This window comes from Leguminivora glycinivorella, chromosome 7 (genome assembly GCF_023078275.1).
Source record: "Leguminivora glycinivorella isolate SPB_JAAS2020 chromosome 7, LegGlyc_1.1, whole genome shotgun sequence".
Classification (NCBI taxonomy): domain Eukaryota; kingdom Metazoa; phylum Arthropoda; class Insecta; order Lepidoptera; family Tortricidae; genus Leguminivora; species Leguminivora glycinivorella.
The window spans coordinates 12,079,637-12,200,195 of NC_062977.1; the positions used below are offsets into that span (position 1 = coordinate 12,079,637).

The 120,559-nt window shown below is 38.5% G+C and overlaps 7 protein-coding genes across 10 annotated transcripts; 3 read left to right on the plus strand and 4 right to left on the minus strand.

Annotated features, from left to right (window-relative positions):
• Window positions 1-609: 609 nt before the first annotated feature.
• LOC125228247 (VPS35 endosomal protein-sorting factor-like) lies at window positions 610-21,591 on the minus strand. Its single transcript, XM_048132743.1, has 18 exons — window positions 21,469-21,591; window positions 21,235-21,325; window positions 20,829-20,933; window positions 20,513-20,654; window positions 20,056-20,225; window positions 19,691-19,863; window positions 19,224-19,566; window positions 18,852-19,027; window positions 18,663-18,766; window positions 18,005-18,186; window positions 13,909-14,055; window positions 13,452-13,621; window positions 12,931-13,094; window positions 9,236-9,424; window positions 7,016-7,155; window positions 6,612-6,780; window positions 1,294-1,559; window positions 610-871 (listed from the first exon to the last, which is right to left on the minus strand). The coding sequence occupies exons 1-18, from the start codon at window positions 21,486-21,488 to the stop codon at window positions 791-793; spliced, it is 2,832 nt and encodes a 943-aa protein (XP_047988700.1). The 5' UTR covers window positions 21,489-21,591; the 3' UTR covers window positions 610-790.
• Window positions 21,592-22,648: 1,057 nt separating this feature from the next.
• On the minus strand, window positions 22,649-26,092 carry LOC125227956 (mpv17-like protein). The gene is made up of 4 exons (XM_048132374.1): window positions 25,821-26,092; window positions 25,524-25,657; window positions 24,465-24,596; window positions 22,649-23,835 (listed from the first exon to the last, which is right to left on the minus strand). Exons 1-4 carry the CDS (start codon window positions 25,945-25,947, stop codon window positions 23,644-23,646), a joined length of 585 nt encoding a protein of 194 aa, XP_047988331.1. The 5' UTR covers window positions 25,948-26,092; the 3' UTR covers window positions 22,649-23,643.
• Window positions 26,093-26,242: 150 nt separating this feature from the next.
• Window positions 26,243-43,120, plus strand: LOC125227955 (tectonin beta-propeller repeat-containing protein). Of its 3 annotated transcripts, XM_048132370.1 has the most exons (7): window positions 26,243-29,446; window positions 29,570-29,766; window positions 39,561-39,770; window positions 40,667-40,753; window positions 40,987-41,308; window positions 41,497-41,571; window positions 41,951-43,120. In XM_048132370.1, exons 1-7 carry the CDS (start codon window positions 26,641-26,643, stop codon window positions 42,133-42,135), a joined length of 3,882 nt encoding a protein of 1,293 aa, XP_047988327.1. In that variant the 5' UTR covers window positions 26,243-26,640; the 3' UTR covers window positions 42,136-43,120. The 3 variants fall into 3 exon arrangements, with proteins under 3 accessions (XP_047988327.1, XP_047988328.1, XP_047988329.1); XM_048132371.1 differs by lacking the exon at window positions 41,497-41,571; XM_048132372.1 differs by lacking the exons at window positions 41,497-41,571; window positions 41,951-43,120 and having other exon boundaries at window positions 40,667-40,807; window positions 40,987-41,118.
• Window positions 43,121-44,151: 1,031 nt separating this feature from the next.
• On the minus strand, window positions 44,152-60,021 carry LOC125228016 (splicing factor 3B subunit 1). The gene is made up of 21 exons (XM_048132452.1): window positions 59,881-60,021; window positions 59,157-59,428; window positions 58,755-58,881; window positions 58,191-58,270; window positions 57,922-58,113; window positions 57,252-57,444; window positions 56,733-56,983; window positions 56,232-56,421; window positions 55,259-55,542; window positions 54,964-55,167; window positions 54,658-54,856; window positions 53,930-54,088; window positions 53,513-53,805; window positions 52,265-52,423; window positions 51,567-51,755; window positions 50,098-50,280; window positions 49,470-49,648; window positions 48,980-49,225; window positions 48,381-48,593; window positions 45,381-45,597; window positions 44,152-44,920 (listed from the first exon to the last, which is right to left on the minus strand). Exons 1-21 carry the CDS (start codon window positions 59,906-59,908, stop codon window positions 44,762-44,764), a joined length of 4,017 nt encoding a protein of 1,338 aa, XP_047988409.1. The 5' UTR covers window positions 59,909-60,021; the 3' UTR covers window positions 44,152-44,761.
• Window positions 60,022-60,197: 176 nt separating this feature from the next.
• Window positions 60,198-83,397, plus strand: LOC125227919 (vigilin). Its single transcript, XM_048132325.1, has 19 exons — window positions 60,198-60,255; window positions 60,331-60,397; window positions 61,839-62,100; window positions 64,157-64,372; window positions 64,863-65,069; window positions 66,943-67,158; window positions 67,714-67,897; window positions 68,795-68,925; window positions 69,477-69,660; window positions 69,834-70,567; window positions 71,073-71,295; window positions 71,663-71,949; window positions 72,467-72,709; window positions 74,275-74,412; window positions 76,508-76,602; window positions 79,664-79,877; window positions 81,615-81,827; window positions 82,014-82,066; window positions 82,102-83,397. The coding sequence occupies exons 3-19, from the start codon at window positions 61,885-61,887 to the stop codon at window positions 82,310-82,312; spliced, it is 3,765 nt and encodes a 1,254-aa protein (XP_047988282.1). The 5' UTR covers window positions 60,198-60,255; window positions 60,331-60,397; window positions 61,839-61,884; the 3' UTR covers window positions 82,313-83,397.
• A 1,158-nt stretch (window positions 83,398-84,555) lies between these two features.
• LOC125228174 (phosphatidylinositol N-acetylglucosaminyltransferase subunit P) lies at window positions 84,556-87,264 on the plus strand. Of its 2 annotated transcripts, none has more exons than XM_048132633.1 (3): window positions 84,556-84,725; window positions 86,284-86,423; window positions 86,512-87,264. In XM_048132633.1, the coding sequence occupies exon 3, from the start codon at window positions 86,629-86,631 to the stop codon at window positions 87,100-87,102; it is 474 nt and encodes a 157-aa protein (XP_047988590.1). In that variant the 5' UTR covers window positions 84,556-84,725; window positions 86,284-86,423; window positions 86,512-86,628; the 3' UTR covers window positions 87,103-87,264. The 2 variants fall into 2 exon arrangements, with proteins under 2 accessions (XP_047988590.1, XP_047988588.1); XM_048132631.1 differs by having other exon boundaries at window positions 84,557-84,725; window positions 86,284-86,412.
• A 24,618-nt stretch (window positions 87,265-111,882) lies between these two features.
• LOC125228219 (serine/threonine-protein phosphatase 2B catalytic subunit 3-like) lies at window positions 111,883-115,116 on the minus strand. The gene has a single exon (XM_048132707.1). The coding sequence runs from the start codon at window positions 114,662-114,664 to the stop codon at window positions 113,177-113,179; it is 1,488 nt and encodes a 495-aa protein (XP_047988664.1). The 5' UTR covers window positions 114,665-115,116; the 3' UTR covers window positions 111,883-113,176.
• Between the last annotated feature and the right edge of the window lie 5,443 nt (window positions 115,117-120,559).

Genomic DNA, 120,559 nt, shown 5'->3' on the forward strand with positions numbered 1-120,559 from the left:
ACAACTGACGAATGTCGAGGTAAAGGGGTTGGCAGTAAATGCATTAAAGTCAGGCTGTGACGTTTGGGCCTAAGGGCCAGTTGCGTCAGCACTTTCGGCGACGGACGGTTTGGTGCAACCGACCCTAAGAGAGTCGTTCTTTGGTGAAGGAAAGGAAACCCTACTAGTTCCAACTCAGCCTACTTACCCTCTCAGGTGGCAGTTGCTGTCGTAAAAACTTTTCTCTTCGGATTAGCTGCCAAGCGGCCGTTGTCAAAATGCCGGGACAACGCGAGGAAGATGATTAACTCTTAGGATAGACAAAGGTTTGTGGCTGCGTTATACCAAGTGGGTCTTGTAGCATATAATTTAAATCTTACCCGGCTGTTAAAGGGCGTTACCTGCTTAAAATCGAAATTCTAGGAATTTTATATGTTTCTGGACAGTTGGTACTTGGTAAGAAAGTAAAAGACCTACATTATTTTTTTTCCGAATTGCTGGTTACACCAGACCCTTTAGCACAACTTTCCTTGTCGCGCGCGAGTCCATACATTAAGCGCGACTTTGAAGTCGAAAGTATGAACTCGCGCGCGACAAGGCAAGTTGTGCCAGAGGGGCAGGTATTAATAATCTAATCAGAGCAATATATTAATTAACATTACATTTATTTCATAAATAATTCACACAATCACAGTGATATACAAAAATCATCGAAGGCGAAGTAGGTATAAACGCATTTTAGAACTTAATTTTAGTGTAATCCTAAGTATGTAAAGTAAATCCATAAGTCTCATTAATCAATTCAGTCCGATCACGCGCTTTCCTGTAGTTTATGAACAAGCTGTTGGCTGGCTCTGCTATTATCATTTTTCAACGTTGTTAATATGGATTTCTGAAACAAAAGAATGGTAATAACTGCGCTGTGAGTTTAATGACACTAAAAAACTTAAAAATACTCCAGCTTTGTAACATGTGCTGGAATAAATGAAGGGATAACGTATAAACCTAATCGATATTATTAGTAGGTAAGTTTGTACCTATTCCAAAATTACTTTTAAACACGGAACCCTAAAAACCTAGAGAGCTCATTGGCAAATGTCCGTCCTTGAAAATAATCTCGTTTTGATAGAGATACACAGGATTTATTATTCCTTTTCCAGACATATTAAGACTATTCGACCACATACGGTCCAATGGAATTTCAACGTTAATATTAAAATTCAAATTTGTTTGCAATATTGTGGAATATGGCATGTCTTGAATATCTGCTAAAACATTTTCAAAGATTAATTTTATTCTGCTAATCATACTCACAGAAAGTCTTTGATTCGAATCCTGTACTTTTTGCGACAGTATCCACAAATTCGTTGCCAGGTTAGCCATCGAGCTATTGTCCAAGTCGCCGCGTCGCACAACTCTCCAGAACACTTCAAGAGCCAAGTCGTGTTGTTTCCGCGTCTCCTTGGCGTCGCCCAGCGCTTTCAACACGACGAGGAGTTCTTGGCATATGTTGGTGGAATACTTTTCGATGCTTTCTATGTACTCTGTCTCGGATCCGTATAACTTGTCATTGGATAATACTAAAACAAAAAAGATGATTTTTGAGGTAAGTATATACAATATCAAAGTCAGACGCCTTGTCGATACGAGGTTCGAAGTGGCAGAAGCACATGCCGTTGTACTCTAAATAAAATTGAATTCTAAATATTCTAATAGATTACATACGGTTCAATTTGAAGTATAAAATGTAGTGTGTGATTTTTTACCATGATTTTACACGGACACGCAGAAACGTGTCACGCCCTTTAACCCTTTGACCGCCACAGAAGGCTTTGGAGTTCATCGGAAAGTCTTGGCAACTTCGCCCACGACGGCCACAGCCGTCAGCTTCGTCAATGCAATAGGAACTTTCGCGGTACTCCGTGAAGTTCAATGTCGTTTAAGCGTCTTTGAACTTCATTTACAAATCATAAACCGGTTAACACGTTCGACGCCGGTGACACAGCGTCTGTGATCAAAAAATCCTTACTACTATGCCAGTGACACATATGTGTGTTTTAATTTATAAGCCTTTTTGTTGCCAAATTTCAAATTAAATAAAAAATGATTGAACGTACACTTATGTTATTCAAAATTAAATCTAAATACGCTTTGGTTTCAAAATTTGTAAGTTTTTGATATTGCACAAGATTACCTTTATACAGTGCCAGGTGGCACAAATATGTGTCATTTTTAAGACAGATTTCAGCGGTTCTCAAAATTTTCATTGGAACTTACTATAGATTGCACAGCCAATATGAAATAAGCAATTTAGTACTAATTTTTATACCCCGGTAAGCTAACCCGGGAAGTAGTATATTTCTTTAGTATTTTTTTGACTCCGTGCCGCTATTTATGATAATAATGTTAATTAAGATTTTTAAAACTTCTAGTCAACAGAAAGACTAAAAATAAATGTAAGTGAGATTATAGTCAGCTATTTAAGATATGTAAGATTCTTCCAGTAAGCCTTAAGCATAAATTCACATTAGCACTTAGTCACCATGGAAGTCATAATCATGGTTTATCTCTTGTAAGTAATACACACGGCACCAGGTCGGTAACTGCAGGCAAATACGAAGTGCCAAGAGTAACCAACTACTATGGAGATAGGTGTTTGACGAAACGTCTACCCTACATATTAAACTGTTTGCCTGCAGATATCAGGACGGAAGCCAATAGAGCCAAATTCAAAAGAAGTCTGTTTAAGTTTTTAATTAATACTATCTAATGTTATTTTAGTTTTCTTAGCGAAGAGACTCTGATCCCACAGTCAAACTGTGAAAACCGTTTTGTGGGACATATGTTTTGTTATAATTGTACCTCTTATGTTAATAAATAAAAAAAAAAAAAAAAAAAAAAAAAACAATTAGTAAATATTAGATTAAACGAAATTTAAGTAATAAAAACAAATTTACTAATTGTAACATTATTATTATTTAAACCACTTCTTATAATCATTATAAATAGATATACAAAATTATAACCGGTTTTTATAGTCTCTAACCGGTTAATAACCGAAACTGTATTTATTTCTCAAAATTTGAAAAATTAGGCATTAAAAGGTTCAAAAATACGTAATTATTTAATGTTTTGTAATAATAAAGATTTATTCATTACGTTTCATTGACATTACGTTTCATTATTAAACCGTGTTAAGGCCAGTAAATTTACTGACTAAACTTATGGAACTTTTTTATCACAATTAATTTCCAATTTAGGTAATAACTTTTTTAGTACTTGGGGTACTGAATAGGGTGTGCAAACCGGTTAACCGAGACTTTTTGACCTCTGTTAAAAACCGGTTTTTATAGTCTCTAACCGGTTAATAACCGAAACTGTATTTATTTCTCAAAATTTGGAAAATTAGGCATTAAAAGGTTCAAAAATACGTAATTATTTAATGTTTTGTAATAATAAAGATTTATTCATTACGTTTCATTGACAACGTTATTATCTATACAACTAGGGAACAAATCAAATTATTTTATTGAATATTTATTATTATTATTATAAATGGGCTTACTCTTGACCACAGACTAGCCAAAGGCAAAGACGTGGCCTACGATGGAGTGAGCTCGCCCAGAAGATGCCTGTTCACTCTTGATTTGAAGGTTGCCGGGTATATTTTTGATTTGTTGTTGTTGTTTTGGTTTTTTCTTTCGTATCTATTTCAATTTAACATTATTATCTGTAACGATTTTATTTTAAAAATTAGTCCCGAGTCTACTCAATTATACATTTTATACAATACAGTAGAGTCCGGTTAGTATATTACGACTCCGCATAGACCTAGCGTTCAACCTCTTATAACGACATAAGCACAGGTATTTATTTGGTTTTCGTATGTGATAGTATGAAAGTACATCCGTTTATTACGACTCCGATTTTAACGACCAGCCGCTTTTTACTACACATTTTACACAGAATCCGTCCATCAAGTCCGATTGCAACGACGAGCGACAACGTTTTTATTGGGTTGGCACAAAAGTAATGAGACACTTGGTTTACGTTTTATATTTTTTATTATTATTACAATACAAAAAGCTTAGTCGATGATGTAATCACCATTAGCATCTATGACTTCTTGCCAACGATCCGGCAAAGTTTGGATGCCTTTCGCCCAGAACTCTGATGGCTGTGCCTCGAAAAAGTTGTTTAACTCCACCTGTACATCATGGAAATCATTGAATTGTTTACCCTGCAAATGTCGTTTCAGGGCTCTAAACAAATGAAAGTCTGATGGTGCGAGGTCTGGAGAATAAGGTGGGTGGGGTATCGTCTCCCAGCCCAAGTTCTGCAGCTGTTGGCGAACGGTAGATGTGACATGAGGTCGAGCGGTTTCATGTAGTAAAATTACAGTGGCTCGTCTTCGTCGTTTTTTCTTGATAGCAGAAGATAGTTCGGTGAGCTGTGTTGAATATTTGTTAGCGTTTACAGTTTCATTGTGTAATAGTTCATGAAACAGCATGCCTTGCGAGTCCCAGAAACAACAAAGCAAAACTTTTAAGCGGTTCTTTTGACTCGGCTTATGTTGAGTTGGTGGCGTTTCTTCTCGAGGCAGCCAAAAAGCACGACGTGTATCGTTCTCATAATAAATCCATGATTCATCTCCCGTAACCAGATCAGTCAAAAACTCTTTACGTCGGGGTCGCAGCAAAAGTGATTGACAGATGGCGACACGGACTGCACGACTGGCGTCGGTAAGGATGTGCGGTACCCATCGAGCCAAAACTTTTCGATACCCAAGCTCATGCAGATGGTATTCCACAGCGTGGTGACTGCAGTTAAGTGCTTCCGCTAATTCACGAGTAGTAGCATCAGGATTCGACTGTAGTTCGCGGCGTAAATCGTCATCATTGAATGCAGGTTGGTCGCCCTGAGCGTGACTGACTTTCAAGGCTCCTGTCTCCTGATTTAAAACGGTCAAATCATCTGGACACCGTGGCATGGCTTGTTCTTCCAGCGCCCAATGCAGTGTTGATATTGTCAGCCGCAGCACGCGCACTGTGGCCTAACAAGTACTCGTATAAGTAAAGTGTTCGAACTTGTCGCTAGTCCATTTTATTTCAATCTAACTAAACCAATCACGAGGGCGGCTTTATATATCCTCACATTAGAAGTACCTAGAATGTTCTACAACATACTAGAATATTATCGAAAACAATTAACTTAAGAAAGGAAATGTATAGAGTTTTGTAGAGTGTGTCATTACTTTTGTGCCAACCCAATAGTTTTACTAGTAAATTGAGGAAACAAAGCTACTTCCACCCAAGCACGGCCCCCTGTCTTGCCTACAACAAGTAGCAAGATTACATTGTGGCCACGTAACTTTTTGAAGTCTTGCTTTTATTTGTTCGCCTCGGGTCTAATTTTATAAGCTAAATAGAACCCAATTTGTATTTTTCGATTGCGTATAAACTAGCTTTACTTGAAAATGATGAGCAAGCACGCATACTAAAAAGGACTTTTCTAACTAAACAAGTCACAATAAAATAAGGTATTAATACTATGATGATAATAATAACCTGTAAATAAACTTATTGATTGAAATGTTTTATTAATAGAGATGTAGATATTACTTTTAATTAAAAGAAATGAAATTCGTTTTGTACGACGTCCGGTTAGTACGACGTAATATCAGTGGTCCCTTGAGCGTCGTTGTAACCGGAGTCTACCGTATATTTCAAACTATATTTTTTAAAAGAAAGGTTAAATGGAGATCTTGGTTTTCTTACATCAATTGCTTGTATTACTAGGGGCTTTGGGAGCTGTAGACCTTCGCGACATGTCTAGAAAACGCAACTGACGAATCACATTCAAACCACACAAGCCTTTTTTAGCATTTTCCGCATTTACCAAATTTCCAAAAACTGAATAAAAATGATCTTCATCGTGCAAGTAATACCTGCTACGATATCATCAACATCAGAATTCTTAAAGGTAATGGTAATTATTGCGTAGTACGGCCATTTACTAAAAATCCTCAAAACCTTATTAACCGGTTTTGAAGGAAAAAGTCTCGGTTATTAACCGGTTTTTGCATACCCTAGTACTGAACTTGTCTAAAAGGCAGTAAATATGAGAAATTTTGACAAATGTTAATAACTTAAATTATAATAGCAGTATTATTCCCTATTATAGATAAAAATAATCGATATATCAGTAAACACAATTTTCAAATGGACCTTTTCGGCCGCCTCCTAAGTATCTATGTGTATAATAATCTATGTTGAGTTCATTAGTGCTAAAGTTTGAGAAACACTGAGTGATAAAGTAATTACTTACGGTTTTCTTCCATTTTGTGAGTTTTAAACTATTTTACCGTATTTTTCGAGCATTAGCACCATCCCACAGCACGTCAGAGAGATGACTGACACCGCGAAATAAAAATAATCGCATTTTAGTAATTTACCTCTGAACTATGCCAGTTGACACATACCTTGTGACCATGTTATTCCTATGCCAGTAACACAAATATGTGACTACGATAATTACGCCCGGCATAGCTAAAGGGCTTAGTGAAATGCTGCCGGCGTCGAACGTGTTAATAAAATAAATGAATTACGGATCTGAAATAATTTGTAACTAACCTCCTTCTATGCCATAAGCATACGTTTCACAAGTCATTTCACAAAGCAGGTCCAGCGTGCGCAGAAGTGACATGTAGTACACCGGGTCGGTCTTCCTCCAGTGGATTCTCTCTATGGTTTTGATGAACCCACTGAGTATGTAGGCTTTCACACTACTGTCCATATTATCCTACAAAATATAAACGCTAACCTAAACAACAGTGAAATGATCTTTAGCAATCAATACAGCATCTACATTTTTTTAAATAGCCGGCAACGCGCGAGTAGCAATTACTATGTAACCTTTATTACCATGTAGGTAAGGCTGTGGTCCGTCCTAATATATATATGACAGTAATTGTGACTCCGATTCCGATTACATTTGTCTAACACAGATATATTTTGACTAATCATTCGCCACTCACCGGCATTATGAGAAGAGTCGAAAGGAAGTCACTGATCAAACTGCTAACTTTAAAGTGGGTCATTTTCTTTTGACCATCCTCCATGATGAACTCTGGAATGTCTGGTATTAAACTGATGAGCGCTTTGAAGTTTGCTTCCGCTGAAAATATACAACCACTAAATTATAACACTTCCCTCACAGTACCCTGATACCTTCAGAAGACGACTAGGCGGATAACCAAACACTTTAGAAAGAACATCAAAATTATAATTTGAAACATTTTTCGATTATTTCGGTGTTGGCTCAAAACCGTAAAAGTTGCTCAGTGTGACCAAACATGAATGGCTTTGAACGATTGCTTTTCGTTCAGTTACATACTGAAGATAAATACATGTCTAATATCTCAGTTTATAGTAAGTATTTTCTGTGTTAATATCTGTGAAAATAATTTAATTTGTTCTAAGAGTAAATAACCATGACTCCGAAATAAGGCCGGGTTTCGAACCCAGTACGATTGGCTTGGCATGCAAGGCTCTATTCACTATGCCAGACCATTTCATTTCATTTCATTTCATTTATTTTGCAATGTGTGTTACAAAGGTCTTAATAAGTATACATGTGAATAGTTTCAACACACCCTGTGAGGGTATTGCAATATATCTAAAGCTAAGATCTAAAACTAAATTTAAAGTTAATATTTCTACACAACGAATGTCATTTCAGTTAAAGTTAATTTTAAGTTAGTAAAGAATACAATTCAATTTAGCCTTAATAAATAATTGATAAATAATTTAATTACATTTAGTTCGTTCATAATTACATTCAATGTTTATAATATAATATATAATTATTTAGAGAGGTGACGGTATTATGTTATAAGTATTGATTTAAATATCCTGGATGTCATCATATTGTAGATATTCCGTGACGGTGTAAAAGGCTTTTTCGACAAGGAAATGTTTTAACAGTCGTATAAATTTGTTGTAGTTAGGCTCAGATTTTATGCAGTTCGGTAATTTGTTATAGATCCTTATCGAAGAAGGATATGGTCCATTTTTATGTATCGCTAGTTTAGACGACACTTGCACTAAATTACATTTAGAACGGGACTCAAAACGACGTGGTACATCTCCGATTTTAATGAACTTATCTGGGTGATTTTTAACAAATTTACACGACTCTAAGATATAGATGCAAGGCAAGGTCAGGATGCCAAGGTTTTGAAAATATACTTTGCAGCTTTCTGGGTGTTTCGTGTTTGAGAGTATACGGATGGACTTTTTCTGTAAGATGAATAAATCTGGTGCGTCAGTACTGTTGCCCCATAGGATCACGCCATAGCTAAGCCATGCATGAGCAAACGCATAATACGCCGATAAGGCAGTCTGTAGGTCGGTGGTCCTTTTTAGTTGTCCTAGAGCATAATTGAATTGGCTATATTTGGTTTTTATTTTTTGTACATGATCTTTCCAATTTACATGGGTGTCAATAGTGATGCCGAGGAGTGAGAAAGTGGGGACGCATTCCAATTCAATGCCGTCGAAGGAAAAATGGAAGTCTAATTCGGTTTTTTGGTGGGGCCTAAATTGCATCATTTTTGTTTTGGTAAAATTTATTTCTAGGTTGTGATCATTCATCCATTTTACAATGTTTGTTACAACATGATGTATTTTGTCATTGAGGTGTATATTATTTCTACATGATAGTAGTAGCGAAAAATCGTCGGCAAACATGACACAGTTTTCAGAAAAGGATTTTGGGAGATCATTTATATATATAATGAAAAGGACGCACCCTAGAACACTTCCTTGAGGGATTGAGTCTAACACTGGTTGGATGTCAGATCTAACTATGCTAATCTCTTTCGAGTGTTCGTCCGTATACTCAATATCAACGCATTGCTTTCTGTTGTTTAAATAAGATTGGAACCATTTATGTGTTATACCACGCACTCCGATACCGTATAATTTATCAAGAAGTATGTTAAATTTTACTTTTTCATATGCTTTTGTCATGTCAAATAATATACCAAGTGCGTATTCTTTTCTATCTAAAATTTCTAAAATTTCATTGACGTATTTGTAGACTGCTAAGGTAGTCGACCGTTTCTTGCGGAACCCATGTTGTGAATCAGTAAACAGGTTGTATTTTTCACAAAAGGAATACAGTCGCTTACACATTGCTTTTTCAAAAATTTTTGACCAGTTGTCAAATGGCCCAAAAAAAAACAGGAGCGTACCTTGTCCGACACAGTTGTTGAGAAGTGCCGCTTGCCCGGACAGCAGGTAGAGCTGCGCGCGCGCGAGCGGGCAGTGCAGCGAAGGCACCGTCACGAAGCAGTACGCGGCGCAGGCGCGCTGCAGCCATCCGCGCCGCCCGCCGTGCTGCGCGCACCCAGCGCGTTCACGCACTGTCAACAAACCAATTGCTTAATCTCTTTCTAGGCAGCATAGTATATCTTGCGGTTGTATGTGTACGGTCTGGTCTTCCGCCATTGTTTCCGGTAAATTGGCTAGTAACAAACGGCAAGTGCGTACGGCTCTTCATACAAGGTATCAAAATTGAACGAACGAAACTCCCCAATCTCAATATGACAATGGGAAGGTGGGGAAAATCAGGAGCCGACATAGTGTAGTCACCCTACTTGATACATTTGTATGAGAAAAGTTATGTCTGAATATCTTTAAAACCAGACAACGAATATAAAATATTAGATGGTGGATATTTAGTAAAAATTTTTACTAAATGTTGAAGTACTTTCGAGTGTCTTAGGTACTACAAATCGTAAGATATTTACATTTTTAACTTTCTCAAAACGTGTGGACTGAGTGAGCACTTACAAAAATTTATTATAAAAAAACCTGACACGTTAGTGGTTCGTTTTGTATTTTACAAATTCCCATTTCACTTTTACTAAACTATACACATATAATAGCGGTCTAAATCTTATGTTTTTTATCAAAATTCGGCTTTTCAAAAGTGTGTGGATTGAGTGAGCATAAGAAACTATTTGTAAAAAATTTAATACGTCACTAGGTGATCTAATATTTATAGAGGTAGGTTGGCCTATTTTTTACTAAATGTTAGCAAGGACGATTATAAAGGACCAGCAGAGTCCATACTAAATACCGTACCCCGTTGGCAGCCGTAAATCTATGTCACTAGATGTCACTAAGAGTGTCATTTGAATAAAAATGTCGTTTTTTTTTAAAAAATACGCCCGCGGTAGTTCAACGGCAATACAAGTGATACAGTGAAAAGTATATAGATGACGCTAGGGGCCCGTGTCATGTTTCAGTCCCTGTTTACAACGCAAGCCATCGTTCTTATTTTGAATTATGACAATCATGCAAAAGAGTACCATACTGTCAAATTTTCTATCTCTTTCATTTTGAGCGTGACGTCAATGATTAGTAATATTACTTTCAATATATTTAAAATTTAGATTTTAATGAGGCCATTTCGAACGGTGTTTATGATAGATATCATGTTGACAATCAATGTCCTGACCGTCTCGCTCATACCAATCCTATCCTATATTTGAACGAGTGCGACCGAAACAGTTGAGTATTATTGAAGATTTTTGAATGTCTAAAATCTTATTGGTAGTTGTCGAAAACCCGCTTTTTCCATAAAGTGTTGGCGCGACGTCAAGTGGGTGATAGGCGTACGAGCAAGTACGCGTTGGATGGTCGACTACTATGCGCAGCGGTTTTTACGCGTACTTACGGTGACACACAATCGAAAAAGGTCGTCGAGCCATAAGTACGCATACCTGCTCGTATCGTACGTTTATCACCCACTTCAGACTGCGTTTCGATCGGCGTTTAGCGACAATGATTATCAGCTCGGCTTCATGGTTTTACGAACCTTAGCTCGGACCATCGAATATGAAACTTATAAACTTCTTTATACACAAGGGTATAAAGAAGTTTATAACCAGGTGCTCCATGACACCATTGCACCAATCTGTCGCCAGCACCGCTACACTTCAACGGCCAAGTCACACAACATCCATACTAATATTATAAATGGGAAAGTGTGTGTGTCTGTTTGTTTGTCCATCTTTCACGGCAAAACGGAGCGACGTATTGACGTGATTTTTTAAGTGGAGATAGTTGAAGGGATGGAAAGTGACATAGGCTACTTTTTGTCTCTTTTTATATCCCCCACTTCCTTAGAATGGAGGATGGAAGTTTGTGGAGAGATTTTCGAATTTAACGCGAGCGAAGCCGCGGGCAAAGGCTAGTTAACTATAATAATAAAGAAATCGCAGTAAGGAACTTTATGTAGATTTCATTACTTTTTAGAGATAAACAAGCAGCTCCATCGAGACGGCTATTTTTTACAGAATGTTTTTGGTGGGATATACATAGGCATAGGTATATAACACTAACAAGGTATCTATTGTCTTAGTCCGTTTTCACATTATCCGATCCGATATCGGATGTCGGAAGGATTTAAATGGAAAAAATCCAAGATAGCGCCTGTAATGTATGGGGTATCAGTCCTACATCCGATATCGGATCGGATAATGTGAAAACGCATTTAGTCTCATTAATTATTACTTATGTCAGAGTTTCACTAATTATTTCCTTTTATTCATTTATTATCTCAGTTTAGGTTTATACGAGTACCAAACGAGTAGTACACGAGTAGAAAAATACAAACAACAATACAAACTATCATTAATTTATTATAAAAACGTAATCCAAAGTGCCACACCTGGCGGCCTAACTATCCGCGTTGTGTCCAAGACGAAGCCTGACCGACGAAGCTAGCAAGTCTCTCTACATGTTAGCTGAAATACTGTCAAACCATTCACTGTGATTACTCAGATTATTATAAGCAAAATGATCTTCGAATGAACTTTCTGGACAATTGAGATGCATGGGCGCAGTCGAAACCAGCTCGCCCCTTCAGCTGTGTCCCGTTGAAAATCGGAAAGATTCTTTTCCTTATCACATTTAATGTTTATAAATTGGATTCGCCTTCTGTCACCTAAACTGGTAATTTTATGTATGAGGTCATTGGTCATACAATTATTAATTTATACAGTTATTAATTCTGTATCTCTACGCGCATTGCTGCTGTGATTCTAAAATATTTAATATCCATATATTATGAATATTCAATAAATCATACAATGACATTTGTGATGTGACATGGATGTCAGATGTCACATCTGTTGGCACAATGATTGCGTTTTGTTGAACGTATTTGAGCTCAACATATAGGTTTATTATCACTAAGTATATTATATTAATGAACAACGAAACGGATGTGACATTTTCCTAGTCCACCAACGTCATCTAGTCATTTTATTTGGCAATCATTAGACAACATGCGAACAAACTTAGCCAGCGAAGCGATCACAACTACGTCGAGGCCGACCAAAAAATATAATTTGTAAAAATTGTGTTTTGAGCCAATATTTTGATATTAAAATAAAGTTTTTTGATAGTTATTCATAGTATAATATAAAAACAAGTAAAAATATGTGTGAAAATATGTTTTTTTCCACTCCCAGGTTACGAAACAACGCCATCTAGTTTTAAAGCAAAAACTAAGCTTTTTTCAGGGGTACGCTTTTTTGTATGGGCTATATCAGTCTAGTATTAAATGGTCCTTGATGTTAGTATATAAATATTATATGTTAAATGAATATATTCACTGTTTTCGTTGGTAGTTTGTGAGAACTGAGTGAGCACATGTTAATGGCTGTATCTTTTGATTTATCTTTTTACAAATTCAGAGATTCGTTTTACAATTGTTTTAGAACTTTTACTAAATGATCAGCATATTTTTTTTTATTTTCGGAAGGTGCTCACTCAATCCACACACACACACTATACTTGCTCCCACTAGGCGGTGACAAGAACAGAAGCCAAATTAGTTATCTCAGATTAATAGAACCCAGAAAGGCTTAAAAACGTACATGAACGAGAGCCATCAACACGGCGTCCAGCTTGATGAAGGCGGCGCGGCTCTCGACGTAGAAGTTGAGCTGCTGCTCCGGGTCGTCGTGTGTCACGGCGTGCACGTATTTCGTGATCAGCTCCGCGCACAGCTTTACTTCGTCTTCCACAGTCACCGCGCTAAGAACAAAGTCCCTGTGTTATGACTTTAAGTTTTAAGCGACATAAACTTAATTTTTTGACTCGCAAATATAATGACTAGCAAATGTAAAGCTGAGTTTAGACGTGCAAGTTATTGCTGCAAGTTTTGAGACAGAAGTATATGCAAGAAAGAGATGCAGATATTTGCCACTCACTCTTACCTATAGTTAAGTCTCAAAACTTGCAGCAATAACTTGCCGGTCTAAACTCAGCTTAACTAACGTCACGATCAATGTCAAATTCTAACGACCATTAAGGGACTCGTTTGAATAGCTTGAAATGGTGATAACTATAGAAAACGTTAGCATCTAGGTAAAAAATGAAATATCTGCTTACTTGATAGATTCGTGCAATATACAGCAAAGACGCATTAAGCTCCCGATAACAATGGGATCTTCTATTAGTACCAGTTTGTACTTGGCAAAGAATATAGACAGGACAGTTTTGGCCATCATTGTGCGAGCGTTGGTCGTTTGTACAAGCTCCACGAGCGGCATAAAAGCGTCCTGCAAAAAAAAATGTAGTTAATTACATTCTACTACACGTGGAAAGTCTAACAAATTTTTAGCTAGGTAAATCTGTCTGTCAGTCTGTCAAACTACACAGTCGTAAATCCTTGGTACCTACATCATGCAGCTAACTTAAAACAAATTTAGGTTCACTATAAAGATTGATTTAAATGTGGGTAGAATTTAGACTTAATTATGCAAGGCTCATCCTCTTGTACTTAGCGACAATATCTTGTTATTTTTTCTCTATCAAATTAATAAAACGAATCTATAGTGTAAATTACCATCAAAAATAGCTCCTCGACATCTGGAATAGAGTTCAGCATCCGCCGAATAACGAATTGGAAGCTCCCAGAGAACTCGTCAGCCGGCTTCCCGCATTTGATCATGTACCTGATGGTTCCGCGTAAGATGATGTTTACGTGTTGCGTCTGAAAATGTAATCTTATTTAGCAAATTTCCAATAGCGTAAGTTAACACATTAACTACCAGGCAAAAATTGGCTCACTCAGAAACCGGTCGTAATTTATAACTGCCCTCTTGTATGGCGAGAACCCGCCCGCCCGCGAGTGGGTTCTCCGGCATCTGAGCAAAGCTTACAAGTGCCCACCAGGCGGTTTCTTGGTTGCGAAAGTGTGGGGTTTTTTTTACAAGAGTATAGTTTTTTATGCAGTTTGGTTATCAACAAACAAGCCCTATATCGCTATGAATGAAAAGATGCTAGCCCGATTAATTGATATACGCCGCTACAGTTAACATCAATCAACCTTCGTACATTGCGACGTTGCGACATTTGCGACCAAATTCACTGTAACGCGCCGAACCGACGACTAGTTAGGTGACGTTTAAATGTTTGAAAACCGTTTCGTCCAGGAAAGGAAGGAGGAGGGTGGTGGACCTACACCATGTTTCTGTATTATTTGTTTCTGTATGCTGTCGCCTATACTTTAAATGGGTACAGGCCGGTGTCTATCATTCCGTGTGTCGCTAAGGTGCTGGAAAATGGGATATGTCAGCGGCTAACATCATTTTTAAATGCGACAAATGCATTGTCCGACCGCCAATACGCGTACAGAACTGGTCGCTGCACCACCGACCTAGCGCGAGAAGCCATACGCAAGGTCATGGACGCCTTGGAGAACAAACAGCAGGTAGCAATGCTCTGCTGTGACCTCTCCAAGACGTTCGACGTCGCCGACCATAGCATCATCGCCGCTAAGCTACGGCATCTGTGGCAATGCTCATAGACTCCTCATTGATGCTCTTCGTGACCGATCCCAGGTTGTGGTAGGTGACGGGGGCCTATGTATCTAAGTCTGATCCGCTAACTACATCAATGGGAGTTGCCCAGGGATCGTCCGTCTCGAATATTCTGTTTTCCCTGTTACTGAATGATCTGCCTGGAGCATGTCGACAGCTGACATTTTAATGTATGCGGATGATGTAGCGGGTATCGTGACAGCACCAAATATAGACGACTTAGAGGCCCGCCTTAATGACGCCGCAAACCAATTATTTCGGTGGTTTAACACTAATGGCCTAGCACTGAACTTGACGAAGACCCACTTCATTCACTTCCAAGTTGGCGGCCGCACACCGAGATCACTAAAGGTTCAAGCTGGCGGCGTAGACATAGAGCAGGTAGAGACTACCACATTCCTGGGTTTTGAAGTCGACCGAAAACTCACATGGGCCCCCCATGTAGATAAGCTGTGTAAGAAACTAGGTGGTGCATGCTTCGCGCTGCGTCGCCTCGCTCGAGTCGTGCCGACGCATGTAGTGCGGACGTGTTATTTTGCAACCGTCCACTCCCTCTTGCAGTACGGCACAGAGCTGTGGGGGCGTGGCGCAGACTGGCAGCGCGCGTTCAGACTCCAGAAAAGAGCCGTCCGCGCTGTTCTGCAGCTGTCTCAGGATACCTCAGTAAAGCCCTACTTCAAGGAGCTTGGTATTTTGACCATGCCGTCTGTGATCATATTACAGATCGCCACGTATGCCTATAAAAACATGTCCCATTTTAAAAAACGCGCTGATTCGGCCCGCCTGCTTTGACATCCGAACAGGCTGTTACCGATAAAGCGACGACTTGCGAGATCAGACAAAATAACTCACGTTATGTGCCCTACTGTACTAAACAAGTTGCCAGAGTCAATCACCTCCGCTCCTTCTCTCGCTTGCTTTAACATAAAATTAAAAAGTTGGCTTATCGAGCACACGTTTTATAGCATAGACGATTTTTTAAGGCTTTAATATTAAATTAATTATGTATTTGAGTTATACCTAGAGTTACGCCTGTACCAAAGGGTAAGTTGGGATCAGATGTAAGCACGTATAGGCCGATTGCGGTCCTTTCTGTTTTCGGCAAGTTGTTTGAATCCATCATAGATTTCCACATCAGTCGTCAAATTGCATCGCAGCTTTCTGAAGCACAACACGGTTTTCGCCGTGGGCGCTCTACAGTTACTAATCACGTAGATTTGGTGGATTATGTAACCGCAGAAATGGATGCGCGACGCCAAGTAGACGCGGCTTACTTTGACTTTAGAAAGGCGTTCGATCTCGTCGACAATGACATCCTTCTGCAAAAGTTTGCTGCAGTGGGTTTTGCACCTAAGTTATTGAGTTTTTTCGCCAACTACCTTGAGGGTCGGAGCCAAGTTGTCAGAGTCGGAGGGTATGAATCAAAACCGTACTATACTCGATCTGGGGTAAGTCAAGGGAGCAACCTTGGGCCTACACAGTTTGTCATAATGATAAACGACTTGCCGAGGGCTGTTGGATCTGCTAAGTGCTTAATGTTTGCGGATGATCTCAAACTATTCTTGGGAGTAAGCAACATCACGGATTGTATAGAACTCCAAAAAGATATAGATGCTGTGCTTAGCTGGAGCGAAGTAAATAAGCTAAGTTTTAACGTCACCAAATGTAAAGTTATTACCTTTACCAGAGCGCGGACGCCGATTTTTGCCACATATACGCTAGGAGGCGATCGTATGGAAAGGGTAACTGAGATTCGAGACCTAGGACTGACACTAGACAGACAACTGGACTTCCGGTCGCACGTGACTACGACATGCAAAAACGCAAGTAAAATGCTCGGTTTTATAATGAGAGTGGGATACCAGTTTTCCAATGTCCGAGTTGCAACCAGTCTGTATAATACGTTGGTTCGGACTAGGCTAGAATTTGGAGCCATCATTTGGGATCCACACGAGTCAAAGTACACGCTTCTGGTGGAAAAAATACAGCGAAAATACGCTAGGTTTTTGTATAAACGCCAGTACGGTTACTACCCATATATGTATCCGTCATTATTCGTATCAGGGATGGTCGGGCTAGATACTCTCGAGCTCAGGAGGAAAACGTTGACGATCATCCACTACTACAAACTGCTCAATGGTAGAGTTAGTGGTTCGGCGGTCTTGGAGCGGATGGGACTGGCGGTGCCGGCTCGAAGCGCTCAGGACGGCTCGGGACAGGCGGTGGCACCGCGCCGCCAGCCGGCACTGTTCGCGCGCAGCGTAGCGCGCACTCGACGCACAGACCACGCGCCGACGCGTCGTGCGTGTGCGCTTCTTAACGACTTGCTCCAGCGCCTCCCGGAGGCCGACATCTTTGCCGACGGTTTAGGGACGTTTATGAGACACGTGGCGCTGCATCTCAACAATTGCACTACATAGTTAGAATTATATTTTTATGTTCCTAATATCCTGTATGACTTTTATGAATTTTGTTTTTCTTTTACTTAATGTTTATATTGACATTCAAATTAGAATTAGTTTAGAATTAATACTGACAATTAACGTTTAATAATGTTGTATAATTAATGTGTAAGTGTTTTGGTTCAGCACTGTAAACTTGCATGTGATTTATAAATAAATAATAATAATATACCAATGTACCTACTTACCTATAATATTCAAACAGATTTTAAATTTGTACTTTTTGAAAATAATTGACATGTAATATTAATATTATAAAATAAATGATTATTGGCAGATATTTGTTCCTGAGTCGTGGATGTTTTCTACGTATATAAGTATTTATATATTATTATATATATCGTTGTCTGAGTACCCACAACACAAGCCTTCTTGAGCTTACCGTGGGCCTCAGTCAATCTGTGTAAGAATGACCTATAATATTTATTTTTTATTTATTTATTTATGATTATGATTATTAACCACTCGGACGCCACTTGGCGGCAGTTGCCGGCAACGTACAGGTACTTGTCCAGAGTTGATAGGATTCAGCTATGCATTACTACATAAACGGAACGTCTGAATTTTTTTTTTATACATTTATTAGGGTCAAACACGAATACATGTACAAAAATAACACTTCCAACCTTAAAATAACGTCTGAATAGTAAATACTTACTGATAAATGCATGCAAGCAAACTGCAGCCAAGGGGCCAGCACTTGAAGGAAGTTGGTGGTGGATTTCATGTTGTTGGCGATCTTCCACCACGTCTGTATCAGCGACTCGGACGCCATCTGGTGGTAGCTGTCGGCGGCGCATAGGTGCTCACCAAGAGCCGTGAGTATTTCGCTTAGCATTACTATACAACATAGGAAAGGAAACAATTTTTAATTATACTAGTTTCATATTATGTGAAACGTTTATTAGATGCAAATGTTAGGTCTGGGGCCCATTACTCAAAACTGAAAAGTTTAAGTTACAAGCGGAAGTCTCTTTCCAACTTGTCATACTAGACATTGATAACCACTTGTAAATTGTAAGCTTCGAGAAATGGGCCTGGTCAACACCATATCGACAAGGTTGGACTGTAACGTAACCCAGGCATTAGTCTCTAAGACACTGGCCGTATTGCCTCATTGCACTTGCTATGCTGAACTTTTGCAAGAAATAAATGTAAATAAATTATTGTGGAAGTTAATGAATATTGAGTTGTAGAACATACGAACGTACGTGGTATAATTACAAATTGAGAACTTTGCCTTTGATTTAAATAACATTCCCAGTACAGAATATATCAACATCATCACCGAATTAACGAATCGAAAACATACCTACCCATTTTCTCTGCGGAACTCTGTACCATTTCCAATATTTGCGTAGATTTCTTATTAACACTTGTGGGATCAAATGTCGAAACCAGACAGTAGAGTAGTAACTCACTGAAACATATAAAATTATCAAACGGACCATGTTTACAGGATACACTCCCGTACACTCCCAATAAAAAATATTTAGGATTCATACTTATTTTCCATGGTCTCGCACTTTTGGAGCAAATCCTCTAATAGCGTTAGCTTGCATTTGTTGGCATTAACGGTCCCATACATCAACCAGTCAACTGCTGGCACATACAGACTCAAGTACCTGTCAAGGGTCAATAACTGGACTTCATATTTCTTTCGAATGGCTGGTTGAAAAATCTGAAATAAAATGACAGAAAAAACGTGAACCTATTAAAACAACTGGTCACAAAATAAGTATTGTATGTTTTTCAAAACGATCACTAATGTACTGTCAGCTGCAAAAGTGCAAGGAGAAATTATGAATGAGTTCATTGATAAATTCGCCATCCACTTTTGCAGCCGATAGTACATAAATTATAGTAAAATTACCTACCTGTTGATATTCCTCAAGAAATTCTTTCAAATTGCTATAAAAGAATTCCTCGCATTCATTCCCCAGTAAATTAGAAGCAACTTTGCAGAGATACAGTCTCAAGTAAGTAGCAACCAATGGGTTGCCTATGCCTCTGATCATTTTCGTGAGCCTGGCTATGGCAGGCTTTATCTCGTCTTTGGCAATAAATGAGTAGCACTTTAGTAAAGTCATTTCCATGTACAATCTGGGCAACAACTCTCTTATTGAAGCCATTTTGAATAGCCAATTCTGGCAGGTTTCCTTGGCTGCATCAGGAACCTCCGTGGGGTCAATGTCTTGGTCTTTTTTTGACACATTTGAACTAAAAAAAAAAAAACTGTTTGAGGCAAAGAAAAACGAACCTTGTAATACAACTTCCAATCTTATAATTTAAACATTAGAGTCAAATTATATTATAAATTGTTCTACTACGAAATGAAACTTACCCATAACTCCGCTCTTTGAGTCTAGCAAACACTAGATTTCCGAATGTGTCTAAAATATCAGTAATTAGTACAAACTTGCTGGGATAGAATTGCATTACATTCACATCAGATAATAATTTGGAACATTGAATTGCGATTTTAAATGCCTTGACACGTTGTTCAGTAGCCCATGCCTAAAATGTAATAAAAATAAATTTGTAGACTAAATATGTACCTTCCTACTTATTTGTTAGTATGTTTTGTATATTACCACCCTGGAAATATACTTTTTATGAGATATTTTTTAATGCTTTTAAATTGATTTTAAAATTTTTGTTGAAAAGGTGATTTTAGACAGCTAAAACTATGCCCTTTATTTTAAATACCTTTTTGATTTCTTCGTTTAGCACATTGATTTTGGTGACAAATTCCTGCTGTGATAATCCCATAGTTTTTCGCACAGTATCTTCATCAAAGTCATCCAGCTGTTCAAGTCTGTGTTTAACTTTCTCATTTAAATTGGAAACCTGGCGGATAAGAGCTGAAAAGGAACTAACTTAAAAGAACCAAAAAAAAATTAAGTGTAAATTAGTCATGTGTGATGGGAAAATAAATTAAATACTATAGTAAAGACAGTTGTTTCTCTAGAAAAGGGGAATTGCGTAAAAGTTATAAAAGTAAAGTCAGGTATGCTTATACCATGAATTTTGTTAATATACATATAGCTAAATTCATAAATGGTAATGGAGGATAACTGAATGCACATTCATGTGAACTCCACAGGATCAAACTGTATTAGGGTGTGCCTTTATATAGAAATATTAAAGATTACTAGTTTAATACCTTTTTCGCCACCTGGGAGAAAACTACTGACAATAGTCAACTTCTCTCCAGTAGTATATTTGTTTAGAATAACGGCACGCCTGGCTGTCCAAGCCTTAGAATAATTAATACTCCCATCAGTTACTTCCACAGGCAGTGACTCCTAAAAAACAAACATGTTGTTAATTAAATTTTCATAAAAATGATTTCATATACCTTATGTACCATTGGGCTCATGTGAAAACACCTATAAAGGAATGAAACTACTAATTTAAAAACAAAATAAACTACCTATTTTCATTTTACTAATTTTATTGAAATATTTGGAAAATCTTACTTCTGCCAAGTCCATTTGCTCAAATCTAAGTAGTGGATCAATCTCTTCAAATGCAGAACTCCATTTGTTTAAATTTTCAATAAAGCTTGTACTTGAACTTATTTTCTGAAATCATCAAAAAAATATTAAGTGAGATTATTTTAGGATCAGCAAAAAACTCAGCAAGATATTACAGCTTATAAATTAAACAATACAATTATTAAATATGGAATTTGAATAAAACATGATTTAACATGACAGTAGATATGTGTATCTCTGATGCACTAGATTTCTAGTAGAAAACATTGTCATTTATTGAACTTGATCTTAGTTCTTATTCTTATATAATGTAATTTTCCGAAATAAATAGAAAATCATTTGTGTAATAGCATATGACTCTCCGACGGTTAAGTGTTAGGAAACTTACTGCTGTTACTATATTCGATTTAAGTGGATGATTCGTAACTTCAAATTTAGGGTATTCATGTTTAACACTTTTACGATTTTTCTTTGAACTCCTGAAATAAGTAAGATAAACTTTAAATGCAATAAAACAGTTTACACACCATTTTCTAAATATGTATACAAAGGAACAGTAATGTTAGGCTTAGGCTTAGTGATTTTTGTACGAAATTACAAAGTACAATAAAAAAAGTCATACCATTCGTAGTAACTAGGCATAGCGAAATATTTTATTCACTTTTATAAGCTGTAAACTATTAGGATAATATAAATTTATAAAACTTTTTATATTTACGCCTCCCTAATGGTATTCCTATTCGCGTTTTGAGCTGTCAACTTGTCAAGCGTCAACTGTCAAGAACGTCATGTCATCAGATAGTAACGTTTTCTTACCAAAATACTTTAGCATGTACAACAAAGAATATAATACTCACTAGGAGATTACAACGTGACACGACCTCGGAACTAATTGATATTAAAACGTTAAGTATACAATTTTTATAGTAATTATGCAGAACGTATATGTTATTTGTAGATTCATTAATATAATTAATGAAAAACCGTATATTAAAGGTTTCCTTTAGATAGGTACCTTAACCTACACAGAAGGTATCGGAATGTACGCTTAGGGAAGTTGCGGCTAGGAGGGAATGTACAAAAAGTGCTAGGCGAACGGACTGACCGCGTAAGCGCTTCACTTATTTTAAAACCAAAGAATTCAATACTCACAGGATACTTCAATTTATCTACAAAACAGCTTCTATATAGCTCTGTAGTTTTACGATGTGGCAAAGTTGTAATACTTGTTAGCGGACGAACTCCACGAGGCATACAACCGTCTTCCTTAGAATCTTAGATCAAATTAAACTATTTTCTCATAGAAAATATTTTAATTTGTATTTTTTAAGTAGTCTCACTCACTACTATTAACTCTCTTCGCTAGCTCGTAATCACATGTGTTGATTCAGTTCGGGGGTCGAATTAGTTTCGGTTCTCCCTCAGAGACGGTTGGGGGGGGGGGGGGCAAGCTCTCGGTAATTGTGTCATATACTTGAAAATTTCGACCCTTGCTTTCGTGTACCGATGGCCGAGTGGTTCAGGAATCCGTCCGGTTAACGGAGTACGCTGGTTCGAATCCACGAGTGAACGTCTTCCTTAGCTTTCAATAACCCGATCCCACAACAGCACAGCACTTACATGTTTCGCAAGTTTTATTTACCATCATCGCCTGGTGATATTGGCATCCAGTTGATCCACACACAATGTGTAGGGCGTAGGCCAAAGGCTGCGGTTTTAATGCATGTCGCAGTCGCAGGGGATTTTTTTTGTTGGGGTAAATTATGATGATTGATGACGAAATGGGAAATAAAATCCATATCTTAAATAAACACTTGTACATTTTATTTATAAATTTAACATTGAAGGAATAGCTTCCAAACCCACTTATTCAATAGTTGGCAGCGGCGACAGACAATGAGGCGCAAGTGGCATTAACGTTGCCAAACTTCGCTTAATATATCTGGCATAATCGGGAGACACGTGTACTTTAAGCAGCCACCATGTACTTGTGTTAACTAAGCACGTGTTGTGTGACTGGCTGAACAAAATCGACCAATTTTGTCACAAGCGCTGTTTACCCGTGGCCGTGTCACAAGATAGTAGTCTCAGAATATAAACATTTTATTTTACCCTTAGTTTAAATAACTAACTTAATTCAAACTTTTATGATAAATTCATAACAATCATAACATTTTAAAATGTGTCAGCGGCCAACAAAAAACCATTGCACTTTGTAATATTGCCATACAGACGGTTTTTTTAAATTTGTTTAAAGATGCAAGCAAATCTCGTCCATATTATAAGCGACAAAATGGACCTAGTAGCAACTAGTAGGATGTACAATAATATTCCTTCGTCCATTTTCTGTGATGATGTAATAGTTTTTAGAATTAATAGCTTAGTCACGAAACTCACGAATACTAAATTAAAAATACCAATAAAGAATACTATTTTCAACAATAATATACTTTATTATACATGTTAAACATGTAAATGAATTTAAAATTTACAGTGTACATCAGATCCCAGTATATTTATGTAAATCTAAAATAAATAATATAAAAATATCACAGATACCCAACAGTATCCTATACATGTAATAGTGATAACAATTCCATCTGTAACAATATTCATAGTAATACAAAGATTAATACTTGTCATAAATACAGGTTAATACTAGTATTCATATCAATCTCAATAATAAATAAATAAATTATATCACACTCATCATTATGCTTACACTACAATTGATCTAGCTATAGCTGCATCCTTTTAAGGCACAGGTGGTTAATATTCCTATTAATTGAAACCTGTATTATATATGAATTTTAAGGATTTTTGGTGTTGGTAACACACTGTCGGGAACTTTTTCCTTCTCTAAATGCTTCATGTAAGCCAAGAAGCAGGTCCATACCAGGCTGCAGAGGCTGATGAAGGGCACCCTATTCCTGGCGGGGATGAGGCAGAAGTTGATCATGGCTACCGCGGGCCAAACTGATGCTCCAACCTGAAATTTAAATTTATCTGAATCAATTTAATAGGGAACTTCACTGTTCTTAAAATAAAATATTTTATACCATGCAGGGAATAAAGCATCAGATAATTATAAGAAAAAACATGGCCAGAAATTATTTTTAAATCAAATTTCTATTTAATAAGACCAGTAGCAGTAACTGAATTGACTGTGATGTCACTGAATTCGATTTCATATTAATTCCATATTAGCAAGTCGTTCAAATTCATTTTGACAGTTCTTAAAAAGAAGCTGATTTGACTAGGAGGCAAGTAGCCTATGAAAGGATAAAAGGTAGTTTTTGACAATCATCATGATAATTCCATGCAGACAACATTCAAGTCACAAGCTTGAAAATCTCCACATGTAACCCATTTTTTTTAAATATTACAAAAGTTAGTCCATGTTGAATAAGTGTTGACTATGTTAATCCATCAACTCACATGCTTACAAAATTGTATTGTACTGGTATTTATATAGTTATCTACTGTTTCATTCTCAAATATGAGAGCAAATTTCAAATATAGGTACTTAATTACATAATTAGAATAAATGTATATGATCATAAGAAAAAAGTGAAGCTGTTGCCAGCTTTTTATTTTTTAAGTGTTCAATTCTCTTACCTTATATGTAGGCCAGAATTTTGATTGTACTTCTGCTACAGCTTCGTTCAGAGGCTTCATTTCCAAAAGACTCATTCCAAAATAAAAGCTGCACATTGCACATGGTGTGTATGTGATAGTTTCCACAAAAGTCTGGAACGTGAAACAATTTGTATATGTTTTTAAATATACATACCTTAATAGTACTCTATTGAACAACAACCCATCAAATATCAACTATGGGGATGTAAATTTTATAGAATTATTTATAGAGATTTTGGAGATGTGTGATTCTGATTACTCTCTTTTGCCATAACTGTCCATAAAAATACCAATTCAGTTGATTCTGGGTAACCAAAGATATAATTTTAATCATTGTCAATAGGATATTGATAGCTAAAAGATAAGTACGAAGCAATAAGTTTATTATTATTATCGTATGGCTTTATTAAACAAAGGATTTACAGAAAATCATTAAGGTTACATGCATGTTTAAATCTATAATTTTACATCTAAGTTAGATATCCAAGACAACCAAGCACATAGTGGAGGAATGCCCTATGAGACGCTTCTCTGGAGACCTGAAAGAATTGCACACTATAACCGCGGATGCCAGGGAATGGATAGCAATAAGTTTATTTATATTATATGGAATTATGGACAACCCACAAATAGTATCAGATATAAGTTACTGTAATTTGTATAATGACTTCATATTGCTGAAGCATATTTCAATAATTTCCAGGTTATCAATTTTAATAGACAACAATCAACCACGAAAATTATGCATATGTATAGCATTATTTTTAATATTTTATGACACAATAAATGTTAACATGACTAAGAAAACCCATTATTACATCATTGGATTTTCTATTAAATACAAGTGGCTGCACATAACTTTAGCACAGACAGTTATTGCGCAGAAGTCAAAAACAGGTCTCTGAGGGGATTACAGGGAGTGAAGGGTATACATCCCCATGCGCAGCTATCCCCTCCACATTTCACTCAGTGCTAAACTTATGTCCCGCCACTTGTATATATTTGGTAAATGAAAATAAGTGCCACACATTTATTTACCTTGATAATGCCAGCTCTAATAGTATTTCCAGGCCACATTATGCTGGCAACTGTCAACCAAGTGTACAGTGTAGGTGCAACATAGCAAGACCCATAGAGTCCATAGCGAGCACACCTCCACCAATCATAGGTTTCTGAAATAAAGATAAACAGATTTCTGATGAAAGGACACAGGTTCTATAATTATTAAATTTACTTTAAATAAAATTAGCAATTACTTCAATTCACGAGCAATATCATGTGTAATTTTGTTCTAGAATGTACCAGTACATTAACAATAGTTTCAAGGTACTTTACCTAAATCCTTGCCCTCGAACGTTTGCTGTATAAGGCTGGATGTAGGCCAGATAATACTATATGATGCCATTCCTCGTAATAGAGGATACTTCCTGAAAAGTACTTTGCATTTACTATAAACAGTCATGTCGTAAAGTTGATTGGTGGGCTTGACCGGGTATCACGAAACAAGGCACTCCTATTATGTAATTATTCCCATAAAAAAATAAAACTTGGCCTTCAGTGTTTTCTAACGGGAAACGACCGTGAAAATGAGTCTCAGCAATATAGGAAATCATTATAAATATGACAATTTTGTTTGGTTATATGCCAAACCAAATGATCATGAATGTCAATGTCAGTGTCAAGTGTGACAGTAAAGGCCTCCACACACATCCGAAATTGAATCGTTGTTGTGCTAGGCCTGGACTTGGGCCATGCCTGGCAGCCTACTCTACTTGGTCTAGACTGGCCTAGTAGAGTGACAGAGAAAGATCCCCTATTTAACATTTCGTCTGAGCTCGCCTTTAGACGGATAACGATGATCTTAATTTGTGAGTTTGTAATTAGTTTTGGAACGTACTACTTATTGACAGTCGGTACATTTATCATGTTTTGTTATCTGTGGCAATCGGGATTTCAAGTGTTGAGCAGTGTTGAGTTGTTGAAACTTCGATTTTTTATTATTTAGTAAAACACGAATATCAAACCGTGATAGGGACAGGGATCGTTAATATGTTTTGCTTCTCACAAAAAATGAAGTTGGAAAAGTTGGAGAGTTAAAAAGAAAGTAGCTCGGTCTAGAAAAAACATCTAAATTAAACGTTGTATATTTTGTAAAATGTCGAGTAACTCTTTATTGTTTTCTCTTAATAATGAAGGCAAAGTGTATGCATTATCTACAAGTGGATCATGTTGGAGAGAATTCATGTACCTTGGTTTGGAATTTAAAACTTTATCAGCTGTGCCACATTTCCTTTGGGCAGTAGGCGGGGACCGGCAAATATACCTCCACGTTCATGGTTTAGAAATCCCCATCAGAGTTCAAGAGGAGTCCTACGAAAATGAACGTTGGTTGCCTCTAGAAGGGTTCAGTGGAAGGCTCCTGCCAACTGATAGGTATCACTTTTCTTCTCAAGATGGTACGCAGGATAGAGCAATACAACGCATCAGATTACCCTCCATGGCTTGGCAATGGGAGGGCGAATGGCAATTGGAACTCACATTAGATGGACACCCTTTAGACCATGATGGATGGACCTATGCAGTTGACTTTCCAGCCCAGTTTGGCCCCAGTAAACAGTGGAAGTCTTGTGTCAGAAGGAGAAAATGGATCCGGTATAGAAAGTTCAGTGCTATGAACTCCTGGTGTGCTATAGCACCCCTTCACAAAGACCCCACTCAGGAACCATTTATTGATGTAAGCATTGGAGGAAACCAAATACCTTTTGCAGGGCCCGGAACACTGTCAGTGTGGGCAATTACTGCTCATGGGCGAGTCATGTACAGAGCTGGCGTAAGTACCACATCCCCTGAGGGCTTGAAGTGGACTAACATTAGCATTCCACCTAATTGTGATATTAAACAAATATCTGCAGGAGCTACAGGTTTAGTATGGGCTCTGTTGTGGACAGGCCGAGCCATAGTAAGAAAGGGTATAACAAAGGACTGTCCTACTGGAGAAGGTTGGTTAGAAGTCAAGTCACCCAGTGAAACAAAGCTCACTGTCATCTCTGTGGGATATAATGCAGTTTGGGCTGTGAGCTCTGACAATAAAGTTTGGTTTAGAAAGGGTGTAGAAGGCAACACTGCTGGCACTTCTGAAGTATCTGCAATGGGCACTGGCTGGTTAGAAATCACAGGAAACATGACTCATGTGTCAGTGGGAGTGAATGATCAGGTGTTTGCTATAGGGGAGTCAGATAAGAGCATATATTGGCGAAGTGGAATTTCACCTGCAGAATTAACTGGAAAAAGATGGAGAATGGTACAAGCCAATATGCAACTAAGTCGAACATCAAGTTCAGCTAGCATGGTTTCATCAGCATCTAATAATGCAAAGCACCAAAGTTTGACTATGCTAAATGAAACAACTCAACTAAAATCCCATATTAATATCCATAATTCTTGGGAAGAATCTCATTCTGCACCTATAGAGCATACACTTCCAATAAAACCACCCAAGGAACATACTTCCAAAAAGACTACAACAGCTACAGATATTGATTTAACAGGTAAAAGTTATGAAACAACTTTGAAAAATCCACGAGCTTGGAGTCCAGTGAGGAGTGTGGGCTCAGTGGTGGGGATGGAAGCCCAGCCAGATAGTGACAGCAGTGTATTTGATGTGGACTCTGGCATGTATTTTGATGAGGAAGTGAGTCAGACTGCTTGGGGAACATGTGACACAAATTGGACATTTGTTGAGGCTGGTGCCTGCTGCATTGATCCCGTACAAGTGCCACATTGGTTTACAGATAGTCAAAATTCACTCAATTCAGACTTGAATGCTAATTGGCGTATCCAGATATTAGATTCTTTAAAAAACAGGAAGAATCAAGATCTTGACTTATCTGACTACGGCTTAGCTATTGATGAGAAGGGCTGGACTCGCAGCTGTGAAGCCAGATTAATTACTGCTAACAATGCTGGAGAGGATTGTATTCTCTCACTGTACTGGCATGCCTTAGAAAATATAGGGACATTATCAGTGTTTAAGCCTGATGGCACAATTAAATTTATTTTGAACCTCGGTGAAATTACAAGTATTATGTCTGCCTCTGAACCGGGAAGTCCCAGATTAGCTTTAACAGTACCGCGACAAAATAAAGATCCCATTAAAATACAGTTCATGACAGAAATGGAACAAGAAGAATGGCTAAATGTGCTGGTGGATATCACGTCACAAATTAATGGCCTCTCTGGAAAACCCTCTGCAAGTTCTGTGTGGACTGTTACTAACTCTGGTGATATACTTAACTGGGATCCCATGCCATCCCAACAGAACACCGAAAACAAAGGGTCTTATAGCAAGGAATACCAACTGATAGGCAAAAATATAGTTCCAGGACTTGTTACAACATTAGACAACAATTTCCCACCAGGCACCTCTCTTAAAATTGTTGGCAGCTTATTTGATGAAGTTGGCCGGTTTCACGTAAATTTACAAGGTCCAGAGGTAAAAAAGCAGCGGCATAAAATCGAAACTGAAGTAACTGAAGTTCACTTTCATTTTAATGTTAGATTTGATGAAAATACAGTTGTTTGCAACACAAAGACATCTGGTAACTGGGGCTTGGAAGAGCGTTATGACTTACCCCTAGCTCCTGGTCAAGAATTTACAATAAACATTATTTGTATTAGGGAGGGATTCAAGGTTTTTGTTAATGAGAAGAAAGTTTGTTTTTATAGACACAGATTAACACCAGATAGCATAACATCAGCACAAATTCTAGGCCCTATGAGAGTGTATACAATGGAATATACCTCCACAAGCCCGATTATAGGTCCAGATGAAATGTATTGGCGGATGATAGGAGGGTACCTGAGAAGGGTTGAGAGTGGTCAGAATGGAATAGTTTGGGGAATAACACACGACCACCGAGTGTGGGTCTACACTGGAGGATGGGGTGGAGGCGCATTGAAAGGTAACAAATCATACTATGTACACATTATTCTGCCTTCACTTAAATTGAAGTCTTAAAAACAGTTGATTAAATTTATTTTGTGAGATTCAATCATCCATTGAGTTATAATAATTTCGATTTCAGGAATAGGCAGCAATGATGGCATCAATTCAATGAACGATACTCAAACATACTGCATATACGAGAACCAGCGGTGGAACCCGTTGACCGGCTACACGTCGGTGGGCCTGCCCACGGACCGCTACATGTGGAGCGACATTACTGGGAAACATAAGAGAACGAGAGAACACACGAAGTTGTTAAGTCGCCACTGGCACTGGGTAAGTATTTAATTATTTTGATGCCAAAGACTTTCGCTGTATGGCGTGGTTTCCTTCGATAATTCCATCAAGGTTTACGGTGACGTGTCACGTACATATGTGCGTGACGTTTAAAGAGTTAAAATAAATATAAATTTAATAAAATAGACACAACGCCGTAACCATAGCGGGCGAACAGAGTGACCTAATTCCGACCTTATGCGGCACCGCCCAAGGCTCGATTTTATCTCCAACGGAATACTTGCTATATGTAAATGATATGTGTAAAATCTTCCGGCATGGTTCGGTATACCAGTTTGCAGATGACACATGTTTAATTACAGCTCATGAGAACTTGGAAACTGCACAAAACATGATGCAGCATGATTTTGATATATTGTGCAAATGGGCTCACGACCTAGGTCTGACACTCAACTACGCCAAAACCAAAATGATGCACATTCACTCTCCATACAAAAAAACTACTTCACACCAAAGATCGTGGCCCACGAGCACAAATGTCTACACATGCCTAGCACTAATTGTAAATGTAATCACCTAGATATTGTAAAAGAACATACTTACCTTGGGCTAGTTATAGACCATAATTTTAATTGGGGCCCACACATCCACCGAGTATGTAATAAACTTAGGGCTATATTATCTAAGCTATGTATTCTAAAAAACAAAGTCCCTTTTAATACATTAAGACTACTATACATGTCTATGGCGGATTCTGTCATAAGTTATGGCCTGGCTAGCTATGGTAGGTCATACAAAACCTACCTAAACGATATATATAACCTACAATTACGTATCCTTAAGACTATTGTACCTACAAAAATTAAATATAAACATAAATGTAACTATGAGAATCTATTCAGTTACTGCGGGGTGTTAACTGTTTTTGAAAAGATAGATTTAGCTATTATAACTCAATACTACAAGAACATAAAATACTTACGGAAAAAAACACGACCTCTGCGGCTTCGTAACTTAGATAACATTCCAACATACGAGATCGAAAAAACTAACAATGAGTACGGGCGAAGAGTATGGAAATGCACATTACCGCGGATACTGAATAGATTCCCAAATGAATTGATAGACTCATTAGAAAGTCGAACCTGTAGCCAAGCTCGTTCTCGTTATATACTGAAAAAACACTTATTAAAAACGAAAAAACTTAATTATGTATAAATAAAATATAATAATTTTACCTTCCAATAAAATTGTTATTATTTTGCCTGGTATATCCGAGGTCTTTATTGTTTCTTTATAGAGAGTACGTCGTAGACGTCGCATCGGACCGGTAGATGGCGCCATCGTTCGTTGTAAGTCGCTCCGGCGTCACACCGCCGCGATGTTGGTAGTCCCGTTTTTCCCCACCTGCAACACAAGGCCCCCCCGCGCCCCGACCCGCCACCAGCCACCCTCATTGTTGAGGAGAAGTGCCGACGGTATATTAAGCCTACCAGGAAGGCATCACTCAGACCTCGGATATACCAGGCAAAATAATAACAATTTTATTGGAAGGTAAAATTATTATATTATTTGTGCCGTTTGTATATCCGAGGTCTTTATAGAGACCTGTTTATTATCTCCTGGTGGCGAGTCAGCTGGCGCGCAAGCCTTTGGTAGCCCTATTGGCATAGCATAGAAGAATAAGTGAATCAGTTGTTGAACCGATTTGACAGATTTATCAGTCGAAATAGCCTTCGATCCGCGAATATCTCGGTGCCAGAAACGCCTAAAGAGATTTTCGTGATGACGTTTAGCTTTAGTCAGCGAATAGTTAGAGAAATGACATTATTATACATCGCAGATCAAAACCAAAAAAAAAGATGTAGGCGAGGCTAACTTGAACAAGATACAAAAACCTTAGATACACTATTATTATTAACAGACACGTTATTTTATCAGGTTATAAACCCAATTTCAGACACAAAGTGTGGAAATTAACTGTAAAAGTAGTGTAACTATCCGTACTGTAGCAGGGTAACGTAATTGATACTGCTTTTGTCAACCCTTCGTAAAAATTATCTAAATCAATATTAGCTTTGATATGACTATTTAAAGTCCAACGTCTTACGTCCATATCAAACACAGAAAAAGGTCATCACTCACGCGCCCAAGGGCTATTTGTTACAATACTGGTATTTTCGATCAGACTATTTCGCGTCAAGCGAGCGCGGTTGCAAGCGAGACTCCTGAACTCTGAACTCTTTTAGTGAGGGCATTTGAGGATACCGATCGCTCGGTAAAACTAGCCTAGAAGATGAAAAGTACGAGCGCTGTCGATTGCTACTACACTGGACGGAAGTATCAGTCGATTTCTTCAAGTCAGTCATTGACTCTTAGGGTAATCCATTACCTAATCCAAAACCCGATGCGACGGATTTCTACTTCGTGCAATGAAGGTCGACAGAGTAGACTGTGAGGTGGAGACGTCCGTGTCGCATCGCTGGTGGTTGCTGAACACGTCGTGGTAGCAGGTCAAGGGGTGAATTAAAACACCGCCACACATGCGCGCTTTAAGAGCGTAGGCGGAGCGCAATAATGGCGGCGCACCGCACAAACGCTGGCGTTGCGCCCACGGGCGCTAGCGGGAACTAACGAGCGCTGATTGCGAGCGCAACGCGCGCGGGACGCGAGCGGAATGCACGCGCATTCAGCGCACTGATAGCGTAGCATTAGCGCTATGTGTGGCGGAGGCTTAATATGTACCGTTGTACGGCGTAATGCAGGGCTCTCGCAGACGAAGAGGTACGATAACGGGCGAAGCAGAAGGCGAGGTCACCGAAGGTCACTTACTTGGCTCCCAGGGGGTGGATACTGACCTCGTACGACAGTCTGTTGGAGTCAGCAGTTACTGTCGTAGTTACTCGTAACAGAAGAGATGTACCAAGTACTCAAAAATATTGAAGAAATGTATCAGCATAGCACAGAAAAACATAAATAGTAAATTTATACGTAACAGTAAAAACATATGCAGAGCCTCATGGTATGTTGTCAAAAAAGAAGTAATGTCTACTCAGGACAATGGGTACATAAACAAACTTGTTATAAATGGCAAAATTATTACCCAGGCTTCTCACCTCGCGGAGGAGCTAAACAATCACTTCGTCAATTCTACAAATATGTTAAGACAAAACTTTTCAAAGAGATTGGAAACCGGCACAAAGAGGATCGCAAACAGTTTATTTCTGATGCCTTTTACTGAACAAGATACCCTAAATATTATTACTTCATTGAATAATACTAAGGCCGTGGGCTATGATAATATCGCAACTAATGTAATCAAACAATCCAAATACGAACTGGTACACATTTTAACATACCTAATTAATTTGTCTTTAGAAACTGGGAAATTTCCCGATAAATTAAAGTATTCAATTGTAAAGCCGGTTTATAAAAAAGGAGACACAGCTAACATTGAAAATTATCGACCGATTGCCTTAGTGCCAGTACTCTCTAAAATCTTTGAGAAGGCTATGCAGACACGATTAAATGATTATTTCCTTAAGTACAATATAATAGCAAATGAACAAAACGGATTTCAGCAAAACAAATCCACAGCATTAGCAGCGTTTAATCTTATACATGAGATAGGCACAAAGTATGATGATAGAAACTTTACAACTGCTATCTTCTTCGACATGTCAAAGGCTTTCGACTTCGTAGAGCATGATAAACTGCTAAGTAAACTAGAATCGTATGGTGTTAGAGGACCAGCCTTGCAGTGGATTGACTCATATCTAAAGAATAGATCACAATGTGTGGAATTAAAAAATATCAGCAGCAATAATATAAGCATGTGTCATAGATCTAAGTTTATTAGTAATAAGTTTGGAGTACCACAAGGGAGTATTCTTGGACCACTTCTTTTCTTAGTGTATATCAATGACCTCGTAGATAAAATTAATTACAAATGTGTCTTATTCGCTGATGACGTATCCATTGTTGTTACGAATGATTTTTCTATGGGCATTAACCACCATGAATCGCAGGTTAATGAGACGGTAAATACTGTCGTAAACTGGCTTGAGCGTAATAACCTAAAGACAAATCTAGATAAAACTAATTTCATTAATTTTAATAATATTAATCAGCATTTAGATATAGTTTATAATGGCCATAAATTAAAAGAAAATGACATAACAAAATTTTTAGGCATATTTGTTGACAGTGATTTAAATTGGAATAACCATATAAATGATGTGTGTAATAAGATAAATAGATTTGTGTATGTCCTTCATAGATTAAGAAAAACATCAGACTAGGGATGTAACGGATGTGTTTTTAACGGAACCGAAAGCGGAAGCAGAAGTTTTGAATTTAGTTTAACGGAAGCAGAAGCGGAACCGGAACCAGAAGCGGAACTTGTGGATGTTAAAAACGAAAAGAAAAAATACCACATAGGTATAACATAAACCAAAACTAATTAAATTACCTAGCACTTTTAGGTGTTTACTGTTTACGAACTAAGAATTTAAGAACTGGCTTGGCCTTCCGCCTTGGCTTTTAGTATCGCAGCACGTGGCAAGCGGAGAGATGAGGGAATGACTGGTTTAGACCTATTGGTCTTTGATGTACGCCGCTCATGTCCCACCGTCGCGCTAGGTTCCGACATCCGTTATAACTTCCGTTTGAAAAATAACAGAACCGGAACAGAAGCGGATGTGCAAAACAAAACGGAAGTTCCGCAGAAACAGAAGCAGAAGCAGAGCTCCGTTACATCCCTGCATCAGACCATAACACTGTTTTGGCTGCCTACTATGGATATGTAGAATCTGTATTAAAATATGGCTTGATTATTTGGGGAAATGGTGGTGACATTCAGAGAGCGTTTGTTGCTCAAAAAAGATGTGTTCGTGCTATATGTGGAGTTAAACCCTTAGATTCCTGTAAACCCTTATTTTCTAAACTGGGTATACTACCTCTGACATGTTTATATATTGAAGAAGTCTCTAAATTTGTGAGAAAGCACAGTTCACTCTTTAAAACTGCTAGAGATTTATACCCACGGAATACAAGAAATTCCGACCGACTTGTGGTGGAAAAACAACAAAAAACAAGCAGATTTAAGAAGAATTGTACGGTAATGTGTGTAAATATATACAATAACTTACCACAATATGTGAAAGAAGTGCCCGACTGTCAGTTTAACAGAACGTTGCGTCAGTGGCTTAGAGAGTGCTCATTTTATAAATTAAGTGATTTTTTGATTAATTAACCTATAATCAATTTAATGCAACGTATCTTCGACTTGAATTAATTGTATTTAATGTAATGTAATTTTGACTTTTTTTAATTTTTATTCAATGTAATGTATTATTTATTTTTTAACTAATTAATGTAAAATCATTTAATATTAATGTAATGATTGTTGGTAGTAGGTATGTTTCATTTAGAAAGGTAGAAATATCATGGTTTAGTTAAGATTTGTACATATGTAAATAGTTGTGAATATTTTGCATGCTATGAAGAATGGCTAATTAAGGAGTACCTTCACTTTGAATAATATCTGTAATCAAACCCTTATTATTGCAAAATAAATTGATTGATTGATTGATTGATTGTAGTCCTGCCATCGTACAGCATAACATACAACCGAACTGTGCATAGCATATAGTGCTATGCGAACCTTAATCCGGCTGCATGTCACTTCAGTCGCCGGCGCCACCGCCTGTTGAAGATTATTTTCCATCGGAAGAGCTTTACTTCGTACAATGTTCCGATTATTGAAGGTCTTATCGGGCTGCAGATGCAAGCAAAACAGGGGCGATTGGCCTACAGCTATCGGCAGCTGTACGAGGTAATGCTGGAAACTGCAACGGTGCAACCTTCCTCTGTAGACTACGAAAGTTGTGAAATTGATGAAATCAGGTTCTACGATCAAATCAAGCACTATATTAATTCAGTATAGTCGAGCCAGATGATAACTACTGAAGTCCTCCTGAGTTCCTGGCCCCTTTCGCTTTGAGCTGGAATCTCAAGTTCACTAAGGCGAAGCGGGTTTATTTTTCCCAATTTGTTTATTAGAGGCTCGGCGAATAAGTTAATCTCTCGAATGGACAGTGGGCGCCACAAGCCTCCGGGAAATCGTCGTGTACTTGGAACCCCCGCGGCCAGATTACCGATCGGTTTTGGTGTCCACCCGGTAAACAGACGCACGCTCAGGATGCAGGACGCTGGCTCGAATTCAGATCTGGACATTCTGAAAGAGATTTTTTTTTTTTTTTTTAAATTCCGCAAACCTTTACGATGTCTTTGACCTACACAATGAGCGATGTACAGGAATCACAGGGTCGTCTCGCGAGGCGCCTCTCCGATTAGATAGCTCGCGAACATCGTCAGGACACCCTCCCAGCAGTGCGGCTCCTCGTCCGGTTATTGACGTCTTACCTCGTTCGACTACGTTAGGACGTAGCATCTTTAGAATTTATCTGTTCTCACTTCAGCGACGGAGGAGTCCTTGGTCAAAATAGAGTGTAAATACTGTCGTACTTCACGGGAACTGGAAAGAGAAGAGTGGATACCATAGTGTACGGGATGTCAGCTGATAGCGGCGCCCGGCGTCACATTGGAGGGTAGTATCAGCCTGGTCAGCAACAGAGTCTGCAACGATACCGTAGCAGACGGAGCCTGGATAGTCGTGGTCGTGGCACCATTGTAGGGGAAGACAGTGTTCGCGGTGAGCGTGACATCTTAGGCGCGACGGGCGTTATCAGCGTGGTGGCTAGCAGCACCAAGGGCCCACATCAGCAATCTTACCAGCTTGTCACTGCAGCAGACGCTGTTATGTTCGGCGGTGAGATTGAGACGGCCGTCGTCAGCTCGAAAGGCGTCTCGATGCCCTGTCGCGTCACGCAGTATCGTGCTCGGTGGCCTTCTCGAGGTCGCCGCCGTCAGCGCGGGAGGCACCGGCGCCAGCGTGGCAGTCAGCTACATCGGTGAACAGCATCAACAGAGTTCGCGGCGTCGTCACGGCAAGCGCGGCAGGAAAATTAGCGACGCCTTCGCGGCAGCCGCAGTATTGCGCTCGGTGGCGCGATGAAGGTCGCCGCGTCTGCAATCTTACCTCGTGCGATCGAGGCGACATCAAGGCGCCAGCATCAGCGTGTCGGCCGACGACACCGGTGGAAAACTTCAAGTAGCTTGCGGCGTTGTCACGGCAGACGCAGCAGAAGGATTGCGACGCCTGTGCAGCGGTTAACAGTATTACGCTCCGCATCACCACTGAAGCGCCAGCATAAGCGTGGCGCCCAGCAATACTGGTGGACAGCTTCAGCAGCATCGCGGCGTTGTCACGGCAGATGAGCTCGCTGCATCACCATCGAGGCGCCAGCATAAGCGTGGCGGCCAGCGATACTGGTGGACAGCTACAGCAGGTGGACAGTCAGCAGGATCGCGGCGTTGTCACGGCAGACGAACGCTCTGCATCACCATCGAGGCGCCAGCATAAGCGTGGCGGCCAGCGATACTGGTGGACAGCTACAGCAGGTGGACAGTCAGCAGGATCGCGGCGTTGTCACGGCAGACGAACGCTCTGCATCACCATCGAGGCGCCAGCATAAGCGTGGCGGCCAGCGATATTGGTGGACAGCTTCAGCAGGCTCGCGGCGTTGTCAAGGCAGACGCACGCTCTGCATCACCATCGAGGCGCCAGCATAAGCGTGGCGGCCAGCGATACTGGTGGACAGCTTCAGCAGGATCGCGGCGTTGTCACGGCAGACGAACGCTCTGCATCACCATCGAGGCGCCAGCATAAGCGTGGCGGCCAGCGATACTGGTGGACAGCTTCAGCAGGATCGCGGCGTTGTCACGGCAGACGAACGCTCTGCATCACCATCGAGGCGCCAGCATAAGCGTGGCGGCCAGCGATACTGGTGGACAGCTTCAGCAGGATCGCGGCGTTGTCACGGCAGACGAACGCTCTGCATCACCATCGAGGCGCCAGCATAAGCGTGGCGGCCAGCGATACTGGTGGACAGCTTCAGCAGGATCGCGGCGTTGTCATGCGTATTGACGACTGATCACTAACGGCGCGGCGCTCGCGTCGGGGCAGCAGCAGACATACTTACAGCGTCGCACGCGACGCCTATGCGGCGGCCACAACGTTGTTCGGCGGCACCGCAGAGATGGCCATCGTTAACGAGGAGGCAACTTCTACGCAACCTCGGCGGCGCCGACGCGGCGGACAACACTGCCGCGGTCAGCGGCGCTATCGCAGCGCTACAGTAAGTTTCGGCGCCGACACGTGGCTTGGGGCCTCCGCACCGAATCGGAAACCGAACATGTTCTTTCTAAAATAATATGAATCTGCTCACCCATTCATCGGAGAAATTCAAACCTCCTTGGAGCGCGGTATTCCTCCGCCGCCGCCGCCGCCGCCGCAGCCCGCAGGTCGCGCAGCCCGCGGTCGCGAAGCACGTGGTCCCCGGAGCACGTGGTCCCCGGCGGAGCAACTTACCTACGTTACCGCTTATATTCTCGCGCGAAACTTTTAATACGCGGATAACACTTCCTACTTTAGTCTCGGAAATGCGAATAGTTTAAAAAGAAAACTGATTAACGGTAACGATTTTTGCAGCATGGAACTTTCTTACAAAAAAGTGGGTAGAATCATAAAGCACCGCTCGTTCATTTCTATAGTGAGAACCCCGAAAGACGAATAATGATCGCTAGCGAGGCATAATATATCTCATTATTCAAGACGAACGAGCGTAAATTAAAAGGGAAGAAAGAATTGACGGATGAAATTGAAAAATTTCATAATTCCGAAACGTTATAAGCCACTTTTTTAAATAAAAACACGAATAACTCTGGTTTGACCAGAAATAACAAGGAAATAGAAACTAAAAGATTAATTTCGAGACACCATGCTGTAAAAATGTTCGAACGGAATACGCGACAACCGGTCACTTCGGCGTTCGACGAAACAATGTGGGTGGCTGGTGGCGGGTCGGGGCGCGGGGGGGCCTTGTGTTGCAGGTGGGGAAAAACGGGACTACCAACATCGCGGCGGTGTGACGCCGGAGCGACTTACAACGAACGATGGCGCCATCTACCGTTCCGATGCGACGTCTACGACGTACTCTCTATAAAGAAACAATAAAGACCTCGGATATACAAACGGCACAAATAATAAAGAACAATTCATATGTAACTAGACTCCTTAACTCAAATAATCTTTTCAATTTAAGATTAGCAGTTAAGTATATTATAAATGCATGCACGTTTCTTAGAAATAAACAGATTAAATTTTTTTTTTTAAAAATTTTTAAATTTTAAATTTTTTTTAACTGTCTTTAGAAAAAGTAATCTTTAAAAAAATAATTAGTCCAAATTAATTCTTTGTGCGCCATTACATTGCATATCATGCCCCCATCTATCCCCTGTATATGTAAATCCATCCATCTATCAAACACCTGAGCTTTCTGCAATTCGTCTGATCTTGAACGTAACTCGAACCTGTGTCTTATTGCGCGAGAATAAGGTTTACATTTGGATGAGTTTAAATGTTGTGTGTTGGGACGAATATGTTGGTACAGCAAATATTTGACATTCAAAGCATTTAAGGATCATATTGCACAGTAATGCAGGGGTAATCCTAAGCTGCTAGTGTATCTGTGTAAAAATGTCCTATAATATTTATTTATTTCTGATTCAGCGAAATGGGAAAGGTACTTAGTAATAGTTACTTAGTTAGTTTTATTGGGCGTTTTCTGCCAGTCGACAACCATTGTGTTCATTTTACGTGATGAAAGTAATCGTTAATACATACCTATTTATAAAATATATTGTCGCAGATATCAGAATGGATGGTGGACTACAATACTCCAGGGGGCGTGGACGGCGACGGCTGGCAGTACGCGACCGACTTCCCAGCGCCGTACCACGGAAAGAAGATATTCACGGACTGCGTGCGGCGCCGCCGGTGGTACAGGAAAGCGCAGATCATAACTGAGGGTCCGTGGGTTCGAGCTGGGAGTACTCCGCTACTGGATATCTCTTTATGGGCAAGTAGTGTAATTGATTTCTAGCTTGAACATTTCCTGTTAACACTCTTAACCGATTCGCACGGTTGTAGGTAAATATTAACGTTTTAACCTTTATACACTACATTAAAGGTGGTTTTCCACCGGCAGGGCGTGAATGGGCAGAGCGGAGAGGGAATTGAAATCGCCCGGATCCTTTTCCACTAAAAATTGGCATTAATAGCAATCGCGAACCTGCGCGAGCCCGCGCGTGCCTGCGCGTGCCTGCCGTAGATTGTAGGTTTCATACGATACTCTATGTCGAAAGCAATACGGTAAATTTTTACGATACAAATATCTCAATTCAAGTCTCGACATCCTCTTCAATCCGCGCCTCGCCATGTCTCGTCGCGCCCTGCCGGTAGAATACCACCTTCGAGTTAATTTATACTCTAAACAGGAAGCAATACGGTTAATTTTTACACTAACAAATATTTCAATTCACGTCCCGCACGTCCACGTCAATCCACTCCTCTCCACGCTAGGCCACTTTTCGTCTCGCCCTGCCGATGGAAAACTACCATCAGAGTTATCATACTTTAAATCGGAAGCAATACAGTTCATTTTTACACTAACAAATATCTCAATGAAAGTCCCGCACATCCCGGCCACTATTTCCACCGAAGATGCGCTGGGCGAGAATTGAAAACTTGCCATACAAATTTCAATTCTCTCCCCGCTCTGCCCATTCACGCCCTGCCGGTGGAAAACCACCTTAATGTCAATAATATGCTTAGCGTTTAAAGTTCATTTGTTTTTATACCTTGTATTATGCCTTGAACCAGTTGAACCTTACAATATTACTGCCAGGAATGTAAGGTGACAAACGAAACTCAATATAATTACCCTCCCTCATTGTATCCTGTATTTTTTCTTAGAATGAAGGCGAGACAACTTCAGTGTGGGCCGTCACACTAGGCGGAGATGCGATATACCGGACAGGAGTCACCGTTACAACCCCCGCGGTAAATGTTCGAAATAACTTGGTTTATTAGCTGCTACGAAGTTACCTTATTTAGGTATTGATTGCCTCTCGTTTTTTGTCATCTTGTTAGCATTTGTGTTCTCACTGTACTAAATATTGCGCCAAATATGTCGTAACGTAGCACGCCCTTAAATGAAGATGTGTTCTGGTATAATTGGCGCTTTGTCGTAAAGCTTTACTTGTTATTATAACTATCTTATTACTTCGTTTTAGGGTACTCACTGGGAACATATTAGCAATCCACAATCGCTAATCGCAATCAGTACGAGTTGCGGAATCGTCTGGGCAGTAGGCCGAAAAGGAGAACTTTATTACAGGGAAGGCATTACCACTGACAACCCTGCAGGATCCAACTGGAAGTTAATAGAAGCACCTAAGTGTACAATAGGATTTTCGCACAAGGCTAAAGTTACTGCGAAGTCAGTTTCGTTGTGTAATGGAGCGGCCTGGGTCATCCTTACTAACGGTATAGTGGTTGTCCGAACGGGCATAACCAACACCTGCCAGGAAGGAATACATTGGAAATATTTAACAGGTATTTATAATTACTGGAAATGAAGATTGTAGGTGTAACTAATAATAACTAATGTGCGGTTTCCTGTAGTTGTAGTGCTAGCTTAGTCAGTATACATATTTATTATACTATATAACCTATAAATATGGACTGTAATATGGTGCATTGTGTATATATGCTTGAATATAATAACCCTGTTAAAATTTTAGTTCCATTTACGGACGACAAGAGCATGCATTCGGTAAAAGCTTTATCACTGCATCGATTAATAATGCAATTGTTTGGTAGGTATACTGAAAAATATGAGATTACATTTCAATATCCATTCGCTACACCTGTCATTAGACCAATTAGTACGCCAATGCACCCTAGGCTGTGTATTTACCTAATACCTATACTTAATAGTATGTAAATTATTCGCAATTTATAGGAGGCAAATGAATTCCGATGTGTAAGCGATTACCGTCGCCCATAGAAGCCCGCCGATCAGAAATCAGTAAGGAACTAAATGTAGCATTTTTGGTAACGCGTTGTCGTTTGCTGTAACGGCATAACGGGTCCTACAACCATTATACTTTTGCACGGGTGTATCGACGTAGAAATATTGAACACGGTGAAGCGAGTGGATAAATGCACAATCTAACCTGTTTGTAATACTTGTAGATAACGAGATGACATTCAAGCAAGTGTCTTGCGGGGAGCAAGGCGTGTGGGGAGTGGACTCGGACGGGGCGCTGCACCGCCGGCTCGGCGTCTCCGCCACCAACCCGGTCGGCATCGCGTGGCAGCCCGCGCTGGCCGGCGGCGGCGCCCTGCTGCACGTCTCGGCCCGGGGACGCCCGCTTTAAACATACCTACCTACTCTACACCGAACGGAAGTTGTTCTTGCACGTGTCATAGTACGCACGCAGAGGCAGCCCCCGACAGGGTGTAAGGACTATTTGATTATTCTCTACCTTGTTTATTATTAGTCATGTGAAAACGTGTACCAAAGCTTGACTAATTTGTGGCCGATTTTATCAATATGTTGATTAACGAAAGAACTTGTAACTTATTTAAATATTCTACCAAAGAAACAAAGAAGATGCTATATAGAGTAAGTATTAAGTACAATGAATTAAACTTCCATACTGCTGCTGCTCCGCTTTATATGAAGTATTTTGTATGACTGTTGTAATGTATCCGAATTCAGTCTATAGATGGAAAATGGCCCATGTGACCCTGTAACGGATCTCTAAAAATTACTTGTGATATAATCTTCCAAGTTAGACTGCAGCTAAAAGGCTTTTATTTAACATGCTCATATCGTATTATATTTATGTACGCCTCAAGGCTTTAAGTAAGCGTTCATAAACATATAATTATTTTAGATCAAACAACCCAACCCAATGAACTTAAAACTCTACTTGACTGAATAAGTATTATCTGTTTGAATTAAATAGTAAGATATATTCGGATAATTTCGTATATCGGATAATTCCAAAAATTACTTGAAAACCACTCGTCAATTAAGGCTTGGCCAAACACACGGCGCGACGCAGCGTGGCGTCCGCGCCTCGTGATGCCGACGCGATGACTGTTCAAACAGTAGGCCTAGCACATGATGGCCGCGAGAGATGCTAACCCTGCAGGGCGCGCGCGGATCACGTCGGCCTCTCGCTCTCAACACGCCCTCATCGCGGGCGTGACTCGCGCATCTACACCATGCGGCCGCGGAGGGTCGCTCATTCCTTGAATGTGTGAGTGAGCGCGGCGCAGCGTGCCGCGGCGTCCGCGCCGCGTGGACGCGCGGGGCGCGATGCCGGCGGGACGCAGTCTGTTTGACGTCGCTAACCTGGCCCCGTAGCCGAATGGCATTTCTCCGACGCCAAACGAAAGCGATACGCCGCTGGCTCTGTCGCGCCAATACGCAAGCGCGATAGAGATAGATATCTACTAGCGCTTCGTTTCGTGAGCGTTTGTGCCATTCGGCTAGCCACCCTGTTAGCAAATGCTACGGTCGCGCTGCGTCGCACCCTGTGTTTGGCCAAGCCTTTATCCGACGTTTTTTGACTAATTCCGTATGTCGAAACTACCCGAATGTACGATTTTTTGCATCGACTTATCTAATCTTGCAGTCACTTCGCACACAAGGTATAACAATACGAAAGTTGTTTTAAGATTATTATTTTTTGGCGCCAGTGATATTATGAGTGTAAAATCTATTTCTAGTCATTAAGGAAATTGTTAGATATGTTAAGCTCTCATTTTAAATATAAGCTTGAACAGAACCATAATATAATAAAATATGCATTTTAACTGGGTTATTTTTTATACATTGCATTATCTGATCCCGTGATCCGTTCTTGGTATCTTGGTCTTTATCTAAATCTCAATCCCCTTGGCCATACCTACCTGTTCAAAATTTCACTTTATTACTTTTATTAGTTACTTGTTTTGACTCGTACGTAGTTCCTTCTAACACCCAAAACGGACACTCTCCTGCGAGTTTGCAAATAGGTACCCACACTACACTTAACTACATAAGCAATTTTCCTTGCCTTGTCCATACATACTGTTCGGTAAATTACCGCAAATATTATTATTTTCCAAAACTTTTTCCCGAAGCAAGGATTCATTGAATTTGTTCTAAACATGCATCACCATGACTGGAACTAAATAACTAAATGTTTCAGAGGACAAAACGTAATTAATACCTACCTCACGCTAACTATACAGTTTCCATACAAATTGCAGTCCGTTTGTATGACGTCTAAAATATGGTAATGGACAGCGTGTAAAAACTTGATTTTTGGACCATACTACGAAACCATCATGGTATATAAAAATAAATGGGTTTTATTCAAGGATAATAAGAGACGGGATCTTTTATAATCTTTATTCTTAACAATTTCATCTAGTATGAGTCGAATAACCTAACAGGTTTACTAGTACAGGCAGAAAAAATACAGGACAAAGACCGATAATAAGACGGAGTTATTGTACTCGTAAATAATGCGTATCTCATTCACAGTGAATGATTACTATGTATGCGACCACTTTTTATAAAAGTAAATTTAATTTAAAAATGCTGATGAGATTGGATTATATTTTATATTCCATAGGAAAGTTTTGCAAATTTTTAGTGAAAGGGTAATTTTAAAATGAGATTAAACTTATATTATCAACATGACTAAAAGTGTAGCTGCTTTGCACAACGTATTTCGTACATTAATTTTATTCGCGATACATACCTATCGACGGTTCATGCGTACTACTTTGTATTGCTGTCGCGCATGGAGATCATTAACCACTTGATTGACTATTATATGAAACTCTTCGTGCATAGCGGCTACACTTTATTCATAAACAGTAGCTATTGAAGTTTAAAATAATATAAACAACGTACTTAAACAAATCCTTTAAATTATTTAACTCTGAAAAAAAAAACCATAACTGTCTATAGCGTCACGCACTATGTATCTAGAGTTAGTTTTACAGCAGGTAATCTAGTTCATATCTTATGAAGTGGTTGTTTGGATCGTTTTGTATCCGCGGGTAGCCAGCCACCAGCGCATCTTGTCCGCCGATGTAGAGCGTGTTGTAGATTTTCCAGTAAACGTCGCGGACTTTTCTGGCTGGATGGAACAAACCCTGAAAAAAAAGAACAATAATGATTTGAGTATTTAATTTAAAATGAATATGAAAACATCAAGACATTTCTCTCAAAATAACTTTATGGTGTTTTTTGCATTCATACAAGAAACTGAAACTTAGAATGAGACGTGTTTGGAAGCTCTATACCCTTCTTCTCGCTTACAACATGTTATTTTGTTTCATTCCCTTTATATGTACTTCGTCATCTCAGTAAGTCAGTACTCATTTCTCATACCCTCTTTCATACTACCCATCAGTTAACTGTTTAGCAGGAATAAAATACAAAAGCTACACTAAACTGAACAATATGACTTTGACATACTTAGGGTCGAAATAATTATTTTTCTTTCTAAATAGCGCTATCCCGGCATTTTTATTGCCAGGCTCATGACAGCTCATGATGCCTTCGCAACTTATCATTGTGGGAAATAAATGATCTCTGTAAAGTTCAACTCACTTGTAACGCGTACTGCAGTATCTTGACAGGTCCGAGCGCGACGCGCATGCCCTCGACGGCGTCCATGAAGGCCTGCACGAGATGCGGCGACGTCTCGAAGATGTTGGGCCACACGTGGTTGAGCAGGTGCACCAGCGCGTCCTCGCACCCGAACCCGTACACGCCGAGCGCCATGTGCTTTATCGCCGCGCATGCTGTTTGTCTGTGCACTAGGTCTCTGTGAAAAATTATATACAACGTGAAATATATTCTTCAAAATGTATACAAGTGAACGATGCGGACGGACTTTACTACATAATGTAGTAGTAATATTAACCTTGTGCCTCGTGGAAACAATCATCCATATTTCAAAGAATCGCAAACGGCTTGTTTTTTGAACATATTTTAAACAGCTGGGTAATTCCATGGCAGAGCGAAAAAAATTATTTTTTTGAGGTCAGAATTTTTAAAATCTGGTTATGGGTTAATGTTCTTTGGCTCTAGACCTTACTTGAACCGATTTTTTTTTTAATAAACTGAGTTTAACTAAGTATGCCAATTTTTTTAAAGTTTCAAATGCGTGCTTTTTAAAATACGTGCGTAAACTGAACTAATTAAGACTCACATTATATTCAAGGGATTTTTCTTATTATAAAAAGTAGCTGACATTTTTAGAAAAATACTAAAATAACATAATATTCAAAAAATCTAAAAAATAATTAAAAACTGAATATATTTTTTGGGGGAAATAATATAATCTTCCCTCATATCCCTAAAAATCAAGGAATCCTGTATTTTTTACTTCTGTAACTTTTACTTCATATTTCGATCACTAACTATAAAAAAAAAACGTTTCATTCGGACGTAACAAAAGTTACTGATTTCTTGAAACGCAAGTTACCAATGTTTTGCATGTTTATTTTCATAATTGAAAAATATTAAGATTCCTTTTTGCTACATAAACATACCTGTACTCTTGACTGACATGATTTAAGTTACAAGAAAATTCGTAAACCAATATGGAAATAAAAAAATCGTATTTAAATGATGCTTTAAAAACCCATGTCCAATTTCTGTAACGAAAGTTACCACCTCATTTTAGTGTACTGAGGCCAGAAAATGGTTATGTTTCAAATAATTTCAACTTTAGTTTAATGAGATTTAACTGTATTAAATGGTGCACCAGCAAAAAAAGATATTTAAGTATGAATTAAGCCACAAATAACCTTTGTTGTCAAACTTTGCGTTCTAAATGTAACGTAAGTTATCATGGAATTACCCAGCTTCTTATTATGAAAACGTTTTTTCCCCTCACTAGCTCGGAAATACGTGTTTTGTCCTTTAATACCAGCGGGTAAAAACGCATTTTATCCACAAGTGGGTAAAGTAATTTGACCTTGAATAAAGTCAAATTAACTGCTTTAAAATTGATAAAAATAGGTGAATCTAGTAATAAAGATGATTTACCACCTGTGGAACTACTGGAAGCAGTGATAAACGCATTTTTTGCGTTGTAGTTTCCTCGCTATAGTGAGGGGAAAAGTTTTGTGTTACACTCTGGTGCAAATGTATTTTACTTCTCGTGTGTTAAAAACTCGCAAGTTCAGGATTCTATTCTCGAACCACTCGCTTCGCTCGTGGTTCAACTATAGACTCCTTTCACTTGCTCGTTTTTCAATTCTACACTCGGCGTTAAAATACAACTTTGCACCCTTGTATAACAAATAACTATTGTGTAAGGTTACATCCAAGCAAACGAAAAACATTTCAACCGTATCTCAAAGCAATAAGGTTGTTTGTATGTAATATATATATGTGCTCATTTCTGACTAGGCTGCCACATAAGAGGAAAATAATTAAAAATTAAAAGATGAAAAACCCTTCATTTCTGAGGGTCGATGTCATAAAAATTGATGTGGAGGACTACATGTGCTCAAATCAATCCACTTTGTCAACCAGCTATTAGTGTTTATATTAAAAGGTGATTCAATTACTATTCAAACAATCATTCCGTCGTGCGATCCGGATGACGTCAACGTTCGCAGCTTGTTAAGGGAAATCGTGGCCCTAAAAACAAGATTAGCTGTAGTTATTACTAGGTTTGAAACCAGCTTGCAAACAATCGCCGAGTTACGTGACGAAATTAGTTATTTACGTAAAGCTCCTGCTCGGTCAGCGGTTTCAGATCTGACGTCCGATCATCGACCTGACAACACTAGTGTCGAGTCAGGTAATTTGCGCGTTGACACAATTAAAAATGTCGCACGCGCCGCTCCGCCGCCCGCACGCCCCCCGCGCGAGCAGCCGCCTCCCCCCCTCACGTCGAGCTCACGTCAGCGGGCATATGCTGATGTAGCCGCCCTAGCCGGTCAACGCAACGCCGCAGCGAACCGGGTCAGCGCACCTGCAAAGGTGTGTGAAGAACGGGCTCCAATCAAGGAGAAGTCCTCCCGTGCCGATGTGGATAAGGAGGGGTTCACACTGGTGCAAAGGAAGAGCAAGGCGCGTAGGGCGCCTCGTAAGACTCTGTGTGGTACCGCGGAGCCGATTACTTCTGGTCTGCGAGTTGCTACACCGAGTAAAGCGCTCTACGTGTCGCGCTTGCATTACTCCGCCGGGGCTGATGAGGTGGTGGAGTACGTTCGCCGGAAGACTGGCTATACGCTGAGGGTGCAACAGCTGCAGTCGCGCCATTACGTGCACTTCACTTCATTTGTTGTGCGCGTGCCGCGCACGCTGCAGGACACCATCGCGAGCGCAGACTTCTGGCCGAAGGGTGTGGTATTTCGGCGGTTCCGGGGCAACCTGCCGAATCCTACGCCGAGTCAGACGACGCAACGGAGCCGCGCTGTTACGTCGTCGCCCAAATCTAATGTTTAATTTGTTTATTTTTTGTATGTCTTTTGTATTATTTTTTTTGTAAGTCTTGTTTTGTATTTTGTAGTTTCACAGTGCCTTGGTGTAAACTGTAATGCTGTGTTACTTTTTGATTAAATAAATTAAAAAAATATCAATACTAACCTGTCCATAAGAGCATCTTCTAGTAACGGGCACACGGCATAAATGTAATCCTTGCCCATTTCACCAATGTACTCGAACAAGAACGATAGCGACTTTAGCACGCCGTTCTGGACGTTCAGTTCTGGTACTCGGTACTCGTTCATGAGAGCCGGCAAGACTGTGAATGGTGAGCACGTCTCGGCGACGATGGCAATGGCGACTGTTGTGCACACTCTGAAATAAAAGTAACAATCAATATGAATCAACAAACATACAAAATATACACAGTTAATATTGATAAATATAATGCTTTATAAATATCAATAACATAAAAATGCTATTTTTAATGGTTCTATTTTATAAAGCTTTACATTCTCGCGTATTGTACACATATTATGTATCATTTTTATATTATATTCGTCAAGTTGAAGCAACTAGAGGGGATGAGTTTTTAAAGGAAAATTCGGTATCACGTTCTTAATAGGGAAAAGTAGAAGTAAGTTTTCATTCGTCAAATCGGCCAAACTTTCGTACAATTTTTTTCGAGAACCATCACTTGCCGACCCCTGTTGATGGGGATCAAATCTGTACTTTACGTAGCTAACGAGAAATGGCCTTACCTGTTTTGTCGCTCCTGAACTTTCAAATTGTTCAACAACGTGGCCAACACGTCGTGAGGACCGATAGCTTTGGCAATGTAACCGAACGTGTTTACAGTAGCTCTCCGGATGGCTTTCTTGTGTGCCTTGAGCAGCTCCAACAATTCGAAACATATTCTCATCCATTCCCTGGCTGATACGAACTCGGGACCTCTGTCTGCGATTCGCCCGACTAGATCAATGCAATTCTCTTGTACTTTTTCGTGCCTGTGAGACAATATTAAAGTAAAACGTTAACGATAAAGTGATTATTTAGGGTTAGGATATCAATACAAATGGGGTAATGCTTCAACTGTCATAAAAACAATGCCCCAGACAGCATTCAAGGTTGCGCAATAGAGATATTCGTAATATAGTGATAGACATTGCATTAAAATTGATCAATAGTTTTCAGATGTGTTTATTTTCAAAGTATAAAAGCTATAATTTAGATTGTCTGAAAATTAATTACCTGTTCTTCAAGATGGGTGTTAGTCTCGGTAGCAAATCCTTGATGGGCGGCGTCATTTTGGTCATACCAATGACGTTCACGATCGCCTTCAGCGCCCCCAGGATAGACCCCAGCACTTCTGGGTACTCTTCACCCAAATACTCGTAGAGGACGACTCCAAGATGACCCATCAATTTTTCCTAGGAAGACAAAAGAGATTCATTTTATTAATCTATATTCTATACAGACTGATTTTTAAAACTGCATGGGGAAATTATAAATAAATTAAGTAAGTAGCCTTAAAATACAAATTTAATGATTAGCAGGTTTGAATTTCGTTAGTCAATTTAAAATTTTTCGTGAATTTAAAAATGCGTTTACATGTTACCCGCGCGTGAATAAAGACCGGTAAGGATAAGTGTGTCGCTTAACTTCAAACCTGGGTAAATCCATTCTACTTTAAGGTAGAATATATAAAAAATATAATATGATCTGAAATATAATCAACCTTATATTTTGAAGTGTGCCACAAGTGTGCCGTACGGTGATAACTTGATAAGTGCCTTTTTAGTAATTGTCACAGGTGTTTTTGAGAGTTCATACTGTTGCTACTTGCTTTTCACGACTAGTGGTAAACGTAGTTCCTCACCTCCTGACACGTCTTCATGACGACGGCGATGCGAGAGATGAGGTCGGCGGCCTGCTGGCGCACCTTGGCCGACTTGTTGTTCATGCGCCACAGGATGATACCGCAGATCTGCGGCAGGTACGGCTTCACGCGCTTGCCCAGCTGGTTCACTATGGTGCCGAAACCGTTCAACATCACAACGTCCTGTGCAACAAAAAATAATCATATAAATTACATGTAGCGCAGGAAACTCTAGCGCTTACCGTTATTGTGCAGAAGTCAAAAACAGCGGGCGTAGCACACTAGAGTGATATACTTTATCGCATCGGTGCGTCCCTATCGAACTTACAGTACCGGTCAAAAATTTAAGTTCACTCCTTGTTTTCAGTACAATTGACTGCTTTAGAGAGATAGTTTTTTGTAGTTCAGACGTCAAAATTTGTTTCGTAAACAATTTATATTTTTTTAACATCTGTTTCCCTCAAATCTTATAGGCTAAATAATTATTTGGCCTATATTATCTGGCTAAAACTGTGTTTCGTGTAAAGATGTGTATCAATCAATCAGTGGCAAAGGCAAGGCCATAAATATAACTAGCATTTTGCCGTCATGTTTATTAGATTTTAGTGAAAGAAAGGTACGTGAATTGTGTCTAACTAGTAAAACAAATCTCCACAAAACAATAAATATAAGTTGAAAACATATTTCGACTACCAAACCGAAGATAATTATCGTACAAAAGTACTCATTTGTACCGAAATCAAAGGGTGAACTTAAACTTTTGACCGGTACTGTACATCAACATCCTCCTTGCGTTATCCCGGCATTTGCCGCGGCTCATGGGAGCCTGGGGTCCGCTGTGACAACTAATCCCAAGATTTGGCGTAGGCACTAGTTTTACGAAAGCGACTGCCATCTGACCTTCCAACCCAAAGGGTAACTAGACCTTATTGGAATTAGTCCGGTTTCCTCAGATGTTTTCCTTCACCGAAAAGCGACTGGCAAATATCAAATGACATTTCGCACATAAGTCGAAGTTCGCCTATCGAACTTACAAATAGTGCGAAATGGACGGCCTGGCGTTACATCGTTTATCACGCGATGACGCGGCCATGCTTGCCTGCCTGGTCTCTCAGGGGATTACAGGGGGCGAAGGGTATGCGTCCCCATGCGCAGCTATCCCCTCCACATTTTACTCAGCGTTAAACTTACGTGCCGCTACTTTGTACATAATTTCGTGAGTCGTTTCTACACATGTAATATCTATTTTAATGCATTAATCAAATTCGGAAGTGAATAACTGAATAAGTTGTAGTATTTTTTTGAATGTGGCTTGGGTTCAGTAACTTACAGAAAAGGTAACAATAGTAGATTGAATACATTGTGAACCTTGTTCGAATGTACGAAGTTTGATATTTATTATATACGGGCTGTAGGCGCAAAGTGCTAAAACTATCAATGAAGAATTTGTTGTGTATAGATTGAATTACCTCAGTAGTCTGCTCCTGGAAGGCGTACAGGATGCCGTCAATGAGCGCCTCCTCGAGCTTGGAGTCGATGTCGGCCGCGCCCAGGTTGGCGAGGATCTTCTCGATCGACTCCATCACCATTTTTCGGTACTGCTCGTTGTCGTCTTTCAAGTCGTCTACTATTCTGTTTATGATTTCTGAAGCGCCAACCTGTAGAAATAGACATAATTATTTTGAGTATACATTGAAAGAATGCCGAAATAACTATAACGTTTCAGAATTTATTGAATGAATAGACGTAAGTCTAGTAGTCATAGGAATATCTCCTAGAAAGAGGAGTTATTAATATTGCAATTTTTTACGTCTTTGAACACTGCCGTGACCCACACAGAAGAGACGTAAGTCGTAAGACGCGGAACGGACGCCGACGCGATGTATTTTAAAAACGCTTGAGGCGCGTCTTACGTCTTTCCGATACAATATGTACTGAGGTTTTTAAATTACACTCGGGAGGCGCGACGCGGGCGTCTGTTCCGCGTTTTACGACTTACGTCACTTCTGTGTAGGTCACGGCTTAGTTACCGGGAACTGTCTGTCTGAAAATGAGTCTCTCGACTATTTGTCACAGGAAGAGGTGTGAGGAGTTTTGGCATGCTGTCTATTCACTGGGGTTTCGACCAATGAAAATGAGCTGAACTTAAATAAATTTAAAAACTAACCTTATTAGCGATCTCAACAGTAGTGTCAACAAGCTGTCGGTAGTTACGCCTGTCAAGAGCCATGCGATGGTTCCAGAAGTGCTTGAAGAAGTGTGGTAAGATTTCGTCCATAATGTACTGAGGTTCTACACCATCGGTGCCGCAGCACTGTTTCACTACCTGAAATCAATTGAAAGTTATAGAGAAACAATCTAAGAAAAAATAAAAATAATGTTTAAATTATAATACACAGGGAGCGTACTTTTCGTGCCGATGACATCAATTTGACGTCACGCTCCATATAGGGTGATCACAAATTGTTTTATTGTAAATTATTAATCATTAGTCATTAATCATTTTAAGTTATGAATTTCTTTGCATGGTAATGAATGCAAGAAGGATGGTGTGCTTTACGTTAGAGAGGAATTCTCTTTTCTACGTATTTACTGTAATGTGTTGTTAACAATACTATTTAATTAAATTTATGTATAAAAACAAATCAAATAATTTTATTCACGTTTCACATTTCAAGTAGGTATTATTTATGCCACATGTAAATGGACTACTGTATTTGAAGTAATTTGTACACGATTATAATGATTGACGACTAATGATTAATAATTTACAATAAAACTATTTGGGATCACCCTATACGGAGCGTGACGTCAGATTAATGTCATCGGCATGAAAAGTACGCTCCCTGAAATACAATACAATACATTTTAATTAGGCGCTTTTTTCAACTAGCGTGTGTCTGATAGAGCACAAAATAAAAGTGTAGTTAAATATTCATATACAGGGTGTCCCAAGACTATGGGACATGAACGGAAAGTACCTTAAATATCGTAGATAGGGTATTTTGCTACAAGAAGACTTTATTTTATTTTTAAAACTAAGTAAAACTCCATTCATAGATTTTTAAATAATTACATGGTTAAACCGGGAATCAAACCCGCTACACGAGAAAAAAAAAACATCCTGTAATTTTGTCATACCGATCGATAGGCTTCATCATAAAGATTATCTTTCTCTAAATAACATAGTGTCGGAGATAAAAGGAAGACCATGAATTTTAACATTTTACATGGCAGACTCCTTAGCCTTAAAATTTGTCCATACATTAAAAAAAAAAAATTTTTTTTTTTGAATGCAGTTTTACCAAGTTTTAAAAATAAAATAAAGTCTTCTTTCAGCAATATATCCTATCTGTGATATTTTAGGTACTTTCCCTTCATGTCCCATGGTCTTGGGACACCCTGTATAGCTTACCTTTAGTACAATCTTCTTCATTTCCTCATCAGGCGACTGGAACTCACGAATAAGGATCAACATCACTTCACGCGTGTAATAGTTGGCGTATTCGGCGTCCATCAACGGGATGAGATAACCAATAGCCTTGAGGAAGGCGGCTAGACCTTTGCCTCGGTGGGTGCGGATACCCTTCCACAGGGGCTTGAGAACGGAATCGAAGGACTCGATACCGTATGGCGTGGCTGCCTCGGCTAAGGCGGCGCTCGCTAACGCAGTGATTGTGCGGACTTTTTGTTGCTCGTCGACCAAACCTAAGGGGTACAAAAGTTTTCTATTTATTCACAATAATCATAAATAAGCGAAACTGTAGTGGGATAAGATACTTATTTTTCAGCAATCGAAGTCTAATATACTACTAATATAAATGCAACTTACCGTGTTCAATAATTTCGACGAGCGATTTGAGATGCGGTAATATGGCACAGCCCATCAGAATGGCGATCTGTTGTACGATCTTTATACCAGTGTGGCGCGCCTGCCACGACTTCTTCGATCGACACACAGCCTTCAAGAAGGGCAGTAGAGAAGGTATACCTGGAATTTTAATAATATAGTACATAAAAAAAATAGTACAAAAATGTATTTAAAGAACAAGGTCATTATTATCTCTCTGAGCCGTGATATAACTAACATGACATAAGCTGTATCAGAATGATTTTGACCAGAGTCATAAGCAGAGATCGGACAGTTACGCGTCATTTGTTTGACGTTTTCGGAATAAAGAGCCTTATGTTATTAGAATGACGTCCAGTTGTCGGATCTCTGGTCATAAGTTAGCTTAAGGCGTCGGGATATTGTACTATCGTATTCGGAAATACAGACACTGATTTTGCTATAGGGGCATTCCACGAGAATGTCGCTTACGACATGTTCTCTTCTTCTAATACTTCCGAAGACGCTAAGAAAGCGAAGTTGTGTCTGACAATCTTTCATGACTTGATTAACCAATTGGCAGTATTTTCTCGAGCTTTACGGATTTGATTGATATAGCTGCCATACAAGTCAAAAGCATGTCGTAAGCAACTTTCTCGTGGAATGCCCCTATAAGTGTTACAAAATATGTATACTATGTTAACTATGTGTGTATTAGTTTATATTCTTACCCAGAGCTGAAGCAACGACGGCGAAAGCCCTGGCTGTGGTGTTTCTCACGTATTCGTCGATGTTGTCGATATCAGGTCTCATGGTGGAAATCATAGTGGCCAGACCAGCGGCCTTGGCCAAGTTGGAGATGATCTCACGACCTTCCACACGCGCGTAGTAGTCTTCGTCAATGAGTAGAGGTTCAATCACGACCAAAATCTGGAGGAAGAAGGATGTATTACGTTAAACAACAAAACTGATGAGTGGGGGGTTGCGCCCATCTGAACTCTACAGAGTAACAGAAACAACTGATAAAAATTACAAACCTTGTGCACGTAAGGGCGCACCAAATCGTCCAGCTTGTACAGAATCCTGTCAATGACCTTGACCAACAGATGCCGTTCCTGGTCCTCGAGCGTAGGGCTCATAAGCAGCGGCAGGATCTGGTTGAACAGCGGACCTGCGCCGAACTCGCGCGCTTTATCTGTGATCTGACGGAGTGCCGCTTTGCACATGGGCGGGGTGCCGTTCTGAAATCACATATTAGTTTAGTCTTCTGATAAAAATCTGTAATACATATAAGACAGTTTATCAATCAGCAAGTGTGGGCTGTATGTTTACCTTGATTTTAAGCAAGAGTTTCATAATCTTCCTTTCTTTGAGTTCCTCGGGCGAGAGCGTCTCCTCGTCGACGTCAATGAGCAGTTTGTCAAAGTACTGAGCGTCCTCCGGCTTCATGAAGGGCAGCTGCTGGCTCCCCTTGGGCTGCGGGTCCAGCAGGCGCGCGGCGGCCGCGGCCGACCCGCCCACTTCCTCCGTCTGCATGAAAAAGCCGATTGGGGTACCAGCCAAGGGGGTAGGTGTTGCGGTCAGCTTACGAGCCGGCGTCCGAATCGGAACATAACCTGGGCGACAACATAACAAATTAACGAGTCGGTACACAGCCATTGGACGCGATGCGAATCTACGCGGGCGCGACGTGTTGCTAATGTATGTGCGAGCAGTGTCGCCCTCTCGGCGCGGCCGTGTGCACTAACTAGAACCCATGACTACTATCCAAATTGAGCCTTAGTGCCTTGTGAGAAGTTCGGACGGTCTATCAGGTTCTCACCTCACGCGGCCGCCTCGACCTGGCAAAACTAGAAAGGCACACGCAGTGTTTCCCATTAATTTTATCCCCGCAGTCGCACCGGCGTAACATTCGAATAAAAAAACAATATAACATGCACAGTATAACTGAAACTAATATAAGCAATTCATTGTTAAAGCAAATTCTGGCAGTCCAACGGCACGAGACCATAAAGTCCTATTGTCATCAATCATCTGAAAGAAAAATTGAGTATTAAATAGAATATTCTGTCTGATTTTCAATTCAACAACACATGTATTTTTTAAATAGCATTACGATGGTCGTTTTCCACGTGTAGTTGGCTTTGTTTAATACATGTGTCCTGAAACTAAAGCGGTAATTAATTTTACTACTGTGTTCGTCTTAAAAACGTCTCAATTTCGTTTGATCAAGTATTGTTAAGACAACATTGTAAAAGAAAAAACATAAATGAAGAAAGGGTCGAGTAAATGGTGAGGTACGTACCGGCAGGCGGCGGCAAAACCTTGTACCCTGGTGGGAACATGGAATCTAGTTCTTCATCGGTGTACGGCCGATTGCGTTCGTCTATTTCTTTCTCCCAGCGGTAGGCTTGCAGTTGCTCCGGAGTCATGGCCGCCACGTGGCCTGGCGTCGGCGTGGCCATGGCCATGGCTTTCATTCCCACTGGTGTTGACTAAAAAAAAAGAAAAAGATTTTAGTAGTTGTCTACACATCATCTACCTATCATAGGAGTCGGCGAATCGTGATTCTCATACACCTCTTTGGAGGTACAACTGTGGCTCTAAGTGGTAACACTTAAGATTTATTGGATCTTTTGTGAAAGTCCTGTTGATCCCTAACCTATTTATTATACATATGTAACGATATTATGGTGCAAGAGAATTCCAAATGGAAAATGGCTTTTTCACTATTTCAGTTTGATGTAATAATGATTGGTGGAATGGTGGTCAAAATGTTAGCGTCACCTGGTATTGGTATACTTACTCCTCCAGGAGTGAAGACGGGCGTGTGCGGCGTGGAGGGCGTGGCGTGTCCGGGCGTGTGGCTGGGGGTGGCGTGGCTGGGCGTGGCGTGGCTGGGCGTGGGCGTGGCGGGCGCGGGCGTGGCGCCGGGCGTCTCGTCCCAGCGCGAGCGGCGCTTGGTGCCCGGCGTGGGCGTCTCCTGGATCGTGTCCACGCCGGCGCCCCGGTCCGTGCGCGGGGTCTCGGCCCAGCCGCTGTTGTGCCCGGGAGTTTCTGTAACAAAATAATAAGTGGAAATAAAAGACGGGAAAACTTCATTCAGGGCTACATCTGTGGCGACTCGCCACAATTTAGTTCGGTGAAATGAGCAGCACATTAAATTTTATGTAGTATACATCTGGCTGACTACAATGGTGAAAAATACATATATTTTATATGGAACTTACTGTAACAGAATTAACACAGAACTTGCTGTAACAGAATGTCGCAGGGACGAGGTTCAACGTGAAGTGAAAAGATGATTGACAAGTCTATTAAATACCTCTGTCAGTTTTGGGCGTCTCGTCCCAGCGGTTACGCCTGGAGGCGTGCTGGGCCGGAGTCTCCCGGCCGGGCGTGGCGTGGCCGGGCGTGATGTGTCCGGGCGTGGCGTCCCACACGCGGGCGGACGGCGTGGCGCCGGGCGTCTCGCCGCCTCGACCTGCGGCGCCGGGTGTTTCCTCCCATGCGCCTCTCTAAATTAACAAGTAATTAGTGGGTTGAACACACCGATACCAAGGTTGTGGAACTCCAAAAGAAAGTCTATAGATGTACTCTGTAGTTGACTTTAGTATGTACCATAATTAAATATACCCATAATAAGTTCTGTATGGACCTCTAAATATGGTTTACTAATATTTTTTTGCTATAGTGTAATTTATGTTGTATGAAATATGAGATTTATTATAAGATTGTAGCTTGCAAATACAACAATTTAACAACTTTACATACTCTAAGTCAAATCATTTTACTTACACAGATTTATTCAGCATAATATATTATTATTTAATGTAATTATTATATTCTCTGCCCTTATCTATATCAGAGACAAATATGTTGTACTCCATTCTTACAGAAAGAATATTAATAATTATTTAGCCAATTAATATATTCTAATTATTATTTAGTTTAGTTTATTAATTAATATATTAAATATATTTAGATGATATTACCTCATTATCCCATGAGGGCGTAGCTTGCGAGCTTGGGGTAGTAGATATAGGCTTCTTCACAGAAGGAGTATCCTCAGAGCTCTGATCCCAGCGGCCTTTGCGCTTTGCCCCAGCTTTGACAGCTTCTCCATTTGACTGAGCAACTGGCTTAAGAGTTCCTTCTCTTGCTCTTTCAAGTAGTTTTTTTCGTAGCTGAAAATAAATTATATTATGAATACAATCCAAAAATAAAAATGTTATAATTTAATTTGTAAAGCTGTATTTCTTACCTCAGTTTCCTCAGCGCGCAAATACTGTTCTTTCATAATTTCAGTATAAGTTCTGGATCCCACATCAGGAGTTTTTCCACCTGAAAATTAATTCCATTGTATTGTAAGTATTTGAAAAAAATATTTTTGAGATAAATAGAGTGGATATTTTTTGAGGTAATATAGATAATAAATAAATAAATAATAATAATAAATATTGGGGACATCTTACACAGATCAACTTAGCCCCAAACTAAGCAAAGCTTGTACTATTGGGTGCTAAGCGACGATATACATACTTAAATAGATAAATACATACTTATATACATAGAAAACATCCTTGACTCAGGAACAAATATCTGTGCTCATCACACAAATAAATGCCCTTACCGGGATTCGAACCCAGGACCGCGGCTCAGCAGGCAGGGTCACTACCGACTGAGCCAGACCGGTCGTCAAATCAATATAAACTATAAACTTTAAATGAACTGAAAATGCAATTAATCATTTCTTGTATTCAAATGTGCATACGTACATAAGCCAGTAATATTAACATTACATAATTATATTATAAAATGATTATACCTTCAGCAAAAGGATCCATACGCTCTGGAGAAATAATCATCCTACGCCTCTTTTGCCTGTACTCATCTTCCCTATCTGCAATGGTTGGACGACGTTTATCTGCAAATGGGTCATAGTCCTTGTCACTCTGAAACCATAAAGATTTAGTTGGACATTAATACTTTTTCTGCATAATTGTACTTTAATGGTTGATGATTTTGATTTATAACTTTTAAAAGACACAAATCCATAGAAAGACCATAGCAGTTCTAATGCTCTAAGTCAGAATATAGGGATATAAGTACAAATGGATGGACTGCAATTTACAAACAAATATGAAAAAACTGTGGAGAAGGTGGCTCTAGTTATACACAAAACAAAGAGAAAGTAAATATAAAATACCAATAAATTATTTTCACTTACTTGTGCAATATCATTTAATAATGAAGCAGGTGCTGTGTATCCTGGTCTTTTCTGGGATATAGGAACATTCTCCACATCCTCATCCTCCACTTCATCATTGGCAGCAATGGAAGTTACATATCCATCATATCTTGACTTGCCGCCTTGGCCCTGGCTGTCATAAATATCACTGTCATAGTATGTTTCACCAAGGGAGACACCTTTGTTGTTGCCATTTTCAGATTGTATTTCTTTCTTTTTAGATTGAATTTCTTTTATTTGAGCTTCGATGGCTGTAAAAAATGAGATTATATAGAGTACAAATAATAGTAAGAAATAAATAATGAATATGGGATGGATGTATCCAAGTATATATTTGTCAACCATGCATTTACATAGGTTGCAAATGTGCAATATAGGTTAAGATTGGTTATAATACTGGTCTTAATTAACAAGATCAAATTATCTAATCTTATAAAGAATGAGATTGATTAAAACCAAGCTTTACCACCAAGGAGTACAAAATTATGTATGGCAGGCAGGTAAAACAAGAAGTACAGTTCACTGTTTATAATTTGGTATATAAACAATCAGTTGTAAAAAAATGTTTATATCTTATTATCGGCAGGAATTCACGCACATTTTACTTCAGTATAAATAAAAGAAAATAGAGAAATATATATTAAAAATAAACCAAAGCTGGCAAAAATGGCTGGTTGTGATTTCAAACTAATCATTTACTTACCTTCATGAGTCCTCGGTATTTTCTCCATGATTTATCATGGAGATTTTTCTACACAATAATTACAACAAAATAATAACGATTCACAGTTCACACAATATAAACTCAACACGTTCTAAATACCGATCGAGACGCGTATCGCTAAGCCACAGATAGAGATTATTATAGTAACAGAGATATGTCATGTACTGAATAAAGTGTAATATACTTTTTAAAAAGCGGTAATGCCAATATAAGCACTGTCGGGTAGACCGTCTGTTAGCCGTCAGGTTATCGCTTTATTCTTGAACGCATCCTAATTGGCCAATGACATTCCACGCGTTGGCAACTCCAGAATTTTTGACATCTTTCTCGCTCGCTCACTTGCTGCAGCACAGGGTACGTGTGTGAAGCGGAGATTATTTTTTGTTTTCCTCGAAATAATTAATTAATTTGATATCAATTTTCGCACAGGAAGGAGAAAACCCGATCCTGGCGTCTACAGGATAAACTTTCAGGTTGATTGGCTACAGTACTTTAGGTAAGTCTTGACTTATTATATCGTGACGAGTTCCACGTCAAATGTGTTGGGAGAAAGAAGGTGACACGTATTATCGCGAATTCGGGATGCTGATATTTATTATTTCATATAAGTAGTACAGTGGACCAGTAATGTGTGTATGTTTAACTGTATGTCCTACTTGACTTCTCTTCTTCTTAATTACGTCGTTCTAAGTAAAATGCTACAAGCATGTCAACAAGAATGTGTGCCATGTCGTGTATACTTTTATCAGATACCTAACTCAATTCTGCATGCGGCTTATTTCACATGTAACTATCTTTCAATCAATGCAAATGCTGTTCTGCAGATATCAGCATGTTCAGACCACATTTTGCATTACTTTTTGTGATCTAGTTAATTGAACTTATGTTATTAGATACATACCCAGGAACTCAAGCATTTTATTTTATATATAAATAAAGCTTTACTGTTAGACTTTGAAACTTATCATCAACTTTATTGAATCTCATGTTTACATTTGTTTTTAGTTAAAAAGGCATGTGTTTGGACTCTAAGGAAACAAAAATGACATCATAATACATTTATAATGTCACCTCTTATCTCTACTGTCTAATTATACATAATTAGTAAATTAAAGACATTGTGGGAACACAACACATATTACTTAATTAGGGAAATATTTACTGTTTATGTAGAAATTGAGTCTTTCACTTGTAAGGTTTCATAGATATTTGACAAATACAATTATATAGATAAAACAAAACTAAATGTAAAGTGTAACCATGAGAACCATTTGATAAATTCATAAATTTAAAAAAAATAGGCCTTGGAAACAACATTCAGTTCATAAATCTACTTGGACATAAATCAAGTTTAGAGATAAACCTTTTTTACTTGCATTTCTTCTGAGTGTAATAATGTACTGATAACATGTGGGTTATCAGATACTCTTGTAAAGTCAAAGGGTAACATAATGAAGTTCACAATGTAACCATAGTCCTACCCAAGATGAAGGGTCATCAAATAAAAATGTAAAAATATATATGAGTATGTATATTACATACATTATATGATGCTTTATATACCATTTTCAGAAATGGTGTTAGAATATTTTTGCAACTATCATAAAATGAGATATCATTGAAATAAAACTTTAAAGAAATTACTATTAATTTCAGAGTTATACATTTAGGACACACAAAATAGTGTTTCGATTGGTATCACATATTTTATTTTCACATAATTGTAATTTAATTTAAACAGTTGTTCAAACATCAGGTGATGTAAAGCTTTAATGTGCATGCATTGTAATGTACTGGCTACTGTGCAAACTGAAAATCAAGGATATCTTGCCATCTCTTTTACACTTGTTAAAACTAAGTTTATGTAAATGAGAAAGCAGTATGACCTTGGTTATGTTTTAATTGCATCAATAAATTGTATTGTCTTTCTGCTTTAGTACTGTAACGACTTGGCGCGAACAAGGACTGCTGGAGGAGACGAAAATGATGCATCAGCAATCCATGATGGTTGGGGATATGTTGCCGGTTCACCCGGAGATTCCGCACGGCGAAGAGATGAACAACGTGGGCTACGAGAACAGCGGGGCGAACGCCTACGATGACCTGTTCCCGGCGCTGCCGCACTCGGCGCCACCGGTGCAGCGCCACATCCAGCAGGCTACTAGCAAGCTGCGTGTTGGCTCCTCGCTGCACACCCAGGTAATCATATCTTATATATGTTTAAATTATTTTAAGCAACTCGCTGCACCGCAGTGCGCGCGTAGCAATATACTCATTTCTAAAAAAAGAAAAACAAATCTTACTTTAGTTCTCCATAGCGGGACATTCGGGTACCTGACAACCAACCCCGAAACCAATGATAATCTTTATACGTAATGACATTAATCTATAATTCAAGGTGGAAAGCTACTAATAGGCTAGGTTTAATAATATACCATAAATTTTAAATATTTTATATCTACTATGCATTGCTGCATAGTAGACTATTCTGGGTGCACTGAAAACCAGTGCTGTGTCTATTAGACGCGGAGTAGTGGCATCCTATTTGGTGTACTAGTTATTACTTACCTGTTGTTTTTATTATGTATCTTTATGCTAAATAAATATTTTCTATTCTATTATAAATTGTCAATATTGTTACTCTCGGCCATCACTTTTGAAGGAATCGATCAAAATCAAAATCAAAATAATTTATTCAGCAAATAGGCCACAGGGGCACTTTTACACGTCACATGTACATAGGTATTTAAAAAAATATTTAAAATTGAGTTGAAATTACAATTGATACTATTATATACTAATTCTAAGTTCTAACTAAAGTTAACTCTATACAATTAATTAGAGATGTAGAAGGTCTCTAAATGTCGAATTACAACCAAGAACTACACTAAATTTTAATATAAAAAGTACAAATACAAAAAAAAAAAGTCTAAAATTACTTTAGAGGTGCAAATGACTCTAAATGTCACAACTAAAAATAAAATGTATATCTACTTAATCTAATTCTCCTTAGAGATGTATATGGTCTCCATGAGTCAAAATCATATATTTAAAATATTCACTAAAAGAAAGGAAACAAACGACAACCGAACAAAGTGTCCTAATTTAATAAAAATTAGAATTAAAGTTACTAAGTTATAACAGCCCCAGTAAGCTTAAACAGACCGGTCTTCACAGACGGCACCCGTTCACGAGTATGACGCGTATCTCAGCCATCGCCTCCCTCAACCTTTATTCGGGAAGGTGGCGACCCGATCAACGACGCCACCGCAGCAAAGACTTTTAAGTGTGCATGACATGTTCAAGCTGCCAGGCTAAATTAAATATTCAAATAATAAAACATAGCTGTAAGACACTATATTCTGTGCTCGTATGTATATATCAATCGAACAAGAAAAAAAAGTGAAATACTTGAGGTACCGGCTTCGCCACGTGCCGGGCGCAGCGCCGACACGCCGCTCACACGCTTACGTAATCACTATGATATTTTAATTTCATTTGCGCGATTTACGACAAGTGAAAACAAGTTTTTTGTGTAAGCAATAAAGATGATAATCAATCGCGTTCGCGCCATCGGCATTTTTGCCGTATCGCTTTCTGTGTATAAATTGATTCAAGTGTAGCCTCAATTGTTATCTGCTTTGTAGCACGGTATAGGGACAATGATAGTAATCTAGCCATGAATATCATACAAATTTAATACACGATCGACGTCCAAATCTATGCAATGAAAGCAGCTTATGTTATAAATAATACCTCTGTAGCTTGTAGGTAAAATCCATCCTCCTGGTTTTGCAAAATTTGTGTAGATGACCTTTAGTGCGTTTTCACATTATCCGATCCGATATCGGATGTCGGACCGATATCCCATACATTACAGGCGCCATCTTGGATTTTTTCTATTGAAATCCTTCCGACATCCGATATCGGATCGGATAATGTGAAAACGGCCTTAGGGAATATTACTGTCTAAAGATTGCCACTAGAACAAACACATACACTGAGGGCCTACCGCGAAACACAAATATCGGAATTTCTTTTTCTGCCTCTTTATCACTCTCGCGTATTCTAGCGATAGAGAGTCAAATAATAATACTCGTTTCGTGGTAGGCTCTCTAAACAGTGTTGCAGGCATAGTATGTAATGTATAGGCTACTCTATGATTTACAATATGTGGTAGTTCTGCACCGTGGTCGCAGAACGTTGGAGTAATTGGGTACCGACTATTCTACAATATTGTACCCATTGTTTGTAGGTTTTCCACGTGCCATACGAAGAGCGGAAACTCGACAACGCCAACACGTTTGGCGAGGGTGAATCGTTGCGTACATGTCAAGCCATCACCAAGGACACCGGAGCCCACATCGAGATATCTACCAGCAAGGACGGCAGCCTCACGTTCCTCCTGACTGGGAAGCATAGCGCCGTTCTCGACGCGCGTCGCAAGATCTTGACCCATTTCCAACAACAGGTAATTAATTAATAGCTACCGATAAACAATAATAATAATTATTATTATAATTTGTAAAGCAGGCAGGCAGTTGTAGTAACTGATAAAGCCTGTATCCAGTTGTCGGTAGAGGTAGAGAATTATGCTCAAGGCTAATACTTAAACCCGTAAAAAATGTCAGCAGAAAAACTTTAACCATCTAAAAAAATTATGTATTTTTCTTTTCTTTAACCAGTTTAACCTAAGGAAAATCTATTCATTTCGTTTGTCACTAAGTATACCTAGAGAAAACGGTTTCGAATGAAGGCAAGTGCTCAAGTTACTTCTGCTTACTGGGATAAACTCATTTCAGGATGAATGCATCTTATATAAAGTTACAAATTGTTTACCTTTTTCTCAAATTTTTTAGTCTTCTCGGAACGTAAATGTTTGTCACCCAATGATTTTTTTATTAAATTTAGTGCCAGTACTATAATTTTCTTATATGTATACCTACTTTCCACTTTTCCAGGCTAGCAAGCAAATCTCGATTCCCAAGGAGCACCACCGCTGGATCCTCGGCAAGCAGGGCCAGAAGCTGAAGGACCTGGAGAAGGTGACGGCCACCAAGATCAGCGTGCCCGCCATCGCCGACAACAGCGAGGTCGTCACAATCACCGGCACCAAGGAGGGGATCGAGAAGGCTGAACATGAGATCAGAGTCTGCTCAGAGGAACAGGTGAGGAATCAGTTACTTTTGAAATTATTTCAAGTATAGTAAAGTAACTCAGAAGTTGTTCAAAAGTATCACTTTTATATTCATCTTAGCATCACATGACCGTTTAAGTGCTAAGTTATCATATCAATCAATCATGATATTTCTGAAGTTTTCGTTTATTGGTTTTTATTTGGTATAAATAATTACACCAGAGGTTCTCAAACTGCATACATATAGATGAGTCAGAGGTTAAGCTAGTGTAATACTTGCAAATATACATACATACATACATACTGAATATCATTGAGAACCCCTTTACTAGCTTTGCTACAACATTTACACACTTTTGCGTTCTCTACTCGATAAATATGAATTTCTTAGAACAAATTAAATTATCCTCATTAACAAATTAAATTATCACTTGGAGGCCTTGGTAATTTTTTCTTTGTATATGACATTTATTTCAGTTTAAATACAAATTTGTTATTTTTGAATGATACATGCTTAGGAACAAACTGCACAGTATATCGAGCTACATGTTTGAATTCCATCATATATTGGGTTGGTAAGAAAGTAATGAGCGAATCATAACCAATATTGTAATTTTTATTTAATTTATTATTTTAATCATTTATCAAAAATATAACGGCCTTCGTTATCTACTACTTGTCTCCATCGTTCTGGTAAAGAATGAATAGCATCGGCGAAGAAGTTATTAGGTTTAGATTCAAAAAAACTCGGCTATGTACTGTCGTAGATGGGCTTGATCATCGAACTTTTTTTCATTCAAGGCATTGCTTAGCGATCTGAACAATGCGTAATCCGTAGGTGCCAAGTCTGGAGAGTACGGTGGATGAGGTATCACTTTCCAACCCAGCTCCAATAGCTTTAGCCGAGTCACTTTTGCAATGTGTGGGCGAGCATTGTCGTGTAAGAAAAAAACTTTAGCATGCTGTGGACGATTCTGACAGATTTTTTGGTTTAAATTTTCAAGCTGATTACAGTATACTGATGCGGTAACAGTCATTCCACTTGGTAGGAGTTCCCAGTGAATAATACCATGAATATCCCACCAAACGGACAGCATAACTTTTTTCTGGTGAGGCTGTTTTTGGTGCCTCTATTCCTTTTTCGTTTGGAGCTAGCCACTGACGTTTGCGTGTGTGATTTATATATAAGACCCATTTTTCATCTCCAGTGATAAGATGGTCCAACCAGTTGAATGTGCGGCGAAAAGACAGAAGTTGTATGCAGATATCGGCACGGCGGTTTAGTTGATCTCTATCAAGTTCGTGCGGTATCCAAACACTGTATTTGTAGTTTTTTCCCAACTCGTGTAAATGTGTTTCTATGGTGACATGAGAGCAGCCTAACTCGGTAGCAAGAGTACGACTCGTTAGCCTCGGATCTCCTTCAATTAAGGTTTTTAATTTGGCTACATCAATCTTCACCGGTCGACCAGACTTAGGTTGATCTGATAATGAAAAGTCGCCACTACGAAACCACTGGAACCATCGTTTCGCCGTGGCCTCAGACACAACTTCAGGAGCAACACGCTGACATATATTACGCACTGCTTCGGCGGCTGAATGGCCAGACTGAAATTCTTATAGTAAGCAATGCCTTACATGCACTTTTAATTCGTCCATTTTCTTCCTTATATTAGCTCGGCGACAGCTAGTGAATGACTGACGAGAAACTGTGCGACTCGCCCTTTATATACTTTCGACCATAGAAGATTCTAGAACTCTCTCAAAAATTTTATGTGGAAATCAATCGATCGCTCATTACTTTCTTACCAACCCAATACAATATTTCATTGTAGTTGTCATTTAAAGCCTAAGCAATTCCATACCTTTCACTAGCTCTGTTACTCAATCTATTTGTTTTACAGTCTCGCAAGGCGTTCGAAAGGATCACCGTCCCGAAGATCTACCACCCGTTCATCCAGGGTCCGTACGGCGAGCGCGTGGCCGCGCTCACGGCCGAGACCGGCGCGCGCATCCACATCCCGCCCGCCTCCACGCAGAGCGAGGAGATCGTCGTCGCCGGCGAGAAGAACGGAGTGCTGGCCGCTAAGGCACAGATTGAGCAGATCGCTGAGGACATGGTATGTATACATTTATCTACATTTCATTCAGAGCCCGTATAGAAATCGCGTTCGCATGCCCCCCGCCTCCACGCTAAGCGAGGAGATCATCGTCGCTGGCGAGAAGAACGGAGTGCTAAGACACAGATTGAGCAGATCACTGAGGACATGGTATGTATACATTTGTCACCACTTCATTCACAGCCTGGGGCCCATTTCTCGAAGCTACAAGCTACAATTTACATGTGGTAGTCAATGTCTAATATGACAAGTTGGAAAGAGACTACCGCTTGTAACTTGTATCTTTCAGTTTTGAAAAATGGGCCCCGGTACGCAGATCGCGTTCATATGCCGCCCGCCTCCACACAGAGTGAGGAAATCGTGATCGCTGGCGAGGAAAACAGAGTGCTGGCTGCTAAGACACAGATTGCTGAGTGATTGAGAGAACAAATGGTACTTTTATTGGGGGCATGGTTTTTCTTACATACTGTAATCAATGACAGCGAGTAAAGATACCTATTGTGATAATTTCAATCTATTTCATACCTCCTAAAAAAATTAATGTATTTTCAACAGGCCAAGAAATGCTCGACCGTTCGCGTAGAAGTGCCAAAGTCTCAGCACAAGTACGTGATCGGTGCCCGCGGCACCACCATCCAGGAGATCCTCAAGGAGACCGGCGTCTCCGTCGAGATGCCGCCGCCAGACTCACCCACCGGCACCATCACCCTGCACGGACCTCACAACAAGATCGGCCTTGGTGAGTTAATTACGTTACTACCTGAAGGAAGTGCGGTGCTCAGCACAAGGACGCGATTAGCAACTGCGGCACCACCACCCAGGAGATCCAAGTCAATATTGCAAGGCCTGGGTGAGTTACTAACTCGCTGCTGTAGTCTAAAACTTAAGCTTGCCTCGGCGCCTATCGCATGCGCCCAACCTATTCGTACTAAAAGGCTACTTATATAGTACGATTTTAAGCGGCATTTATATGACTAGAAATCGTATTGGATTTCTATTCAATGCGTTATATACGAGTATCTGGCGCGATCTGTTTACTCTAAAACAATTCAACTGCATCTGCCATATTGAATGACGCAAGTCTATGATGTTCGTAACAATGACAACTGATTTAATTAATCCAATTTATGCGTTATGACTTCCTGACCAGTAATTACATTTCCATTATACAAATTCAGATTTTTACTACTAAGTACTTGCACTTGCAGATTTGTGCATATATTATGTTTTAAGCGGACTGGAAGTACCTACTTACATGTTTGTAATTTTCATAAATCAATTGGTATGCTCGATCAATCGATTCAATACCGGTCGATTTGCATTCCATTGACATGGTACCGTGACTAATTAATTATTCCACGAAACATATTCTCTGACTTGACTTGACGTCACCGCAATCGTGTTATTAACCTTTTAACCGCCGTAGTCTGATAATACTAAGCAGCTCATATTGGAAAGTAAGCGGCTGATTTTGAAATATAAGAAAAAACCGGCGCCGGTACCAAGCACACTCAATGAAAAATGCTAAGTGGTTAAAAGGTTTATATTACAAATTTGACAACTGACGATTTGGTACTTGCTTATTTTATCTCAACTTACAAAATACTAGCTTACTAAATGAAAATCTCTTTCACAGCTTTATCGAAGGTGTGCGAAAAGGCTAACTCAGTGAAAACGGCAACAGTTGACGCTCCCACGTGGATACACAAATACATCATCGGAAAGAATGGCTCGAACATTAAAAAGATTACTCAAGACTTCTCTAAGGTACGTTTCATACTGACGAACAAGCCAATAAAAGGTACTTGCGCCTCATCGTAGTTTTTATTGTTCCTGTCTCAAATATAAACTTGCAGTTTTGTCTGTTAGACAAGAACATACATGCAGAACACACCCATTAATTCTAATTAAACGATTAACTTTTGATAGTAAGCAAATTAGTAGGTAGTGAAAATTATTTAAACTTTTTCGATCTTTACCCATACTTAAAAAGTATTATGAACAGTATACATACATACAATCACGCCTATATCCCATGCAGGGGTAGGCAGAGCACATGAAACTACTCAAGTGTCAGTGCCACTCTTGGCAAATAAGGGGTTGAAAGAAAACGAAACTGTGACATTGCAGTGACAGGTTGCCAGCCTCTCGCCTACGCCACAATTTAACCCAATATGAACAATATGTATAAAAAATAACTGAACTGAAAAAGCACAGGATATATATATATATATATATATACATCAGTAGCCATGCCAATCCAGAAAATTAAATAATGAATTGTCCTAAATTTGTACAATAATATGTTTATTTTATAGGTGCACGTTGACATTACGCATTCCGAGGACAAGGTGAAGATCGACGGACCCCCGGAGGAGGTGGAGCGCGCGCAGGTGGAGCTCAACGACTTCGTCAAGAACTTGATCGCCACGCTCACTTACGTGGAGCTCTCGGTCGACCCCAAGTTCTTCAAACACATTATTGGCAAAAGTGGAGCTAACAGTAAGTTTTCAAACATTGTACGCTTATTTTTTGTATAATATTCATAACAGACATGTGACAGTGACAGCTACTTTGTCATTTTCATTTAGAAAACAGACGTATCCCTATTGTTAATATTAACTTTTTTTATTAAGTTAGCAAATTACACCATGATTATTTTATTTTATTTTCAGTTAACAGACTGAAGGATGAGACTGGTGTAGTTATTAATATTATTGAAGCAGAAGGAAACAATGTAATTCGTATTGAAGGCAGCCATCAAGGGGTAGCTGACGCAGAGAGGAAGTTAAGAGAAATGGTTATGAAATTAGAAAATGAAAGGTCAAAAGAAGTATATGTTGACCATAGGTATATTAAATCCCTTATTGGAGTAAGAGGGGACAGAATTAAAGAAATCCGTGAGAAATTCGAGCGCGTGCTGATCACTTTACCCGACCAGGGACAAAAGAGGAGTCCAATCAAACTGAGAGGACCCCAGGAAGACATCGAGAAATGCGAGAAGCACCTTAACAAGCTAATCAAAGAAATCGCAGAATCGTCATACGTCCAAGAAGTGCCAATCTTTAAGCAGTTCCATAAGTTTATCATCGGGAAGGGAGGTGCTAACCTGAGAAAGATCCGGGACGAGACGCTGACACAGATTGACCTGCCGGCCGAAGGGGACGACAGTGACGTCATCACGGTGCGCGGCAAGCGAGAGAACGTGGAGGAAGCGGTGAAGAAGATCCAACAGATACACAACGAGAAGGCGAACGTAGTTACTGAGGAAGTGACGATCCCACCTAAGTACTACAACTCGCTGATCGGTGCCGGTGGCAAACTCATTCACTCGATCATGGAGGAATGCGGCGGTGTGCTCATCAAGTTCCCTGCCGCAGACAGTGACAGCGACAAAGTCATTATTAAGGTAACTTTCACCGTTATCTCACTGTTTACGTCGATATCTTTTTGTATTGTAGCGCTAAAGCCTTGCGACATAGCTAGGCGATAGAGCGTGGCGAGGCATTACGTATATCCATGGGTTTTTCTATCCCGCATTTTTCGTCACGCTGCCACACCATCGAACTACAGTTCAAACTCGTTTTACTTTTTCGCATGATAATATTAGGATATTCATAGAAGAATTTATGTACATTATTACTTAAATTGTAAATATATCTCATTTTGAAAGAACTGTACCAGCAACAATAAGATCAGTTCGTGATATGTGGCTAAACATAAAGGAAAAAACTCTCATTTCTATGGTTACAAATGTGTGGCACAACTTTGAAGTCACTATATATTAATGATACCTGATACATTTTCCTTAAAAGAAAATGAAACCTAGTGTCTTTATGCATTTATTCGAAAACTCCTTGTTATTACACAAAATTATCAATTCACTTATGTAAATGTAACATTCTTGCTCCCAGGGGCCAGGTGAAGACGTAGAAAAAGCTAAAGCGCAGTTGCTCGCACACGCGTCCGAACGCGAGCTCACATCTCACACGGCCACCGTGCGCGCTCGCGCCGAACACCACAAATTCCTGATCGGCAAGAGCGGCGCGAACATTCGCAAAATCCGCGAGCACACCGGCGCGCGCATCATCTTCCCCACCGACAAGGATGAGGATAAGGAAGCCATCTTCATCATCGGTGAGTTCAGACAATACAAATTGCCCATACCACAAAACAGTCTGCTGGTAGATGTCGCTATACGCTATCCTAAAGCTTGTGTACAGATCGTGTCAATCACGATAACGCGTAGATTTACCAAATCCAACCAATCATAGCATAAGGATACTAAATCACGCATTTTCATGATAGAAACCATTTATTCGCACACGGCGTCACAAGCCTTATCAGACGGGTCCTCCATGTTTTATGCAATGATACCCATTTCATCAAAATTTATACTGGAATTTCAGAAATAACGGACCTTTGCGTGATAGAAAGCCACATATGATGACATCGGAAATGTTGTATAGACATGTAAATGAGCCCTTGTACATTTTTGTCACAGGTCGCGAAGAACAAGTGGAAGCCGCCCGCAAGCAGCTGGAAGCGGCGGTGGCCGAGATCAGCAACGTGTCGGAGAGCGAGATGGCGGTCGCGCCGCGCCACCACCGGCACTTCGTGGCGCGCCGCGGCGAGGTGCTGCGCCGCATCGCCGACGACTGCGGCGGCGTGCAGATCTCCTTCCCGCGGCAGGGAGTCAATAGCGACCGCGTCGTGCTCAAGGGGCCCAAGGACTGCATCGAGGCCGCTAAGCAGAGGATCAATGAGATCATTGAGGATTTGGAAGCCAAGGTACAAACTCTAACGCTCGTGAGAATTTATAAAACTAGGGGTCGGTTACCGCCGCGGCGATGTGCTGCGCCGCATCGCTGACGACTGCGGCGGCGTGCAGATCTCCTTCTCGCGACAGGAAGTCAACAGTGATCGCGTCGTGCTGAAGGGACCTAAGGACTGCATTGAAACCGCTAAGCAGAGGATCCATGAGATCATCGAGGATTTGGAAGCCAAGGTCGGTTCAATCTCTAGAGATGATGTCTATATTTGAATTAATAAAACTTGAGGTTGGTCCTCTCGCCAGTGTGTTAATAGCGTTCGCGTCGTGCTCAAAGCAAGATAATCGATGAGATCATTGAAGATTTGAATGCTAATCAGTACTTCGAACTCTACATAGTCCATAAATGATAATTTATTTAAAAAAATGAAGCTCGTCTTGTTTCGACGTTTCTCAGGATTTGATGCATACGAGTAAGTACCTTATGAGCACCATAGGTCACTTACCAACGACTAATCAAATTATTTTTCCACACAGGTCACGATCGAGTGCGTGATTCCGCAAAGGCACCACAGAACAGTGATGGGCGCTCGCGGCACCAAGGTCAAGGACATCACCGCCGAGTTCGACGTGCAGATCAAGTTCCCCGAGCGAGACACGGCCGAGGGCGCCGACATCCCCGTGCGCAACGGCGACGACGAGCACGCCGCCAACGACGTCATCCGCATCACCGGCCGCCCGGAGAACTGCGAGGCTGCCAAGAAGGCGCTGCTCGAACAGGTAACATCATACCAAGGTCTAAACTTCACAGTCAGTTCGACGTGTAGATCAAGTTACACAGCCGAGGGTACCGATATTCTGTGCGCAACGGCGACGACCGACGACGTCATCCTCAGAAAACTGTGAGGCGCTCCTCGAACAGGTAACGTCATACCAAAATTAGACTTCACGGTATATTTCGACGTGCAGATAGTTCCCTAAGTGCGCAACGGACGACGAGCACGCCGCTAACGACATCATTATCTTAGGCCGCCCCGGCAACTGTGATGCTGCCAAGAAGGCATTCAAGTGTATCTGACCACTGCTGTTGGGTTATCTCAGCAGCCTTGTCAAGCGATATTTAGTTTTCCATAGCTCACCATGCAATAAGTAGAAGGGCTCTTTTGCTACACAAAGACACAAATGAACTCTTCTAGCCTATTTCTAGTATTTTGTATACGGTACGCTTCTGGTGTTTCGGGTGTCCATGGGCGGCAGTGATAGCTTACCTAGTGCCATATCCCATAAAAAAACAGCAAATTTGTTGTTTTGATTCTCCATCTCGGTTGAGCTGCAACTGTCGCTGTACCTACTAGTTGTTTACACAATCGGTTTATACGTAACTTTATATACTTAGTATTGATACAGATGAATAATAAATTCTTCATTTCGTCGTGAGTAATATGATCATAATTGTACATACTCTATAATATAATATTCGTAAATCAGAGAAAAACAAAATAAATGTTATCAACTTTTTCCGTTGAATCAATGAATAAATAATTAATTTCAAACACAGTAAATTAAGCTCATTACCAGCAGTTTATGTTAATGAGGTTTAGTTTATTTGAGTTTTAACAATCAATTTTTCCATTTATAAAATATGTTATGACTTGATAAGGCAAATTGCATGCTTTTCTATCTCAATCTCCGTGTAAAATATGTATGTGTTAAATAGTAGGTATAATATATTATGTATGTTGAGTCCATATCATAATAACCAGCAAAAAGTTATTAAATACAATGTAGTTTTATCACAATTGTTCCCGAATGTAATGTTGTAGGTATTTAAGTGTATATTATTCGACAATAGCTTAATTACTATACACAAAGAGCTGAGTTCACTCAAAGACATATGTAACTCCGTATAGACGGATAAAGTCTGAAAAAAACGTACCTCAAAGCCCTAGAGAAAAAGGTACGGTGGCCTAGATGGCGCTAATATTAATATTTGAAATTTTAACACATATCAAGCTAACAATATGGGCCAAATTGTCAAAACTGAGGTTCAAAAGTTTTAAGCTTGTGTCGAGAGATGGCAGTCTATGTACTGTGATTACACATTTTTAGAGCCCATTTAGACGGTACGAGAACTCGCATACGAGTTTTATTACATTGCGGTATTGACAGCTGTGCAAAATTGTATGTAACTTAAAGAGCCCGCATTGTAACTAAAATCGCATGCGAGTTTGCACGCCGTCTAAATCAGGCCTTACTTTGAGAGTAACTCTCTATAATACTCGATCCTCTTTGGTTTACTAACACAAGAGAGAGCCTTAAGGTATTAACGAGAGTTGTATAATCAGGTCCCCATCACCATCGACGTGGAAGTCCCGAACGACCTGCACAGGCTACTGGCGGGTCAGAAGCGACGCGAGCTCATGCAGACTTACGACGTCCACATCCTGCTGCCGCCCAACGATGAGTCCTCTGATATCGTCAAGGTAGGTTACTACACCCTATTTTCCAGTGGCGGCTGGTGAATATTTCTGCTAGGCAACACTGAGCAAAAAGAAACCTACCTTAATATTAGGTACTTTACTAGTAGGTAATCAATTTTAGGCAAGCCGGTGGGAATCGGCTTGTATGGACCAGCCGCTACTGCTATTTTCGGACAAACAAATTTGACATTCGAAAAGGCGCGAAATTCAAATTGGGAGTAAAGAATATCGCCTTTTTTTTTTAATTGGTCGCTTTGACGGAAAAAGCTTGACAGACTATATAAACCATCATCTGAATCCACATCGCAAGCTTCGTCAAATTCACAGTACAAAACGGCATCTGCAACAAACTTTCTCTAAATTACATTGATATTCGGGCTACTGATTGCGGCTTCGTCAAAAGTACAAGATAAAATCCGTGAGAAGCTTTGTCCAAAAACTTCTCTATTGATATATTTTCCTTGACCCTTGTTCCTTGGTAATTGTGTCATATTAGAATTCTCTCAGATTTTTCCAGCAATTAACGCGTCAGACGTTTCCAAAAGTTAAGAGACGAAGATATGCAAAAGCATTGATAATTGTTATTAGGATCATCAGTATGTTGTTTAATACAACGTGTTTCCGGTATCACTCAAAACCTCAGACACCCCAACTGATTTTTATTTTTTTAAACTCATCTAGAGTATTCATCTTTTAATCTGATCGTTACTTTTTTTTAATTTAATTTTTAATTTTCTGTACAGCTCTACTTGACTTTTAGCTCTACACTCAATAAAATAATTGCTAACTACCATCATAAACCATAAGACTATTTAATTGTGTACGTTACTGCAACGACATAAGGTTTACCAATAGGCAGCTAAGATGTCACTGTAAAACACTTTAAAGCTTTGTCACAGTAAACTTCAAATTGGACAGGTAATCGCAGTAAGCAAATTTAAACCCAATATTCAAAATGACAAGGTTGTAATTAGGTACGAGTTCAATTTGTTATGACTTATGATAAACATTAAGATTAAACTGACAAACAACGTCAAACTAGTAGCGGAAAAAATAATCGTTCAAGTAACCAGCCAGTATTAATACCCCTAAATACTGAAAAACGTAAACAACCTCTAGCAATGCGATATACACAATGTTGTATTACGAGTACAATAGAATGGGCACGTAAAAAATAACTAATAAAACTAATTTAAATAAAAATATTACCCCCATCAAGATATAGCTCAATCGATTCTACTCTCGATTCTGAACAAACTGTTTTCAGGTTTTTAGTGTTAAGTGAAACACGGTGTATATATTTATGACAGAACATGATACAACATGTTAACAGAATGGTGAAACGTTTTGGACATAGAAGGCGTGTTGAGGTATTTCGTATTTGATGACGGTCGTATGTAATTGTTTATTTTTAACTACTTTATTCATTAGATTATTACATACCGACTGTCACACGTTACACGAAGGTCAGGGCCCAAGGTCCTACTCAACAAAGCAAGACAAGTTTTGATCACTAAAATTGAATATTAAGTAACATACCTACATGTCAGAGCTCCATACTTTCACACAACATCTTTAAATTTATATTATCAACAACAGGGGTGCATAACATTAGCATAATATTTCTCTAAGAAGTTTTTTTATACTTGTATTAAATTGAATTATTTGGGAGAACATCATACATCGATCGATAGATTTTCGTCCCCTGAAACCCCTTTACAGCAAATATCATAATCATTGAAATCGTTAAAGTATTTTTCGAGATTATCTAAATATAAATAAGAATTATCGCCGCCTTATCGCCGAGCGCTTGGCGCTGAGCCGCTGCACAGCAACTAAACTTGTTCGCATGTCGCTTTTTACAATTACCTACATATGTATCGATTTTATATTAAATATTGAATTGTTATTTAAGGAATAACTTAATTAAGCACTGTGCGTTGAACTAGAATTAAGTTAAGTAGTAAGATATTCTCATGTAAGTGAATTTGTAATTCTTATGGGAATAAATAATCTTTAACCGTAAATAAGAATTGCTCTGGTATTGATTAGGTACTTCAAACTATTCAATAATTATATTCTTTTTTATATCAAATAGGTAACTGGGACGCCTACAAATGTTGGAAAAGCGAAAGAAGCCCTTGCTGAGAAAATCGTCGAGATGGAAAAAGAAAAGGAAGACAGAGCTTTGAGGTACGTACACGTACACACATAAAACCACTTATTGATTGATTCGGTCAAACTGTGTTTTTGAAAAAAGAAATGCGGTTTGATACATTAGGGTAAGGTGCTTTGCGCACACTAGCACCCCCCCCCCCCCCCCCACCTGACGCAAAAAAAAAAAAAAAAAAACATTTTATAATGCTCATGAAATTCCCAATAAGAAAGGTCATATAATATTGTTTGATATCGTTCACTATTTTCATGTTATCTATATTATTATATGTATAAAAGGCAAAGTTCTGAGTGACTGACTGACTTAAATCAAGGTAAAGCCCAAACTGCTGATGCTAGAGAATCGAAATTTGGTACGTAAGTTACTTATAAGGTCTACGAACCCGCTAAGGAAGGAATATTCAAAATTCATCCCCTAAGGGGTGAAATGGGTGTCCAAAATACGTATGAGGATCTACCTTTATTTTGAGAATAAGAGCTTCAAACTTCGTATAAAGACTATAAAGGTAAAATTAAAATGGAAAGAAACTAATTTCAGCGTTTTTGGATTTTTATCCTTTAAGAGAGTTTAAATGAGGCTGGCTGAAGTTTGTATGGGGAATAAGTTTTATTTGAAGCTACAGGCTTGAAACTTGGTAAAACGGTACTTCAGAAGGGCAAAAACTAGTAGCTTGATAAACTTTGACAAAATTCTGAAATTAAACCACCAATAAACATATTACTATTTCATTAAGTACTGAGTTATATCGAACTTCAACAAGCTAGTGCACGAATAATGGTAAGTGCTACAAAAAATGCATATAACCTTTTTTGTTCAAAATTAAAATAAGAATTAATTCTTTCATAGACACTTTTTCCTAACTCTGATACTTTTCTCAAAAATGAAGAAAAACCGTAAACCGGGACCTATTTCGTGGTAAAAGGGGGTGTTGCGTCAGGGGGACGGTAGGGGACGCTAGTGTGCGCAAAGCACCTTACCCTAAGGTACCATACTACATTAACATTTTGCTGGATTTTTTTTTTAATTTCCCATACATTCGAACACAACTTGACCGAATCATAATACCAACGACTGCAAGATGGCATCCAATAATTCCGTCACACCAATTTTTGAAGGAACCGGGTTAAAATCCCAATAGGGGCTATTGGGTGGAAAGTCAGACGGCAGTTATTTTTTAGGGTTCCGTATTTTTATAAAAGAGTGCCTCGACAAACCCTGGGACGATGCAAGGAAGATTAACTAAATATCAGTCTCATGCTACTAACCATACTCGCGCACTGTAGCAACAGTAATCTAATTACATGCATTAATATTGATATATATTATGCCTGTCGTAAGTATCTAGAAAGTTTCAGATAAGTTATTATCAAATGAGAATAAACGAGCTGGCTGCGGACTTGTTAAAAAATGTTGTATGGTATATCCTTTAAAAAATCCTTTCAGTATTCAAGGCTTTGCACATTATTTGTACCCGTGTGTTACTAACGGCTTCTCATAACTTACAATTGCGCGTCGTGACAAACGTTTATTTGAAGTGGACGTCAAATTGCGCGAGTGTCGTCTTTGCCCTCATACATATGGATTAGGGCCGTATAATGAAACATTCTGCATAATTTTATAATTCTATCTTCACTTCCATTTCGTAACCATTGTTTTTTTTTCTTTGTTTTGATGAATACATACCTAATACTAGCCCCGATGCAGAAGAGTTCGTCTAGTAATACAGAAATATTTTGTTTATTCTAATAACGTTTACACATGTAGTTATATCACGACCTAGTAGTGAGAATTGTAAAAGTACTCTAATATAAACTGAAATAAATGTCATATACAAAGAAAACATGACCAAGGCCTCCAAGTGTCCAATGCTGGATTCGAACCAGCGTACTCCGTTATAGCCACGGATGCCTGAACCACTCGGCCAACTGGTGACGGCGGCAAGGGTCGAAAATTTCAAGTATATGACACAATTACCGAAGGCTTATATTTCCTATGAAATAATTTAATTTGATCTTAAGAGTACTCTAATATAGTTTATTTTGCTTGTAAAATAAAGTTGCATGTGACTTATATTGTAAAAAAAAAGAACTTTAAAAAATGTTGTTTTAATCACGTTCTCCTCTCCTATAGCAGTACTGCATATGAGCAATTCCCGTTTAGTTTGTACATTTGGATCACGTCTCCGATTTGGATAAAAATTGGTAGGCTAATAGAGTCCGTGATGCTGAGCAAGATCCACTAGGTTTCCCAAAATGTCCTATGTAGTTTGTATGAAACCTTCCTTTTTTGTTACCAGATTTCTATACATTTTCGGTAACAAAAAAGGAAAGTTTCATACAATCAACCTAGGACATTTTGGGAAACCTAGTGGATCTTGCTCAGCATCACGGACTCTATCAGCCTACCAATTTTTATCCAAATCGGAGACGTGATCCAAATGTACAAACTAAACGGGAATTGCTGATATAGGCTTTAATATTTGTTTTTAGTTTATTATCAAAACTTAGTAAGTTCCTTGGGCCGCCTTACATCAGTCATGTATTATATAGATTGAGTTATTGTACAATACTGCCATAAAAAATAAACTAGATTAGTATTAGTATTAAACATTAGTGATTTTCGAACTAAGACATTATTTTTCTAAAAAAGGAGAACCTCAAAAAACGGTCTGACTAGACGAAAACATATGCATCGGGGCTAGTAATTATAAAAATACATTTAGAAATCTTTGGTACCTTTCTGCCGTTGATTGTTACAAATTTACTGCTGATTGTTGAAAATATACCTACATGAAGTATGTAAAAGGTGTATTGGAGTTATTCTTATAGGTTTTTCAGCAAATTTATACCTATATACATGTTTTTAAGGAAGTAACAATGGCTTATTCAGTTAGATATATTATATTTATCAGCGCTCTATGAAAGTACTGATAATTAATTCTCCAATTGTAATGAAACGACTACTAATTTCATTACGGCCTAGTTTTCCCCCTGGGCTGGAGTGTCAGGTGGCAGTCGCTTTCGTAAAACAGACTTATCGAGGACGTGACAATAATCTAACCTAATACGTCCATAACAGGTCATACGAGCTGAAGTTCAAGGTGGACCCCGAATACCACCCGCTAGTGATCGGCAAGAGCGGCGTCGTGATCACCAAGATCCGCACCGACTACGGTGTGCAGATCAACCTGCCCAAGCGCGGCGAGCCCGACGATGACGTCATCACCATCCAGGGCTACGAGGACAAGGCGCACCAGGCCAAGGACGCCATCATGGCCATTGTCCACCAACTGGTAATATACTAACTTTATCCTTAAACATTTACTTTAAGTTCGTTTATTTATTTTAAATTCGTTTTCACCACACCAACTGGTAAAGGCTTTTTCCCCTCACTAGCTCGGAAACACGTGTTTTGTTCTTTAATACCAGCGGGTAAAAACACATTTTATCCACTAGTGGGTAAAGTAATTTGACCTTGAATATAGTCAAATTAACTGCTTTAAAATTGATAAAAGTAGGTGAATCTAGTAATAAAGACGATTTACCACCTGTGGAACTACTGGAAGCAGTGATAAACGCATTTTTTGCGTTGTAGTTTCCTCGCTATACTGAGGGGAAAAGTTTTGTGTTACACTCGGGTGCAAATGTATTTTACTTCTCGTGTGTTGAAAAACTCGCAAGTTCAGGATTCTATTCTCGAACCACTCGCTTCGCTCGTGGTTCAACTATATAATCCTTTCACTTGCTCGTTTTTCAATTCCACACTCGGCGTTAAAATACAACTTTGCCCCCTTGTATAACAAATAACTATCTTTGCCATTCGAGAACAGATAGCAAAATTGCATTTTATCCACAAGGGGGCAAAGTAGTAGTAGTAGTAGAAATCACTTTATTGTGTACAACAGTTTATATACAATTTGTAGGTACAGAGATAGAAAGGCGAGCTTATCCCTATAAGGGATCTCTTCCAGCTAACCTTGAGTAATTAATGATTAACCTTAAGTAATTTCATACAAATTTTAACTCGATGTCTTAATCTGGCTGCTAGATTTTACGTATAAATGATGAGAACCATAAATATTGAATAAATTGATGGATTTCATTTATTTTCATGTTTTATAGTCAGTATCTTGTTCGTGTAGGTGAGGTGAAAAATTTTGTTTCACTCGGTGGCAAAGTTTGTTTAACCTTCGTGCCCTGATACCCTCGCAACGCTCAAGATTCCACTTTTTGAACCACTCGCTACGCTCGCGGTTCAATATTGGAATCACTCCCTTGCTCCTCGGGTATAACAATAGTTATTTGTTATACAAGGGTGCAAAGTTGTATTTTAACGCCGAATGTGGAATTGAAAAACGAGCAAGTGAAAGGATCCTATAGTTGAACCACGAGCGAAGCGAGTGGTTCGAGAATAGAATCCTGAACTTGCGAGTTTTTTAACACACGAGAATTAAAATACATTTGCACCAGAGTGTAACACAAAACTTTTCCCCTCACTATAGCGAGGAAACTACAACGCAAAAAATGCGTTTATCACTGTTTCCAGTAGTTCCACAGGTGGTAAATTATCTTTATTACTAGGTACTTTTGTCAATTTTAAAGCGGTTATTTTGTCTTTATTCAAGGTCAAATTACTTTAACCACTAGTGGATAAAATGCGTTTTTACCCGCTAGTATTAAAGGACAAAACACGTGTTTCCGAGCTAGTGAGGGGAAAAAAAATAAAACAGCAACTACTTCGAGTACAGTCACTTACAAGAATGTATAGTATGATGCAAATGCGCAAGCAAACCTAACTCAATACTAGTTTTGTACAAATTATGCACTTTATGCAAATTATGCACTATAACGGTAAACATCACTCGGTAGTAGATATTCTGTAGGCTTTGTTAAAGAAAACTACTCAAATTCACAAGAATGTTGGAATCAAACGTTAGTTATCAAAAAATGCACATAAAGTATTCTTTAACTGTATGTGATGATCCAGCGATAATTTTAAGAAGTAACCTAATCAGTAATTCCCCCATTAGGACAACCAATACCGCGAAGAAGTCGACATCGACCCACGAGTCCACAGGCGGCTGATCGGGCAGCGCGGCAAGAACATCCGCAAGATCATGGACGAGTACAAGGTGGACATCCGCTTCCCGCGCCAGGGCGACGACAGCATCGTCGTCATCACCGGCGACGAGGACAACGTGCTCGACGCCAAGGACCACCTGCTCAACGTGGCCGAGGAATACGTAAGTTCGTTTCGGTATTTCGTACAGATAGTGCTGCCACTTAAGTTATTTAAGCGCCCACACCGTTATCGTTAACCGGTTCCTACCGCTTCAGGAAAACGATAAATGTAATAATCGAAATACAATAATCAGTGAATACTTTTAAAAGCCGGGACGAGATGTAATGGTATAATTTTCACCCCACAGTTGCAAGACGTCGCAGACCGTTACACGCGGCCCTCGGCGCCGTCCCTCGACTTCGGCGAGGCGCTGGCCAGCGAGCCGGCCGCGGCCGCCGCGCGCCGGCGGGGGCGGGGGCGGCGGCGGGCGGCGCGCCGGCGGCCGGGTTCGTGGTGAAGGGCGGGCCGTGGGAGCAGCGCGCGCCCGACACGGCGTCCACGCGGGACTTCCCCACCATGCCGGGCGCTCCCCGCGCCGCCGCCGGTGCCACCGCCGCCGCCGCCGCGCCGCACGCCTCGCCGGCCGCGTGGGGCCCGCGCCGCTAGTGCCGTCCGACTCCACCGCCCGACCTCATATCGGTTACGCTCCTTTGCGCCGGTGACCGCCGTCGCGGCCGGGGCCTCCTCGAAATTGTTGCGCGGTTATGTTTCACGCGCGCGCTCCGCCTCCGCGTCGCCGCGGGGAGCGGAAATTTTTTGTTCTAAAAAGATTTACACGAAGAAGGAGCGTGACTTATATGATCGAATGTTATATATTTACATAAAATTATGTATTTTTGTTCATAATATAGAACGATCATTATTATTAATTATCGATCATTATGAGAGGAGATAGAGTGATCGGTTCCCCGAGGTGTGCGGGCCGCGACGCGATCGGTCGGCCGGCCTATTTCGACTGCGCGGCCGCCGGGATATGACGGTTCACTTGTTAGATAGATTAGCTGTCATTATTTAGGCGACAATCTATTTTTACGCGTCCAGTGAGATTGCTGCATTTTCCGATAATTCATTTTCGTTCCGAACTATAGCAACGAAATTGGCTGATCGATTAGTTATTATTGAAACGTATTCGTGTACGCATGATGTTATTTTTAATGAACTATATACCATGTAATGTTTTTATGGAAGATGCCATTTGACTAAGTTGTTAATTTATCTATTCTGATATACGAAATATACCCATTTTGTTTTAAGAATCCTCTGAACCGCCTTGCTATGCTATCTTATACTAACACGGCTAATTTTCATAACACGTTGGATAATTTTAAGTATTAAAAGCTATTCCTATTTAATCTAAACCTGTCAATAGTCTACTTATTCATACAATATTTCATAAGTTTCTTACTCGCGTCGTTCTGGAGGATCCTTACCATACATTTCGTATTTTGTCCTAGTTGAGTGCATAATTTAATGTTTCTGTGTACTTATTGTTTAAAATTATAATAAAAAGTCTATTTTTTTCATAATAATTTTCAAATCTTATTTTTTTCTATACTATGTTTTATAAGTGTTGCCTATAACAATAAAATGAATCAGTAAAATAAAACTCGAGAATGAATATTTTTACAAAGTAATTTGTACATAGCAAATTGTGTTTGAAATATATTAATAAATCTTTTACAAGAATTGAAGTAGTGTTTGCTTTCAATAATACCTATAGCTGATAGATCATTGATGATGATGCGGTATATTCATATATGTATTTATTCATAATAGTTCATATTATATTATAATTATAGAAGTAAGCGAAATGATATATGGGGTATAGTTATTATTAGATTACATCAATGCTACTGATTAGATATACAAGTCATACAACATCATAAACGTATATACGTTACTTTTTAATTTCTTCTCTTTTTTGCCAAGCTGTATTGATTGTAATCAATGAGTAAATTTAATTTAGTTGGTCTGTGATTGTAATGCGTTGATCTGTCATTCCGTATGGAAAAGTCTGATGATGGATGTCAGGGTTTCATTTATGGAGTGTAGAAAGAAGAGTGTAGTTTCTTTCTACACTCCATAATTTCCATTACCATATATTGACATCAGCACGTAGTGTGGGACTTAGGGAGTGATACGGTTATATAACAGGTTTAGATTAAATAGGAATAGCTTTTAATACTTAAAATTATCCAACGTGTTATGAAAATTAGCCGTGTTAGTATAAGATAGCATAGCAAGGCGGTTCAGAGGATTCTTAAAACAACGGTTATATAACCGTATCACCCCCTAAGTCCCACACTACGTGCTGATGTCAATATATGGTAATGGAAATTATGGAGTGTAGAAAGAAACTACACTCTTCTTTCTACACTCCATAAATGAAACCCTGACATCCATCATCAGACTTTTCCATACGGAATGACAGATCAACGCATTTACAATCACAGACCAACTAAATTAAATTTACTCATTGATTACAATCATTACAATCAATACAGCTTGGCAAAAAGAGAAGAAATTAAAAAGTGGCAACATCGTTGTCTCGTCCCTTTCTTCAATACGTGTGAGAAAACGAGACAACGCGTTGATGTTGCAACTTTTTAATTTCTACTCTTTTCTTGTCATGTTGTGTACATGTTTAAAATCGACAACTTCCCATACAGAGTTGTCCACCGGCTAAAAAGGCGACGACGTAAGTCCATAGCGAACAACGCGGTGTTAGGGCTGGTTGGGGCTTTTAATATTCGTAGCATGTACACGACATGTCTGTAGCCAGCCTAACGTACGTTCCCTGTATTGCCATAAAAAAAATCTTTGATAAGTGACAGAAGCTTGACACTGACAGGACAGTCAGATTGTATTGTAATTGTAAATGGATTTAATTTGAACTTGTAGATTTAAATGTAAAAATAATTAATGCAATAGTTTCAGACTATGAAATATATTTATTGGTACCAATTTATATTTTACTAACACCAGTTAAAATGCAAGAACAGTGCCCTGATACAAATGTGTATGTATATCCTTAACATTTAAACTTATTCAAATCAAGATTAGGTTAGTTTCGTGCAATTAAAATAATTCATACAATTCTAGAAAAAAAAAGAATATTAATAATACATAGTTTGTAAGTTTGGATTATTCGTTCTAATTTCTAGTTCACAAGGTATGAACACAAAAAAATATTTGTGAGTGCAATCTCTAAAATACTTTGCTGTCTCTGAAGTCTAACTGAATATAAAGCTAAATGTTGGATAAGTTATCTTAACGCTTAAATAAAACGCTAGCTAAACTAGTAGCTGTGTGAGTTGTAGGCTTCGCGATATGATTAGAAAATGTAAAAGTAACTACTTCATCTTTTTTTATCAGTCATTATTTTAAGCTCCATACACTTGATACATTGTAATACCGCTGAAGTCCGTTATGGCATTATGGCAAATTCCGCTTTGTAAACAATATCCAAAAAGTTGTTTAACAAAAACATATCATCATAGAATTACTACATCTCGCAAGAATCAGTTGAAATGAAAATGGGTTTTAATAAAAGAGTGTTTTTTGGAAAAAAAATTCTCATGTGTCATTTTAGGCTCATTTAACTCAGAATCGTTTATACTTTTAAGCCACATACATGAAAAAATGTGTCCCAATGTTGTGTGAAAAAATTTTTTCAGTGTGTCATGTTCCTTCAAGTAAAAAAAAATCCGAACAAAAAAGTGATGTTATGGAAAGATAATTATGGCTTAAACCATAGACCTGCATTACCACTCCGGTCACTAAGTATTTTTAATGATCCCATCTTGCATTCAAATATTTACATATTTAACTTTTATAGAAGAGAGTAGAGATGGGCCGAATACGGACTTTGCCAAATACGAATATTCGGCCGAACATTCAGTTCAGCTGTTACCGAACCGAACATTCGGCCGAATATTCGGTTGAGCCAGATTTTAAATCCTGACTTAAGTTAAAAACGTTTCAATGATTGGTAATGGGTATTGGGTACACATTTATGTTAATGTTCCTATAATTTAGTGCATAAGAACATTTTGGTTTTCGTTTCTTAAGATACGTTATTATTACTTTCATACAAAATTATTGTAGGTATTTAATATTTTACGCATTTTTAACTCCCTTTGGTAGTTCCTTAGAATGCATAAATAGGATGTCATTATGTGATGAATTACGAAACAACTTACGCTATTTATTTACTTTGTTTCAAGCGGATCCAGTTTATTCACGTGCTCACGTGGTAAAGGCCCGGGGCCCCAGGGGGGGTATTCTATTTGTATGCAATTAGTGACCCCCATGACCCCCCCCTGATCCGCGCATGCCAAAGCATTCACATTGCCGAATGTGACCCAACTATTCGGCCGAATACGAACATTGAAAAACTTGCCGAATACCGAATATTCGGCCCATCCCTAGAAGAGAGTAACGAAGTCCGCATATAAAAACAATTAACTATACTAAAACAAATAAGAAGTAGAGATACTATGTAATATAACTGAATAAACACTGTCCTAACCATGTTAACCCTAAGAAAAATATCCAATTCAATAATACTTTTTCAGATGTTTGACAATACCATTTCAATCAGCCGAGTATGCCACACTGGCTTGTGATGTTTTGAATGTCGACAAAGAATTGAAAGGGAGTGGAGTTGCAAGGAATATTTCGACAAATAATGAATGCCTTGTAATGTAAGTGCTAAGTGCGTTAGTATTTTTTAATCACTACATAGTACTGAGGACCTAAATAGAAACAACAAAAAGTTACTTTTAATCTGTTTTTTGTTACAGAAATTTATATGGACAGGATTTGAAAAGATTGAGAGTATCTGCTAATTCTATGCTCAAGAATGTTATTCTTATAACAAAAACATTTAACCAGTTTGAAAACAATTGAAAAGTTCTAACATGCCGGAACATACACCAGCTCCAACACCTGCAAGATCTTTATATGGATTTTTTATGTACTTGTTCAGCAAAACAGTACTTGCAATATATTGTATTTGGGCCTTTGTTCCCGATGAGTATCTCAATTACTTAAATATATACTATTACCCGCAAAAATATTGGGCCACAGCAGTTCCAATTCAATGTTTAGTAACTCTTACATTATTTGTATTTTTTATATATCCTAGTATTAATTGGTGCATGACCAGTAACATAGACAGCATAAATACTATAACAGATCCTCATTCTAGTTATTTTGTTACAAAAACTGATACTAATTTCAAAGTGCCAGACACTTGTGTTTGTACAGCAAAGGAGAGTTGTTTCAAAAACAGATACTTTGTTACTGATAGTGAGATTAAAGAAAATTCTGTGCCTCATCTGCATGACCTGGACATTCGCTATGTGTGCAAGAAACTGTATTTAAATAGGTGACTATGAATAAAGTTGCATTGTAAAGTAAATGCAGGGTTATTCCCAGTTAAACACTGAGAAACCCAAAAATGCCAGTAAACTCTATACCATTAACATAAGGTATACTAACGGCTGGAGGTATATAGTACTTACTGAGAATAACCCTACATGTTTTGTGAACAATTTACTGTTTCATTTATATACTTCTGACATAAATGCAAATCTACTTTTGTTTAGTTGCCACTGTCATTTATTACGCTTCGCATTTTGTGACCAAGTCGTATCTATTATACCATACCTACTGAACTATATGTATTTATAATATATTATGCAATTAAGGATTTTCTAGGACTACATTTTCCTTTTTTAAAGTCATTTTTTACATGACAATAATTCATCATAATATGTATGTACGACATCATCGCCGCCGCTATTCGAGACTTTTGTTTTCGCGGTACCTTTTGCTTAGGAACGGCACAAATATGTATATAGTTTAGGTAAGAAAATTATAATATTTTTAAGTTTTTATATTACAGGAAAAAATGGAAAATTTACGCTTTTGGCGGGACTCGAACCCGCATCAGCCGCAGTCCAGGCAGTAGCGAACGTGTCCGCTTGTTACAAAATTGATTTATAATATTATCCTAACTAAATCAATTTTTACATTTTTAATAAGGTACAGCGGGTCAAATCTCGACTGGGGGGCAAATGTAACTGGTCCATTTTTTCCATGTTAATTTTACAATGTTTGCATTATTTAAAATAGAGTGTCCACCGGTTATACATGGTAGGCGTGTTCAGTGGATACATATAGAACTCAACATCATAGTGTAAAAACCGGTCAAGTGCGAGTCGGACTTGCCCACCGAGGGTTCCGTACAAACTTTCAATAGTTGAATCATCAAATATTATTCATATAACTCTACAGACGACTAAATTCCTCAAGACTCAATTTCCCACATAACAAGTAATATTTAATAAATATTGGGGACACCTTACACAGATCAACTTAGCCCCAAACCACAGAATATATAATAGTACAAGTACAGAAGGCCCACTGCTTTGATGTTCACAACATGCCGCCTTTTTAAATGCCTACAAAATTCTTACAAAGAAACGAGCCGCACGTGCGCGGCGTCCGGCGATAGGGTTGCCTATGGATTAAAACGAATTAATACTCAGATAAAATGTTATACTATTATATTCAAGTCTTGGGTATTTTCTAGGTATATCTATAGTATTTATATATTTTTGTTTAAGTTCCAACGTCACAAGCCTTATTGAACCTTTCCGGGGTACTTACTAATAGTAGATCTGTGTAAAAATGTCCTATGGTATTTATTTTATTCATGATATCTATTTAACTAAGCATTATTAGCCATTCCACAAGCGGACATCGCATAAAAACCTTTAAAAAAACTCGCGACGGAAAGTAACAATAGAACGTGCGTTCCGTGAGAACGCGCGCCACCCCTGATTAGGCCGCGAACTCGCGGCCGCAAGCATGTACTTGCAGCGCGGCGATAGAATCGCGGAGTGAGCCGCCCCTGCCCAAACTAAGCAAAGCTTGTACTATGGGTGCTAAGCGACGATATACATACTTAAATAGATAAATACATACTTATATACATAGAAAACATCCATGACTCAGGAACAAATATCTGTGCTCATCACACAAATAAATGCCCTTACCGGGATTCGAACCCAGGACCGCGACTCAGCAGGCAGGGTCACTACCGACTGAGCCAGACCTGTTGTCGCCCCATTCATGGCCAAGGACTGTCGAGCGTACACATCACGCCGGGCCACCATACAAACCGTTTTTTAGCTAAAACGCGTGACTCAGCTCATGGGTTTCTGGCCTGGCGCGAACGCAAAATAAATTGCCGCTTATGAATCTGGCCAGTTGAACAATCTTATGCAACATTTTTACGAACCAACTGTTTTCTGTTCATATTCAAAATAAATGTATTTACTAATTTGTTGCTCATAATTATTTTTAAAATCGGGACTTAATCGCGTATAACTACATATTAAACTGACCTCCAACGTTTCAAGGACGGCGTTGTCCCCGTGGTCTCGGAGAAGACTGGCTTGAAATGACATCAACACCTTCTGACAGCCGCGCGAGTTTTTCGAACTACCCGCACTTGGTTTTGATTATCAACTTGAACTGTTTGCGCACTAGGGATGTTACTCTGTCGACATACAACACTGACGATATTCGATTTAACGACTGTCGATATTATTTTCGGCTTACACTTATTAATGACAGGATTCCATGTGGATGTGTGTTAGTCCCGATTTTAAAAATAATTATGTGTAATAATCGTGAAAATTTAAATCAGTAATTTGTTGCTATTTGTAAGAATTAACATTTTATAGTCTGACCAGAAATATATGATTGTCAAGAGGATGCCGTTATTCTCATATAATTAATTAATAATACGGTTCAGAAAAGTATTTAAAAAATATTTATAATGAAATTCCGCAACTTAGCGCGTGATTATGTATTTCTAGTCATCCATAGCCAAGGTCACAAAAATCACAAAATACGAAATCACTGAAGAGCACTGGGACGAGTATAAAGTCGCCAACGAATAAATTGGGACTAAATAGAATTTCCCATATTACTCTAAAATACAGATTGAGTTTTTGTCAAAAATACCACGTGAAAGATGAGACGACCGCTTAATTCGCCGCCGCTCAGGTGCATTCATTGTTTATTGGCCAAGTGCCACCGATAATCTTACATGTGGCCTGTCATGATCTTTGTTTTGGTAAACGTCATTATAATAGAAACAATAGAGCACTTAAAAACTGTTACAAACACCACGCAAATGTTTAGAAAAAAACTTGTCTTGTAAATATTTGTCACACACTTTTATGATAATACAATAATTACTATTTAGTTTGTGACTGTTTAAGCCGCCCTGTTTTTATAATGAAACAAAAAAATATAGCATGGTAATAAGTTTGGTTCTTAGAAATGTTGCTTGCTGCCATCCAAACAGTAATCCGTTGTAAAATGGTACAATTTGCAACGAATTTCGTCATGAAATAAGCTTTAAAACAATGCAATAAAGTTTATTTTTGCGTGCTATGAAAATATGTGTAGATTTTACAAGTAGCGCCAGGCCACGGTGACCCATACCTTGAGTCGGGTCTATAACTTCAGACATATATATATTATTTATATTTTTGAAATGTGGATTCATACATTTGCTTGGAACACGTATGTATCTCGAATTTCAGAATATTGACTATATTACACTTATAGTAAACCAAACTTGAATATTCTCGACCCCATTTCACTAAAAAAAAAACATGTTTAGAATTTTTTTTTTTCATTATTACCTTATGAAAATGGTTGTTAGCTCAAACTATACTTACATTGTTACGTTATATTACGTTTTGTTTATGTTTAAATCAGAATTTATTCAGGACTCACATGCGAGTCATCGGCCCTGCGGAACTGTTCCACCATGACTCATAGGCTGAGTTGCTGGCCCTGAATGGGTTAATACGCGGTAATACTTATACAATTTTATTCTTAGACAACGTCCAAAGAAAATCAAAACTATTCGACTTCAATAGTTTACGACATGTCGTGTCGTGAGGACGCTCCTGAACCGACCCCATTATATCAGGAAAAACCGGCCAAGAGCGTGTCGGGCCACGCTCAGTGTAGGGTTCCGTAGTTTTCTGTATTTTTCTCAAAAACTACTGAACCTATCAAGTTCAAAACAATTTTCCTAGAAAGTCTTTAAGTTCTACTTTTGTGATTTTTTTCATATTTTTTAAACATATGGTTCAAAAGTTAGAGGGGGGGGGACACACTTTTTTTTTCCTTTAGGAGCGATTATTTCTGAAAATATCAATATTATCAAAAAACGATTTTAGTAAACTCTTATTCATTTTTAAATACCTATCCAACAATATATCACACGTTGGGGTTGGAATGAAAAAAAATATCAGTCCCCACTTCACATGTAGGGGGGGAACCGTAATAAAACATTTTTTTCCATTTTTTATTTTTGCACTTTGTCGGCGTGATTGATATACATATTTGTGCCAAATTTCAGTTTTCTAGTGCTAACGGTTACTGAGATTATCCGCGGATGGACGGACGGACAGACAGACATGGCGAAACTATAAGGGTTTTCCTATGACTACGGAACCCTAAAAACGCGATGTAGAAAATGAGCGTTCAAAGTACAGCAACATCTATCGGCAAATTAAGTAAACTAGTGTGCGCGAGCTAGTATGGAAGATGATTTTACTGAGATAATTATTTAGTGCGTGAACCGATTTTAACTAGGGCTCTGGATACACGTGATTCACGCCGAACCGTAGCTACGTGATCTTAACACCGGCGGTACTAAGATCACGAATTTCACGAACACGGCAAGGTACGTACCTCGTACGCACGTACGTACGTACTTGCCTTAGCGCCCGGATTCACGTGACACGCCGCGGGCCGTGACACGCCGCCGCCCGAACTAAGTTCGTGTGCAGAGTACTTATCGTACGTTTTGTAGATTTAACTCGCCCGGGAGAAAACCAAATCATGACTATTATTGAATTATCACTTAATACCTATACTTAATACTGGACGAAATTTTTTTTACATATGAATTAAACTTATATTTATGTTTTGCTTCGATTTTTATACAATACATATAACTAGCGGCCCTCCCCGGCTACGCACGGGGATTATGATAAAAATTGTTATAATAAGTTATCCGTAAAAGATAGACATATGCCATCGCGGACTTTTTCGTAGACCTATTAGAGAGTCACAATTTTCCAATACATTATTTTGATATAGCTCAAACGGTTTCGGCAGCGTTTTCGATTAAAGCTCTCAGCCAGCGGGATTTTGTCCAACTCGATTATAAAATATCGTCATATTTCAACCAATTCAAACAAAACTTTAACAAATTATATACCTGAACTTTCCTCAAGAATTACTCTATTCATAAGTGAAAACCATATGAAAACCCGTTCAGTTTTTGAGTTTATCACGAACACACAGACAGACGCGGCTCCCCGGGAGTTTATTTTATAAGAGAAGATTAAGTGATTTACGGCGTTATTCTGTTTCCGATTTTATTGAAATTAAAACTAGCAAACTGTCCGATGCCTTACACTATCTATATACCTGTATGGTAAATGTCAACCTGTGTTACGTTACGTCTTAATATTGTTTATTTTTTGACATGTGCCGTCAGAATCCTCAAATACTTGACACTAACTTAAAACTGTATGTGGTGACAGTTTAGTATAGTATGGAGTAACTATTGTCCCAGAGCTGTAAGAAGTGTAAGAACCTCTTTTTCACACATGACAGCGTCCACAAAACGTAAAATCCTGTAATAATGGTTAAAAAAATCAAGTACTTAAAATAGTATTTTATACAATCGCGATATAATACAAAGCTTTTCAGTCGAGTACCATGTTTAGGCCACGAAGCTTTACTGAGTGGCCTAACAGTACGGTACGAGAGTGAAAAACTTAATTATATCACTATTGTATACAATACTTTTTCTACGAGTCATCATCTTCATCATCAATGGACGGAAATATCATCATTCATGCAAGTTTAAATTAATGTTAATAGCGTCGTTCACCGTTGTATCAACATCGAATTACCTAGTAACCAATTATTTGTAACAACCGTCTCTGATTGGCCGATAACGCCACAAATAAAAAAAATGTATTTCAGATGCAGAAAAATTTGCCAGGTATCGCAAATTAGTATATAAGTTGTATGATGTTCTATTTTTGAAATTATTACAGTTAACTTAAAGTCAACTATAATGAGATTAAGTACATATATTATTATAGTTGAGTCGGAACTGCCATAGAGTATCCAACACTGAAAAGTTAGCACTTATAGTTTAGTCTGTGGTGTCCTAATTGACAGATTACAATCGACGAGTAGAAAAATAATATTTCCCTTACTTTAAACATAATCTAAAACATGTTACATTTTTGCGGATCTTCGTTAGTAAGTATTTTACGATATTAATTTATAACGCAAGATTTACTTATTAAACCATTTATCATTAATTTTTATTTTTAAACTAGTGCTGTGGCAGAGTGTAATTTCGATTCAAATGACATTTCAGTAAGTTGATAGAAATCGTATATTTGTTTAAGCGCCTCCTTGTCCATAGGGCCTAATCGATTCAACCAATTCGAAATTAATCGTTAGATTTGGCAAACGATACGCCTTAGCCACATCGCAACAAATGTGTCAAAAATGTGAACTTACGGATCCGGGACAATAGTTCTGATGAAATTCAGCAACACGACGCTTAGCCATATATTTCTGGTCAAGCATTATTATGTTATTCTTAAGGTTTTCACATTTATTCTTTCATTTATTATGTATGAAAATGAAAACCTACCAAGTGACTTTAATTAATTAATATTTAAGCTTGCTCTTATGTAAGCATATAACGTAATCTTAAATGTAAACAAGACAAACAGGAGTGTAGGTGAACAAAAGAGCAAGTTTATGATGACTATTATACTCCAGGCAAAAAATATGCACACATGTGCGCGGGGCCACGGCTAAGACAAAAAAAATGACAGCTGCAGTTCTTATCAGTTTCGGTACATTAAATAATACTTTTAGATAGTTAATATTCCTTTATAGCACTGTATTGTTTGACGAACGAGCTCAGCTATCTTACTGTGGTGGTATTTTGCAAATAATAAGCGCAGTTCCACCACGTGGTAATAAAGACAGTAAAATTTACGAGCAGCCTTTTGTACGTGAAGCTGAGTGAAGTGAGCGATGTGTTATTTTTACATTTTAGGATTTTTTATTTAATCTGGATGAGGCAGTTTAGAATTTTAGTTTATTTCAATTAGTCACTTGTAAGATCCCAGTTGATCAACACTTGAAGGCCTTGACATTTTACTTTAGCGGTGAATTTAAAAGTTATTGTCTTGTTGTTTTGTTATTTTTTTGTATTGTTACTGTTAATGTTTGAAACTCTTAACAACGAAGAAAAGTTTGATGTGGAGATATGCCACCAGAGTCGGAGATTCAACTTTATGTAGTCTCTGCAAGGATCGGACAAACAATGAGTTTCCGTGTCGTCATGGTACTACAGGATCTATCGCGAGGCATTTGACGTCAGTTCATTTGAAATCTGCTGTTACTGTTACGACATCAAACGAGTAAGTCAATTTTTTAAATAGGTGTAATCCATAATAAGTAAATGAAAGCAGCAAAGGTCTAAGTTTAAATACCATGAAAAAATAATTTTAAAGTTATTGCATGTAAATAGTATAACGAAGCTCACTTTATTAAGCAGTGCCTATTTATTATTTTTGAAACAATATATCAGTCATAAAACAGTGTTTACATCTTAATAAAATGATAATCCTGCGCCTTGAACCCTCTTAAAGTAGACTTTTTTTTACTACCATCAATCTTATTACTATATAACGTAATTACACTAATTACCTAATTAAATAGTGGCTATAACAGTTAAGTAAGTTCGCGTAAAATGTATAACATAATTATTAACTAGGTATGTGTTAAAATTACGTTTCCGTGGATTGACATCCACGGAAGGAGGATATAGGATGACTCCTATCGTCACATTCTTAATTTTTATACTAAATTGACAAATGTCTTACTCCTTGCATCAATAATTGAATGGTACCGTGAATACTTATCTTCCTATTAAATCTTATTAATCAGAGGGTAACTAGAGAGTTTTTGTCAACGAACATTGCAGACACATAATAAGCAGATTCAAGGGTATCACGGTGCACGGTTAAGCCCATATTACCACGTTAACGCATGGTATTTTTCAACCACAACCACTCAACAGATAAGCTTAACAAAGGATAAGGTATAGTCATGGTATAGTGCCATTTTAATAAACATAAAAGTAATATTTTAGTGAAAGTATAAGCATTTTTTGAATTTGTACTCGAAGCGTCGGTTGTAGCGTAGAGACAATGCTAACAGTGGTTATTTAATAATAAGTCGAATTTAGAATTATAACTGTTGAAAACCTTTGGATAGAGTAAAAAACTCAAATGACTGGAAGGAAACTTTATCTGAAACGGTTACCAAATCTAGCAGTTACCCTTACAAAAGGTTACCTACCCATATCGTTGGTATTTTTATAACCACTTCTAAATTAAGCCTATCGGAAACCCCGGATCGTTTATTTGGTTATATTTATTTATTACTTACATATTAATATTTGAAAAACCGCAGTATTGAATATACATTTTAATTCAAAAGTAATTAAGATATAACCTCACGATACCTACATTTTTATTCATAACTTATAGAGACTGCATCCGATCTTATCTTCTCTCATGAAACGCCGCTGGCGGACCGAACGGGCGTGTCACGTGAATTCGTACGTACGTACGGACGGATCTACGAACGTACGTACCCTAATTTCACGTGATTTATTTTCACGTGACGAACGAACCAGAAATCCGTTGCCGTGTATCACGGCAACGTGCGTACGGCTACGTGTTCACGATACACGGTCACGACCGGGAGCCCTAATTTTAACCGCATTTTTCCTCTATTTGAAAGCGGGTACTTTCATTGTTATTCTGTAAAAAACAATAAACACCCGCAAGAGTGTTGATATTGAAATCGTACGATTTTATTTTTCCTGTAATATTCATTATTATATCCATGTTTGATAAAAAAATCATAAATGTATGTTAGCAAACTTATGTTAGTAAAGGGAGGGGGGACGGTATTTTTTTTACATTTTCCTTCAAAAAACAATTTTTTCCACAGCAAAAATATTATAAAAAATAGTTTTGATATGTGCAGTTTGAGCTCTTTCTAACGATACCCCGCTTGGCCTAGTAACTTGACATTTACAGTTTGCCGCCTTTCATTTTGACCTTTTTCTACGATGAAAATTAATAAATTAAAAAAAAAATATGCTGTTAAAGTTTGCGGTTAAAGTGGCCCTCCGATGACCAGCACTTTAAGAAACCCAGAACAGAATTGTCTGGCGCACTAGATCAAGGAGACCCGACTCCAAGTAGATGGGATTAAGGGAAAGAAAAAGAAGAAGAAAAAAAATACTTTCAATTTGTAGAGGTTTATAATATTCACAACTATTCCAAATTTCAAGTTGATACCTACCTTTAGTAGTTCTCGAGATATTTCATAATGTGACAGACAGACAGACGGACAGAGTGGCACCACAAGGGTTCCTTTTGTACCTTTTTGGTACGGAACCCTAATAATGGAAAAAGTTGGATAAGTTACAATGTCCCCCCCCCCCCCAGTAGAGATTTTTAGGGTTTTTTAGGGTTCCGTACCAAAAAGGTACAAAAGGAACCCTTATAGGATCACTCGTGTGTCTGTCTGTCCGTCTGTCACAGCCAATTTTCTCCGAAACTACCGAACCGATTAACTTGAAATTTGGCACACATATGTAAACCTGTGACCCAAAGACGGACATGTAATTTAAATTAAGAAAATTCAATTAATAGGGGCACTTTTGGGGGGTAAAAGTGAAAATTAAAAATCAAAGTTTCTAGAACTATATTGTGTTACATATCAAGTGAAAGAACTTTTTATGAGTATTTCAAAATTTTTTTTTAATAAGTTTTAGTAAAGTAATTTAAGAAAGTAGGATAAATGACCCCCCCCCCGTTATCTTCGCTAAAAAACTACTAAGCGTAAAATTTTCAAAAAAATACACGAGATAGTTTTCAATCTATAGATTACAGGAAAACCTATTATAAATCTACAGTAAAGCGTAAGTCGGACTTAAAAGAAAAAAAAACTCAAATTACGAATTTCACTCACTGCCGCTGCAAGTAGTTACCAAATCTCTTGAAATTGTGGGTTCCGTAGTCAACTAGGAACCCTTATAGTTTCGCCATGTCTGTCTGTCCGTCCGTCCGTCCGTTCGTCCGCGGATAATCTCAGTGACCGTTAGCACTAGAAAGCTGAAATTTGGTACCAATATGTATAGCAATCACGCCGACAAAGTGGTAAAATAAAGTGGAAAAAAATGTTTTTTTAGGGTACCCCCCCCCCTGGTTTACTGACGATTCGCCGAAAAACGTTTCCCAAAGTTTCACATCCCAAACTATTATTCCCAAATTATCATTTCCCAAATAAACGTTTGGCAAAACAACTTATCGCAAATTGACATTTAGCAAAACTTTTTTTGGTAAGTATTTGTTTCCCAAAATATTTACTTGGTCAAATTTCATTTTACCAAATATTATTTAGTCAAAGGTATTGTTAGGCAAAATTTCCATTTCCCAATATATTGTAATTAAATGGTGCACTAGAAATTTATTTGTTGATTTTATACTTTGTGTCCAAGATTTGTGTGAAATAATATGTATGTCGTACTTTTTTCCTCCGTGTGTGTGTGGATTGAGTGAGCACCTTCCGAAAATAAAAATAAAATATGCTGATCATTTAGTAAAAGTTCTAAAACAATTGTAAAACGAATCTCTGAATTTGTAAAAAGATAAATCAAAAGATACAGCCATTAACATGTGCTCACTCAGTTCTCACAAACTACCAACGAAAACAGTGAATATATTCATTTAACATATAATATTTATATACTAACATTTAGTAAAAAATAGGCCAACCTACCTCTATAAATATTAGATCACCTAGTGACGTATTTAATTTTTTACAAATAGTTTCTTATGCTCACTCAATCCTCACACTTTTGAAAAGCCGAATTTTGATGAAAAACATAAGATTTAGACCGCTATTATATGTGTATAGTTTAGTAAAAGTGAAATGGAAATTTATAAAATACAAAACGAACCACTAACGTGTCAGGTTTTTTTATAATAAATTTTTGTAAGTGCTCACTCAGTCCACACGTTTTGAGAAAGTTAAAAATGTAAATATCTTACGATTTGTAGCACCTAAGACACTCGAAAGTACTTCAACATTTAGTAAAAATTTTTACTAAATATCCACCATTTAATATTTTATATTCGTTGTCTGGTTTTAAAGATATTCAGACATAACTTTTCTCATACAAATGTATCAAGTGGGGTGACCACACTATGTCGGCTCCTGATTTTCCCCACCTTCCCATTGTCATATTGAGATTGGGGAGTTTCGTTCAATTTTGATAATAGTTTATATTAAACTAATACCATATTAATTCTCAATCTGCAAACTGTTTTTAGGTTATGTTCGTGGCCTAGTGATGATGTGTATTGTGTAATTTTTATCGACGTCAGGATAATAACCATATCGACATCTATATCGCTCGTGCGTATTGGCGCGACAGAGCCAGACTAACTGGCACGGCGTTTCGTTTTCGTTTGGCGTCGGAGTAATGCCATTCGGCTACGCACGCTGTAAGGCTGCTAACACATGACCGTACGAGCACCGTACCGCACCAAGGTCATCCATATGGATGCTTGCTAGCTTGTAAATGGGAGCGAGAAATAGTTATTATTTTCTCGCTCCCACTTACAAATCCGGTACGCTCATCTGTTAGCACGATTAGATTACCAGGTTCTGGTTTCTTACTAGTGAAGTATTATATTCTTTGTTTCTTACCAATTATCATTCATGTCCTTTTTAATGCAAGAATGTCGATATGGTTATTATCCTGTCGTCGATAAAAATTACACAATACACATCATCACTAGGCCAAGAACATAACCTAAAAACAGTTTGCAGATGGAGAATGAATATGGTATTAGTTTAATATAAACTATTATCAAAATTGAACGAAACTCCCCAATCTCAATATGACAATGGGAAGGTGGGAAAAATCAGGAGCCGACATAGTGTGGTCACCCTACTTGATACATTTGTATGAGAAAAGTTATGTCTGAATATCTTTAAAACCAGACAACGAATATAAAATATTAGATGGTGGATATTTAGTAAAAAATTTTACTAAATGTTGAAGTACTTTCGAGTGTCTTAGGTGCTACAAATCGTAAGATATTTACATTTTTAACTTTCTCAAAACGTGTGGACTGAGTGAGCACTTACAAAAATTTATTATAAAAAAACCTGACACGTTAGTGGTTCGTTTTGTATTTTACAAATTCCCATTTCACTTTTACTAAACTATACACATATAATAGCGGTCTAAATCTTATGTTTTTCATCAAAATTCGGCTTTTCAAAAGTGTGAGGATTGAGTGAGCATAAGAAACTATTTGTAAAAAATTAAATACGTCACTAGGTGATCTAATATTTATAGAGGTAGGTTGGCCTATTTTTTACTAAATGTTAGTATATAAATATTATATGTTAAATGAATATATTCACTGTTTTCGTTGGTAGTTTGTGAGAACTGAGTGAGCACATGTTAATGGCTGTATCTTTTGATTTATCTTTTTACAAATTCAGAGATTCGTTTTACAATTGTTTTAGAACTTTTACTAAATGATCAGCATATTTTTTTTTATTTTCGGAAGGTGCTCACTCAATCCACACACACACTTTTCCTCCTGCTGCAAATGTCAAGGATGACATTTTCACTTGCATGTCCGGATACATTTTATTAAAAAGAATTACTTTTAAAAGTCATTTCCGGTTTGCTCACTGTCAACCTAACACGCTCCTCCTCGCTTCGCTCGTCGTCGCACCTAAACTGCCTCTGTCACACACGAGTTTTCTGTCACAATAGTAATAAAATTATTACATTACATTTATGCCTTTTAATATTTATTGTCAAACGTTGTTTTGCATGGTGTAATTTGTAGAAACATTTTTTGACTAAAAAATAGTTGACAAAATAATTTTGTCCAGTAATAAATTTGACAAAAATAAAGTTGAGCAAACTTTTCTTGTCCAAGTGAAGTACTTGGGAATAAAACTGAAATTATCATTTGACAGATTTTAAGTTAAATTTGGCAAAAAAATCTTCGGTAAATTAAATGGATCCCGTAGAAATGAAAATGCAAATGCCTAAATATTTTCGAAATTTGCGATGTGAAATTTTTACCAAACATGTTTTTGGGATATAAGTTTTGCCATTAAAAACATTTGCGAAAAAAAGTTTAGTCTAAATAAAATTTGACTAAGTAAAATTGTACCAAATGATAATTTGACCAAACAAATTCATTGCGAAACATACCTTTGCCAAACAATACTTTGGGAAATGAAACTATTGCGATATGATTATTGGGAAATGAAATTTGACGAAACGTTTTTTGGCGAAACGGCAGGACAATTTCTAATACATTACTATAAGGATATTAATATCTTCATGGCTGTAAGTACTCTAAAATGTCCGCATAGCATATTTGTCATGTTAGTTCAGTCAATGTCAGTACATCTTGTACTGAGAATGACAGCAATAGCATGACACATTCTTACGTTTCCGTAACAATACGAAGGCAAATCTTTGGTGTCCTGCCGTTTCGCCAAAAAACGTTTCGTCAAATTTCATTTCCCAATAATCATATCGCAATAGTTTCATTTCCCAAAGTATTGTTTGGCAAAGGTATGTTACCACGTTTGACAATAAATATTACAAGGCATTAATTAATGTAATGTAATAATTTTATTAGTATTGTAACAGAAAAGTCGCGTGTGACAAAGTCAGTTTAGGTGCGACGACGAGCGAAGCGAGGAGGAGCGTGTTAGGTTGACAATGAGCAAACCGGAAATGACTTTTTAAAGTAATTAAAAATTTATAGAACATAATGGTCTTGAAAACATCAGGTTTCTTTTTAATAAAATGTATCCGGACATGTAAGTGAAAATGTCATCCTTGACATTTGCAGCAGGAGGAAAAAAAAGTAGTACGACGTACACATTATTTCACACAAATCTTGGACACTAAGTATAAAACCAACCAACAAATTTCCAGTGCGCCATTTAATTACAATATATTGGGAAATGAAAATTTTGCCTAACAATACCTTTGACTAAATAATATTTGGTAAAATGAAATTTGACCAAGTAAATATTTTGGGAAACAAATACTTGCCAAAAAAAAGTTTTGCTAAATGTCAATTTGCGATAAGTTGTTTTGCCAAACGTTTATTTGGGAAATGATAATTTGGGAATAATAGTTTGGGATGTGAAACTTTGGGAAACATTTTTTGGCGAATCGTCAGTAAACCCAAATCTTTACGCACTACATCTGTACTATGATCTAATCCTAATAGGGCCCAGTTTGGCGTCTGAGGTGGAAGGTCAGATGGCAGTCGCTATTGTTGTAAAAGATGTTTTAGCTTGTTGATAGGTAAAAAAAAAATAGACTCACTTTTATTAAATATAAAGTATTTTTAACTGAGGCGACGGTTGTATTTGTACACAAGCTTTTTGAAAAATACAATACGTACTCCTAAAAAACTTTGCTTGCAAGCATATCATGAGCATATCCTGTGAGGAATGTCTCATATTGGTTTAGAATAGAGAAACCACTAAAAATATCGAGTTACCATTTGTAAAAATGGGTGCCCGATTGATATTCCGAAATAAAATACGCCGATTTTCGGTACGCCGACAACGATTCGCCGACGTCTTTTTTGGCCGAATAACGATTGGAAGAGTCTCATTTCGAATAATATTCGTTCGTAAACGGAGTCGGTTAGCAGAAATTTGATACGCCGATTGACTTTTCGTCGAATAATCATTTGGGTGAATCAACTTTTTCTTGCTTTTTGCAAGAATTACCCTTACTTATTATTAGGTCTACTTTTGTGATTTTTAACCTTACCATCGTGAATAAAGATCCTTATTTCACGTATACCAATTAGGGAAAAATTTAAAAACGATTCATTTTTAATTAAAACAATATGTGACCCAGTGGAAGAGACACTTTTTTCATACAAAAGTGAGGGACAGCTATGTCCACTGGGTCACTGCTCGAAACAAAGTTATAAAATAGGAAATCCTATAATTACATGTTGTATTGCGTAGCTAGTATATTTGTCTTTAATATAATAAGTATACATTAATTAGACTAAATCCCACAAATTTTCTAACACATTAGTCGAAGTATGCGAAATTTTGCTGGCAAAGAAAAGTTGATTCACCCATTTAGTAATTGTAAAAATTGGCCGACAAAAAATTGGCCGAAACACAATAGGTCGAGTGATCATTTGTTTTTTTTTTCCCAATTTGGCTGGGTTGCACTACCGTGGTCTGCGGAAGACAAAAAAAAAAAAAAAGGTAAAAATTGTTAGATCGTTTATAAGAAACTCACATTTATTTCAACGTGTCAAAATGTTCTGATTCTAAGGATTAATTTTAATAAATTATGTATTGTTGTTTTCAACTCACCAAATTTATACATTTAAAATTTTAGTTCTCCCATTCGGAAATTAGCACTTTTCTGTTCAAGAACATAATGTTAATTGCCAGAATATGTAAATTATTACCGCTACAAAAAAAAAATCACATTATACATTGTTTAAGAAAAAAAAGTGCCTATTAAGTGCGTAATTTTTTTACAACAGGGATAATTCATTCAAGCGAAAATATTTTAACAACGTATAAAATGTGAAACGTTATTCGACTAAACGTGGCCTAAACGAAACTATTACTTTGCTAAATGAAAAATGTCCAATGATAGTTCGGATAATTTGCACAGAAGCGAACTGAAACTGTATGCGAACCAAGATTCTAAGTAACGTTATTCGACCAAAAGTGACAGCGATAGTTTGATTATTCGGCTAAATGACATTCGGCGAATCGTTGTCGGCGAATCAATAATCGGCTAAAAAATTGTCGGAGAATCATTAGGTAGCCGTAAAAATGATATTTAGATTAATTAAACAAATGGTCCTAGTATGACGCTATTGCGTATATTATGTACACGCTAGAATCCAAAAATATGTTTTGTGGATACCGACGTATACCTTCATAATATACGTAATCATCTATCTAATCATTCATTTACGTAATATAGGCATTGAACATATGTTAATTTACATAATTTAAATAAGTTCGTCCTCAAAAGCAACACTTGTTCCAATAGGTGATTCATTAAATCAGGATTTCAATGGTAATTAATAATTATTAGCGCTAATTAAGAGAAAAATCAAGCATTATATTACATGTGTATAAAATTTGGCAATTTAAATCATATAACTCATTATTATAATCATAAAGATAAAAACGTTTCCTGCACGGGAATCATGGTCGCGCGATAGACGATAAAATATCAGGCCGTCCCTATCGCACTTACAAATAGTGCGACAGGGACGGCCTGCTATTTTATCGTCTATCGCGCGACCATGCTTCCCGTGCTGGTACGCTGGTAGGTATACGACTGGTTTACTGACGATTCGCCGAAAAACGTTTCCCAAAGTTTCACATCCCAAACTATTATTCCCATATTATCATTTCCCAAATAAACGTTTGGCAAAACAACTTATCGCAAATTGACATTTAGCATGTAAAGTGGGCACTGATTTTTTTTTTTCATTTCAACCCCAACGTGTGATATATTGTTGGATAGGCATTTAAAAATGAATAAGGGTTTACTAACATCGTTTTTAGGGTTCCGTAGTCAACTAGGAACCCTTATAGTTTCGCCATGTCTGTCTGTCCGTCCGTCCGTCCGTCCGTCCGTCCGTCCGTCCGTCCGTCCGTCCGTCCGTCCGCGGATAATCTCAGTAACCGTTAGCACTAGAAAGCTGAAATTTGGTACCAATATGTATATCAATCACGCCAACAAAGTGCAAAAATAAAAAATGGAAAAAAATGTATTATTAGGGTACCCCCCCTACATGTAAAGTGGGGGCTGATTTTTTTTTTCATTCCAACCCCAACGTGTGATATATTGTTGGATAGGTATTAAAAAATGAATAAGGGTTTACTAAGATCGTTTTTTGATAATATTAATATTTTCGGAAATAATCGCTCCTAAAGGAAAAAAAAGTGCGCCCCCCCCCTCTAACTTTTGAACCATATGTTTAAAAAATATGACAAAAATCACAAAAGTAGAACTTTATAAATACTTTCTAGGAAAATTATTTTGAACTTGATAGGTTCAGTAGTTTTTGAGAAAAATACGGAAAACTACGGAACCCTACACTGAGCGTGGCCCGACACGCTCTTGGCCGGTTTTTTTTGATAATATTAATATTTTCGTAAATAATCACTCTTAAAGAAAAAAAAAGTGTGTCCCCCCCCTCTCTAACTTTTGAACCATATGTTTTAAAAATATGAAAAAAATCACAAACGTAGAACTTTATAAAGACTTTCTAGGAAAATTGTTTTGAACTTCATAGGTTCAGTAGTTTTTAAGAATAAAACCGGCCAAGAGCGTGTCGGGCCACGCTCAGTGAAGGGTTCCTTAGTTTTCCGTATTTTTCTCAAAAACTACTGAACCTATCAAGTTCAAAACAATTTTCCTAGAAAGTCTTTATAAAGTTCTACTTTTGTGATTTTTTTCATATTTTTTAAACATATGGTTCAAAAGTTAGAGGGGGGGGGACGCACTTTTTTTTCCTTTAGGAGCGATTATTTCCGAAAATATTAATATTATGAAAAAACGATCTTAGTAAACCCTTATTCATTTTTAAATATATCACACGTTGGGGTTGAAATGGAAAAAAAATCAGCCCCCACTGTACATGTAGGGGGGGTACCCTAAAAAAACATTTTTTTCCATTTTTTATTTTTGCACTTTGTTGGTGTGATTGATATACATATTGGTACCAAATTTCAGCTTTCTAGTGCTTACGGTTACTGAGATTATCCGCGGACGGACGGACGGACGGACGGACGGACGGACGGACGGACGGACGGATGGACGGACAGACAGACATGGCGAAACTATAAGGGTTCCTAGTTGACTACGGAACCCTAAAAATACGGAAAACTACGGAACCCTACACTGAGCGTGGCCCGACACGCTCTTGGCCGGTTTTTTCAAAGGAATATGTATAACCAAAGTATCGTAACTTGTAATAAGCGAATAATTAGGTAACGTTAAGTAGTAGGTAGGTAATTCTTTATACCTCTGCTATCAGTAGGTAGGGGTACCGTGCCAGACAAGTCGCGACCAAACTATATTTACGAGTATGTTGCCGTTACTGTAGGTACTAGCTCCGCGTCCGCTATTGGATATGATGGAGCATTGCTCCAAATTCCAACCACACCTATTATAAAAATAAAAAAAAAATACTGTAGGTACTAGGTACCTACTTGCGTCCTACATTGTAAAGCTATAGTAAAGTACCTAAGCTTAATGATTATTAGTGTAGCAATTATGTATATTAGCTTTACTGTCCTGCTATGCTAACATGGCCACCAAAACGCGCGATAAGCGCATTGTCGAGGTCATTACACTCATTACTCATACCCATTATCTACCTTTTTAACCGCCTTCCAAATCTCAAAGGAAGGGGTTCTCAATTCGTCTGTTTTTTTTTTTATGTTCCTTGATATCTCCGTCGTTACTGGACCGATTTTGAAAATTTTTTTTTTATTGAATGTATATGCATACAGATTGGTCCCATTTTTCTCAGAACCCAGTTCTGGTGGTGGGATCCTGGAGAAATCGAGGGAACTCCTCAAATCTGAAAGGCATACATATGGTGATTTTTGTGTTTTTAAAGGAACAGCATGCATTTACGTACGGAACAGTGACATTTGGTGCAGTGGAACTCCTGATGATGGTCAGAATGGAACTCCTCAAATCTGAACGGCACACTTATATAGTGACTTTGGTATTTTTATAAGAACAGCATTGCACTTACGTCCAGAACAGTGACATTTGGTGCAGTGGAACTGCTAATGATGGTCAGAACGGAACTCCTCAAATCTGAACGGCACACTTATAGTGACTTTGGTATTTTTATAAGAACAGCATGCACTTACGTCCAGAACAGTGACATTTGGTGCAGTGGAACTGCTGATGAAGAGTGAGCCGCCCCTGGTTAGAGTTCCGTTCTGATAATCATTCTCATCTGTAAGTACTTCAGAATCATCCAAATTTCAAAATTGGTTCAGAAATGACGGAGATATCGAATAACAAACATTAAAAAATATACAGACGAATTGATAACATAATCCAACATTTGAAAGTATTTATCACCAGAACCCCAAAAGGCGGTTTTTTTTCTTAAAAATTATTATTTACACTCTCATCTCAACTAGACTAGAGTTATCGATAGGTACTTACTTCTCCATACTCTTCGGGAAGCTCGCTAGACCGAGGACCACATTCTCGTGCAATTTATTGATTGAATTGCTAATCGTTCGCTCGATAAACGGCGCAGTGCTTGACCTTGCTCAACAAGCTGCAAGAGGTCCCGGACCGGACTCGGTCGAGCAAATTGCACTTTCTCGGGGTACACAATCTGCTCAAGTGTCCTTTTTAGGGTTCCGTAGTCAACTAGGAACCCTTATAGTTTTGCCATGTCTGTCTGTCCGTCCGTCCGCGGATAATCTCAGTAACCGTTAGCACTAGAAAGCTGAAATTTGGTACCAATATGAATATCAATCACGCCAACAGTGGTAAAATAAAAAGTGGAAAAAAATGTTTTGTTAGGGTACCCCCCCTACATGTAAAGTGGGCACTGATTTTTTTTTATTCCAACCCCAACGGGTGATATATTGTTGGATAGGTATTTAAAAATGAATAAGGGTTTACTAAAATCGTTTTTTGATAATATTAATATTTTCGGAAATAATCGCTCCTGAAGGAAAAAAGGGGGGGGGCTCTAACTTTTGAACCATATGTTATGTATGAAAAAAATCACAAAAGTAGAACTTTATAAAGACATTCTAGGAAAATTATTTTGAACTTGATAGGTTCAGTAGTTTTTGAGAAAAATACGGAAAACTACGGAACCCTACACTGAGCGTGGCCCGACACGCTCTTGGCCGGTTTTTTTCTTTATTAATGGGCTATTATAAGGCTTCATAGCGCCTATATATCACTGCGACCATTCCTGATCTATTGTGACCTTTACATTAAGTAACTGCTGTCGTATTTCGTCTTTTGCAGCTGACCCTGAAGTCAATAGTAGCGAATTAAATATCGCGCCAAAGTAGAAGTTATCTGCCACACAGGCCACACTGGATAACTTTTCCAATATGTAAAAATTAAATTCACATTTGAGAGTATAATATCGTTTGTAGATTCAATTGTACTAGTTATAGAACCACCACTTTTTACTTACATAACTATATCAATGTATCCCATAAAGGGGTAGGCAGAACACATGAAACTACTAAACCTTCAGAGCCACTCTTGGCAAATAAGGGGTTGAAAGAAAACGAAACTGTAACATGATGATGATCATGTGTGAGTGTGATGTCACAGTTTCGTTACTTTCGTTTCCTTTCAACCCCTTATTTGCCAAGAATAAATAAATAAATAAATAAATAATACGTATAATATGCTGTTACAGAATGGTAGGTAAGCTACTAGGGAGATAATTTTGTCGCATTGTTTCATTGAATAAGTAGGTACTTTGGATGAGGATTGCACCTACCTACAGAATTACAAACGACGACTACCCTGCACCTGCGTGAGAAAAATGATGATGATTGATAAAAGCTAAGTATATCCTATCTCTTTTCCTCTATGTATCATAGTATCTCATTATCATCTTTATCAAAATTTCAAGCAGCTTCAACATTTCTGGACAAGATTCTTTATTTACATAATTATTAATTATATAAGAAACTAAGACTAAACTTAAGAGCTAGCTATTGTCTAAATAAAATATGCCCTTGAGGCATTGTACCAAGGATACTGGCGACATTTCCTCGCTGTATCACAATGCTGATACATTGTGCGAGGAAGTCGCCAGCTCTTCTTAGCATAAATATTAGGGCTACATAATATACAGAGTGTTTTGGTGACTTAATTTATAAATTACGATTAGGTAGGTACTTATGCGAACTGAGGTTACTGAACAACGTGTTTAATACGAACAACGATAATTCATACACATCAGTGTCTACAGCTACACACTGTCTACCTGCCTGTGTTATCACGAGACTTCAGCAGTCACGTTCAGTTCCCATTCAAGATGCAGCTGGGTCACAGTCTGTCTAATATGTTCTTAGACTCTTAGGTAGGATTGATTTTTACATTTTACTTATAATTACCATGATTCGGTCACTGTGTTTTTTGAAAAAATAAAAACCGGCCAAGTGCGAGTCGGACTCGCGCACCGAGGGTTCCGTACAAACCTAAGGTTTTCGGAATTTTTCCTTTATGTGTGCTATAAAACGTTGCTTCATGCCAAATTCAAGATTCTAGGTCGACTGGAAGTACCCTTTAGGTTTTGATTCCCTTGCGAGTACTTGCGAGTTTCAAAATATGCAGCTTAAATTGCTGTTTCTTTTGATTGCGTTGACATAGAAGTTTGATTTTGTTACAGCTTAAAGATATTATAGACCTGAGTATTTGGTATGAATTTCAATTTAATACCTCTACGCGTTTATGAGGAAATGGGTAGTAAGGTTAAAATTATTAAAAAAAAATATATTATGTGATGTAACTAAAAATTTATGGTTTTCGTAATTTTTCCTTTATCTATGCTATAAGACGTTGCTTCGTACCAAATTTCAAGATTCTGAGTTCACGGGAAGCACCCTGTAGGTTTTGATTCCCTTGCAAGTGTCGAAAATTTGCGGCATAAACGGCTGTATCTTTTGATTGCGTTGGCTTAGAAGTTTGATTTTTTCACAGCTTCAAGGGACAGTAGACCTGAGTAATTGATATAAATTTCAGCTTCATACCTCCACGCGTTCCTGAGAAAAAGGGTCTTGACAGACGGACGGACGGACGGACAGACGGACAACAAAGTGATCCTATAAGGGTTCCGTTTTTTCCTTTTGAGGTACGGAACCCTAAAAATTAAATCCAATTAAAAAAAATGCGGTTTGATACCTTAGGGTAAGGTGCTTTGCGCACACTAGCGTCCCATCCCCCCACCTCCCAAAATTCAGTTTATTTTTATTTTTATAGAAAGTATATATTTTAGAAAAAAGTTGTCAATGAAAGAAATAATGCTCATGAAATTCCCAATAAAGAAAGGTCATATAACATTTTTGATATCTTGCACTATTTTTAACCGCCTTCCAAATCTCAAGGGAAGGGGTTCTCAATTCGTGTTATTTTTTTTTTTTTATGTTTGTTCCTCGATATCTCCGTCGTTACTGGACCGATTTAGAAATTTTTTTTTATTGAATGTATATGTATACAGATTGGTCCCATTTTTCTCAGAACCCAGTTCTGGTGGTGGGATCCTGGAGAAATCGAAGGAACTCCTCAAATCTGAAAGGCATACATATGGTGATTTTTGTGTTTTTAAAGGAACAGCATGCATTTACGTACGGAACAGTGACATTTGGTGCAGTGGAACTGCTGATGATGGTCAGAACGGAACTCTTCAAATCTGAACGGCACGCTTATAGTGACTTTGGTATTTTTATAAGACCAGCATGCACTTACGTCCAGAACAGTGACATTTGGTGCAGTGGAACTGCTGATGATGGTCAGAACACTCAGAACCGAACTCCTCAAATCTGAACGGCACACTTATAGTGACTTTGGTATTTTTATAGGAACAGCATGCACTTACGTCCAGAACAGTGACATTTGGTGCAGTGGAACTGGCTGATGATGGTCAGAACCGAACTCCTCAAATCTGAACGGCACACTTATAGTGACTTTGGTATTTTTATTAGAACAGCATGCACTTACGTCCAGAACAGTGACATTTGGTGCAGTGGAACTGATGATGAAGATCAGATCGGAACTCCTTAAATCTGAACGGCACACTTATAGTGACTTTGGTATTTTTATGAGAATAGCATGCATTTAAGTTCAGAACAGTGACATTTATTTAGTTATGTTTGTTAAGAATATTGAGTTTTCAAGTCAAATTTTGTCAAGCTTTTGTGTTTCGCAAATTTAATGTAGGTAGTAGTTAAGTGAGTAATTATGTAACTTATATAAATCGGCACAAACAAGCTAGAAAACATGCCTACCTACGTACCTATTACTATAGTCACATGCCTCACATACATACCTAATATAATAAGTAACAAATTGGGAAAAATATATCATTTAAAATTGTATAATTTATTTTCCCTGCGATGAAGTTAAAATAGGAAAAAATATTCAACTTTATTGTAATAAGTTCTTGCGGCTATTAAAAGCTTTTGTTTTACACGCTATGGTTTTCTGACATGCAAACTTTGTAGGTCGCTTTATAATTGCAGCATAGTAGGTAGGTTCTAGACATAGCAAAGCATTAAAGATAATGTAGGTAGGTAAGTAATTATTTCGTAAATTGTAACAATACCTAATACTACGAATACTAGTTGTTTCCTACTGGCGATATAAGACTAGTAGGTACCTTAAACGCTACGAATGAGCGCGTGGTTAATAATGTGCTATATATACATACCTTCCTTCGCGAATAAATTAATTACCTGCAAGTCTGCCAACACTATTACGACATGGTGCCTATCGTTCGATGACTCATTGACAAAATAGAGAGTAGGTACACATTGCTGTTACCTATTCTACACGAACTTCAAGATTCCCCACGACAAAGACTCGTCGCCGGCAAGCATGGTCGCGCGATAAATGATAAAACATAAGGCCGTCCCTATATGGCACTTACTAATAGTGCGGTAGGGACGGCCTGATGTTTTACCATTTATCGCGCGACCATTTTTGCCTGCTATTCCCTATTGACCCCCACAGTTAATTATCCAGTGTAATCGTGAGCTCCCACTTCGAATACTTGTTACTGGTCCAGAGGTCACACAATAATGGACGAGGCGAAGACGGTATAGTTAAAGTAACGTGTGTGCGTGCGGTGCGGTGGAGCTCCGGAGTTTAAACGAACAAAACGTTGTGCCTATTGTGGGTTGGTCTGTGGGGTCTGGGTAGGCTACCTCACATCATATGCGATGGTACTGTGTGAACGAGCGAAATTATTACATATCTCTGATATTATCAGAATTCAATTCAACTTTCAAGAAGAAAGAGTATTTACTCCTATTTTAAAGGCCCGCAGCGCACTATCCTCTGGTTTTTTTACCTTTGGACGGTTCGTCCGATTGTGATTTTGAGCGAAAATTAGGTTGAGATTAAAAAACACGACTCTGTGAGACACCCACCTCGTGAGTTAAAGGATAACAAAAAAAAATCATATACTGTACGTTTTACCTTCAAGTTCTCAAGCTACACCTACATTAGCCTGGTTAAGCTGCCTTTTTAATTTAACGATTTTTAACCCCCGGCGCAAAAACGACGGGGTGTTATAAGTTTGACATGTCTGTTTGTCTCTGGCATCGTAGCTCCGATCGGATCAACCGATTAAGATTTTCTTTGTTTGAAAGCTGAATTAGTCGGTAGCGTCACGTAGCGTTCTTAGCCGTGTTTCATGAAAATCGGTCCACTATGTCGGGGTTTTTTTCTAAATTTTAATTTTGTGGTTATATTATAACTCAATAATTAGATATTATCAATACCTCGTGCGAGCCACATACCAATGTGGCAATAACAATAATGGTATTGATTTTGTTTAGAAATTCTGTTAGGTATTCAACAAGTCAAAGGTTACTGCCGTAAGGAAAAATGTACTAGGTATAATAGTATGTATCATGAGTCATGACGTTTTCAAGTTAGGTACCTACTATTTTTGAATAAGTTTTACATTTATATTCAAAGTTATTAACTTATGATCAATAGTACCTGGGCAGAGGGCAGGTGGGTAGATTGCAAAGAACAATATATTAAGATTTTTAACTTGTTTCTCAGGACTACCTACCCCAGACATATTTACTCGTCTTCTTACTGAAGTTCATTTATTAAAACCATAATATATGGAGCTCAATGTTAATATATTTTATAAGGATAAAACAACACTTCCCATGATTAGTACAAAATAAAATTAAATATATGGTTAGTTTTTTACATAGGTAAAATTTATTTAAAAGTACAGAACATATGAAGGACTACACACTGAATTGAGATAAAATACTTAGTACTGACTTTGAAAATGATGTAAGCCACTTTTAGTATTCACATATGAACTTATTGCATCGATTAATAATTATTTGGCAGACCAAAAGAGATTTTCCAACAGTGCATAGGTTATTTATTTAACCATATATTATTATATAAGTGAAATTTGGAATAGAAGCTGTAAGAAAATCTGCAATTAGACTAGCCACTACACCTTATATACCGAAACATTATGGCTAAGAAATTTTAATATGTGATGTTCCAGCATACAAGTTCAGCTGCATGCAGGCAACCAGGGGCCAGCATACACCCAAATATAAATTAAATTTAAGTAATAGTTCATAGATAGTAATTTTAGTATATTTTGTACAATAAAATACAATTAAGTACAACTTGTAGCAAAGATATTAAAGAGAGTAATATTTATCTCAAGTGTTAAAGCTGCAATAACGTGTGTGTACGCACGAGGCATATTTACACAGCACACACGCACGCAACGACACACCATGTGCTGCACACTATAGTACATAATTATTTTTATTACTTAAATAGAATATAAAGACACGCCCAAAGCCGAGAACTTCTCCGCTTACTTTACATATTTCAATGCATGATTAGCCAATGAACATGCCTGTACTCCACTAGCAGATCGCTATTAAATAATACACTGATCATCGCTTAATATCACAGCTAATTATGCTTTGAAAATTATAGACATGTCTAATTTTCACTAATGTAGATAACAATGTAGAGTATAAGTAGATAATCTGAATAAATTTACATTACAATATCATGTCTTTTTCATATGAAAAATTTAAAATTACATTACCAAAAATTAAACAGTGCAGCGCATTATAAATAAATGTGCATTCCTTAATATTTAATTGACTAAATAAATTTGTTGCCTGCAGATCTGACATACTTTAAATATCGAGAGGTAATATCTTAAGAGAAATTTTAATTTCAACTATTGAAAAAAAGTTAATCCAAATTTAAAAATATTTTGTATCTATTACAATTCCCTTCAAATCCACCTAGTATTGAATGTGAAATATTATCATTCCAAAAGCTGAGTCTCCTTCACACATATTTCACTACCACTATAATGTGGATCAAAAAGTAAGGATCGAAGAGAAGATGGAGCTAACACTTCACGAGTGTGCATTGCTGTTTACATGAGGTTTTTTGTCCTGAGGATCAGGTGTGCGCTGCCCATCACGCCTTGGGGGCATGCGCTCATTGATTGCATCCAAGCCTTTAGCTTCAGCGAAAGAAGTGATTTTGTGATTGGGAGAGAAGCCTTGCAAGGCATTCTTGAGAGATGTCTTGCCACCTGAGAGAGCACCCAGAGGCAGAGCTCCAGTAGGGGTGAGTCCCTTGAGCTGCAAAACAGATTCACTCTCCTCACGAAGCACAGAGAACACATGTGCCATTTTCCCAATGGCACGGATTTTATTGCGGATGACTTCTTTTCTGAGATTAGCTTCCTCCAATGCATCCTCACCCTCAGTCATAAGCTCATCATCTGAACAGATGTTAAGGACATTGACCAGCATCTCTGTTACTTTCTCACCCACAAATGGAAGAGACCAGGTGAAAACATCCATGAAGTTGGGCAACCAATAGGGGTGGGGAGAACAATTGAATTGTCTGATGTTCATCACATTGTTCTCATACTTGAGGACAGCCGCCTTGTTGTTGTAGACATCCAGGTAGTTTGGAGCGGAGAAAATAGTAATAAGACTTGGGAAACCAGTGGTTTGGCTTTTACGATACATTCGGTATCCGGCATCTTGAGCTTCATGGGCACGAATGATAGACAACAAGTTGTTTCTTTGCAGGAAATCACAGCATGCTGCATAGCTATAGAAATAAGAACAACCTCTAACAGAGTTGTGCGAGAAATGTTCTGCATTTTTTTCATTGCCAAAGTCCTCAAGAGGATCAGACCACAGTAGATCACACATAGCTCCAAATGCAGGCGGTTCTTTGAATCTATCTAGTTTACGGATATCATCTAAGTTGTTAATTTCCGGGGAGAGCCCTCCATGCACACATAGAAACTGCTGGTTCATAAGAGCAGCTAGTGGTAAGCAATCAAATGCATCCATGCAAGCATCATACACTTTCTCAGAATACTTGATTTTACATTCCTGTTTGAAGGTAAAATATTCTGTCAAATGTCGGCATTCATGGTTGCCGCGTAATAAGAATAACGTCTTGGGATAACACAACTTCAAAGCCCAGAGGTAAAGAACACATTCTATACTGAAATAACCTCGGTCGACATAATCGCCTAAGAATAAATACTTGGTGCAAGAGGGAGAGCCTCCCACCTCGAACAATTTCATCAAATCATAAAACTGGCCATGGACGTCTCCGCACACAGTCACCGGTGAATCAATCTCGATCATCGTTTTCTCAGATCGTAATAGGGTGGCACCATCTTGAATGATTCGTAGAGCTGCATTTTCCTCGATTCGACCTTCTAAGATAAAATGTTGCTTCAGTACATCTGGCAGAGGCTGTCCAGTTTTCTCATCGAATACTTCCGATACAGTGAGCTTGTGGCTTGGAGGGAAAGCAACACTTTGGATCATACGCTGCGTAGTCGACACTTTATCATTGCTCCCGGACATATTTGTCACATAAAAAACACTAGGTCTAATCCATACACGCCACTATTTTCAAAATGGCAGAGTAGATATAATACTAAAACAGAATCCCGATTTCACGACAGAGAAACTACTGCGCACTGGAAAACAATGCGCAAACATCTGGCGAGTGGTCAATAAAATAAACAGGGATATCGAGCGCGTTTTATTACTTTTGAAAATATCATTAAATAGTAACACTGAGTTTTTAACAAACAGTTGCCAGTATGACTATACCGTAATCTAATTTAGGACATTTTATCATCATAAAAATAAAACTATTATCTAAAATCCAGACATCACTGAAATAATTTTATTTCTGGCCGCTTCTTTTATATGGCAAGAAAAATGAGATTTATGAGATCCTAAAATAACTTGCAAAAATCATAGTCGTTTAATAAGATCTATGATAATTATTAATCGCCGACACGGTAGGTTAAGTAGGAGTTGGCTAAAATTTTACTCTTATTATACATTTAATTTTTCCCGAGCTACTCGGAATGAAGCTAGCTAGCTGTTGTCTAAGATTAGATTAGATTTCTTCGAGGTATCTCCCAGCCACACTGGTACGGAGACGGCGGCAAGTCAAAAACAAATGATTAGGTAACTTTTTACTCGTGTTCACCGTTTATGCGATATGGCATGATGATACTAGTTAATTTTCATATAATTTGATAACTAAACATAACAAAATTATGTAAAATAATTATATAATATATAGTTCTAAATATTATAAAATAATCTTAATTTTTTATTATTATTCGCGGAAAGGTGAGGCATGCGGCTACATTATATTATATGTTGCTAGTGCAAAATAACTTGACGGAGCCGACTCGATGATTAAATACTTTCAATTCGATTATACAAATTGTATCGATGATTTTTTCACGGCTAACGAGACTTGTTATTTATCAATTTAAATTTTGACTTTATGTATATTTTTTTTTCAACTTCAAACTAACCACAAAATTAAAATTTTTAAAAAACCCGTGACCGCGACATAGGCTCCCCACAGACAGTCTTAAAAACTGACACTGACAGATCTGAACTGTCAGATTGCATACAAGTTTTTTTTAAGATTATGAATTTTTTAAGACTGTCTGTGGGGAGCCATAGTAGACCGATTTTCATGAAACATGGCTAAGAACTCTCCCGACTAACTCAACTTTCAGAAAAAAAAAACTAAATCGGTTCATCCGTTCGGGAGCTACGATGCCACAGACAGACAGACAGACACGTCAAACTTATAACACCCCGTCGTTTTGCGTCGGGGGTTAAAAAGTCAGAAAAACCTCAGCATTTGTAAAGATGCTGAATGCCGGCAACGCAACGCACTACAAGTCCTACAACCCCTGGTGTTACGGATGTCCATAAGCGGCGGTGATCGCTTACCAACAGCAAAGAGAATAGAGTATTATAGAGAGTTACTGTCGAAGTAAAATGTGTAATCACAGTGCATAGACTGCCATCTCTTGACACAGGCTTAAAACTTTTGAACCTCAGTTTTGACAATTTGGCCCATATTCTTAGCTTGATATCATGGTCTCTATTCTTCATGCTTGATATGTTTTAAAATGTCAAATATTAATATTAGCGCCATCTAGCTGAGACTACCCCAAAGGTGTAATGCCATCTAGGCCACCGTACCACATCTCGGACACTGTAGACTGTAAACTCGTGTAGGTGAACGCGTACCATGCTTGTAGGAGTGAGATAGATCGACTGTTGAGACAGGTCGACTGTTCGCGTTTTTGACGGGCGGTAACTGTGAGGTAGACGAGAGGGGGTGGGCGGCACTTTCAGCGGGGAGCGGGAGTGGCCATACTGTACGACAGTACTCTTTATTATACTGTGGTACCTTTTTAGGGTTCCGTAGTCAACTAGGAACCCTAAAGCTAGGAACATACTACGTGGACGTCCGTCGTAAATCGACCGCGGACGGGAATCTGGACAATGAAATTACACATAACCGTGCAAACTATCAGTCGACGGACGTGGACGTGGCCTTGAGCGCATGGACGTCCGATCGAAATCTGGCTCGCTGGATGTTTTGTTCCGTGCACACTGATCGGTCGCGGTCGCGGTCGATTTACGACGGACGTCCGCGTAGTGTGTTCCTAGCTTTATAGTTTCGCCATGTCTGTCTGTCCGTCCGCGGATAATCTCAAGCTAGGAACACACTACGCGGACGTCCGTCGTAAATCGACCGCGGACGGGAATCTGGACAATGGAAATACACATAACCGTGCAAACTATCGGTCGACGGACGCGGACGTGGCCTTGAGCGCACGGACGTCCGATCGAAATCTGGCTCTCTGGATGTTTTGTTCCGTGCACACTGATAGGTCGCGGTCGCGGTCGTTATACGACGGACGTCCGCGTAGTATGTTCCTAGCTTCAGTAACCGTAAGCACTAGAAAGCTGAAATTTGGTACCAATATGTATATCAATCACGCCAACAAAGTGCAAAAATAAAAAGTGGAAAAAATGTTTTATTAGGGTACCCCCCCTACATGTAAAGTGGGGGCTGATATTTTTTTCATTCCTACCCCAACGTGTGATATATTGTTCGATAGGTATTTAAAAATGAATAAGGGTTTACTAAGATCGTTTTTTGATAATATTGATATTTTCGGAAATAATCACTCCTAAAGGAAAAAAAGTGCCGTCCCCCCCCCTTTAACTTTTGAACCATATGTTTAAAAAATATGAAAATACTCCGTCTTACAGAAGACCGCAGCCAAATAGCACTAGACCCTACTCATAGTGTTGTGTTCCTGTCGGTGAGTAAGGCTGCCAGAGCTCAACGAGGGTGCGGTGTGCTGATGACGGGAGGACTTACGGAACTAACTTGTTCCGTTTATTGTCCTTTGAGTCGTCGGCAACCCGAACCCTCCTTGGAAGCTTGGAACTTGTACACTCCTTTTTGCTGTGTACTTAACACAGCAAAAGGGAATGTACAAGTTTCTAATGGGGTGGCAACGCGCATGTGACACTGTTTGAGTTGCAGGCGTCCATAGGTTACGGTGACCGCTTTACATCAGGCGGGCCGTATACTTGTTTGCCACCGACGTAGTATTAAAAAAAAAAAATCACAAAAGTAGAACTTTATAAAGACTTTCTAGGAAAATTGTTTTGAACTTGATAGTTGCAGTAGTTTCTGAGAAAAATACGAAAAACTACGGAACCCTACACTGAGCGTGGCCCGACACGCTCTTGGCCGGTTTTTGTGTATGGTACTGAGGTACGTTTTTTTCTTAGACTTTATCTGTCTATACGGAGTTATATATTATGTCTTTGCCAATAGGTGATTCGTATACTTATTTGCCTTCTTTTTAGGGTTCCGTAGTCAACTAGGAACCCTTATAGTTTCGCCATGTCTGTCTGTCCGTCCGTCCGTCCGCGGATAATCTCAGTAACCGTTAGCACTAGAAAGCTGAAATTTGGTACCAATATGTATATCAATTACGCCAACAAAGTGCAAAAATAAAAAATGGAAAAAAATGTTTTATTAGGGTACCCCCCCTACATTTAAAGTGGGGGCTGATATTTTTTTTCATTCCAACCCCAACGTGTGATATATTGTTGGATAGGTATTTAAAAATAAATAAGGGTTTACTAAGATTGTTTTTTGATAATATTAATAGTTTCGGAAATAATCGCTCCTAAAGGAAAAAAAAGTGCGCCCCCCCCCCCCCCCCTCTAACTTTTGAACCATATATTTAAAAATTATGAAAAAAATCACAAAAGTAGAACTTTATAAAGACTTTCTAGGAAAATTGTTTTGAACTTGATAGGTTTAGTAGTTTTTGAGAAAAATAAGGAAAACTACGGAACCCTACTCTGAGCGTGTCCCGACACGCTCTTGGCCGGTTTTTAGTTTTAGTTTGTACGGATACGGAACCCTCGGTGGGCGAGTCCGACTCGCACTTGGCCGGTTTTTCTCAAAAACTACTGAACCTATCAAGTTCAAAACAATTTTCCTAGAAAGTCTTTATAAAGTTCTACTTTTGTGATTTTTTTCATATTTTTTAAACATACGGTTCAAAAGTTAGAGGGGGGGGACGTACTTTTTTTTTCCTTTATGAGCGATTATTTCCGAAAATATTAATATTATCAAAAAACTATCTTAGTAAACCCTTATTCATTTTTAAATACCTATCCAACAATATATCACACGTTGAGGTTGGAATGAAAAAAAATATCAGCCCCCACTTTACATGTAGGGGGGGTACCCTAATAAAACATTTTTTCCATTTTTTATTTTTGCACTTTGTTGGCGTGATTGATATACATATTGGTACCAAATTTCAGCTATTCAGCTTTCTAGTGCTAACGGTTACTGAGATTATCCGCGGACGGACGGACGGACGGATTTTCAATGTTCGTATTCGGCCGAATAGTTCGGTTACATTGCCGAATATTTACCGAATAAACAAAGTAAATAAATAGCGTAAGTTATTTCGTTTCTCATCGGATAATGACATCCTATTTCAGCATTCTAAGGCTCCCCACAGACAGTCTTAAAAATTCATAATCTTAAAAAAAACTTGTATGCAATCTGACAGTTCAGATCTGTCAGTGTCTTGTCAGTGTCAGTTTGAACTGTCAGATTGCATACAAGTTTTTTTTAAGATTATGAATTTTTAAGACTGTCTGTGGGGAGCCTAAGGGAACACGAAAGGGAGATAAAATGCGTTAAAATATAAGTACCTACAATAATTATCTAAAAAAGTAATAATAATGTAGCTTAAGAAAGAAAAACCAAAATTTTCTTGTGCACTAAATTATAGGAACATTAAGAGCCTTGGTACCTAAGGTCCGATCGAGAACGATATTTTTGTCTCGGCCGAGAACAAGACCGAGACCGAGATTCAATTTGATTCTCGGCCGAGACCGAGAATTTATAAAACAGCGAAAAACATGCAATTTTTGCAAAAATGTTTTCATAACCGAAATTCGCCTATTAATCAGGAATCCAGGAGCACGTCGGGCCGTGTTTAGTGTTTGGTTCCGTAACTACCTAACTACCCAAACCTACCGCACCCCTTACCTATTTACCGTAGCAAAATCTGTCAGTGTCAGTTTGCATACAAATCTTTTTAAGATTATGAATTTTTAAGACTGTCTGTGGCGTGCCTTAAAACACGATCAAATGGAGTGTTTAAAATCGACCCGAATTAAGACACTACAGGAGATTAAATATCTTTCATACTAGGCCATGGTCGCGACAAAAAAGTCACCGGCAACAGTTGCCCGTGTGCGCGCTCTCTAAGAGCGCGTCGAGCCACGCTCACTGTAGGGTTCCGTAGTTCCCTATGTCATAACAGCGCCATCTCTCGGGAAATTGGGCTACTAATTTATACTAGAAGGGTTATACTTGGGTTATACATATATGTTGGGTTTTCGTTGGTAATTATGGATTGCGTAAACTGATTTTAATAATTCATTTTGACGTGATAACGTCTAATAACTCGTTACTACGGGCTGCATGCACGAAAAAGATGACGTCATTGTCCCGTTCCTCAAGGCCACCAAGCAAGAGCAAGTGGTTTGTGTATGGACGGTTGGGGTATAAGCAAAAGGGGCCCGATTTTAGGACTTAGAAAATTTTTGTTAAAAATTTTCATTTATTATTTTTGAGTGTTTGTAATTTAAAAACATGAAAGATTACATTAAAATAAGCATCTTTTATAGAATGAAGTTGCTTGAAAAACCTACTTATTTAGGAGTTAGAGCAGTACGAAGTTGCGAATTTTCCCATAGTATTTACTAAGGCGCTAGAGACAGAAAATTTACGATGATTTTTTTTACCAATATAACCTATGTTAATAGTGATAAATCATATAGAACACGTTTAAATAAGGATGTTTTGTTGTA

What these genes read in the sequence shown, in the direction of transcription:
- LOC125227955 (XM_048132370.1), top strand. Translation starts at nt 26,641, where the DNA reads ATGTCGAGTAACTCTTTATTGTTTTCTCTTAATAATGAAGGCAAAGTG. An exon ending in TACTGGATATCTCTTTATGG is followed by an intron (nt 39,771 to 40,666) that starts GCAAGTAGTGTA and finishes ATTTTTTCTTAG; the next exon opens with AATGAAGGCGAGACAACTTC. An exon ending in ACATTGGAAATATTTAACAG is followed by an intron (nt 41,309 to 41,496) that starts GTATTTATAATT and finishes TTAAAATTTTAG; the next exon opens with TTCCATTTACGGACGACAAG.
- LOC125228174 (XM_048132633.1), top strand. Translation starts at nt 86,629, where the DNA reads ATGCCGGAACATACACCAGCTCCAACACCTGCAAGATCTTTATATGGA.
- LOC125227919 (XM_048132325.1), top strand. Translation starts at nt 61,885, where the DNA reads ATGATGCATCAGCAATCCATGATGGTTGGGGATATGTTGCCGGTTCAC. An exon ending in TTACTCAAGACTTCTCTAAG is followed by an intron (nt 68,926 to 69,476) that starts GTACGTTTCATA and finishes TTTATTTTATAG; the next exon opens with GTGCACGTTGACATTACGCA. An exon ending in GGAAGCCATCTTCATCATCG is followed by an intron (nt 71,296 to 71,662) that starts GTGAGTTCAGAC and finishes TTTTTGTCACAG; the next exon opens with GTCGCGAAGAACAAGTGGAA.
- LOC125228016 (XM_048132452.1), bottom strand. Translation starts at nt 59,908, where the DNA reads ATGGAGAAAATACCGAGGACTCATGAAG. An exon ending in CTGTTGAGATCGCTAATAAG is followed by an intron (nt 51,756 to 52,264) that starts GTTAGTTTTTAA and finishes CTATTTCTACAG; the next exon opens with GTTGGCGCTTCAGAAATCAT. An exon ending in TCCAGGAGCAGACTACTGAG is followed by an intron (nt 50,281 to 51,566) that starts GTAATTCAATCT and finishes TTTGTTGCACAG; the next exon opens with GACGTTGTGATGTTGAACGG.
- LOC125228247 (XM_048132743.1), bottom strand. Translation starts at nt 21,488, where the DNA reads ATGCCTAGTTACTACGAATG. An exon ending in ATGCCTAGTTACTACGAATG is followed by an intron (nt 21,326 to 21,468) that starts GTATGACTTTTT and finishes TACTTATTTCAG; the next exon opens with GAGTTCAAAGAAAAATCGTA. An exon ending in CTCAAAGAGCGGAGTTATGG is followed by an intron (nt 19,567 to 19,690) that starts GTAAGTTTCATT and finishes TTTTTTTTTTAG; the next exon opens with TTCAAATGTGTCAAAAAAAG.
- LOC125227956 (XM_048132374.1), bottom strand. Translation starts at nt 25,947, where the DNA reads ATGACTGTTTATAGTAAATGCAAAGTACTTTTCAGGAAGTATCCTCTA. An exon ending in GTTCGAGGGCAAGGATTTAG is followed by an intron (nt 25,658 to 25,820) that starts GTAAAGTACCTT and finishes TCTTTATTTCAG; the next exon opens with AAACCTATGATTGGTGGAGG. An exon ending in TTAGAGCTGGCATTATCAAG is followed by an intron (nt 24,597 to 25,523) that starts GTAAATAAATGT and finishes TTCACGTTCCAG; the next exon opens with ACTTTTGTGGAAACTATCAC.
- LOC125228219 (XM_048132707.1), bottom strand. Translation starts at nt 114,664, where the DNA reads ATGTCCGGGAGCAATGATAAAGTGTCGACTACGCAGCGTATGATCCAA.